Genomic DNA, 144,179 nt, shown 5'->3' on the forward strand with positions numbered 1-144,179 from the left:
TGAGAAGAGCACAGTGTCCAAGAGTAGTTGGACATTAGAAGGTTCAGACATTCAATGGGGGAACTAGGGGTTTGGTATGTGAGATTTGGAAGCAAACACAGAACTGAGGCATTCGGCCCTTTAACGAGCAGTGTCGGCTGTGGTGCCGTGTGAAGAGAAGGAAGGGATGGAAGCGGAGCATACTCCAGAGACAGACTTAACAAGGCACCACAAGGTCTTTGAGGAAGGAGACATTTGAAAGTTCAACCTTGAAGTTGGCCAGATGCTGTTTTGAGGCTCTCCTGAGAGTGGACACACGCTTGTTGTGGGATTTATGGTGTGATCTGAGGTTGTCTCTGGTCACATTTGCCTTACAGGAAGAGAAGAGACATTGATTGAAGGCAAGTGCATCTCTAAAGGATTCGGTGTACCAGGGGCGAGAGGAAGGATATGATAACTACAAACGAGAAGTTATAAATCTGTACATAAGGGAGAGCAGGCTTTCGCGGAAGACTTCCCAGGTGACATTCAGGGGAGGTGGAGATGGAAGACCATTTCTGAAGTGGGAAACCTGCAGTCTCCACCAGTCAGCCTGATTGAACTGCCAGACTCTCTGGTGTGGAGGCAGCTGTCTGAGACCATTTTAAAATATATTGTAACGGTTTTGAGAAGTGGGTAACGAATTTGAGAAGTGTAACGGTTTTTGAGAAGTGTAACAATTTTGGAGGAAGTGTAACGAATGTAAAAAGTATGGTTTTGTTATGTGTAACACCCTCGTAATGTAAATAATGGTCGCAGCCGTCCTCCTAGTTAATTCCATGAAACTTACACGTAGGCCATGATATATCTTTTTAAATAGTGTATTTCCTTATTCTATGTAGGCTAAATATGTGTTTCCCACTAGATTGACTTTGCATTGTATCAAACAAAATAAGCGTAGGCCCTTTCAATGTCCCCAATCATCTCCGCTCTCCAAAGTTCCTTTCAAAAGGGGTGCGAGTGGTGTTCAATCCCGCAAGCCGCCATTGCCCATGTGCTCATCTCGGAGAAGAAAGGCGTGTCTCCATCTCGTCATAGAGGGGAGGAGTGAGCCAACCCCACTTGGCCAACCAGCACCGCGGTTAGCGACCCGGTAGGCGTGCCCTCGCAGCCGGCGGCTTGATTCCGCCCGGAGTAATAAAAGCGACTGTAAGGGACTGCTTCAGCAGATGACCTGGGGGATGAGCGAAGAGGCGACACCAAGAGGAGCGGTGAGATGCGAAACGCTCCAAGCCAAAGAGGAGAGGTACTCGGAAAGGAAACCAGCTTTGGAGAGACGCGCTGAAAGGAGGGAGACGGCTCCACCAGAAGGAGAGGAGCAGGTGTGCCCGAGCCAGCGCGTGACGTCTAAAGCATCGGCAGCGGATACGCGACGAAGGGTTTTCCCGCCAAAAACTGCGAGGAATTGAGAGCTGCTGCCTCCGACCCTCCTCCCTCTCCAGCAATCCACCTCAAGCCCTACCTGCCTGCAATATCCCTCGTGTAAGTGTGAACGTCGTCTGTCCTACTCGTTGTCTTGGGGTTAAGTAAAATGAATAGTGTAAGTTAACGATTCGCTGTGTGACTGCTTCTTCCATCCATTGCTTGTGTGTGTATAATAAATCTGTTCTTCCTCCGTACTCTGTCTTCTCTTTTCATTCTCTTTCGGTCGCTTTAGAGGTTTCCCGATTGAATATCTGTGGTGCGATCTGGTCAACGTCGGGTGGAATCGGGTTCTAATCGGGGAGTAACTGTTCGGACGCGGTAATACCAACCGCTCGGTAAAATAACATCTAAAACCGCGTCTGTAACAATTGGTTGTCAGGAGTTGGATTCGGACCTGGGACTAAATTCATTTAGCCCAAATTTTGGAACACCAATTGTACTATTAGAGTAACAATTGGTGTCTAGGAGTGGGATTCGAAGCCCGAACCAAATTTCTAAAAGGTGTAGAAAAAAAAAATTTGGTCAAAATTACGAGCTGCCGAAATTTTGTTGTTTTATAAAACCCGAATTTTGAGATCGCGCCATGGACAATCAAGGCGATCGGATGTCGGTGGGGGAGATAGACGGGTTAGGGGTAACCCAGGACTTAGGGGAAGAAAGGGAGGAGGAGAGCAATGAGGTGGTTGAGGGTGTATCAGACGCACAAAATGGCGCTCTCGCGCACGAGGTTTCAGGCGCGCAAGAAGGCGCCTCGCACGAGTGCGCGGTAGCCGAGCCCGCTGTATCAGCGGGCTTTAACATGCAGCCGTTTGACATGCAGCAGTTCATGGCACGGTTTAGCGAATACATGGCACAGTCGAAGTGCGACAACGAAAAAAGAGCCAGGGAAATGGAGAAAATGGAAAACAGAATGGGGGAGCGACTAGGAAATCAAATCGCGGAATTAGACAAGAAATTTGGGAAGTTAGACAATAATTTTGAGGGGTTAGACAACGGGATAAAAGAGGTAAAGAATGGGTTAACGGGGGTGGAAAATAGAATGGCTGCCCAGGAGAATCAGTTAGAGGGGGTAAAAAATGGGTTAATGGGGTTAGAAAATAGGATGGAAGGCAAATTGCGGGAGATAGGGGAGCAATCCGCCCGAGGAATTAAACAAATGGGAGAGCAGATAGAGGAGGTAAAAATCGGGGTAGAAACCAAATTGGATGCTCAGAGGGATGAATTGGGACAGATGAGGGTGGCATCTACAAAAGAGATGGAGGAGATACGACGAGGTGTAAGTGAGGAGGTTTCGGGGCTACGCGAGGAGGTAAAGCGAGGTGAGAAGCGTATGGAGAAAGAGGTGAGGAATAATACGGCTAGGTTACAGGGGGGAATACAGGGTCTGACGAAGGGAGTAGAACAGCTGACGGAGGGACAAAAAGAACTAGTGGAGCAGGTTCAAAAGAACACTGCGGTACTAGGAGGGTTAAAGGCGACACAAAAAGAAATTAAAAACGAATTAATAGCGACACAGAGGCAATGTCAGATGGTGCGTGAGGAACTGACAATGAGGGTGGACGAGGTGACAGAGATAATGGAGACGAAGGACCGAGAGGTGAGGATGCACATAGAGACGGTCACGGTAGCCTTAGAGGACGAACTTGAGGAGACGCACCGGGGAATAAAAGAGGTGAAGCGAAAATTAGAGGAAGTGGAAGAAGAGGTGAGTGAAATTAAGAAGGGACGGACAGAAACTAAAAGAGAAATCCAGGAGGAGGTGATGGAATATGTACAAGGTCGGTGCTCAACTCATGATGTGCTGCTCACTAACCAAATAAAGAGTTTGCAGGTGGCAAAAGAGGTGCGACGACGAGGTACGGAGGTGAGTGGCGAAATATTCGGAAATGTACATGATGTGAGGAAAGCTTCAGTCGGCTTGGGGATTGGTTTGGATCCGGGTGTTCGTGAAAGGCCGTTGGTGAAGTGTGCGACAGGTCTGGTGTGCGAAAAAAGAGGTGTGCGAGAATGTCCGACCATGGGGTGTGTGAGGAAAAAGTGCACGCCGAGGAGTGAGTGTGCCATCAAGAGTGAGTTGGTCGAAGCGCGTGTGCGAGGGGGTACATGGAAGCGCGGTGTGGTGAGTGTTACAGAGGAAGTAACGAAAGAGTGTGCGCCAGAGGATGCGCGAGAAAGGTGTGTAACGGACAGGTGCATGGGGAAAGAGTGCGCTGTCAAGAGTGAGGGAGAATGCACGCCTGTGGTGAGTGTTACAGAGGGTGTAACGGGAGAGTGTGCGCGAGAAAGGTGTGTAACGGACAGGTGCATGAGGAAAGAGTGTGCTGTCGAGAGTAAGGGTGAGTGCGCTGTCAAGAATGGAGGTGAAAGTAGTGAGAGTGACACGGAGCGTGAGTTGGTTGTGACAGGTGAGCGAGGATGTACACCTGGAATGGAAGGATGCACACCTGGAATGGTAGAGCATGTGTGGGAATGCACACTTGCGTTGGTCGTGAGGCACGTGATTGGGTGTGCGAGTAAGAGCACACCTGTGGTGGTCACAGAGGAGGTGACAGAGGAGGGGGCGCGAAGCGGTGTGTTGGTGAGGTGTGCGAGCGACGAATGTGTGCCAAGGTGTTCGGTGGTCAGGTGTGTGACCAAGTCGGTGAGCGGGATGAGTGTACCGAGGTGTGTAAGGAAAGGTACGAGGAGCATGGGAACCGCTGGAGGGATGAGCAAGAAAGGGGTAGCGTATGCATGTAAGCATGCAGGTGAAGCATCGACGGTAACCGGGTTAGAGGTTAGAACGACTTATAGCCGAATCGGGCCCTCGGTGCGCGTCGGGCAGCTTCGCGTGCCGCGAGAACCAGCGGGGATCCGAACCACGGCGGTTTCGAAAGAACCGCCGTACGCGATCCACGCTGTGCCTCGCTTGGAACGGCCGCGTTCGGGCTCCACTAGGCGGAGCGGGCAGCCCGATAGGAAGGGTCGTCATGGCGACCACTTTTTGTTGAGACGTGCCGGCAGGTCGAGATCGGGACATTGGATGGCTCCACGCCGAGGTGGTGCGTGGGATCTCGGCCCGGGTAAGCCCCCGTCCCTGCCACGAATGCGGGACGTATCCAGCCGCTGGCACAAAACAACCCGTATTCATTGCTCGGCTGTACGAAGCCGAGCTTTAGAAGGGAATTGGCGCACCGAGAGGATGTAATAAGTAGACGGGTGATAGTGATAGTGATCGTGATTTGATACGAAATTTATAATAGTGGGTAGAATTGGCAGTAAATGGAAAATTTTTGAATTGGTTGGAATTTGGACGAGCAAAATTTATAGTGAGAGACCCCCGATGTGGTGGGATGGCAAATCCACCATCCCTCACAGGTGGGGCAAATGCGCTATAGTTTATGGGGTTGATGGCAGTGAAAACTAGCCCGGGTGGGTTAGGTTATATTGATAGGGACTAGAGATGACATTAGGTAACGTTAAGATTAGTTAGTGACTGATACCTGTAGTGGGGACGCAGGTAGTTTAGTGTGGATGATAATGACGTGGGAGCGCAATAGTTTAAAGGGACGACTGGGAAGCGCAAGTTTCAGAGGGGAGTAGTTAGATGAGATGATGCCGTGTGTTTGAGGATTGAACAGGTGTGATTGCACAGGTGTGCAACTGAACAGGTGTATGGAGCAGTGTATGAGTGAGTGATGATGATGTGTATTGTGATGACCAAATGGTCCAGGAAGAAAGGAGGGTGCAGGTGGCACCAGGTATGATTGCACAGGTGTGCAACGACAGGTGAATGGAGAACAGGTGTATGGAATAAATGGTATGGAGTATTGGAATGGATGGTCGTGGAGTGAGTATGGTGGAAATTGTGGAGTGGAGTGGATGGTGCGAAGGTGTGAATGGGGGAAGAGTGGACCCCCATCACGGATACCCGGGGCGGGTAGTGTAAGTGTTAGGTAGAGGGTATAGGTAAATTGTGGTTGGATATTGGCATCTGTGGTGCGGGTGAAAGAATGGTCTTTGGATGGGTGCATTAGTGTTGTGGAAATGGCTGGGCGTGTAGCCTGTTAGTGTGTGTAGTTGGTTGGGCGCTCCACCACTGTGAGGATGTCGGCCAGGTGAGGCCGCAGGTGGGCTCTGGGAGCCGGTAGTAGTTGTTGTGGATGGGGCCCGAGGATCCGGAGGACGGACCCGGGTAGCCCAGTGCCAGAGGGCACCGAGTGGGGTGACAGAGCCAGGAGAGGGCCTTCCCCAGTTAGTTAGGTTAGGGTGAGGAGCTAGGTAAGCTCGGGTGGCAACTACAGTGGTGGAAGTGTGCAGGTGGGTAGACCTGCTGGGAGAGCTACACGTCGCAGCCCAGAAATTGTGCAAGGGCACCGGGAGATGAATCGGGGGAGTGAGACCCCAAATTGAGAAGCACCACAGTTTGGTCAATGGGAATTGGTTTTTAGAACCCATAGTGTAAGTTGGCCAATGGATTGGCAGGGAGAGACCCCGGGTAGTGTAAAGTGTGGTAATGTCATTTAGGAAGTAGTTAGGATGAAGTCTCCTCGCACCATCTGCATCCACTCACCTGAGGTGACAGGTACTCCACACCATGCCATGTTTGGATTATTTTTTATGATGCAAATGTTTGGATTGTGAGACGCATCATGACGTGGGTGTGACATTGTGCGTAATTCCATCTCTCCCTCCTTATGAGGATTGATGATGAATTGGTGATGGCAAATTTTGAAGTCGAGGGATTGTGGAGACGAATTTGGTATAGAGGAAATATGGGGAAGACGTGACAGTAGTGACGAATTTGTAAATGGGTAGATTTTGTAAATATGGGGTAAGGGCAAGGGTAGTGTAGGTGACAGGGGGGTGACGTACGGTAGGGACGAGCTTTCTCACTTCGCCCTCCGTACGCATTTCGCCTTGCATTGCCTTATTGACGTGTACCCTTGTGACCTTACCCCTCGCTCAATTGTCTTTCTTTTGTCTCCCACATGACCTGTGCGCCATTGGGTGCCGAGGGGAGCGTGCGTGAGGTGGCCATTGTGCGCCCGAGATTCCCAGAACCAGCATGCATTGCGTTGATGTACCACTTTATGGACCGCTGTTCTGCGGCCAAGTACCACTTGATGGACCCCAGGTTCTGGGGCAGGGCACCTCTGTTGGAGACCGGCCATAGTGGCCAGGGAATCTTGCTTGCGGACCTCGGTAAGGTGGCACCTATGCCAAACAGGTGGACCACCCTTAGTTGGCCCCTGAGGCCCTAAATAAAAAAACGAACACAAGTTGTGCTTTTTATTATGTCCAAATAGGCCGCATGAAGCCAGAAGACGTCGGGAAGAACATCGGCCCAGCAGAGAAAGAGAAGACCACCACCAGTTGTTTTGTTGTGTTTATTAAGAACCATGGTGACTGCGCACTGAGTGGTGCTTTTGGTGCTTTGTGGTGCTTGTGGTGCTTTTGGTGCTTTTGGGTGCTTTGGTGGTATTGGTACTGGTGCATCGATGCAATGCGTGCTGTCTCCTCCCTCCCAACAGGAATTTCTTTTTCTTGTTCCCTGAGAAAAAGAAAAAAAAAACACAGGTCCTGGGTTGCGTTGTAAATAAGAAATCACGTCATTGTAAATAATGCTCCCCACCGTAAATGTATAGTTTGAGAATAATTCCGTAATTCGGTTAGCTGTGGGCTTGAGTCTGTTAGACAGGGTGCAATGCAATAGGGGGACATACTTATTTGTGTTTTAAGATTGTCACACTCAGGGTCAGGTTAATTGTAGAGGGAATTACACCTACGTGTCACACTAAGTTAAAGTTTTGTAGGCCCGAGGGCGGGCCTGAAGAAAGGAGGGTGCAGTGTAACGGTTTTGAGAAGTGGGTAACGAATTTGAGAAGTGTAACGGTTTTTGAGAAGTGTAACAATTTTGGAGGAAGTGTAACGAATGTAAAAAGTATGGTTTTGTTATGTGTAACACCCTCGTAATGTAAATAATGGTCGCAGCCGTCCTCCTAGTTAATTCCATGAAACTTACACGTAGGCCATGATATATCTTTTTAAATAGTGTATTTCCTTATTCTATGTAGGCTAAATATGTGTTTCCCACTAGATTGACTTTGCATTGTATCAAACAAAATAAGCGTAGGCCCTTTCAATGTCCCCAATCATCTCCGCTCTCCAAAGTTCCTTTCAAAAGGGGTGCGAGTGGTGTTCAATCCCGCAAGCCGCCATTGCCCATGTGCTCATCTCGGAGAAGAAAGGCGTGTCTCCACCTCGTCATAGAGGGGAGGAGTGAGCCAACCCCACTTGGCCAACCAGCACCGCGGTTAGCGACCCGGTAGGCGTGCCCTCGCAGCCGGCGGCTTGATTCCGCCCGGAGTAATAAAAGCGACTGTAAGGGACTGCTTCAGCAGATGACCTGGGGGAAGAGCGAAGAGGCGACACCAAGAGGAGCGGTGAGATGCGAAACGCTCCAAGCCAAAGAGGAGAGGTACTCGGAAAGGAAACCAGCTTTGGAGAGACGCGCTGAAAGGAGGGAGACGGCTCCACCAGAAGGAGAGGAGCAGGTGTGCCCGAGCCAGCGCGTGACGTCTAAAGCATCGGCAGCGGATACGCGACGAAGGGTTTTCCCGCCAAAAACCACGAGGAATTGAGAGCTGCTGCCTCCGACCCTCCTCCCTCTCCAGCAATCCACCTCAAGCCCTACCTGCCTGCAATATCCCCCGTGTAAGTGTGAACGTCGTCTGTCCTACTCGTTGTCTTGGGGTTAAGTAAAATGAATAGTGTAAGTTAACGATTCGCTGTGTGATTGCTTCTTCCATCCATTGCTTGTGTGTGTATAATAAATCTGTTCTTCCTCCGTACTCTGTCTTCTTCTCTTTTCATTCTCTTTCGGTCGCTTTAGAGGTTTCCCGATTGAATATCTGTGGTGCGATATGGTCAACGTCGGGTGGAATCGGGTTCTAATCGGGGAGTAACTGTTCGGACGCGGTAATACCAACCGCTCGGTAAAATAACATCTAAAACCGCGTCTGTAACAATATAAAGGTTTTTTTACCAATAGATAAGAAACATGCCCAAGACACTGACTTGAGCACTGTCCCCGTCGGGTGGTTCCTCTGTTAACCCTGAGGATCTCTCTGCAACATCAGCTGTAATATATATATTTTTAATGTAATGCACTTCGATGAGTCTTGAACCTGTAAATGTGAAAGGCAGAATTATCCGGCGAGGTCACGGCGAGGTCACGTCTTTTCGAAGCTGCTCCATGCGCTCACGCTTTCGAAGCTAAGTGATATTTCTCAATTGTGTTTTTGTCGAGACTGTATCTATCTTTCGGTGTATGTACCTATAGCGTATCTTTTGGAAAATTTTCGGTGCTAATTTTTCGTACATGTATACACAATCGTCGGTTAATGGTCTCGAGTATTCTGCGGCCTAGTACTCGTAGGCTTAGACTACCGTACCGTCTCCGACCTTGTGGTTTGTTTTTCTCTCAGTGATTCGTCGAATGCGCTGAAATTATTTTCGTTCTCTGTTTCGTACCAGTCGTTCACCCCGTACCTCCTTGTTTAATATCTGTACTCACAAAAAAAAAAAAAAAAAAACCCCAAAAAAAACATTTCCTTCCCAGGTCTTATTCGTTTATTTGTTGTTCTTATTTGTTCGTTCGTTCTTCGTTCGCGATCACGCGGTTAGAAATGTATAATCTCTCCCCTGAACAACTATTTTCTCTCATATATTATAACACCCTTTTCTTCTTTTCCTTCAAAAGGATGCTTTCGTCTTGCTCACCAAATCTATTCATTCCAAAAAATATATATAATACCATCTCTTACAGTTCCTCCTTTCTACATTCCCTAAACTATCCAGAACTCCATCCCTCCTCCAGTGTCCTCAAACGTATTTTTGACTCGAAGGTCTCAAACTCATTTTGCAAAAAATGTTCGTTTCCCATGAATCGTACACTTTTCAAAATCCAATCTCACCCCTCCCCTCCAAATCCTCCCCATCACCCATCCCTTTCAAATCTCCCCCCTTGCCCCTTCCCTCCCCTCCCTCCTAAACTCCTCCCACACCCCTCCCCTCCGAGACTCTCCCTCGCTCCTCCCCTCCTAGACTCCCCTCTCACCCCTCCTCCTCAAAGCATCCTCCCTGCTTCTTCCTCCTTCCAACTTTCACCTTCATCTCCCCAAACCTTCTGCCTTGCTCTTCCCCCTCCTCAAATAACACCTCACTGTGCCTCACCCAATCTCCATCAAACCTTTTGTCCGCCCCATTCTTCCCTTTCTCCAAGCTATTCTGAAATCTCTGACGCACCTTCAACAGCTCTCCCTACCTCTTCCTCCTCTTCCACATCTTACCCTACCCCTCCCCCCCCTGTTCTGGACCCGATGCTCCCCCTTCCTCTTCATTAACGGTATGGACCTCAAACATCCGGGGCCTTCGCTCAAACTTGACTGACCTCTCCATACAGGTTGCTTCTGACAAACCAGATGTGATCTGCTTAACAGAAACTTTCCTCCTTCATGATGTCTCTGATGCCTTGGTATCTCTCCCAGGTTACTCCCTCCTCCGGTATGATAGACCTGAGCCTCGTCCTGGAGGTGGGGTTGCTATCTTTATAAAAAACTCTCTTCCTCACTCGCCCTCCACTGCCCTCTCTCCACCTCACCCCCAGGAATACCTTTGGCTACGGCTTCCCCTTCGCTCCCACCTTTTGTTCATATGTGTGTTGTACCGTCCACCAATCAGCGATGACTCCATCTACATCTCACTGTCTGATAATATGGACCAACTTCTATCTACCCATCCCAACTCTCTCTTCCTCATATGTGGTGATTTCAATTGTCACCATGCCAGTTGGCTGGGTGTGGGTACCTCTCTCACCAGCCATGGCTCTTCAGCAAAGGACTTCTGCGACTCACTGGGACTGACACAATCTGTCAATTTCCCGACCCGGATCTCAGTCAACGGAGCATCTTCTCTTCTGGATTTGGTTATGACAAACTTCCCTGAAAATGTCTGCTGCTCTTCTTCTGCTCCAATCGGCTCATCTGATCATGTGCTTGTCAAAGTGGACATCTCTCTGACCATTCTCAGAGAGCCTCCTCAGCGTCGACGAGTCTGGCATTTCACTCAGGCCAACTGGCACGGTCTTCAAGCAGCTATCAATCATCTGGACTGGTCTCCCATCTCTACCGCCTCTGACATCAACTCATCCTGGGAATTCTTTCAAAGTAAATTGCTCTCTCTCATGCACAGATTTATACCATCTCGTCTTCAGTTGTCATACCCTTCCTCCCGTCCATGGTACACGGAATCTTGTGGTGAGGCTGTTGCCCTGAAACAACTTGCTTTCGTCTCCTGGAAAGCAAATCCAACGGAAGGAAATCTCATTTCCTTTCACAAAGCCCGAAACAAGTGTGTGTCCACCCTCAGGAGAGCCAGGAAACAATATCTCACCATTCTCAAGACCGAACTCTCTTATCTGTCTCCCTCTTCCAAATCCTGGTGGCGTCTGGTCAAATCTGTTTCTGGTGTTTGTTCCCCCTCCATCCCCTCCCTCACCTCAAATGGCTTAACGGCTGACTCCGCACGTGAAAAAGCTGAATGCCTCAACTCTGTGTTTGCCTCTAAATCTTGTGTCCCAAACCCATCCCTCTCTGTACCCACCATACCCAGTCGTACCCAGCTGCTCCTGGACTCTGTGTCCTTTCCTACTGACAAGGTGGAAAAGTTTCTGTCAACCCTCGACTCTGATTCTGCAACTGGTCCTGACGGCATCAGCCCACGGGTCCTAAAATCATGTTCTTCTGCTCTTTCACTCCCTCTTTCTGTTCTCTTCACCCTCTCTTTTGCTCAAGGTCATCTGCCATCTGCTTGGAAATCAGCCAACATCACCACTTTGCACAAAAAAGGTGCAAAAACAGATCCCAGCAACTACAGACCAATCAGCCTTCTCCCAATTATCAGCAAAGTCATGGAATCCATCATTGCTTCAGATATTAAATCTTTCCACTTCTCCAATGGCTTGATCTCTGATCATCAATTTGGTTTCAGACCTGGTCACTCTACTCTGGACATGCTGCTTCTGCTTTCTCAACAATGGATGGAGGTCCTCAACGCCAAACAGGAAATTAGAGCTGTCTCCCTTGACATTTCACGTGCCTTCGATACGGTCTGGCACCCTGCTCTGCTCTCCAAACTCTCCTCCTTTGGTATCCATGGAAATCTCCACGCATGGCTGGCGGACTTCCTCTCTGGTCGGAGTCAACGTGTGGCCCTGAATGGGTTTCTCTCATCTCCTCTTCCTGTTCAGGCTGGAGTTCCCCAAGGTAGTGTTCTGGGCCCTGTGCTTTTTCTGGTCTTCATCAATGATCTCTCTGACTCTCTTGAAAATCCTCTCTATCTCTTTGCTGACGACTCTACTCTCTGTCGCTCCATTCCTCATCCCTCAGATCGGCAGTCTGCAGCCTCCTCACTCTCTGCAGACCTGGACAAAATCACAGACTGGTCAAACAAGTGGAACATGTCTTTCAATCCTGACAAATCTCACACTCTTACAATGTCTCTCCGAAAGGACCGACTGGACAACCCTCCCATCTACTTTCTCAACAATCCTCTCCAAGAAGTTCTGTCGCTCAAGCTTTTGGGTCTCACTATCTGCCATGATCTTTCTTGGGAAAACCACATTTCCAAGCTGGCCTCCAAAGCCAGTCGCCGACTGGGCATCCTCCGTCGTGCGAAGTCCTTCCTTGGCACACCTGAGCTCCTCACCACATACAAGGCTTTCATCCGCAGCTCAATGGAATACTGTTCCCCCCTCTGGGCTGGTGCTCCTGCCTCACACCTTGCTCGGCTTCACGCTGTTGAGGCCAAAGCTTTCAGAATCATTGGAATCTCCTGCGATGTAGTCAACGCCGAGGGCCTTTCACTCACTCACCGCAGGCAGGTTGGTGGTCTTTCTGTCTTCTACCGACTCCTCTCCGGGCTTGCTCCCCCAGCTCTCTCTGTGCTCTGTCCCCCCAATATTCCTTCAGGTCGCACAAGATCTGCCTGCAACCCTCTTATGGTTAAACTGCCAAAGTGTAGGCTCTCTGCTTACCTTCACTCTTTCATTCCCCTTTTCTCCCGCCTCTGGAACAAACTCCCCCACTCCCTTCAATCCCACTCCTCCCTCCAGGTCTTTAAAACAGCTGTTCACCACCATCTCTTATCGTCCCCCATCAAAAACCTTGATCTTTTCTACCCCCGGTAATTCACCCCAGAGTCCTTGCAGTGTTCATATGTTTTAATCCTCTCCCACCTCCCCCCAAGTCCTCCCGATGTCCCTGCTCTCAAATGTTGTGTTTGTGTCCTTCCCTCTCTTCACCCTCTCTTTTGTGTCCTTCCCCCTCTCTCCCCATCTTGTCTGCCGCTCCCCTTGTTTTTTGTGTTTTGTGTGTCGGTTTGTCTTTTTGTGTGATTAATGTTAGCTCTTTCACGAGCCTCGATCTTGTATACAAAAAATAAAAAAAATAAAAAAAATCCACCCTGAGAATATGTTAATCCCTGTGCGTAATTATCAATCCATTCCCTCTCAAGTTAAGGATGACATTGATTTCTGTCCACGAATTAAATTTGATGTGCAATTATATCCACCAAGCACGTGAGGGGCTTCATAATCAGGATGAAATTGCAGCCAGCACCGATATACTGACCATGTAATCAACATGCTTAATGAAGTATGTTCTGAACAGATGGCTCTGTCGGTATTTACAGGTATGGGACATTAGTATGCTCAGGTTTATATGAGTAGAATTCAACATCTTGGTTGGGAGTCCATTTATGAAAGCAATGAGTGGGGTCTGCTGCTCATGAGGATGGAGCACAGCTTTGGTTATGTGCATCTCACGAACGAAGAAGAGGCAGAAACTTCGGCCTTGCCTATTGATCTGCGGAGGCGAATGCTGGTCGATGAATAGCCATTTTTGGTGGCGAATGTCCCAGAATTAATAAAGAGATTCTAATCACCTGTGATCTCTCCTACATCGCCATCTCACCTGGGATCTGCGACCTGTTGACATATCTGTGTTTGCGTATAATTCCAACTGCAAGGATGGCGGTGACAACAAACAGAAAAATGACAATTACAAGAAAAGCCAGACAGCATTTGAAAAGGCAAAGCCGGTCCGCGTCCACTTTATATTCAGACATATTTTTCTGTAAGTTAAAAATGACAAAAATAGCTGAAAAACAAAATGAAAATTGACGATTTTATGTAGCGTTGAGCTTTGACTTTTTGTCTAAAAAAAACACCGAACAGCTTCTATATTTTCGTTGGTGAAGCAATTCTGTGACCAATTTGTTAATTCTTAAAATTTAAATTTCATTTGAAAATTGATGATTTTATGTGATGCTGACCTTTGACCTTTCGATCATATTATTAGTTTGACTTCTCAATATTCTCATGCTAAATCTATGTTGAAAATTTGATGACGATAGCTCAAATGGTAAAAAAAGTAGGCCTGGACAGATACACACACACACACACAAACTGAGACAAACACACATATACACACACACACACACACACATATACACACACAGACATACACACACGCACACAGATACACACATACACACACACACAGACACACGCACACAGAGACACACATGCACACAGAGACACACACACACACAGAGACACACACACAGAGACATATACACACACAAACAAACACACACACACACACAGAGACACATACACACACACACATACACACAGAGACACATGCACACAGAGGCACACACGCACACAGAGACACACACACACACAGAGACATATACACAAACAAACACACACACACACAGAGACACACATACACACACACATACACACAGAGACACACACACACAGAGACACACACACAGAGACATATACACAAACAAACACACACACACACAGAGACACACATACACACACACACATACACACAGATACACATGCACACAGAGGCACACACACACACAGAGACATATACACAAACACACACACACACACAGAGACACACACACACACACTTACACACACGCACACACAGACATATACACACACACACACACACACAGACATATACACACAGACACACACACACACACTTAGACAGACACACACAGCCATACATGCACACACACACACACACACACACACACACACAGAAGTGATTGCAAAACCCCATTTCCCAACGGGCTAACTAGAACTGCACTCCCTCCGCCAGGCTGAACAGTTTACGTTTTGTATCCCACTGATAGCCCGGGTCTGGATCCGGACCTGAACCAAAGTCGATGCGGTTTGTTATTGTCACCTAACCAACTCGTCCATCAAGTTTCGTTCGAATCCGTCCACAACTTTTTGAGATATCATGCGCAATGCAGTATATCGTTTTTAGCCGTCACTCAATGGGGAAGAATCAATTTAAAAATTATCGTAACCGGATCTTCACCAAAATCAAATCATTTCGTCCTTGTCACACACCCAACCTCTCCATGAAATATCGGCCGAATCCATCCACAATTTTTTGGAGATTCCCTGCTCATAGACAGACAGACAAACAAACAGGGGTGGAAATATAACCTCCATCCACATTCGGTGGCACAGGTAAAATTCTTTAAATAATTGTTGCATAGATCATGCTCAATAAATTTCAAACTGATCAGATGAAGCGTTGTCCCTGTCGAATTATGACATCATAATTATGGCTACAATGACGTCATCGTTAACACCTATTCCCCATATGGATTTATTTACAATGAGCCACGTTTCAATTTTTTCCATAGAGCGGTTTTGGAGATATTGAGGTGCAACGTTTTTCGTTTTTTTCCAAGATGACGCCTGTAACACGACCAATGACGTCATGATTATCATTAAAATATTATAAAAGAGGAGGTGCTCCTAAGGCGAAAATTTCGTGTCCATCAGACCAAAAAAAATATAGAATGATCGGATGGATAAGTGTTGTATTTGTCGAATTATGACGTCATAATGAAGGCACCGATGACATCATCATTAATATATCTTATTCCCAATGGGGAGTCGGTGACAATGAGCCAGGTCTCAATTTTTTTCCTTGGAGTGGTTTCAGAGATATTGAGGTGCGAAGTTTTTCCAAGATGACGCCTGTACCACGTGACATATGACGTCATAATTATCATTTTAAAAATTCCACAGGAAGAGCTGCTCATATTCTGAAAATTTCGTGCCAATCGGACTAACAGTTGCAGAGGAATATATATTTTTTCATACTGATCAGATCAAGCGTTGTACTTGTCGAATTATGACATCATAATTAAGGCACCAATGACATCATCATCAACATATCTTATTGCACATGGTGAGTACTTGACAACGAGACATTTTTTCCATTGAGCGGTTTAGGAGATATAGAGGTGTAACGTTTTTCCAAGATGGCGCCTGTACCACGTGACCTATGACGTCATAATCACTAAAATATTCTACAGGAGGAGGCAGGACAAGCCACCTATGGTAAAAATTTCATGTCAATCGGACGAACGGTTGCCGAGAAAATGAATTTTTAAAATGCAGACACAGCACACACTTTACTTTACTGAAATGCAGACACGTACACACATGAATGCTTAACCGCGCTTTTCGCTTCGCGAGCGCAGGGTAACTAGAACGGCACTCACTATAGAGCATACCTTCGCCTGGTTGGCCACGTCATTCAATGGTGGAGAATCACTTTAAAAAATTCTACTCGCTGGATCCGGATCCGGATCATCATCAAAATCGAATCGAATCGTCCTTGTCACACACACAACGTGTCCACCAAGTTTCGTCCAAATCCATCCATAACCTTTTGAGATATCCTGCGATATGTTGATTTTAGCCATATCTCTCATTGGTGAAGAATCACTTTAAAATTAAATAATTCTCATATCCGAATCCATGTTCAGATCTTCACCAAAATCGAATCGAATTGTCCTTGTCAGACATCAAACCGGTCCACTGAGTTTCGTCCAAATCCGTCCATAACTTTTTGAGATATCCTGCTGTGTATCGTTTTTGGACCGATCTCCCAATGGTGAAGAATCACTTTAAAAATTCTAGTAGCCGGATCCGAATCCGGATCTTCACCAAAATCGAATCATTTCGTCACCTGTAATATGTGTATCATCCACCAATATGTGTAACTCTCTTCACATACGCTACATCTCTGCCAAATTTCGTCCGAATCCGTCCATAACTTTTTGAGATATTTTGTCCACAAACGGACGGACAGGGGTGAAACCACAACCTCCATCCACCTTTGGGGGCGGAGACAATTCGATTTTGGTTCAGGTCCGAATCTAAATCCGGCCTATCAGAGGATACAAAACGTAAACTGTTCACCTGGTGCTTTCTACCTCGTGCCGTTCTAGTTTACAAAAATGCAATCACTGCCAGGTGAGATTAATAACTTGTCTTCTTCTTCCATTAAAGTGCAGCGATCTCCAAGGAGTCTTATCGCACTGAGAATTTACACTAATTCAAGCTGGACTGCAAAGTCTGTGCTCTTGCTCGGCTGGATTGATGTTATTATCGATGTCGTCATCTATTTCATTCTTGCTGGAAATTATAGTATTAATTTACATCGATGCATGAGTGCACAAATATTGAATGGAAGATGAAGCGAAGGATGGATAAGAGCGTGGGGAAAAGATTGCGGGGTTCAGACGTTCTCATAATCAGTTTTAGGTGAAACTTGTTTTTCACAAATACCTGGAGGGGATTCCAATATACAATAAACAACACCGAATAGTTAAAATGGCGTGGTGATTTTGCCGAGAAAAGAATCCTAAAGTTCATTGACACCATTTTCTTTCATCTTCTTTTCTCTCTCTCTCTCTCTCTCTCTCTCTCTCTCTCTCTCTCTCTCTCTCTCTCTCTCTCTCTCTCTCTCTCTCTCTCTACCTCTACCTCTACCTCTACCTCTACCTCTACCTCTCTCTACCTCTCTCTACCTCTCTCTCTCTCTCTCTTCTTTATATCTCTCTCTTTTTTCTTTATATCTCTCTCTTTTTTCTTTATATCTCTCTCTTTTTTCTTTATATCTCTCTAAAGAAAATATCTCTTTCTTTCTTTCTTTCTTTCTTTCTTTCTTTTTTTCTTTCTTTCTTTCTTTCTTTCTCTCTCTGTCTCTCTCTGTCTCTCTGTCACAGGATATCTCAAATACCAAGTCACAGGATACCAAGTTTTTGGTCCAAGTCTTTCACTTCGGAATTCCTGGCTGGGTGCAGGTATTTGTTCAGGATGCCGGTGATAACTCACCTGCTCAACGAAAAACACCGTGGGATCTTTAACGTCCACCAACTAATGCCAGCAGACGGGATCCCACATTTACCATCCAACCAAGTGACTGCACACATCCCCATTTAACGTCCAACCAAGCAACTGCACACATCCCCATTTAACGTCCAACCAAGGGACTGCATACCTCCCCGTTTAACGTCCAACCAAGCAACTGCACACATCCCCATTTAACGTCCAACCAAGTGACTGCACACATCCCCATTTAACGTCCAACCAAGCAACTGCACACATCCCCGTTTAACGTCCAAACAAGGGACTGCACACATCCCCATTTAACGTCCAACCAAGTGACTGCACACATCCCCGTTTAACGTCCAACCAAGCAACTGCACACCTCCCCGTTTAACGTCCAACCAAGTGACTGCACACATCCCCATTTAACGTCCAACCAAGCAACTGCACACATCCCCGTTTAACGTCCAACCAAGGGACTGCACACCTCACCGTTTAACGTCCAACCAAGTGACTGCACACATCCCCATTTAACGTCCAACCAAGGGACTGCACACATCCCCGTTTAACGTCCAACCAAGCAACTGCACACATCCCCATTTAACGTCCAACCAAGGGACTGCACACCTCCCCGTTTAACGTCCAACCAAGCAACTGCATACATCCCCGTTTAACGTCCAACCAAGGGACTGCACACCTCCCCGTTTAACGTCCAACCAAGTGACTGCACACATCCCCATTTAACGTCCAACCAAGCAACTGCACACATCCCCGTTTAACGTCCAACCAAGCAACTGCACACATCCCCGTTTAACGTCCAACCAAGCAACTGCACACATCCCCGTTTAACGTCCAACCAAGCAACTGCACACATCCCCGTTTAACGTCCAACCAAGCAACTGCACACATCCCCGTTTAACGTCCAACCAAGCAACTGCACACATCCCCGTTTAACGTCCAACCAAGGGACTGCACACCCCCCCCCGTTTAACGTCCAACCAAGCAACTGCACACATCCCCGTTTAACGTCCAACCAAGGGACTGCATACCTCCCCGTTTAACGTCCAACCAAGCAACTGCACACATCCCCGTTTAACGTCCAACCAAGTGACTGCACACATCCCCATGTAACGTCCAACCAAGGGACTGCACGCCTCCCCGTTTAACGTCCAACAAAGCAACTGCACACATCCCCGTTTAACGTCCAACCAAGGGACTGCACACCTCCCCGTTTAACGTCCAACCAAGGGACTGCACACATCCCCGTTTAACGTCCAACCAAGGGACTGCGCGTCTCCAAAATTAAACGTCCAACCAAGGGACTGCACACATCCCCATTTAACGTCCAACCAAGGGACTGCGCATCTCCCCTTTTAATGTCCAACCAAGGGACTGCACACATCCCCATTTAACGTCCAACCAAGGGACTGCGCATCTCCCCTTTTAATGTCCAACCAAGGGACTGCACACATCCCCGTTTAACGTCCAACCAAGGGACTGCGCATCTCCCCCTTTTAACGTCCAACCAAGGAACTGCACATCTCCTCATTTAATGTCTAACCAAGGAACTGCACATCTCGCCGTTTAAACCAAGGGACTGCACACCTCCCCGTTTAACGTCTAACCAAGGGACTGCACACATCCCCGTTTAACTAACATCTAACCAAGGGACTGCACATCTTCTCATTTAACGTCCAACCAAGGGACTGCACACCTGTAAAGCATCAATAAAATTGCTTATAGTAAAGTTGGGAATGGAACCCAGAACTGAGTCTGGTTGGGAATGGAACCCCGACCAGAGTCGAGTTGGGAATGGAACCCAGTCCGGAGTTGGGTTGGGAATGGAACCCAGACCAGAGTCGGGTTGGGAATGGAACGCAGATCAGAGTCGGGTTGGGAATGGAACCCCGACCAGAGTCGAGTTGGGAATGGAACCCAGTCCGGAGTTGGGTTGGGAATGGAACCCAGACCAGAGTCGGGTTGGGAATGGAACCCCGACCAGAGTCGAGTTGGGAATGGAACCCAGTCCGGAGTTGGGTTGGGAATGGAACCCAGACCAGAGTCGGGTTGGGAATGGAACCCCAACCAGAGTCGGGTTGGGAATGGAACCCAGACCAGAGTCGGGTTGGGAATGTAACCCCAACCAGAGTCGGGTTGGGAATGCAACCCAGACCAGAGTCAGGTTGGGAATGTAACCCCAACCAGAGTCGGGTTGGGAATGGAACCCAGACCAGAGTCGGGTTGGGAATGGAACCCAGTCCGGAGTTAGGTTGGGAATGGAACCCCAACCAGAGTCGGGTTGGGAATGGATCCCAGACCAGAGTCGGGTTGGGAATTGGATCCCAGACCAGAGTCGGGTTGGGAATTGGATCCCAGACCAGAGTCAGGTTGGGAATGGAACCCCGAAGAAACAGCTCTAAATAGTGTGCTGTTGTCTCACAATGCCCTACACATGGCGTATAATGCGCAAGCTCAGTGAATCTCATTTAAGCAGCAGGTAAAGTAGTTTTGCGCATTCTTTGCACGCCTACAAAAACCATGTCCAACTATTATTGCTGACAAATGTGTCTGCTTTGCTTATGATCTTATAATTACCGTTGGTTTATCAATTTCCACTGTTCAAAATCGACTCGCCAGCAGAATTACAAGAGAGGACATCAATTTCAAAAGCGAATTCCTTAGAAATCCGCGTAATGAGATAAAACAAAACCCGAAATACCAAATTGATGGAAACATTTTTCATACTCAGCCCTTCATCACTTTTTTCGATTAGCAATAACGGAATCGTGTGCATTTTTATGTCCTTACAGATAGATTTCAATTGCAGTTACAACCATTTTGGAGTACATAAACCTCTGATGGACTCCACTGTGGGACATTAGGATTGCGGAAGGCATCGCACGCCAGCTGTCAAAAGGTGCATGCAAGGGTCGGCATGGACCAGTGGAGGATGCGGGGTTTTCCATTCAAGAATCTGTACGTAGTATGGAAAAAGATTAGGCCATTGTGTGCCGATTCCCACTATGGTAAGGTGTACCTCGTTTAAAGTGATATGCTATAATTGATTAAGTTCATGGGGTGTGAATATGGGCTTATGGCAGAGATGTAATGAGCTAAGAGGGATGACTGGATAGCTTGGAGGTGTCCTCACCTCTGAACTGTCTCGTCTGGTTTGAATCTTGACGTAGTTATAAATGGTCACCCTGGTGTTTCACATACAGGGTGACATTAAGCACCGTACATTCAGCTTCGGCAGTACCACGCTCTCCCAAGAGTATATGGTACATTGATGACGATGATTATTGTGATAATAAGCTAAATGTATCTCTGTGTGTTGTACCGTCGTCCTAACAGTGACGACTCCATCTACATCTCTCTCAGACAACAACGACCAACTTTTCACCACTCATTCCAACTCTCTCATACTCATATTTGGTGACTTTAATTAGCACCATGCTAGTTGGCTGGATGTTGCTACCTCTGTCATCAACCATGGCACATCTGCAAATTCGGATTTATACCTGTTCACTCTACCTTGGACATGCTGTTTCTACTCACCCAACAATGGATGGAGGCCCTCAATATCAGGCATGAGATCAGGGGCATCCCTTTGGACATGTATCGACCTTTCGATAAAGTCTGTCATCCTGCCTTACTCTCCAAACCCTCTGCCTACGGAATCCAAAGCCAACTCCACTCTTGGATAGCTGACTTCCTCCACTCTTGTAGCCAACATTTGATTCTCAACACAACCCTTTCATGTCCTCTCCCTGTCAAGGCTGGAGTACCCCAAGGCAGTGTTCTTGGAGCCATCTTTTTCCCAGTCTTCATCAATTATCTTTCTGACTCTCTGGAAAATCCTCTTTATCTCTTTTATGATGACTCTACACTCTTTTGTGACATCCCTCATCTTTCTGACAGACAGGCAGCAGCCTCATCCATTTCCTCAGACTTTCACAAAATCACGATTGAGTCAAACACTTGGAATACGTCTTTCAATCCTAAGAAATTCCACACACTCGCTCTCTCTCTCTCTCTCTGAAAGAACCGTGCCGCAAATCCTCCCATCTACTTGCTCAACAACCCTCTCACAGAGGTTCAGTCATTCAAATTATTGGGCCTCACTCTCAGCCATAATCTTTTTGGGGCAAGCCACATTTCAAAGTTGGCCTACAAAGCCAGACACCGACTAGGCATCCTCCATCATGCAAAGTCTTTCCTTAGCACACCTGTACGTTTATCCACTGACAAAGCTTTCATCCACAGCTTGATGGAGTACTGCTCACCCCTCTGGACTGGCTCTCCTGCCTAACATCTTGCTGAGCTTGACGCCATGGACACCAAGGCCTTCAATATCATCGGAATCTCCTACGATGAAGGTGAGTCTTTTGGCCAAACACTTTGCCATCTCCGACATCTCAATGGTCTCTAAGTCTTCTTCTGTCTCATTTCTGGTCTCGTACCCTCTGCTCTTTCTGTGCTTTGAACCCCCCAGGTATCTGTTGGACACATGCAGTCCACCATCAACCTGTTTTTTCTGAAACAGCCTAAATCCAGAACCACTGCTCACTTCCACAATTTTATTCCTCTTTTTTCTGCCCATGGAACCAACTTCCACACTCTCCTCAATCTCAATCTTCCCTCCAGGTCTTCAAGACAGCTGCTCACCACCATCTCAAGTCATATCCAATCCAAAACCATGACATTTTCTACACCCATTAAACCACAACCCTCCCAAATTTTTCCTGTCGTATCCATCTTGTTCATCTTTTCCATTCTCCCCTTCCCCTCATCGTTACCTGTATCCATTGTTTGTTCGTCTCTGTCTACTTTCTCCCTCCACCCTGCTGTTGGTGTTTCCCCTCTCTCCTGCTGTTTGTTCCCTTTACTATGTTGTGTCTTTAAAAAAAAAAAATTCATACAAGATCGAGGCTCGTGAAAGAGTTAACATTAATCGCAAAAAAAAAACGGACACATAAAACATATAATAAGGCGAGCGGTAGAAAGATGGGGAGAGAGGGGGAAGCACACAAGCACAACATTTGAGAGCAGGGACATCTGGAGATCCGTGAGAGGGAGAGGGCTTGGGGGGAGGTGGGAGAGGTATAAAACATATGGACACTGCAAGAACTTCCAGGAAAGAACTTGGAATTTCCAAAAAGTGGATCTGGGGTGAATTGACGGGGGTAGAAAAGATCAAGGTTTTGGATGGGGGAAGATAAGAGATGGTGGTGAACAGCTGTTTTAAAGACCTGGAGGGAGGAGTGGGATTGAAGAGAGTGAGGGTGTTTGTTTCAGAGGTGGGAGTAAAGAGGAATGAAGGAGTGAAGGTGAGCAGAGAGTCTTGATTTTGGCAAGTCTTGATCTGTTGTGTGTCCCAGCTCTTCTACTAGCCGAAACCTTGTATTAAAAAAGGCCTTTTCCAATTGCAAAAAATTCCTTGTTATTGGGAATATCCAAATTCAAAAGGAAAAGCAGCACCGACTAATACAGCTTCCCAGCAGAGAAGGCTCAGGTCCTAAGTTTCGACCACCTAGTGGTCAGCATTCAGGACTGTGTAGCTATGTAGACCTCGCATGTTAAGTATCTTCCCTCCAAGAGAGCCACCACTGACTGTAGTGTCTTCCATTCACTGCTTGCAACGTCAAACCTGAGCCATTCCTGTTGAGCAGCTTTCCGAGCTGGTGGTGCCTTCGTTCTTGACAATGGGCCTTCACCAATGTCTGTCCAACAACAACCATAAATCCTCGGGAGACAATACTTCTATTGTACATCTCTTGTAACTGAGGACCTCAGCAAACCCCAGGTGGGTCATAAACGTGCTTGCTCTGTGGAGATTGCTCTTGGGGTTATTGTGAACCAGCGCGGTTTATTGAGCACACGATTGATGTGCACAGGGCTAATAATGCAGTGTGATTGTCGTTGGGCCTTCAATCATGGAGTTGAATCTTCTTTGGGATGAAATTTTTTACTATCTATCCAAATAGGAAATAAAATACCTCAAATGGTGATTGATCCGCCGTAGAGAGAAGAGGAGCTGACATTTCGGGCCTTACCCTCAGTCAGAGCAAAAGGGTCCGGAATGTCTTTCAGGCACTGCTTTGGTCATTTCATGCTGAAAACGCCTTGGTCTTGTACCACAATCATGTACAAATCTCACAATTTTTGCTTTCTCTTGAGGACTTGTTATTATATCAGAAAATGCGGTTTTTCCTGAAACCGAAAGAAAACTAGAACGGCACTCGGTAGAGCGCATACCTCCGCCAGGTTGAACAGTTTGTTTTGTATCTCAATGACAGGCCGGATCTGGATTCGGACCTGAACCAAAATCTAATCGGCTTGTTCTTGTCACCTAACAAACTCATTCACCTAATTTAGTCATAACTCGTCCATAACTTTTTAAAACATCATGTTATGTATCACTTTTCGCCTGATCTCTCAATGGTGAAGAATCGCTTAAAAATTAAACAATTCTCGTATCCGAATCCAAATTCAGATCTTCACCAAAATCGAATCAATTCATCCTTGTCACACACCCAACCGGTCCATCAAGTTTTGTCCAAATCTGTCCATAAGTTTTTGAGATATCCTGCTATATATCGTTTTTAACCATATCTCCATATCTGCATATACAGTGCCTTCAGAAAGTATTCACACCCTTGACTTTTTCAGATTTTGTTGTGTTACAGCCTGAATTTAAAATGGATTAAATAGAGATTTTTTTGTCACTGATCTACACATAATACCCCATAATGTGAAAGTGGATTTTTATTTTTTATAGAAATTATTTTATTTTATTTTATAAAAGACAGCAGGAAGTTGGGGCATGAAGAGAATGACAGAGATCTGTAATCTGATGGTGAAAGAAGGCCGCATTCCAGTGGATTGGGAACTGAGTACCCTCGACCCTCTATACAAGGGGAAAGGTGACCCTCTGGAGTGTGGCTCGTACCGAGCGATAAAGTTATTGGAGCATGGAATGAAGGTATTGGAAAGGGTGTTGGAGAGGAGGATAAGGAAGAAAGTGAAGATCGACGAAATGCAGTTTGGATTCATGCCAGGAAGAAGAAACGACAGACGCGCTTTTTATTGTGAGGCAGTTGCAGGAGAAGTACATGGAGAAGAGGAAGAAGTTGTTTCTTGGGTTTGTTGATCTGGAGAAAGCATTCGATCGGGTTCCACGCAAAGTATTGACTTGGGCAATGAGGAAGTTAGGAGTGGAGGAATGGTTGATCAGAGTAGTGATGGCAATGTACAAAAGAGCGAGCACAGCTGTATGGACGAAGGACGGGAACAGTGGTGAGTTTGAGGTGAAGGTGGGAGTGCATCAGGGGTCGGTACAAAGTCCACTACTATTTGGAGCTGTGATGGAGGTGCTGGCTCAGAACGTAAAGGAGGGTTTACCGTGGGAGTTGTTGTATGCCGATGATCTGGTGTTTATTTGCGGAAAGTATGGATGGACTGAAGGAAAAGATGAACACGTGGAAGGAATGTATGGAGACAAAAGGTCTGAAGGTGAATATCGGAAAGACGAAGGTGATGGCAAGTGGTAAAGCATGTGGTGAGGTGTAAAGAACTGGGAAGTGGCCATGTGCTGTGTGCAGGAAGGGTGTCGGAGTGAACTCCATTCAATGTACAATGTGCGCTGAGTGGGTTCATCAAAAATGTAGTGGTTTGAGAGGGTCATTAACCAGTGTGGCAGCTACATTCAAGTGTAAGGTGTGCACAGAGGGAGCTGCAGATGGAGGAAATGTTGAGTTGGATCTTGGAGACGGCGTGAAGCTGGAAGGTGTGAAAACATTTTGCTTCCTCGGAGAGATGCCGAATGGAGAAGGTGGATTGAGAAGAGATGCTGAATCAGACACGGCAACGGTTGCTCGAGTGAGATGTGCATGGAAGAAGTTTCGGGAACTGAGTGGCGTGCTGATGAGGAGGGGAGTGTCGTTGAAGCTGAAGGGAAAGGTGTATGCTGCATGTGTGAGAAGTGTTATGATTTATGGGAGCGAGACATGGGTAATGAACGTAGAGCAGGAACGAAGGCTGGAAAGGGTGGAAATGCGAATGGTTCGGTGGATGTGCGGAGTATTGTTGAGAGAGAGGAAGACAAATGATGAATTGCGAAAGATGATGGGAATAGAGCCTGCGATTGATGCTGTGAAGAGGAACAGGTTGAGATGGTTTGGTCATGTGTTGACGAAGGATGACAGTGACTTGTTGAGAAGAGTGATGGAAATGAATGTAGAAGGAAGTAGAGGACGAGGAAGACCGAGAAAGACTTGGCTAAAGATGGTGGAAGAAGAAATGCGGGCAAGGGGGTTAACAAGGGGAGATGTAGAAAATAGGGCAAAATGGAGAAGATTGTCATGGGGACCGCAAGGCTAACCCCCACTCTTGCAGGGAAAATGGCCTTAAAATGCATGTTGTTGTTGTTGTTGTTGTATATAAATTATTACAAAATAATTGCAAATGTGCAAATCATCTTCAAATTTCAAGTCAATCGGATGAAAATTGATGATTTTAGAAATTTGGCCGATGTTGACCTTTTGACCTTTAGACTTCAAAAATAATTGGTGGTTGAATTTATTGACCTGATATGCAAATCGTATTCAAATTTCAAGTCAATCGTATGAAAATTGAGGATTTTAGAAACTCCAATAGGATGAAATGGGATGCCAAAGCAAACAGACAATTCAGAAGCAGTGAATGCCAAGCCATGAACCAATAAATTCCACATTCCTGCGCCATCTTCAGTCGAACGTCAGGCATGAACAGCCAGTTCGTGAATGACTTGGGCAAAAAACAGACTGCAGCTGACCCCACCAGAGGGTGGGGAATGTTTCTATGGCGAATGGTCAATGGCGAAACTGCAAATGACGTATCCGCGAATGTGAGCACAAATTGTGGCATCTCACTAGAGGAAACTGAGAACCTCAATTGCATTGAGAAATTGCCGAAGGCCCAAATGTGTTTGGTGAGATCGCCATTGCTCAGAGGGGGTCATGCACTTCATGAGTTCAGCCTTAAAAATCGTGTCTTGATTGTTTGTTGGAAGTTGTATTAAAATATCTCCCAGCCGTCGCATATTCTGGTGCCAAGAAGCCAACAATGTATTGTTGTAATGCCGCGTTTGCAACCAACCAACAACAACGCGAAGCCGCGTTGACTCGGTCGTAATGTTCCTGGTGTTTGGAATCAGGGTAAATTCCTTTAGTAAGGGAAACATATGAAAATCTGTTAACTAAATTGTTACCAAAAAATTTCTTCACCAATATGTTTGTAAAGGTGTGTAATAACATGTGTTAAAATGTTGAAGGTCAACTCCCGTGGGAAACCCAGAAAAAAAGCTGTTGAATTCGGGTACCGAAAAATTATTTTCGAGAATTTTTATTTTTTTAAATCGGCCCTTAAGTAACTTATGAGGGGTCAAATAAGGGTTTTTCATGATTCGGAGTTGATTGTTAACATTTATATTTCACCACAGACACTCCTTTGTGGAAAAATAATTTCTAAATATATCTCATTTTCTACTTTGCAGGACATGGAGTCTAGCAATATGGATGAAGACGTTACTCCACCTGTGCTCAATTGCTTCATCTGTGCACGCTCGGATACACCAGCTGAAAGGCTCATACAGGCAACTCCAAAGGGATACTCAACTTTATTGAAACAAGCAGAAACTGTCGAAAATGTTACTGTTGTGGAACGTATGAAGGAGGCTCAAAAGGAAGGAAAACTGAGGTACCACCAGAAGTGTAAAAATGATCTGTACAACAACTTTGTTGCAACCACCAAGAAGTCAGCTCAAGCATCAAAGGCAGAGAAAGAGTCATCAAAGTTGAAGAGAAGACGCACTACTTGTGAGTTCAGTTCATCAACTGGCTGCAGTTCTAGAAGATCACAGTCAGTTGACCTCCTGTATAAGGATGTATGCATTCTTTGCAACCAACCAGCCCAGCTCTACAAAAATAATCCAGCACAAGCTTGAAAGAAATACAGAGTGCCAGATAATTTGACTGCAGATACACTGAAGGCAAGCTTGCTGAAGACAGCACGGAGTCGCGGGGATGACTGGGGCACTGAAGTCACTGGACGCCTGGAAGGGATCAACGACTTGGTAGCAGAAGAAACACTGTACCATTTGCGATGCAAACTTATGTTTGCGAGAGGTGTTAGTTTGTCCAAGACTGATGAGGAAGGAAAAAGGAAGAGAGGACAGAGGAGTATTGATGAGGAGCGAGAGGCAGTTTTGATTGAATTCTGCGAATGGTTAGACTCAGAATTAGAGCATGGGGTAATGAACATGGACCAAGTCCATGAAAAGCTGCAGGAGTTTGATCAGTCACCAGAGAAGAGCCTTTCTTATTCAAAGCATTGGCTAAAGATAAAACTTCTAGAGAAATACGAAGACACCTTGTATTTCACAACACAGGAAAGAAGGGCAGATGTACTCTGTCTCAAAGATGGCACCGACAATATTCTGCGAGTGCATCATGCTAATCTTGACCATGGAGATGAGAAGACTCAGATCATAAAGACGGCACTCAAGTTCATATCCAATGATATTGCCTTGATTGATTTAGGTCCAAAGTCATACCCCACCACACACAGTATGACTGACATCGATAGTCAGCTGACACTTGTTCCTGCAAGCCTTCAGATGTTCTTGAGACCGATTGTCAAGACAGCCGAAAGAGTTGCCGTTTGGGGGCAGAATTTTATTAAGGCCTGTCGATCTCGGTCTGGAGTATTGCCACACCAAATGGGGCTTGCCATACAACTTGATCATAGATTTGGGTCAAAATGGATGCTCAACAAGTTCCACCGGCTGGGATACACTGAGATCACTGAGGAGTGATCAAACCAGAGACTCTACCTCCAACAGAGGGTGCAGCTGCACAACATTCACTCCGTGCCTACCTGCAGACCCGGGACTGGATCCTTCTACAGAGCATGTCTCTGAACCCCAGTGACTATGGATGGACAATAGGTGTGCATGGGTATGAGCCAGTTCCAACACTGGACCCCACGGCTCCTGAGGAGCTATTGCAGTTCACGAGCTGTAATTGTCATGGAGATTGCAGCAACCGGCGATGCAGCTGCAAGAAGAATGGGGTCACGTGCATCTCGGCCTGTGGAGTCTGTAATGGCATTACATGCAGAAACTGCAGTCATGATGTTGTTGAGTCTGAAGAAGACATAGACAATGACTGTTGAAACTTCTGACATTGTGAATGAGAAATAACTCTTGAGTATTATATATGTATGTGAAATAAAAGCTACTTTGTGTGTAAATGTAAAAGTGAAAATATAAATGTTAACAACCAACTCAGAATCATGAAAAACCCTTATTTGACCCCTCATAAGTTACTTAAGGGCCGATTAAAAAAAATAAAAATTCTCGAAAATAATTTTTCGGTACCCGAATTCAACAGCTTTTTTTCTGGGTTTCCCACGGGAGTTGAACTTCAACATTTCAACACATGTTATTACACACCTTTACAAACATATTGGTGAAGAAATTTTTTGGTAACAATTTAGTTAACAGATTTGTGAAATATCTCATAAAATGCCCTTACTACTGATAGGAATCACCTCTGAGCCTCATCTGCCCAGTGAAAGGCCTTTGGCACAGCTTGTTATAAAATTTTAAATTGTGGATGTGTGGCGGATACAAAACCGTACAAAACCATAACATCCGTCAGTATACATGAGTTTGTGCCTCTAGAAATCTTTTGACGATGGCTCGTTTAGACAGAATATATGTCAACCGTGATATGGTAAATCTTGTCAAGAATTCTTACATAATAGTCAGGTTCACTATGGTAACAAATATAATTTCGTTCAAAATTTTGGGAGATTAACAAACCTGTACATTTTTGGAATCATCAGAGCATGGAGAATCCGAAAATCAATGTTGGCATTTGCACAGACACAGATTTTGGATTTTCAAAATGGCCGCCATAAAATACATATTTTGCGCTATCTCGGCTTCTAGTCAACCTAGAAACTTAATTAAATATGCTAATCCTATGTTTTCTGGGTCAAGGAATCCAATAAAGGCCTCAAAATAGTGCTCAGGATTATAGAAAAGCAACAAACAGAGGTAATTGAAAACCATTGTCTTTATATTTGTGATATGACTGTATTTAACATGATACATGATATTGCAAGTCCTTTGAAGTTATAGGTAAAAAAAAAAAAAAACAAACATTTAGAGGCCATTTTCCCCCGCAAAGCAGGGGTTGGCCTTTTTCGGGGACCGTGGTTGTTGTTGTTTTTTTGGTCCCCTTTTTGAAGCAATGTTTTACGGCCGGATGCCCTTCCTGCCGCCAACCCTTTTTTGTCGCCTTTTACGACAAGCAGGGAATTACCAGTGAACTGGTACTCAATTAGCCGACCTCGGAAGGTATGACAGGCTGAGTCAACCCCCTGGCGTTAATTCAGCGATCGACCGGGATTCGAACCCAGGATCCTAGGTATCCTAAGCCGGCACCCTAGCCGCTAGCCCAACACCAGGCTACGGGTATGGTATGGCTATGGGTTTGAAGTTATAGGTATGGGTTTATAAAGCAAGAAAGCAGCCTTGTTAGTATCAAATTGAACTATAAGTCATATACACAGGATCAGGTCTATACCGTTCAGGAATATGCTTTTGCAGATCTTCATCACTGTCCTAAGTGTCATTTTCGCAAAGGTGTCTACGCAAATGGCAACATTAATTTTTGGATTCCTCATGCTCTGAAAATTCCAAAAATGAATAGTTTTGCTAATCTCCAAAAATTTTGAACGAAAAAACATAGTAGTGAACCTGACTATAAGGCCGTCTGGTTTTTCCGACCATCACATGGTCGTTGTGGTTTGTGGTTTACCTAATCGTGTTTGTAAAAGTGCATATTGGACATTCAATGTTAAACTTTTACAAAGTGCACATTTCAAAGAAGCTTTTAGAATGGTATGGAAAGAATGTGAATTGAAAAAGTATTCCTACTTAAATCTAAGACAATGGTGGGATTGCACAAAATCCCCAATTAAGTGTTTTTTGCCAACAATACTGCTCATATAACACTTGTGACAAATTTGATGTGATATCTGCTTTTAAAATGATATTCTTGATTTTGAGCAAAAAGCTGAAATGTCTGACGAGAATGTCCAGCTGTTGTCAGAGAAAGGGACCTTACTGGCCGAAATGGTGAAAGCGCAGGCAGACGGCGCTTTCGACCGACTGCGGATGGATAAAATCCAACTTGAAACACCAAGCAAAGAGTTTTTCAATTTTGAGAAAACGGCCAAGTCCTCTCGGCAGATCCATGCTTCGCGCTGTTCTGATCGTGCGCTTCCGACCTCTCAGAGTGACATCAAGCGTAAATTACAAGACTTTCATTCAAAGCTGTTTGCATTGAGAACGGTGAATGAGGAGAACATAAATGACATGTTTGAACTGCTCCCTTCTCTGTATGAAGACCAACAACAGCAACAGGAGCCTGGCTTTTCTCTTGAAGAACTTACTAATGCTCTTAAAGAAATCAAAGATGGAAAAGCCCCTGAACTTGATGGACTTCCAGTTGAATTCTATAAAGCTTTCTGGGACATTCTAGGCCCTACTCTACTTGAGATCTTTCATGATAGCCTTGAACAAGGTGAACTGCCACTGAGCTGCAGGAGGGCAGTTTTGTCTTCTTCCTAAGAAGGGGAACTTGCAAGAGGTCATAAACTGGAGGCCTGTGTCAAGCCAATAGTTGGCCTTTGATGCCATCAAAAAATGTTCGACCTTACAGTCAAGTCACAAACTGGAGGTCACTCCTGAACACGGATTATAAAATTCTGTCAAAGGCGCTTGCGATGCGTCTGAAGGAAGTCATGCCCTTTTTGATTGGTATTGATCAGTCATATTGTATTCCAGAACGTACTATTTTTTATAACATATTTTTGGTAAGAGACTTGATCAGTCTTGCTCGCACTACACCCCACAGTTTTGGTTTGATACTTTAAGATGAAGAAAAAGCTTTTGATAGCGTTGACCATTCTTTTGTTTTAGCTGTACTGGGGAGAGCAGGTTTTGGGGATTTTTTTTTTTTATGTTCAGTTATTATATAAAAATGTATCCTGCCCTGTTGAAGATAAATAATAGTCGAGGTCACCCTTTCCCCTTTCAGCGAGGCATCCGAAAGGGCTGCCCGTTATCAGGTATGCTGTACAATCCTTCGTTTGAACCTTTACTAGCTCTGCTCCGAACTTCAGTGGCAGGAGTCTCCTTGTCGGAAAACTCCAAAATGGTGATTTCAACTTATGCGGATGACATTTGTGTTGCGGTTTCCAATCATAACGATGTTTGTGAAGTCTCTCGTTGTCTGTCCCAGTTTGAGCTCACTTCCACTGCAAAAGTGAATTGGAACAAAAGTGTAGCTTTGTGGGTGGGCCTCCTTCCTCAGCGCTGGCTGTTCTACCAGGAGGGGTGCTGTGGAATAAAGAGGGATTTAAATATTTAGGATTATTCTTAGGAGTTGAAGCATATTGTTACAGACGCGGTTTAGATGGTATGATGGGCCGAGCGGATGGTCCAACCGCGACCGTTACAGGATCCCCGACTCACCCGATTCACCCAGAACTTTGGCCGTATCGCACCGCAGCTGCCCAATCTGGGAAAAGACTAAAACGACGAAATGCAAAGAGGAAAAGGAATAAGACGAGAAGACGGACAGAAGAGTAATTGGATTTATTGTACACACACAAGCAAAAAGGAGCAATCAAGTTTATTTACAACACATAAGACGCAGGTGAAACAGTGCAAATACTAGCTTATACAGACTTAATTAACCCAGGGACAGAACAAACAAAACAAACTCACGTACACAAGAAGGGTGGAAAGGCAGGAGGTGGATGGCTGGAGGGAGAGGAAGGTCCAAGGGGGTCCTGCAGCATGATCGGCACGTTTAGCAGCCGCCGTTCCTTTGCGGCCCTGCTCAAAACCGCCGTTTAGGCCCCAAGCTGCTGTTGTGGCTGCTGTGGACGTCGCGTGCTTTCCCAGGACTTGTTTGACTCGTCTGGTCCAAACCCTCAACTCTTTCCTGGTCCACTCACTCTTTACCACCGACTCCTCACCGCAACCAACGCAACCACTGACCACCACCACCGACTCCTCACCGCAACCAACTGACCACCGACTCCACTGACTGACTCTGACTCTCCGACTCCCTCAACGCTTCTTGCGCGCGCGCCTTTATAGCGCCTCCAGCGATCAAGCCGCCGGCCCTCAGGACACGCCCACCGGTGTGCTCACCTCGGCCCTGATTGGTCGGCACGGCCCTCTAGCTCCGCCCTTGATGACGATGGGCGGGCACGCCTTTCTTCCCCGACCCGAGCCTCGTGGCCAATGGTGGTTGAAGAAAACCGCCCAAAATGCAGTTGGCCATTGAAATGAAATGAAAGGGGATCTATTCTCTTTCACTGGTGCAATGGAGTACTTCAATTAATGGGAGACACAGCCTTACCCTAAAACACAGAATAAGAGATAACTATCAAACAGGGGTATTCTATTATTTGGCTGACGTGTATGCTTGTGGACTAATTATGGGATGCCCTTTCACCTTTACACAGCTCCGGAGGCAGGGGGGCGCAGAATAAACAATAATAATAATTTACACAATCAAAAAAATATACAGTCCTCATATCCGCAACACTGCACCCTCCTCCTCTTAGGCACGTTCCGGGCCTACAACTTTTATTTTTAGTGTGACACGTAGGTGTAGTTCCCTCTACTTTTAACCTGACCCTGAGTGCGACAGTTTTAAAACATAAATAAATGTGTCCCGCTGCTCCATTGCACCCTGCCTAACAGACTTACGCCCACAGTTAACCGAATTGCGGAATGGTCTTCAAACTACACACTGACGGTGGGAAGCATTATTTACAACGACGCTATTTTTATTTACAAAACTAACCCAGGACCTGTGATTGTTCTTTCTGGGGGGGAGACAGTCTGCTCTGCATCAATGCACCATGAAAGCACCCAAGCACCAATCGGTGCAGTCACCATTGTTCAACAATGTTCAATCAAAATAAAATCAACAACCCCTAACCCTGCAGGTGATCTCTTGCTCTTCGGCTCCCTCTGCTGGTTATTATTATTTGGTCTTCCAGATGTTGTCATTCTTTCATTTTCTTACTGGCGGCCTATTTGCAATAAAGTGTGCCGAATGTGTCCTTTTTATTTTCTTTATTTATGGCCCACAGGGCCGACTAGTGTGGTTCACCTGTGGGGCATCGGTGCCCTGTGGCCAAGGTCCGCCAGCAAGATTTCGGGCCCTCATGGCCGGTTCCAGCAGAGGGGCCATGCCCCAACCCATGGGGTCCATAAGTGGTGCTCGGCCACAGGCATGTGGTCCATAATGTGGTGCATCGATGCAGACAGCTGGTTCTGGGAATTTCGGGCGCACAATGGCCGACCCACGCACGCTCCCCTCGGCGCCCAATGCCGCACAGGTCATGTGGGAGACAAAAAGAGACAATTGAGCGAGGGGTAAGGTCACAAGGGTACACATCAATAAGGCAATGCAAGGCGAAATGCGTACGGAGGGCGAAGTGAGAAAGCTCGTCCCTACCGTACGTCACCCCCCTGTCACCTACACTACCCTTGCCCTTACCCCATATTTACAAAATCTACCCATTTACAAATTCGTCACTACTGTCACGTCTTCCCCATATTTCTCCTATACCAAATTCGTCTTCATTCCCCACCATCCAAAATTTGCCATCACCCAATTCGTCATCAATCCTCATAAGGAGGGAGAGATGGAATTACGCACAATGTCACACCCACGTCATGATGCGTCTCACAATCCAAACATTTGCATCATAAAAATAATTAAACATGGCATGGTGCGGAGTACCTGTCACCTCAGGTGAGTGGATGCAGATGGTGCGAGGAGATCCTTCATCCTAACTATCCTCTAAATGATTTTAACACACTTTACACTACCCGGGGTCTTTCCCTGCCAATCCATTGGCCAACTTACACTATGGGTTCTAAAAACCAATTCCCATTGACCAAACTGTGGTGCTTCTCAATTTGGGGTCTCACTCCCCCGATTCATCTCCCGGTGCCCTTGCACAATTTCTGGGCTGTGACGTGTAGCTCTCCCAGCAGGTCTACCCACCTGCACACCTCCACCACTGCAGTTGCCACCCGAGCTTACCTAGCTCCTCACCCTAACCTAACTAACTGGGGAAAGCCCCTCCTGGCTCTGTCACCCCACTCGGTGCCCTCTGGCACTGGGCTACCCGGGTCCGTCCTCCGGATCCTCGGGCCCCATCCACAACAACTACTACCGGCTCCCAGAGCCCACCTGCGGCCTCACCTGGCCGACATCCTCACAGTGGTGGAGTGCCCAACCAACTACACACACGAACAGGCTACACGCCCAGCCATTTCCACAACACTAATGCACCCATCCAAAGCCCATTCTTCCACTCACACCACAGATGCCAATATCCAACCACAATTTACCTATACCCTCTACCTAACACTTACACTACCCGCCCCGGGTATCCGTGATGGGGTCCACTCTTCCCCCATTCACACCTTCGCACCATCCACTCCACTCCACAATTTCCACCATACTCACTCCACGACCATCCATTCCAATACTCCATACCATTTATTCCATACACCTGTTCTCCATTCACCTGTCATTGCACACCTGTGCAATCATACCCGGTGCCACCTGCACCCTCCTTTCTTCCTGGACCATTTGGTCATCACAATACACAATCACCTTTACTCACTCATACACTGCTCCACACACCTGTTCAGTTGCACACCTGTGCAATCACACCTGTTCAATCACACCTGTTCAATCCTCACACACACGGCATCATCTCAGCTAACTACTCCCCTCTGAAACTTGCGCTTCCCAGTCGCCCCTTTAAACTATTGCGCTCCCACGTCATTATCATCCACACTAAACTACCTGCGTCCCCACTACAGGTATCCTTGTCACAAACTAACCTTAACGTTACCTAATGTCATCTTCTAGGGCCCTACACACAATATCCTAACCCACCCGGGCTAGTTTTCACTGCCATACACCCCATAAGCTATAGCGCATTTGCCCCACCTCTGTGAGGGATGACAGAGTTGCCATCCCACCACATGGGGGAGGTCCTACTATCAATTTCGCTCGTCCCAATCCAACAAATACAAAATTTTCCATTTACTGCCAATTCTACCCACTATTATAAATTTCGTATCAAATCACGATCACTATCACTATCACCCGTCTACTTATTAGATCCTCTCGGTGCGCCAATTCCCTTCCAAAGCTCGGCTTCGTACAGCCGAGCAATGAACGCGGGTTCTTTGGTGCCAGCGGCTGGATGCGTCCGGCACTCGGTGCAGGGACGGGGGCTTACCCGTGCCGAGATCCCACGCACCACCTCGGCGCGGAGCCATCCAATTGCCCGATCTCGACCTGCCGGAACGTCTCAATAAAAAGTGGTCGCCATGACGACCCTTCCTATCGGGCTGCCCGCTCCGCCTAGTGGAGCCCGGACGCGGCCGTTCCAAGCGAGGCACAGCGTGGATCGCATACGGCGGTCCTTTCGAACCCGCCGCGGCTCGGATCCCCGCTGGTTCTCGCGGCACGCGAAGCCCGGCACGCACCGAGGGCCCGATTCGGCTAAAAGTCGCTCTAACCGCTAACCCGGTTACCGTCGATGCCTCACCTGGATGCTTACATGCATACGCTACCCCTTTCTTGCTCATACCTCCAGCTGTTCCCATGCTCCTCGTACCTTTCCTTACACACCTCGGTACACTCATTCCGCTCACCGACTTGGTCACACACCTGACCACCGAACACCTTGGCACACATTCGTCGCTCGCACACCTCACCAACACACCTCTTCGCGCCCCTTCCTCGGTCACCTCCTCTGTGACCATCACAGGTGTGCTTTCACTCGCACACCCACCCACGTGCCTCACGACCAACTCAAGTGTGCATTCCCACACACGCTCTACCATTCCAGGTGTGCATCCTTCCATTCCAGGTGTACATCCTCACTCACCTGTCACAACCAACTCACGCTCCGTGTCACTCTCACTACTTTCACCTCCATTCTTGACAGCGCACTCACCCTTACTCTCGACAGCGCACTCTTTCCTCATGCACCCGTCCATTACACACCTTTCTCGCGCACACTCTTGTGCACACTTTTTCGTTACTCCCTCTGTAACACTCACCACAAGCGTACACTTTCTCGTTACATCCTCTGTAACACTCAGCACAGGTGTACACTCTCGTTACTTCCTCTGTAACACTCACCACAGGTGTACACTCTCTTGTTACTTCCTCTGTAACACTCACCACAGGTGTACACTCTCTTGTTACTTCCTCTGTAACACTCACCACACCGCGCTTCCATGTACCCCCTCGCACACGCGCTTCGACCAACTCACTCTTGACGGCACACTCACTCCTTGGCGTGCACTTTTTCCTCACACACCCCATGGTCGGACATTCTCGCACACCTCTTTTTTCGCACACCAGACCTGTCGCACACTTCACCAACGGCCTTTCACGAACACCCGGATCCAAACCAATCCCCAAGCCGACTGAAGCTTTCCTCACATCATATACATTGCCGAATATTTCGCCACTCACCTTGGCACCTCGTCTCCGCACCTCCTTTGCCACCTGCAAACTCTTTATTTGGTTAGTGAGCAGCACATCACGATTCGAGCACAGACCTTGTACCAATTCCATTACTTCCTCCTTTATCTCCCTCTTAGTTTCTGTCCGTCCCTTCTTAATTTCACTCACCTCTTCTTCCACTTCCTCTAATTTTTGCTTCACCTCTTTTATTTCCCGGTGCGTCTCCTCAAGTTCGTCCTCTAAGGCTACCGTGACCGTCTCTATGTGCATCCTCACCTCTCGGTCCTTCGTCTCCATTATCTCTGTCACCTCGTCCACCCTCATTGTCAGTCCCTCACGTACCATCTGACATTGCTTCTGTGTCGCTATTAATTCGTTTTTAATTTCTTTTTGTGTCGCCTTTAACCCTCCTAGTACCGCAGTGTTCCTTTGAACCTGCTCCACTAACTCCGTTTGTCCCTCTGTCAGCTGTTCCACCTCCTCCGTCAGATCTTCTATTCCCCCTTGTAACTTTGCCGTATTATTTCTCACCTCTTTCTCCATACGCTTCTCACCTCGCTTTACCTCCTCGTGTAGCCCCGAGACCTCCTCACTCACACCTCGTCGTATCCCCTCTTTCATCTCCTCCATCTCTTTTGTAGATGCCGCCCTCATCTGTCCCAATTCATCCCTCTGAGCATCCAATTTGGTTTCTACCCCGATTTTCACCTCCTCTATCTGCTCTCCCATTTGTTTAATTTCTCAGGCGGATTGCTCCCCTATTTCCCGCAATTTGCCTTCCATCCTATTTTCTAACCCCATTAACCCATTTTTCACCCCCTCTATCTGATTCTCCTGGGCAGCCATTCTATTTTCCACCCCCGTTAACCCATGTTTCACCCCTTCTATCCCATTGTCTAACCCCTCAAATTTCTTGTCTAACTTCCCAATTTGGGCATTGGTACCCCTCGCTTCGTCCCTCATTGCCCCCTCCATCCTATCCATTTTTGCATTCAGTTGGGTCAAGAATAATCTGAGGTCAAACCCGGTTTTCCCAGCGTCCCCAGCCGCCACCGCGGGCTCGCCCTCCACTGCGCCGCTATTTTGGGACTCTTCAACCACGTGCGCGAGCACGCCATTTTGTGCACCTGATACCCCCTCAACCACATTGCCAATGTTCTCCTCCTCTCTTTCATCCACATACATTTCCCCGAGGTCCTGGGTCGATTCTACCCCGTCTATCTCTCCCACCGGCATCCCGTCGCCTTGACCAGCCATGGCGCGATTTCAAAATTCGGGTTTTTGTAAAACAAAACAAATTTCACCGTTAATAATTTCGAGCGCGTGAAGCGCGCTTCAGGTCCAATCCCACTTCCCGACACCAATTGTTACAGACGCGGTTTAGATGGTATGATGGGCCGAGCGGATGGTCCAACCGCGACCGTTACAGGATCCCCGACTCACCCGATTCACCCAGAACTTTGGCCGTATCGCACCGCAGCTGCCCAATCTGGGAAAAGACTAAAACGACGAAATGCAAAGAGGAAAAGGAATAAGACGAGAAGACGGACAGAAGAGTAATTGGATTTATTGTACACACACAAGCAAAAAGGAGCAATCAAGTTTATTTACAACACATAAGACGCAGGTGACACAGTGCAAATACTAGCTTATACAGACTTAATTAACCCAGGGACAGAACAAACAAAACAAACTCACATACACAAGAAGGGTGGAAAGGCAGGAGGTGGATGGCTGGAGGGAGAGGAAGGTCCAAGGGGGTCCTGCAGCACGATCGGCGCGTTTAGCAGCCGCCGTTCCTTTGCGGCCCTGCTCAAAACCGCCATTCAGGCCCCAAGCTGCTGTTGTGGCTGCTGTGGACGTCGCGTGCTTTCCCAGGACTTGTTTGACTCGTCTGGTCCAAACCCTCAACTCTTTCCTGGTCCACTCACTCTTTACCACCGTCTCCTCACCGCAACCAACGCAACCACTGACCACCACCACCGACTCCTCACCGCAACCAACTGACCACCGACTCCACTGACTGACTCTGACTCTCCGACTCCCTCAACGCTTCTTGCGCGCACGCCTTTATAGCGCCTCCAGCGATCAAGCCGCCGGCCCTCAGGACACGCCCATCGGTGTGCTCACCTCGGCCCTGATTGGTCGGCACGGCCCTCTAGCTCCGCCCTTGATGACGATGGGCGGGCACGCCTTTCTTCCCCGACCCGAGCCTCTTGGCCAATGGTGGTTGAAGAAAACCGCCCAAAATGCAGTTGGCCATTGAAATGAAATGAAAGGGAATCTATTCTCTTTCACTGGTGCAATGGAGTACTTCAATTAATGGGAGACACAGCCTTACCCTAAAACACAGAATAAGAGATAACTATCAAACAGGGGTATTCTATTATTTGGCTGACGTGTATGCTTGTGGACTAATTATGGGATGCCCTTTCACCTTTACACAGCTCCGGAGGCAGGGGGGCGCAGAATAAACAATAATAATAATTTACACAATCAAAAAAATATACAGTCCTCATATCCGCAACAATATGAACAAAAAAATTGGGAGGGTTTTGTGAAAAAAAAAAAAAAAAACTGGCAAGGTGGAAGAGGTTGCAGCACGTATCACTTACGACAAGGGTGACAATAATAAATAACCTAGTGGTTCCATTTATTTGGCATAAGGTTATTCCACTCCAGCCTCCTAGATACCTAGTCACAGGCATTCATAGGGTGCTGACTCCGTTTTTCTTGGGAGGCCATCATTGGTTTGGGCCTGATGTGGTGTGTCCCGAAATGCAGGTGGCCAAAGCTTGATGCATGTCCCGAGGCGGATAATGGCATTTCGTTTAATGACGATAAAGCATTTATTGTGCAGTGAGTGTGTTCCTTGGCGGCCTTTCAGAAATGCCTGGCTGCGGGAAGCAGATGGTCTGAAATATGACCGAGAACTCTTCCTAATGGACCTGCAATCAACACGCTGATTTGACTCTGCTCCCAAGATTTCATCAGAGCTTTTTGAAGGCTTGACAAGCCCTCGGAGTGCAACGGTTAGAGGTATCATATGATGCAAAAAAGTTTGTACATGAGCCACTGTTTGAGAATCCTCTATTCCTTGAATTTTCAACCCCCAGGTCTTTTATGCATTGCTTCACCAGAAATGGAGTAAGCAGAGTGCGAGACCTGATGAAGCCTTCCTTAAGCTGATGGTTATCCACTAGATCTCTGACCTCAAAAGTTGGGGTGAGAGAAAAGTGGATAAAGTGTTGAGATTAGTAATACAATTTTTTCGGAAGCTAAATATCCGGTGGACTGGTGTGGATGAAGTGGTGGATGATCGCCTTTATTTCCCAGAGCTTCAATTGCCTCAGATAAACCACAGCGTGTGTTCTCAAGTTCAAATGAAATTGGCGTATTTCCTGTGATGGGGAAACAATCAATTTATAAGATATGCCAAGAGGTGGTGAAACCTGGTTTCACAAAACTTCTGAAAAACCGGTGGAAGGAGCTCTTACCAGCTAGATCTTTCTTATTTCCTGTGTGGAGGGAAATGTATAGGTCTCCAACTCTTGGACGGACGGGAGACTTAAACTGGAGACGAGTGCATCAGGCCATGGTCACACAGAAACTACTGCCCAAGTTTGATCCCTCTGTGCTAAATGTTTGTCTTTTTTGTGGAACAGTTGAAAAGGTGGCCCATGCGTTTGTCGAATGTAGGAGATTGTCGCCCCTTTTTCGTTTCCTGCAGTTGTTCTATAAATTTAACTTTGTTTTTTCTTTCCCAGTTTTTGTGTATGGGATTGAAAGGAGCACTAAGAGTAAGTCAGTGGTCCCCTTCTTGAATTGCCTGTTAGGGATTGCTAAACTTGCTATTTATAAAATTAGGAAGGTAAAATTGGGGGATAAAAATGTTCTCTTTTGTTTTAAAGGAATGGTGTCGGCCCGTGGAAGAGTAGAACAAGCTTACCATTTGAGTAATGGAAGTGAAAACGACCATTGTTGTACAGATGAGGTTTTGAGGTTTTTTTTGTGATTATTCATAATTGCTTCATGCATATGTACATATATACATGTATATATACATGTATATATACATGTCTATATCTATATATATATATATATATATATATATATATATATATATATATATATATACATATGTGTGTGTGTGTGTGTGTGTGTGTGTGTGTGTGTATATATATATATGTGTGTATGTATGTATATATGTATGTATGTATGTATGTATGTATGTATGTATATATATATATATACAGACTTGGCATTTAATATGGAATATTTTTTTTGAGGAGGTGAACTTACTTTTCAAGATGTCTTAGAACCAAAAGTTCATTGGAATTATGTTGAAATTATTCTAGATTTTGTTAATGTGACCTTTAAAAGAAACAAAAACCACATTTGACATTTCGAAACAAATAAATTGATCCTTGAAAGTGATGAAAACTGATATCGAACTCAATTCATGGACAGTACTGTGTTAAACTTCTGTGCGTTTTCCAGGAGTATCTCTTTATTTTGCACATGAGCCAAAAAATTTTTAACAAAACAAAAGTTAAATTACGACTGGGATTACGGACAGTAAAATTACAGTTCAGTACTTCGTGTAACCCCCACGAGCATTCAGGAGAGCACGTACACGTTGAGGCATGCTGTTCACGAGATTTGCCAAGGTTTTGACAGGAATCGCTTGCCATGCAGTGACAATAGCCTGCTGCAATTCACGCACAGAGGTCGGCTGCTGGTCCAAGTGGTCGATTTGATGCGTTAAATCTGCCCACAAGTTCTCTATCGGATTCATATCCGGGGACATGGCAGGCCACTCCATATGCTCTACACCACGGTCAGCAAGAAAGTGTTGGATCATGCCAGCACAATGAGGCCGTGCATTGTCATCTTGGAAGACAAAGTTTCCTCGAAAGGCTGCACGTGCAAATGGAAGCAATGTTTCTTCCAGAATGGCCCTGTACTTGAACTGGTTCAGGTTTCCATTCAGAACAACCAGGTCAGTTTTGCCCCCTGCATGAAAAGCAGCCCAAACGGTCACCCCACCACCTCCAGCTTGGACTCTTGGCACTATACAATCTTTGTTGTAGGCTTCATGCACTTGTCTGTGCACTCGGACGCGGCCATCTTGACGATAGACCAGAAATCTAGACTCGTCACTGAAGATCACGTGATACCAGTGTCCTGGCTGCCATTGACGGTGCTCTCTGGCCCACTGCAATCGGCGCTGGCGGTGTTGTCTGGTCAGGCGTGGCTTTCTCAGGGGACGCCTGGCACGATAGCCTGCTTGAACCAGTCGTTGGTTGACTAGCCTTCTGGATACAGGCACATTTGTCAGTTGCTGCCACTCAGCCCTAAGCCGATTAGCTGAATTGGTCCGGCCATTGCGGACTGACCGGTGCAGCTGGCGATCATCCCTCCTTGTGGTTCTGCGGGGACGTCCTGGCCTCGGTATTGGAGTAGGGACACCCCTCTGAGCATTTCGTTTCAGGATCTTTGACACCTGACCTTGAGTGATGCCATACTGCCGAGCAATAGCACGCTGTTTCATGCCGTAATTTCGTAAAGCCACCACTCCATGACAAACAGCATTGTCGAGTTGACGGACCATCGCCAGAGGAAGCGGCAATAACGTTTGGAGACGTGCAGCAGTTGTTTTCCACTAATACAGAACGCAACAACCCTTGTATACCCGACTGTGAAGCCAATCATCAAATGCACCTGTCCGTACATTTTGCCATTCCACCTGTGATATAATCTTGTTGTTGACTTCTTGCTGCGACAGACAATCAGTGACATGGTTCTTTTAACAAATAAATCACCAAAGTGTAAAAGAAACTCACCAGATTGATATACTGAGTTAAGAAAGTAAACCCAAGTCAAGAAAAAAAAAATATGCCATATTAAATGCCAAGTCTGTGTATATATATATATATATATATATATATATATATATATATATATATATATATATATATATATATATATATATATATATATATATATATATATATATATATATATGTATATATATATATATATGTATATATATATATATATGTATATATATATATATATATATATATATATATATATATATATATATATATATATATATATATATATATATATATAGAATTATATATATATATATATATAGAATTATATTATTATATTATATCCTTTTCCCTTTTCGGCAATGATTTGTAAAAATTTTCTTTCTTGTAAAATTATTACTTGGTGCAAAATTCTTTGTGTGTGTGGGTATGTGTGATGGTTTGTGAGGGAAAATATTTTTTGTGTTTTTTGATACTTTTATAATAAAACACACAAAAGTCTCCCTCTCGCTCTCGCTCTCGCTCTCACTCTCGCGCTCTTTCTCTTTCTCTAACTCTTTCTCTAACTCTTTCTCTAACTCTTTCTCTAACTCTTTCTCTAACTCTTTCTCTAACTCTTTCTCTAACTCTTTCTCTAACTCTTTCTCGAACTCTTTCTCTAACTCTTTCTCTAACTCTCTCTCTCTCTCTCTCTCTCTCTCTCTCTCTCTCTCTCTCTCTCTCTCTCTCTCTCTGTCTCTCTGTCTGTGTCTGTCTGTCTCTGTCTGTCTCTGTCTGTCTCTGTCTGTCTCTGTCTGTCTCTAACTCTAACTCTAACTCTAACTCTAACTCTAACTCTAACTCTCTCTCTAACTCTGTCATCACCTTGACTTTGTGAAGGCGGGTGTACACCATCCTGGATGTAGGAGATCTTTGGGTCGCTCCTGGGAGATCAATTGGCTGTCTCCATGCCGTGGGCGTGTTCAAGAGAACTGTCCGGGGCTATATAACAACAACAATGGCAAAAACGTTGGGTTGCTTCATCCCAACGTCTGCCTAACGTCAGTCCAATGTTGGGCCAGCACTCCCTTCCAACGTCAACCCACCGTTGGCCCACCAGGCCAAATTTATGTTGACCCAACGTCGTTTTTTCTCGTTGGCCCAGCGACAGGGCTGACGTTGGCCCAACATTGTTGTGTTCGCTGGGTAATGCGTCTTCCTGTACAAGATAACGTTGCACTTCATGACGTAATATGGGATGTGACAAGTGGTCGGAATCACTTGATCTGATATAGAAAGTTTCCTTTTCGCATTCCAATGGGCTCAAATAAGTTGGGCAGCAGAAATTGTAGATGTGCTCAATGTGCCATTCTGTATCCTGTTGGCAACCATCCTCTACTCCCCTGAGGCTGTTAATTGAGTTATTTATTGTCAGCCTTTAACTGGATGAAGAACAAGCCGTGATTCACGTCATGTATAAAGTCAGAGTTCCACGAGCTGATGTGAAAGTGCCGTCATGCGCGTTAAAATGCAAACTGTAATATAGCTCCGTCATTCATCATGAAGCCAGCAGTGTATGTCAAACATGGTCACGTTGATGGAAGGTAGCCAATCTTCTTGACTCGTTTCTCATCAGCATTCCAGTAGAGAATGATGGACCTTCATACACAACATTTTCTCTTGTTTGTTTTCAGATCGGATCACGTGGATTGGAATGGCCAGCTCAGTGAGCAGAGCACAATGCCCCAAGGGGAAGAGAGAGAAACCTTCAAAGAGAGAGATGGAGACCGATATAGATATGCACTTTTTATATAGATCAATTTTTTTACCCTGAAAATTCAAGTTGCTCTGCACAAATGGTCCACCTGCCAGTTTGTATGAATTCCCAGGAAGAACTGTGACGTATATGTTCAGAACCATTCTACTGAACTTTTCATGCCTTTTTTTTAGTTGTAATCAGAGGCAAAGCAAACTATGCATTTTAAACTTTTGGACTATGGTATGGATGAAATAATCTTGTATTCGTTTTTGCTTTGGTTACCGAAAACAATTATTGAATTGTCCAGATTCAATGAGTGAATGTTCCAGAAGTTAACTTTGGGGGGTTGAGGCTTATACTGGTGGAGGTCATCTTGTCAAAATGCAGTGGATGCATCGACGTCACGTATGCTGGTCCAGAAATTCACATTCCAAGCACGGACATGTTGCGATGCAGCAAATGCATCTCTGCCTTGATGTGCCTGGAAAGGGATATGTAGAAGATCCGAATGTTAGTTTCATGTGGAGCCCCTTACACAGCCAACTGGGATTGTTTCACTGCACAGTCACGTGTTTTATTCCTTACAGTCAATTTGTGTTTGTGTTTGTAATGTGTGCTGGTGTCAATGTTAATGTGGTGCACTTTTATGAAGTTTATTTTTATTTTTTGCTTCTGATACATGCCACCTTTTCTGTATGACGCTTAGATTGCCGACAAACACCCTTACCATGAAGGGTTGTTGAGTTTGGTAAGTTGAGGGTGTGTGTGTGTGCATGTGTGTTTGCATACTTATGTATACCTTTCATCTCAACCTCTCCATCTCCCATGTGTCTCTGTTTCATTCCCCCTTTGTCTCACTCTTTTATCTCACTCTATTTCTTTTTTTAACTCTTTCTGTCTCTCTTTCTCAATAGAATATGCAGCATCACTGATTCCTGTACCCTTCATGTTATGTGGTGGCTGTGGCGATATACAAGGGTGCAAGAGCAGACCCACCGGTCATCTCTCAAAACGTCGGAGAGACCACTGATGAAGATTAGGAATAGGACTGGGTCTTGAACACTTCCTTGGGCCACTCAGGCTTTGACAGAGAGAGAGAGAGAGGAGATGAGGGGATTCCCTTGAAAGCTGCGCCTTTGCTACGAGACTAGAGGAAGTCAATAAGTCACGTGTGGAGTTGGCCGTGGATGCCATCAGGAGAGAGTTTGGATAGCAAGTGCAACATTGTATCGAATGCTTGAGATATATCTAGCGAGACCACTCTGATGTAATTTCTAACATCGATGGTCTCCATACATTGTGGCAGACCTGAAACAGCAAGTCTAAGGTGGAGTGACCTGATCTGAATCCGAATTGATGATCAGAGATCAGGCCGTTGGAGAAAGGGAAGGATTTGATGTCAACTTCGATGAAGGACTCCATGACCTTACTGATGATCGGAAGTAAGCCAATGGGTCTGTAGTTCAGGTGATCGGCTTTTGCACCTTGTTTATGTAATGCAGTGATGTTGGCTGATTTCCAAGCAGATGGAAAATGACCTAGGGTAAATGACAGGGTGAAAACGGCAGAGAGAGGATGTGCAGGTTTTTAGGACACGTGAGCTGATGCCTTACGGTTCAGTTGCAGAATCAGAGTCAAGGGTTGCCAGAAACTTCCCCACCTTCTCAGGTGCAGAAACAAAGTCCAGGAGGAGTTGGGTGTGACTGGGTAGAGTGGATACCAAGAGAGAAAGAGAGAGAGAGGGGTTGGTGACACAAGATCTGGAAGTGTTCAGCCTTCTCATGAGCAGAGTCAGCTATTGTGCCACTTCAAGTGAAGGAAGGGATGAAAGGGAAGCATACTCCAGAGACAGACATAAAATGGCACCACCAGTTTTTAGAGGAGGAAGACAAGTTTGAAAGTTCATTCTTGATGTTGGACAGATGATGTTTTATTGGCTCTCCTTAGAGGGGGCACACACTTTTTGGAATGTACTGAGATTGCCTTCGGTTGGATTAGCCTTCCAAGAAGAGAAGACAAGTTGTTTCAGAGCAACTGCCTTCTCACAAGATTTAGTGCACCATGGGCAGGAAGAAGTGTAGGATCACTGAAGATGAGATGGGATGAATCTATGCTAAAGAGAGAGCATATTTGTTTGGAAGAATTCCCAGGCTAAGTTATCATCAGGGGCAGTAGACATGGGAGATCAGTACTGAAGATAGATGGCTGCTTGCAGTCCCGCAACAAGTGTGTGTAAACTAAATAAATGTTAGGAATCTCTTCTGCGCCAATAAAGGGTTAATTACCAAAACGTCAGCTTCTCCTTGCTTCCCATGGTGGTTAGTGTACTCCGATCAACGTTCCGTTGATTCCATTTATTGTTCTACCGGTCTGCCAACAATGAATGACACTATCCTTCATGATAAACACCAGTTATTTTACAGTATGCAAGCACAATAACCATGAGCGAGTGATCCAATTTCCCCACCATGTTTCCTCCATTTTTCAATATTCTCGTGGAAAATACACATTTGAATGTTATCCATGAAAGGCACCAACTAACTTGATCAACCAAACACCCAAAATCATCAAATATATAGCAACAAATGGAAGAACACATAAACTGAGTGCACGTCGCAACAAGTGAAGATTCCATGTTGGTTCATTTCACTTAAGGCCTCAGGCCCTGAATCATTCATTTCTTGGAAATATCTACATTGTGTATCACTGGCGTTTGGTGAAGCGGCTTTCATATCATCCGTGTCAAGTAGCCGAGGGTGTTGTGAAAGTATATTTGATTACATGTCTTGTCTTTGTTCGCTTCTTTTTTTTCTTAATGTACCCAAGGCAATATTACTGTCACTTTGTCAGGTGAAATCGATTTATTATGTAAGCAAATCCTCCACCCCCCAACTCCTATCGCCATACGCAGTGCATGTCCCTTCCCTTCCTATTACTCCAATTTCATCCAAAAATTATTTCCTATGTCTCCCACTAATCCCACATTGTCTTCTCTCCTATAACCCACCACTCTTCTTGTCCTTTGCTCAATTTATCTCCCTCATCCAGTGGTGGAGTTAGGGTTTGTAGCGCCTTGGGCGAAAAGTCAATACTAGCGCCCCACAGGCACTATGCCAGGAATATCTATGGGACCATATGAAAGAGCTCGAAGCTTCCCCAGCAGCCTCAGCAACAGAGCTAAGCTCCCCTACTCTTCCCCTGGAACATCGTGGGATCTTTAACGTCCACCAAGTAACGTCAGCACAAGGGATACCCAGTTTAACGTCCATCCGAGGGATGACGCACATATTGATGAATCACCCCGACTGTGAAACAACAGAGTGCCCGTTTGGACGTAGCTGGGTCGGGATTCGAATGATGGAAGGAATAAGGTCTTCAGGATAGGATATCAAACGATAAAAGATAGGAAGGATGTAGGTGTATTGTTGACTCTAGAGTATTTGAAAGGAGAGGATCAAAAACTTCTAGTTAAGAAAAGGAAAATTGAAAATGAGATAAACTATTTTCAGAAGTTGCTACAACAACAACAGGCATTTTAAGGCCATTTTCCCTGCTAGAGCGGGGGTTAGCCTTGCGGTCCCCATGACAATCTGGGGACGGCAAGGCGAACCCCCGCTCGAGCAGGGAAAATGGCCTTAAAATGCCTGTTGTTTTCAGAAATTGCTGAATGAATAAAATGAGTGGGATGAAATCGTTGCATCCATCACAGTAGAAAGTGCAAAAAGGAGATAACTACAATGGCACTCGGTCGAGCGCATACCTCTGCCAGGGTGAACACTTTACATTTTGTATCATACTGATAGGCCAGATCTGGATCTGGAAGAAATCATGGATACAAGTGACTGATTAGTAATAAAAAATAAATTTTTTCAAATTTTGTACTAAATTACCAATTTAGTGCAAAATTAAAAAAAATTTCTAATTACTAAATTACCATTAAATCCCAACAACTAAATTACCAATTACTAAATCCCAATTGTAATTAAATTACCCTTCAGTGTGTAGAATCAGAATTCAACACAAAAAAAAAATGTTGAAGTACTAAAAAATTTAATATTCAGTATATACATATGTAAATTTGTATTTATTTGGTTACCAGGGCAACGGTGTGAAATGCTTAAAAACTTTATTTCTACACCATTTTCCCCTCCCAATCTGAACCTGATACCCCTACCTGTAATTTGAGGAATCCAACACGACCTTTGGGCTATTTATAGCATGTGCACAGCTCAACAACAATGCATACAGTACATGTGCTATGTCTATGGGGGAAATTGTGAACAGTGCATCATCAAATTGTGTGCAGTGCATCATCAAATTGTGTACTTTGCATCATCAAATTGTGTACAGTGGATTGCCAAATTGTGTACAGTGCATCGCCAAATTGTTTACAGTGCATCATCAAATTGTGTATAGTGCATCATCAACTTGTGTACAGTGCATCACAAATTATGTACAATACATCATCAAATTGTGCACAATGCGTCGCCAAATTGTGTACACTGCATTACAAAATTGTGTACAAACAAAATCATGATTAATATGTTTGTTTTGGAAGCGCATATGATTCCGTTCCGCACTCATAAATCATGAGCGAAAGTTCAAACGCGTTTTCTCAGAATCATGGAATTAAATCATCATAAATTTTGAAGCAGAAGAGCAGTGTTTGCCTACTTCTAATTTGGCACAGTTCATCTTTTCACTGCATGAAATGTCCTGAACTATTAAGAACGAGATCCAGTACCTAACGTTTTTATTTCTATTTTTTATGTTGAGAAAAGTTATGAAAATTTGTGTGATTGACAAATTGGCATTTTAATTTTGACAAATTGCCAACCCAGGCATTTTACAAAACGTTCAATGTAGTGTTACGTTTGTGGGGGATAGACAATGATTACCTTAGTCCAGGTAGAATTGTTTAGATTACCATGCTGCTTATGCCACGATGAAGAACCCCCATGTACATAAGTAGGGATCCGTTTGGACCGGATGTCATGTAAGTGTATAAGTGTCCCCATGTGAGGGGTGGGGTTATGTTAATTAGTTAGGGATGAATGGTAAATCCCCTGTATGTAAATGGCCTCTGTTATTTTTCCTCTGTTTCTTATGCCAATGCAGCACACACACAAAGCCAGGCAATAGTGCATTAAAAGCCACTAAATAAAAGCTAACCGGAAATAGGACTTTGAGCACCACCGATGACACAGACATGTGATAACATTAAGCAGGCAGGTCCAGGAGGCCATGCCCCGGAAAGCAGTGATTGGTGAGATTTGTCAAGCAACGAAGAGAGGGACTGGCTGATAGGAGCAGGCACGGGCGGGGCGGCGTTGGATGACATGAGAGCCTCGAGTACAAAAGAACGCTCTCCCCGACATTTTCTCTCTTGGCTTTCTCTCGGTTTTGGTGCCTGGAGGTGAACGGTCACCGATAAGCTCTCTTGCGGTCGGACAGTCTCATCAAACGGTTGTGTTCCAACATTTTCCCTCCTCTTGCGTTTGAACATTGGTGCTGTGCAGTCACAGTTCATAGCGCTCTCGCACTAGGGAAATTGGAGGTTTTGACGATCGTAAGGAGGGGCGAACTGTGGACCGAGGCCTGCGTTTCCCGCGAGCGAACTGTGCACGGCGGCCTGTGCTGTTCCTGCCAAGGATGCGGGGGTTTTGACGATTCCCAAAGGGGTTCAGGAGACGCTCAGAGCTAAGTACATACAAACACACATGCTTTATTTTCACCTTTATTTTTCCCTTTGTCTGTATACGGGTCTGTATGGGGACATCCCATTTAGGAATCTTATTTTATCGTTCATTCTTTGTTACCGGAATTTCTTCAATAAAGCCGGTATTTTTGTACATTTTATATCCGTGTCGGTTTGAATTAATTATCGCAGGTTTGAGGACGTCCGGTGGGACCCGTGAAGGTAAGTTCATCATTCTCCTTTCCCTCGCGTGTAAAGAACACCGTCATTTTTGACTGAACTCCTCGGAGTGCTAAGCTCGTTCGGCTATCCGTTTCCTTGGAGGATTTTAATCCCTAGGAACAGGACAGTATTTTTATATATGGTACTTCTACACATGTCGGTTAGTTCATGGTAAATACATACATACTCCAAATCTTAACCAACTTGAATAATGCATTTAAAAGTTGTGACATAAACTCTGAAATTTAACATATTGCTTTGAGTTCATAATTAATATGCAAATTAGATGTGCAACATTACAGAATTGAGTCATGTGATATGACAAAGTGTAATAAGATAGAAAAATAAAGTTTTGAAAACAAATAAGTAATTTTTCTTCCTGGAATAGAATTTTATTTTACTCTTATATTTTTTATGAAACAAGTAACCGGAAGATCACTGATTACAACTAGATGGTATTCATAGAATACTTACCCTTTGCAGTCAACTTGTTGCGAGCCAACTCTTCTGTTTTTGAACATTTTTTTTTGAAGAGTTTTTGAGCTCTTCTGTTGGTTTTCTTTGATCCAATATGGCTGCCAGACCACGTGAGTGATGACATTATAAATTTATATTCTCGAATATAATTGTTGCATAGAGCACGCTCAATACATTTCAAACTGATCAAACTAAGCGTTGTTCCTGTCGAATTATGACGTCATAATTATAGCACCAATGACGTCATTGTTAACATCACCTATTCCCCATATGGAGTTCTTTACAATGAGCCATGTTTCAATTTTTTCCATACAGCGGTTTTGGAGATATCAAAGTGTAACATTTTCAATTTTTCCAAGATGGCGCCTGTACCACATGACCTATGACGTCATGATTATCATTAAAATATTCTAAAGGAGGAGGCGCTCCTATGGTGAAAATTTCGTGTCCATCAGATCAGTTGCTGAAATTTTTCAAATAATGTTTGGATGGATAAGTGTTGTATTTGTCGAATTATGACGTCATAACGAAGGCACCTATGACATCATCATTAACATATCTTATTCCCTGTGGGGAATAGTTGACAATGAGCCAGGTCTCAATATTTTTCATGTAGTGGTTTCAGAGATATAGAGTTGCGAAGTTTTTCCAAGAAATCGCCTGTACCACATGACCTATGACATCATAATAATCATTAAAATATTCTACAGGAGGATTCCCTCCTATGGTAACATTTTGTGTCAATCACACCAACGGTTGCCGAGAAAATGAATTTTTAAAATGCAGACACAACACACGTACGCAAAAGAATGCTTAGCCCTGCTTTTCACTTCACGAGCGCGGGGTAATTATCCTCGGATGGCCACACACATTATAAACTATAAAGAGGGTGAAATTATCGGAAAGTGGGGATTCCAGTCGAAGACGTCAAAAGGAAAAGGGAGAGGGCCAAGGAAGTTTAAAAAAACTAACTTGACATGTGATCCTTACCATCACTAATTGGGCTCTTGCATCACGCGATATCTGGATCTGATCAACACGCCATTACGAAATATCTGTCCAACAATTATAACCTCTCCATCCCTTCGGCCTATGGTCAATCTCCAGAGTACAACATCCATAACCTCGTCTGTTCTAAGATTCACAAAACAATTGGATAAGATAAGGGATTAATGCAGCCGGCAGCCCCTTAATTGGCACGTACTATGGAGTTTAAAATGTATAATGTGGTTCTGAAAGCTATGACTCGTGCTCTCACAAGTTCCTTGTATTATAATTTACTAGGGCATGCCCGTACTATATATATATCTAAAATTATATCCCCCCCCTCTATTTACATGAAATGGTTTGGTCCAAAGCGAACGGCTTGCGAGTACGGTGACAATCCCCCCCCTCTATTTACATGAAATGGTGTGGTCCAAAGCGAACGGCTTGCGGAGTTTGGTAAAGAAATCGCCATAGCGTGCACAAACGCGCAGGAAAGCGAAAGAATCGCAAATTAGTTTTAATTAGTTTTAAAACATAGTTTAACGCCAACATAGTTTGCCAACGTGAAATAAATGAATACGCTCTCAAATGTGCCGTCCGAGGCAGAGTCTGTTCGGCACGTTCGGCACACGTGATAGCTCGCTGCTCTCTGATTGGTTGAATCGTTTTTTGGACATAGCTCGGTAACTACTTGTCCGATTAATATGAAACCTTGAAAAGGCACATCCTCGGGTCCCCAGCAATATACCTGGCAAGTTTAAAGTATATCGGACCCGTGGTTGTCGAGAAACAGCGGTCACAGACATACAAACATACAAACATACACACAGAGATTACTGGAATTATAGATAGATATACTGTACAACCAAATGCAGCATGAAAACGTGTCATTTGGCGCCCATGAGGGTGTCATTTGGCGCCCATCCATGTTCGCGCTTGGGCCCCCCTCTCCCCTTTCCCTTCCCCCGTTTCCACCAACCCATCACTACACCTATGCCCTCATCCACCCCTGTGGCCCTTTCCATATGTAGCAAGAGGGAGAATTGCTTCGCAGTAGATGTCCCCTCCCAAGTTTCAATTCAATATGTTAAAGGGTATGGGGGAAAAGTCTGGAAAACGGACCCATCTTACAATAATACAATGCAGGGGTGTGTGTAGGTGTGTTAGTCTCCTCCATAACTGCAAAACCATGAAACTGAGCAGCCCCAACCTTTGCATGCATACGAAGAGAATTCCATGGGATTGCATGAATGAAAACTGGGTCTTTTGAGTGTTGGAACCCCCTCAAAAAACCGTAAACCCCCCAAAAAACCGAAAACCCCCCAAAAAACCGAAAACCCCAAAAAGCCTTATAAAAATGGTGGTCCACCATCTTGGTCAGCCCACTGGCACATTGCTGGGTCTTAGCCGCCATTTTGTTTAGGCCTATTCAAACGTGCCTTGGCTTGGAAATACGTCTACTGTCATGAAATTATTAAAGCATATAATGGAAATCTGGATTCGGATTTGATAATCGGATCCCATTCACTTTTCGGTTTTTTCGGTTTCCGGTTCCTCGGGCGAGTGAAGCGTACTTCGAGCTCTCCACGGCATCGAAGTTTAAGTGTTTTCCCATTCTTGTCTTTGTCAAATTTCCACTGGTTATTTTGCTGTGTACGTGTTATTGTGTGTTTCTGGTTGGTATTGGTTTGTAATTCGTACAAACTTGTGTGTAGTTAATCTTTTTCTGAGTCGTACCTCGTGCGCGGCCTGGTGACTTGGGGCTTCCCTCCCCCCGTCGGTGTTTTGTTGGTTTGGGTTATTTCCTTCGCTGTATTGCTTGTTTCTTTTATTTTATTTTCTCCCCCTCACCTCACCTCCCTAGACAAAGAATTCTATATTGATTCTTTCTCTCCTCCCGGACACGTGCTTGTTCGCTCTCCTCCTCGTCTCGGCTTGTGCCCCGCCCCCTGTATCTCGTTGTCCTTCCGCCTCTGCTCCTTCCTTTTCAAATCCACGTTCTCGCTTGGAGACTTTTCCCAGATTGTTTTTCATGGTTCTGTTTGGATATTGTTGGAATATGTTTAAACCGCAGCTGTGATGCTGACGCCCCCCCCCCCCCCCGCGCCAGAATTTCCATGTTTTAAACGTTTCCCAGTGTGTACCCTGGTCAGAATAGGTACACCGTATCCCTGCGTGTCATAAGAGACGACTAAGAGGGTTGGCGTCAGGAAGGGCATCCGGCCATAAAAACATTGCCTCAAAAAGAGAACCATGACAATTACAACTACATATTGGCAGCGTGCAGCCCGAAGTGGAGATCGGTTTCTGAGGTTTGGGACATGGAATGTAGGGACAATGACAGGGAGATCAGGAGAAGTGGTGGAAGTATTGGTCAGAAGAAGAGTGGACATATGTTGTGTGCAAGAGACGAGATGGAAGGGAAGTGGGGTGAGAATGGTGAAGGGTAGGCAGGGACAGAAATACAAGTTTGTGTGGCAAGGGTGCCCGGAGGGCGTGAATGGTGTTGGTGTCCTGTTTTCTGAGGAGTTTGTAGACAGTGTGGTGAGTGTGACTAGAGTGAGTGATAGGTTGATGATGGTGAAAATGATGATTGGAAAGCTCTTGGTGAACGTCATCTCGGGATATGCTCCGCAGGTTGGTCGAAGCAATGAAGAGAAGGACAAGTTCTGGTGTGCGATAGAGAAGCTGATGGAAAACGTGAAAGATGAGGAAGTTGTTGTGGTGGGAGGAGACCTGAATGGACATGTGGGAAGGAGTATGGATGGTTTTGAGGGAGTTCATGGGGGTTACGGATATGGTGTGAGAAATGGAGAAGGTGAAAGGATTTTGGAGTTTGCTGATGGAGCTGATTTGTTGATTTGTAATACTCAGTTCCAGAAAGAGGATAATAAGGTTGTTACATACACGTCAGGTGGGTCGACGACAACCGTTGACTACCTGATGGTGCGTAGGCGAGATAGGGGGCACCTCCGGGACACAAAGGTGATCCCGGGGGAGGAGGCTGTTTCACAGCACCACTTGGTTGTCTGCGACATAGGGTGAAAGGTGCGAGGAGAGCTCGGCGGGTGAAGTACCAACCAAGAATGAAGGTTTGGAGGTTGAAAGAGGTGACAGTAAGGGAGGCATTAAAAGAGAGGCTGAGTAGTGAGTAGGGTAGAGGATGATGTGGTTGAGCTTGAAAGTGGTTGGATGTCAATGAAAGCTAATCTGTTGGGAGCCGTTGGTGAGGTATGTGGATGGACAAAAGGACCACCGAGGCACTCGGAAACATGGTGGTGGGATGATGAAGTTGGAAAGAGGATTGACGAGAAGAGGAAGAAGTTCAAGGAGTGGCTGATGGCGAAGGGTACGGGAGCAGAAACAGCAGAGCATGAAAGTTATAAGGCAGCCAGGAAGGCTGCAAAGAAAGAGGTAGCAAAGGCGCAGGAGGCATGTAGGAAAATGTTCGGAGAACGCTTGGATTCGGAAGAGGGTCAGAAAGCTGTATTCAGGATAACAAAGCACATAGCGAAAGAGGTGTGATGTGATGGGGGTGAGTTGCTTGAAGGATGAAGTGGGACAAATCGTTGTCGACCCAGATGGAATTAAAGGAAGATGGAAAAGATATATGGAAATGCTGTTGAATACAGAGAATGAATGGGATGGCAACATAGAGAGTAACACAGTTTTAGGACCGGCAGAGAAGATAACTGAGAAGGAAGTTGAGGAAGCGATAAAAGCAATAAAAACCACCTTTAGAGGCCATTTTTCCCCGCAAGGCGGGGGTTGGCCTTTTTCGGGAACCGTGGTTGTTGTTTTTCGGTCCACTATTTGAAGCAATGTTTTACGGCCGGATGCCCTTCCTGACGCCAACCCTTTTTGCCGCCTTTAACGACAAACAGGGAATTACCAGTGAACTGGTACTCAATTAGCCGACCTCGGAAGGATGACAGGCTGAGTCAACCCCCCTGGCGTTAATTCAGCGATCGACCGGGATTCGAACCCAGGATCCTTGGTATCCTAAGCCGGCACCCTAGCCGCTAGCCCAACACCAGGGTAAGCGATAAAAGCAATGAAGAGTGGAAAAGCGGGAGGGCCGACGGGAGTTGTGGGAGATATGTTGAAGGCAGCAGGAAGTTGGGGTGTGAAGAGAATGACAGAGATCTGTAATCTGGTGGTGAAAGAAGGCCGCATTCCAGTGGATTGGGAACTGAGTACCCTCGTCCCTCTATACAAGGGGAAAGGTGACCCTCTGGAGTGTGGCTCGTACCGAGCGATAAAGTTATTGGAGCATGGAATGAAGGTATTGGAAAGGGTGTTGGAGAGGAGGATAAGGAAGAAAGTGAAGATCGACGAAATGCAGTTTGGATTTATGCCAGGAAGAGGAATGACAGATGCGCTTTTCATTGTGAGGCAGGTGCAGGAGAAGTACATGGAGAAGAGGAAGAAGTTGTTTTTTTGGGTTTGTTGATCTGGAGAAGGCATTCGATAGGGTTCCACGCAAAGTATTGACATGGGCATTGAGGAAGTTAGGAGTGAAGGAATGGTTGATCAGAGTAGTGATGGCAATGTACAAAAGAGCGCGCACAGCTGTAAGGACGAAGGACGGGAACAGTGGTGAGTTTGAGGTGAAGGTGGGAGTGCATCAGGGGTCGGTACTAAGTCCACTACTATTTGTAGCTGTGATGGAGGTGCTGGCTCAGAACGTAAAGGAGGGTTTACCGTGGGAGTTGTTGTATGCAGATGATCTGGTGTTGATTGCGGAGAGTATGGATGGACTGAAGGAAAAGATGAACAAGTGGAAGGAATGTATGGAGACAAAAGGTCTGAAGGTGAATATCGGAAAGACGAAGGTGATGGCAAGTGGTAAAGCATGTGGTGATGTGGAAAGAACTGGGAAGTGGCCGTGTGCTGTGTGCAGGAAGGGTGTCGGAGTGAACTCCATTCAATGTTCAATGTGCGCTGAGTGGGTTCATCAAAAATGTAGTGGTCTGAGAGGGTCATTCAAATGTGGCAGCTACATTCAAATGTAAGGTGTGCACAGAGGGAGCTGCAGATGGAGGAAATGTTGAGTTGGATCTTGGAGACGGCGTGAAGCTGGAAGGTGTGAAAACATTTTGCTACCTCGGAGACATGCTGAATGGAGAAGGTGGATCAGACTCGGCAACGGTTGCTCGAGTGAGATGTGCATGGAAGAAGTTTCGGGAACTGAGTGGCGTGCTGATGAGGAGGAGAGTGTCGCTGAAGCTGAAGGGAAAGGTGTATGCTGCATGTGTGAGAAGTGTTATGATCTATGGGAGCGAGACATGGGTAATGAACGTAGAGCAGCAACGAAGGCTGGAAAGGGTGGAAATGCGAATGGTTCGATGGATGTGCGGAGTATCGTTGAGAGAGAGGAAGACAAATGATGAATTGCGAAAGATGATGGGAATAGAGCCTGTGATTGATGCTGTGAAGAGGAACAGGCTGAGATGGTTTGGTCATGTGTTGAGGAAGGATGAAAGTGACTGGTTGAGAAGAGTGATGGAAATTGATGTGGAAGGAAGTAGAGGACGGGGAAGACCGAGAAAGACTTGGCTAAAGATGGTGGAAGAAGAAATGCAGGCAAGGGGGTTAACAAGGAGAGATGCAGAAAATAGGGCAAAATGGAGAAGATTGTCATGGGGACCGCAAGGCTAACCCCCGCTCTAGCAGGGAAAATGGCCTTAAAATGCATGTTGTTGTTGTTGTATCCCATTCACTGAATAATTATCGAAATCTGTCGTGAAATCTGACAAAGTTTAACACACTCGCGATTCATATAACAAAGTGTTGTAGGAGCTATGCTCCAACGTAAATCGAAAGAATGGACGCGACAAAAAGCTGGAATTCGTCCGAGTTTCTTTAGTGTGTCAAATCAACTCAGGTACTCTGAAAAGCCCGTTTATCGGGCAGCAATATATATACACATTATCCCAGAGCGTTTGCCCGGGAAAGGCGAGAGGGGGCGTGCCCGGGCGTCCTGGACGAGGCCTGGCAAGTCGAGAGCGGGCGTGCCCGGGCGTGCCGGACGAGGCCTGGCAAGTCGAGAGCGGGCATGCCCGGGCGCGCCCGGGCGTCCCGGACGAGGCCTGGCAAGTCGAGAGCGGGCATGCCCGGGCGTCCTGGGCGAGCCCGGCATGGTGATCGCTCCGCGTCCTCGGTAGGTGCAAGGCGATTGTGTATACCCAGCGGTAGCCGCTACAGTGTATATATTTTACTCGGCTTTCAGCAATGCTATCCTTCCCCCTCCATATTGCCAAAGCATTCAACTTAATTAACTACTGTTCCAACAATTATATTGAGTGAAGAAAATGTAACTTTATTGAGTAAAACGAAAATAATTAATCGGCGCGATCGCCGGCAACACATCCGCAGTCGCACCTGTACAGTATACTTGTACAGAGTACAGTATACTCCGTGGAGATATCTCTGAGTAAGCAAGGCAATTTAAATCGAATTCCTCCTCCTCCAGCTATGTCTATGTTCTTTTTAATTTATTTCCTTCCTTTAAAAAGCAGAAAGTACACCGATGGACGAGCAAAGACCTCTTTAACGGTAAACCTTTAGTCATTTGCCTTGGGGTTGTCAGTTTGATGTACTGAATAAACATACTTTACGCCTTTCTGCAAATGTAGGCTACTTCGAACCGGCCAGGATGTCTCGATCCAGTCAAGCGCTCATACGGGAGGTGTGGGTTTGTGTGTTTGTATCGTGATTTGTTCCCAGCCGGCCTCAGATCCTGACAGGTCCAAAATATATTTTTTAATTGAGTGAATAAAAAATGTTTTCTCTTTTTACAAACGAAAATAGCTGCCTGAACATGGTCCAAACTTTGTAATCTGTTCTATCATTACTAAAACTAGGGCATGCCCGTACTATATATATATCTAAAATTATATCCCCCCCCTCTATTTACATGAAATGGTTTGGTCCAAAGCGAACGGCTTGCGAGTGGTGACAATCCCCCCCTCTATTTACATGAAATGGTTTGGTCCAAAGCGAACGGCTTCCGGAGTTTGGTAAAGCAATCGCCATCGCGTGCACAAACGCGCAGGAAAGCGAATGAATCGCAAATTCGTTTTTATTAGTTTTAAAACTTTATTAAAACATAGTTTAACGCCAACATAGTTTGCAAACGTGAAATAAATGAATACGCTCTCAAATGTGCCATCCGAGGCAGAGTGTGCCCGCCACGTTCGGCACACGCGATCGTTCGCTGCTCTCTGATTGGTTGAATCGTTTTTTGGACATAGCTCGGTAAGTAATTGTCCGATTAATATGAAACCTTGAAAAGGCACATCCTCGGGTCCCCAGCAATATACCTGGCAAGTTAAAAGTATATCGGACCCGTGGTTGTCGAGAAACAGCGGTCACAGACAAACGTACAGACGTACAGACAGACAGACAGAGATTACTGGAATTATAGATAGATAGCGGGATATGAGGGAGCGATCATGGAAAATTGTGGAGTGAATCGTGCGAGTGAGTGGTGTGATCCCTTGCCATCCCCTCCCTTCTCCCCTCCCTTCTCCCCCCTCTCCTCCCCTTCCCCTCCCTGTCTTTTTTTTTTTTTTTTTTTTTTGTATACAAGATCGAGGCTCGTGAAAGAGCGAACATTAATCACACAAAAAGACAAACTGACACATAAAACATATAACATCGGGAGCGGTAGACAAGATGGGGAGAGAGGGGGAAGGACACAAACACAACATTTGAGAGCAGGGACCGAGAGACATGGAGACATCGAGAGATCTGAGAGAGGGCGAGGGCTTTTTTTTGGGGGGGGGGGGCATGGGAAGGGGGCGGTGGGAGAGGTATAAAACATATGGACACTGCCAGGACTTCCAGGAAAGAAGTTGGAATTTCAAACAAGGTGGATCTGGGGTGAATTAGCGGGGGTAGAAAAGATCAAAGTTTTGGATGGGGGAAGATAAGAGATGGTGGTGAACAGCTGTTTTAAAGACCTGGAGGGAGGAGTGGGATTGAAGGGAGTGAGGGAGTTTGTTCCAGAGGCGGGAGAAAAGAGGAATGAAAGAGTGAAGGTGAGCAGAGAGCCGAGATTTCGGCAGTTTAACCATCAGAGGGTTGCTGGCAGATCTTGTGCGACCTGTAGGAATATTTGGGGGACAGAGCACAGAGAGAGCTGGGGGTGCAAGGCCGGAGAGGAGTCGGTAGAAGACATAAAGACCACCTACTTGCCTGCGGTGAGTGAGTGAAAGGCCCTCAGAGATAGCTTCATCGCGGGAGATTCCAATGATTCTGAAAGCTTTGGTTTCAACGGCGTGAAGCCAAGCTAGGTGTGAGGCAGGAGCACCGGCCCATAGGGGAGAACAGTATTCCATTGAGCTGCGGATGAACATGGCAATGTCTCTTGCCATTCCTCTCCCCACACCTCCCAACTTCCCCTCTCCTGTCCCCTTCTCCACTGATCCTCTCCCTCTCACATTCCCCTCCCTCTCCCATATTTCCCTCCCTCTCCCATATTTCCCTCCATCTCCCACATTCCCCTCCCTCTCCCATATTTCCCTCCCCTCTCCCTACCCTCCCGCTGCCCTCCACATCCGCCCTTCCCTCCCTACCTCTCTACCTCACCACCCCTCCCTCACCCATTCCATCCTCCTCTCCCCTTCCCTCCTCCTTCAGTCTCACCATCCTCTCGCCTTCCCTTCCCTCCCATCCCCCTCCTTATTTTTCAAAAAAAACAAACCGTTCCCTCTACCCTTCCCTCCCCCTCCCATCCCTCCACCATCCCCTTGTCCTCCCCCATTCCCTCCCCCTGCCCATCTCCCCACCCTCTTCATATTCCTGTCACGAAGCGTCTCTGCGTTGCCCGGAAACACCAGGTAGTGCTAGTGTATAATATGTGTCATTTCCCAAATCCAAAAAGGCCATAACTCCGTGAAAAATTGACGAAACGCCCCAACGCTAAAACTTGTTCTGTAATTTATCATAATAAAGCCATGTACCAAGTTTCAGTTGAATATGTTAAAGGGTATGGAAAAAAAGTCTGGAAAACCACGTGTGATGGGCACACAGACAGATGGACAGTTGGACAGACAGATGGAGAGCGAACCTATAGTCCCCTCCAGGTGGGGGACTAAAAATTAATATCTGCCCTCTTATTGAACATAATTCACATTTCAAATGTGATCAATTAAGATGAGAAGTTTCATACTTTGTTCACAAAAATATTTTCATTGGTGGGGTTTCAATGAAATGTTGAAATGATATTGCTGTTTCCATAGCAATTAAAAATAATTAATTTCCTTTCCCTCTCCAACCAGTTTGCCCTTGTTCGTCCATGTGCAGCGCGCGTCCTTGCTTCGTGGAACGTGCCCTTGCTCCCCTGTGAATCCCTCTCAATTTAGAGCAAATGGGAAGGGATAAACAAATGGAGACATTTTGTTTACCCATCAGTTATGTGATTGGTTTTGAGGCCCTGAATATTCATACGGGTCACGTGATTTATAAGGGCTGGGAGAGTTGCTCCATTCTGGTTGCTTGCCGAGCAGGTGGCCAGGTGCATAGATTGGATCATAAAGGATCAAAAAGGGAGTCGTATTGTCCAGTTATTGTGATGCAAAAACAGAAGAGTCTGCAGGGAAATTTGGAAGTTTTGTCAAAGGTCACAGATGTATACAAAGTGACGACATCTTTCTATTAAAGTATGTGAGTGAACCCGCCATGGATATTTAGCTCCTCCACCGAAGGTGAACGGACTCGGTTGTTTCACCCCTATCTGTTTGTCTGTGTACAGGATATCTCAAAATGTTGTGCATGGATTCGGATGAAATTTGGTGGAGAGGTTGGTTGTGTGACGAGGACGAATTGATTCATTTTTGGTGAAGATTCCAATTTGGATCCGGATACTAGAATTTTCTTTTGTGATTTTTTCACCATTCAGTGATATGGTCAAAACCAATATACCGTATTTTACGGTGTATTCACAGAACTTTTCTATCAGCAAACAAAGTTAAAAGTTGGGGGTGCGGTTAATACATTGGCACGGTTAGTACACTGAAAAATGCAGTTCAGTCGTGGCCAAAAATATTGGCACCCTTGCACATTTTTCAAATAACTCACCATTTTATCTAAAATTGATATTAATATTACAGAACCTTTGTTTTTAATTCAGAACTTAATATATCCTTTTAAAACAGAAAATAAAAAGAAATGGCATTGATAAAACTAGGGCATTGCCCGTACTATATCTATATCTAAAATTATATCCCCCCCCTCTATTTACATGAAATGGTTTGGTCCAAAGCGAACGGCTTGCGAGTACGGTGACAATCCCCCCCCTCTATTTACATGCAATGGTTTGGTCCAAAGCGAACGGCTTCCGGAGTTTGGTAAAGAAATCGCCATCGCGTGCACAAACGCGCAGGAAAGCGAATGAATCGCAAATTCGGTTTTATTAGTTTTAAAACATAGTTTAACGCCAACATAGTTTGCAAACGTGAAATAAATGAATACGCTCTCAAATGTGCCATCCGAGGCAGAGTGTGTCCTCCACGTTCGGCACACGCGATCGTTCGCTGCTCTCTGATTGGTTGAATCGTTTTTTGGACATAGCTCGGTAAGTAATTGTCCGATTAATATGAAACCTTGAAAAGGCACATCCTCGGGTCCCCAGCAATATACCTGGCAAGTTAAAAGTATATCGGACCCGTGGTTGTCGAGAAACAGCGGTCACAGACAAACGTACAGACGTACAAACGTACAGACGTACAAACAGAGATTACTGGAATTATAGATAGATTATTGACACCCTCGACGTAATATTTGGTAGCACAGACTTTGGACAAAATAACTGCAGTCAAGCGCTTCCTGAAGCCATGAATGAGCTTCCTTCACCTCTCTACTGGCAGTTTGGCCCACTCTTCTTGGGCAAACTGCTCCAGTTCTCCCAGATTTGAAGCGTGCCTTCTCCCAACTGCTGTTTTCGGATCTCCCCACAGGTGTTCAATGGGATTTAGATCTGGACTCATTGCTGGCCACTTCAGAACAGACCAGAGTTTTGTCTTGAAGCCTGTTTGGGGTCATTGTCCTGCTGCAAGACCCATGACCTTTGACGGAGACCCAGCTTTCTGCCACCGGGTTGAACATTGCACTCCAAAATTCTTGGTAATCTCCTGATTTCATGATGCCATGTACACATTCAAGGCACCCAGTGCCAGAGGCAGCACAGCAACCCTAAAACATCACTGAACTTCCTCCATGTTTGACTGTAGGAAAGGTGTTGTTTTATTTGAAGGCTTCATTTTTTTTCCTGTTAACATCGAGATGATGTATATATATTCGAAAAGCTCTAATTTACGTATATATATATATATATATATATATATATATATATATATATATATATATATATATATATATATATATATATATTGTAACGGTTTTGAGAAGTGTGTAACGAATTTGAGAAGTGTAACGGTTTTTGAGAAGTGTAACAATTTTGGAGGAAGTGTAACGAATGTGAAAACGTTACAATGTGAACGTTACAAAAGTATGGTAACACCCTGGTAATGTAAATAATGGTCGCAGCCGTCCTCCTAGTTAATTCCATGAAACTTACACGCAGGTCACGATATATCTTTTTAAATAGTGTATTTCCTTATTCCATGTAGGCTAAATCTGTGTTTCCCACTAGATTGACTTTGCATTGTATCAAACAAAATAAGAGTAGGCCCTTGCAAATTCCCCAAACATCTCCGCTCTCCAAAGTTCCTTTCAAAAGGGTGGGAGTTGTGTTCAATCCCGCAAGCCGCCATTGCCCATGTGCTAATCTCGGAGAAGAAAGGCGTGTCTCCACCTCGTCATCGAGGGGAGGAGTGAGCCAGAGGGTCGCATGGCCAATCAGCACCGCGGTGAGCGAACCGGTAGGCGTGCCCTCGCAGCCGGCTGCTTGATTCCGCCGCGAGTTATAAAAGCGACTGTAAGGGACTGCTTTATGAGATGACCTGGGAGAGGAGCGAAGAGGCGGCACCAAGAAGAGCGGTGAGATGCGAAACGCTCCAAGCCAAAGAGGAGAGGTACTCGGAGAGGAAACCAGCTTTGGAGAGACGCGCTGAAAGGAGGGAGACGGCTCCACCAGGAGGAGAGGAGCAGGTGTGCCCGAGCCAGCGCGTGACGTCTACAGCAGCGGATACGCGACGGAGGGTTTTCCCGCCAAAACCGCGAGGAATTGAGAGCTGCTGCCTCCGACCTTGCCTCCCTCTCCAGCAATCCACCTCAAGCCCTACCTGCCTGCAATATCCCCCGAGTAAGTGTGAACGTCGTCTGTCCTACTCGTTGTCTTGGGGTTAAGTACAAATGAATAGTGTAAGTTAACGATTCGCTGTGTGACTGCTTCTTCCATCCATTGCTTGTGTGTGTATAATAAATCTGTTCTTCCTCCGTACTCTGTCTTCTTCTTCTCTTTTCCTTCTCTTTCGGTCGCTTTAGAGGTTTCCCGATTGAATATCTGTGGGGCGATCTGGTCAACGTCGGGTGGAATCGGGTTCTAATCGGGGAGTAACTGTTCGGACGCGGTAATACACCACCGCTCGGTCAATATAACATCTAAAACCGCGTCTGTAACAATATATATATTGTTGCGGATTTGGGGGTCGGCTCTCCCCTTATCAAGGGGGGGGGGGGTTAATCCCCTTGTCTTTTAAGCTGGCCGTCCCCCAATCCTGGAAATTATGACGCTCCTCCCGGTCGGAATCAGCGAGGGTGATTGGTCAATGAAGTCCCAAATACCTACTTACTAACCCCGACCGTGAGCAGGGAAATAACTCCCGCTCGAACCACAGATAAGATGGAATATTGCCGAGCGGTTAGCAATCCGCGATCCGAGCCGTTAACAAATACTACACCCGATTATAGCGGTTCTGAAATCGTGCCACAGGTACTCAATGGGGAAAAGACTGAGGCGATCGAATAAGAGGAAACCAGAGTAAGGGAAGAACAAAGAGTGGCTTTATTAATTATTTACAAGCAAAAGAAGAGGAAACGAAAGCATGGACAAGAAGAAGAAGAAACAAAAGGACACAGGGCAATCTTATCTATACAGTCTTACTTACAACCCCGGACAAACATACACACTCACACGGGATGGTAGCTGGTAGGGGAGGAAGGTCCAGGCAGATGGGTCCAGGCAGGTCGACCCCGTCCAGGCTCCGGGTCCGCGGGCGAAAAACGGCAGGCAGCTTCGCGTGTCGCTGGCGCGCGACCGGACCTTACATATGCGAGGGGCTGGAATGCTGCGTACGTATAGCATGCCAAATGCTCTCTATCTCCCGATCAATCAATGTCCGTATCAAACAGGCAGTTCGTATAAAATGGAGCACTCCTGGATCAGTCCGTTAACAATGGAGTTCCCTCGCGCAGTCCGTTCCGAAACAATGTGCTCACTCACCCGACCTCCGCGCAGTCCTTTATGATCAGCATCCCCCGGCGCAGTCCGTGATAGGGCTTGGCGCGTGCGTTTTTATAGTGCGCTTATAGATCAATCCGCGCTTCATAGAGTCACACCCACCAGTGAGCTCACCTCAGCCCTGGTTGGTTGGCGAGGGCTCACCGGCTCCGCCCCCTTCTTCCTCAAGCTTGACCGCGTGGTTAATGGCGTTTCATGAGCGAACGCTGAGACGGCTGCGACTGGCAGAGGCGCGTAACAGAATTGGGAGAGAGAGGTTGGCAAAATGGCCAGAATGGATTGGGACCTATCTTATTTGATTAATGCAATGCAGATTCAACTATTGGCAACACAGCCTTATCTGAAACACATACTAAAGAAATAACTGAAAGTCCTATGGTGTCCTACGTGTTGCTGTAGCCTAACTATGGGTGCAACCTTTAACCTTATTAAATGATGGAATATTACGTACAAGGATTTACAAAGTGAGGGGTTCTAAAAACCGCAACAATATATATATATATATATATATATATATATATATATATATATATATATATATATATATATATACACACACACACACACACACACACACACACACACACACACACACACAAACAATCATGTGAAAAAGTAAGTACACCCCATGTAAAGTTTTGACTTTTTCAACATATTTCAACATACAGCTATTTGATCTTCATTTCAACAATATTGATAGATAAAGGTGATATAATATAACAAATATCATGAAACATTTACATTTTGTAGTCCATTGTATAATTTAAATAAACATAAATGCAAATTTCGCATGTGGAAAAAGTAAGTACACCTCTACATTTATCACGACTTCAAATACCTAAAATTAGAATCAGGTGCACCAGCTCAGGTGCAAATGATTAGAACATCATTAGAGAAGATCTTGGAGGAACCTGTCTTATTTAAACCTCAGACATTTAGTTTGGTTTGCTCTTTGTTGTTGAAGTGTGCGGCATCGCCATGCCTAGATTAAAAGAGCTCTCTGAGGCCTTCAGAAAGAAGGTTATAGATGCCTACGAGTCTGGGAAAGGATTTTAAAAGATCCCCAAACAATTTGAAATCAATCATTCGACTGTCCGGAAGATCATCTACAAGTGGAGAAGATTCCAAACAACTGCCAACTTGTTCAGGCCAGGCCGCCCCAGCAAGTTCAGCCCGAGAGCAGACCGCAAGATGCTGAAAGAAGTCTCTAAGAACCCCAGAATGTCATCACGGGACCTACAGGTAGCTCTTGCCACTGTTGATGTCAAAGTGCACGAGTCTACCATTAGAAAGAGGCGCACAAATTTGATCGACATGGGAGGTGTGCCAGGAGGAAACCTTTGCTGTCCAGAAAGAACATCAGGGCAAAACTAAAGTTTGCCAATGAACACCTAGGCAAAGGCCAGCACTTCTGGAACAATGTGCTCTGGACAGATGAGTCAAAGGTAGAGCTATTTGGCCACAGTACCAGAAGACATGTTTGGCGAAAACCAAAGACAGCATTTGACCACAAGAACCTGATACCAACTGTAAAGCATGGTGGTGGAAATATTATGGTTTGGGGCAGCTTTGCTGCATCAGGGCCTGGGCATCTCACCATCATAGAATCCACTATGAATTCTTCATTGTACCAGAGGGTGCTTGAGGATAATGTGAGGCCATCTGTCGGAAAGTTGAAGCTCAACCGAAGGTGGACCGTGCAGCAAGACAATGACCCTAAACATACCAGTAAATCCACCAAGGATTGCCTGAAAAGAAAGAAATGGAGGGTTCTGGAATGGCCAAGTCAAAGCCCGGATCTAAATCCCATCGAGATGTTGTGGGGGGATTTGAAATGAGCTGAGCATGCAAGAAACTCCTCAAACATCGCACAGCTGAAAGAATTCTGCATGGAGGAGTGGGCAAAATTTTTTCCCAGTCGATGTCAGAGACTGGTTGACAGTTATAAGAAACGCCTACTTGAGGTTGTTTCTGCCAAAAGGGGCAATACCACCTATTAGAGCCAAGGGTGTACTTACTTTTTCCACATGCAAAATTTGCATTTATGTTTATTTAAATTATACAATGGACTACAAAATGTAAATGTTTCATGATATTTGTTATATTATATCACCTTTATCTATCAATATTGTTGAAATGAAGATTAAATAGCTGGATGTTGAAATATGTTGAAAAAGTCAAAACTTTACATGGGGTGTACTTACTTTTTCACGTGACTGTATATATTGTTACGGTGCTCGGACCAGAATCCTGCTCCTGAACACCAATGTGTTACGGCCCAGGGTTCGGGTTTGCTGCGAGGGGGTTAACCTCCATTCCCTCCAAAACTTACCAGACCTGAGGCTGCTGTGCACGAATAACTTCGTACCTTGGCAGGTTGCGAACCTGCATCTACGAACGCCGATTGGACCGTCACGCGATAGCTTACCTGTACCACATGACGGTTTCAAACGGGGAACGTACCTCCGGCGGTACACCACTTTAGATGGCCGAGCGAAAACTGTTAGTAACCACCAGGTTAATGCTGATTCCGTTACGGCCAGCGATTGTTAACCTGGGTGCAGGCAATGCGGATCAATGGAGGAAAAGACTTTCATGGACAGAGAGAAAGGAAAACGTTCAACATTTGTTTTATTACAGATATTTACAATGAAACTTATGGATAGGAAAAAAGACAATTGTCAAAAGGCAGAAACTTTGCTTATTCTACGCCTTACTATGATTACTACAAATAAACATGACATGGGCCCAGCACACTTTCATGGGGGAGGGGAGGGGAATGAACAAACTTTGGAAACCTGCTAGCTCAAAGGCTACGATCTGCAGATACCTCTCCTCGCAACGCCCTTGTCCAATGTCCATGTGTCACCACCGATCAGCACGAACAGGTAATGGTGATCCCAGCATGGACAGGCAGGTGAAGGTCGATCGTCAGCTTGCACTTGAGCAGGTAAAGTCGATCGTCAGCTCTGACTTGAGCAGGTAAAGTTGATCGTCAGCTCGGACTTGAGCAGCTAAAGTCGATTCCAGCATGAACAAGGGCAGATGAGGACGTGTATCTAGAGGGAGTCCTGCAGCCAGCAGAGGTCAATCACGTGCAGAGACTTTTGAGAGGGTCCGGCCTAGAGCTGATATACACGTGCTGAGGGGGGCAGAAAGAGACCGGCCAAAAGTGGATGTCCATAATGTCCAGAAAACCAAGAGAGTCAATAAGGCTCCGCTTCCGGTCTGGTCTGAAGAGGACGCAGGCGTCACATGCTCGCCGCTTCTTCGACTGGGCCACTGTCTGTGGCTTGCTTTTTTGGTGGTCGTGCGGATTTTTTGGCCATTGAGTCTGCCCTCCGCATAGTCCCGGCTCTGCTCCCTGCTTCACCTACCCGGCTCCTTCGCCTGCTCGCTGTTTCCTCGGGCACGCTCTCGTGGATTGTGTCCTTCGCAGCGGTGTGGCGGCGGTTTTGCCGCCGTGATCTTGATTTGTAGCGGCGGCGGTTGATTGCCGCTGCATTTCCCGCTTTGCCGTGATCAACCTTGGCCTCGTGATCGTCTCTTTGCTCCTGTCTGCCCTCTGCTTGGTCCCGACTCTGCTCCTGGCTTCACCTACCTGGCTCCTTCGTCTCCTTCGTTTCCTTGGGCCTGCTCCCGTGGGTTGGGACCATTGTTTCACCTCCTCAACCTTGGCCTCGTGCTCGCCTCTCCGCTCCTGCCTGCCCTCTGCTTGGTCCCGGCTCTGCTCCTGGCTTCACCTACCTGGCTCCTTCGTTTCCTCGGGCCTGCTCCCATAGGTTGGGACCATTGTTTCACCTCCTCAACCTTGGCCTCGTCTCGTCTCTCCGCTCCTGCCTGGCATGGCTGTGTGGTACTCCGCCGCAAGGCTCCTTCTGCTCAATATCCGCTCCACCCCATCATGCATCTCTGCCATCAAATCAAATGGACTCCTCCGACGACCCAGGTACATTCACCGTGGCTCCGGTCGTAAGTTTGTATATGTACAATCAGGTCACTCCATCCCCGTCCTCTGGTCGGCTCAGCGCACTCCCACTCATCGTCCCAGCGCACCTAGTCACGGCAACGCACAAAATCGCACCTCCTGCCTGCGAACCCTGGCTAAATCACCTGAATTCATCCCCGCTGTTCAAAACAACATCAAGCTCACCCTGTTCAACACCCGGTCCCTCAACAACAAATGCCTCATCCTCAATGACTACATCCTGGATAACAAACTGGACTTTCTCTGTCTCACCGAAACCTGGCAACAACCACTGGACTACTACAGTACTACACGCTCAACCTCACCACACCCAATGGATATTACTACATCAATAAACCACGCTCGGAGGGCCGAGGTGGTGGAATTGCCGTTATCCACCGTCAAGACATCAGGACCAGCCTCATCCCCATCGCCTCATCCTCATCCTTTGAACACCTGGCTTTTAAACTCTCTGGTCGCACGCAGTCAGTCATGGCTGTCGTCTACCGCCCTCCCAAACCACACCGATCATTCCTGTCTGACTTCTCCTACTTTCTGACCCAGCTATGTTCCCTCTCCCCCTCAATCCTCCTCCTTGGTGATTTCAATATCCACATGGACTCCACTGACTCCACAATAACCACTGACTTCACTGATTTACTCACCTGCTTTAACCTCACTCAACATGTCAACTTTCCTACGCATATCCGTGGTCACATTTTGGACCTTGTCTGCTCCACTGGATTAATTTTGCACCATCTCTCTGGCTCCGACCTCACCCTCTCTGACCACTTAGCCATCACTATGACCATCAACATCCCCACCCCAACACCAAGACATTATCGCACGATCAACTTCCGTAAGCTAAACGCTCTTTCACCTCCCTCATTCTCATCCACCCTCTCTGAAAAAATGTCCACTTCTCCCTTCATTGACCTCCACACCCCTTCCGACCTCACTGACTACTACAACCACACTCTCTCCTCTCCTCTCCTCACTGACTACTACAACCTCTCCTCGTGCCTGTAAAAACCAAAACAGTTTCTTTCACCCATTCTGCTCCCTGGTTTACCCCTGAACTCCGCCTGATGAAAACTCGTGCTCGCCAACTTGAAAGACTCCGCAATAAAACAGGTCTCACAGTTCACTCCCAAGCCTACAAGGACCACCTACAACACTACAAAGATGCCCTCTCCCACGCCCGCTCCGCCTACTACTCTCAAATTATCCACTCTGGCTCCGGAAACCCAAAAGCACTCTTCTCGACAATAAACAAACTCCTCCGCCCCCTGGACATCACCACCCAGTCATTCACAGGAGACAACTGCATCTCCTTCCTTTCTTTATTCCAACGCAAAATTGACAACATCTACAACAGCTTGACCACCGCCGCACCCGCTCCCCCTCCAACCACCTGCCCCCCCCCTTATCCTGCCTTCCCCTGTCTCAATTCTCCCCGGTCGCCCCTACTGACCTCTCTGAACTCCTCATAGGAATGAAAACTGCCACCTGCACTCTTGACCCCATCCCCTCCAGCTTTGTCAAGGCCTCCCTCCCTGCTCTCTCTCCACTTATCATTGCAACAATAAACTCCTCCCTGTCTACAGGCATCGTCCCACCATCCCTCAAAATTGCTGCTGTTACCCCCATTCTAAAAAAACCTGGTCTAAACCCTGACACCCTAAATAACTTCAGACCCATCTCCAACCTACCCTTTCTGTCAAAAGTTTTGGAACACGCTGTAGCCGCTCAACTCAAACATCACCTCTCTGCCAATAACCTGTATGAAACATTCCAATCCGGATTCCGCTCCAACCACAGTACTGAAACTGCTCTCCTCAAAATCACCAACGACCTTCTCCTCTCCTCTGACGCTGGCAACCTCAACATTCTCGTCCTCCTCGACCTCAGCGCTGCCTTTGACACCATCGATCACACCATCCTCCTCACCCGACTTGAATCCACCTTTAACGTTACCGGCACTGCCCTCTCTTGGATTAAATCATACCTCTCTGACAGAGGCCAGTTCATCTCCATCAATAACTGCAAATCCCCCACTTCTCCCCTCCCCCAAGGTGTCCCCCAAGGTTCAGTTCTTGGCCCCCTCCTCTTCATCCTTTACCTGTCCCCCCTGGGTCACTTAATCCGCCGTCATGGTCTCCAATTCCACTGCTTCGCCGATGACATCCAGCTTTTCATCTCCACCAAGTCCGTCTCCACCGACACCCACTCTATCCTGACAAACTGCATCTCTGAAATAAAATCCTGGCTTCAAATCAACTTCCTCAAACTTAACTGTGATAAATCTGAAATAATCATCATTGGCCCAAAAACGCTCACAAAATCCACCCATAACTTTGCCCTCAACATCGACGGTATCCCAGTATCCACCTCCCCTCTCATCCGGAATCTTGGCGTCATCTTTGACCAAACCCTCTCCTTCGACAAATACACTAAACAGATCACAAAGACAGCCTTCTTTCACCTGAAAAACATCGCCCGTCTCCGCTCATCCCTCTCCTCCACGGCTGCAGAAACCCTCATCCACGCCTTCATCACCTCCCGTCTGGACTACTGCAATAGCCTTCTCTATGGTTCACCCTCAACAATCACCAATAAACTCCAATACATTCAGAACTCCGCTGCCCGTCTACTCACCCATTCCCGGACCCGTGACCACATCACCCCCGTCCTTTACAAGCTTCACTGGCTCCCCATCTCCCAGAGAATCCAGTACAAAATCCTCCTCTTGACCTATAAAGCCCTCCATAACCTGGCCCCATCCTACCTGGCTGACCTCCTCTCCAGACACACTCCCACCCGCAACCTCCGCTCTGCTGGTACCAACCTGCTGACCCCCCCCCCCCCCCCCCATCCGGACCAAATTCAGATCCTGTGGGGACAGGGCCTTCTCCATCGCTGCTCCCACCCTCTGGAACTCACTACCTCACACCATCAGAGACTCCTCCCCACCAACTGTTCAGCCTGGCCGAGGTATGCTCTCTACCAAGCTCCGTTCTTGTATTTTTTTATTTTAACATGAAACTACAAACATTTTGATGCAAAAGTGAGGTTAAGCAATTGGTTCACTCAATAAATCACCTGTTCAATTGGTTCAGTCTGTCTTCCAGTCTATTTCTATGATTGAAGAACTACTTAATTAAGTGATTGAGAATACGAATCGGAGCATGAATCAGAACTCGAACCTGCAGTTTGGCAGTACTTTGGCCCTGAATTTGAGAAAATGTACACAATATCATCTTGAACGCGCTTGCGCAGTGGAATCGGGAGTAAGGTAACTGTTTTAGTCTGTCTACCTGTCTGCCAGTCAAACAAAATCGAAAATCATTCCAAAGAGGAAATTTACTGTAAAGGATGCAAGCACGAATAATTACCCTCGTCAGAGGAGAGGGTATTGCATTTGAGTCCGTTTGTTACTTGCAAAATCGAAGATTTTTCAAGTATATTGGTCGGTTGTGTTTGTGGTTCTGTCTGTCTGTCTGTCTGTTTGTCTGTTTGTCACCGGCCTACAGGTCACAATTTTCAACCGATCTTCACGACACTTCACCAAATGGTAGAGTTGGTCAAAAGCAAGAATCCTATTGTTTTGGGGTCAATAGGTCAAAAGGTCAACATAGGCGAAAGGTCACCAACTTTGGCCAAATTTCTAAAATCCTCAATTTTCATCCAATTGACTTGAAATTTGAAGAGGACTTGCATATCTGGTCACTGAATTCAACCACCAAGTATTCTTGAGGTCAACATAGGCCAAAAGGTCAACATAGGCCAAAAGGTCAACAAAGGCCAAATTTCTAAAATCCTCAATTTTCATCCAATTGACTTGAAATTTGAAGAGGACTTGCATATCTGGTCACTAAATTCAACCACCAAGTATATTTGAGGTCAACATGGGCCAAAAGGTCAACATGGGCCACATTTCTAAAATCCTCAATTTTCATCTAATTGACTTGAAATTTGAAGAGGACTTGCATATCTGGTCACTGAATTCAAACTTCAAGTATTTTTGAGGTCAACATAGGCCAAAAAGGTCAACATAGGCCAAATTTCTAAAAACCTCAATTTTCATCCGATTGACTTGAAATTTGAAGAGGACTTGCATATCTGGTCACTGAATTCAACCACGTATTATATTTTAGGTAAACACAGGACAAAAGGTCAACATAGGCCAAACTTCTAAAATCACCAATTTTCATTTGATTGACTTGAACTTCTAAGAGGATTTATATATATTATCACTGAATTCAACCACCAAGTATTTTTGAGGGGAACAGGTACTCAAATAAATAATGAGTGATATTGAAATCTGCTTATAACCCTCTCCTGAACGGTACTTCTTTCTCCTCCACTTTATGTCTGACTTCTTTGGAAAGTTCCTTGGACTTCATGTGCACATTGTTGGGTGACCAAGTGAGTTGTACCTTAAAACTCCTTAGATAAGTGGAGCAGTTTAATTTTTAAGTTAAACCACTGATTACATGCAGGTGAAATATATTACACTTATATTGTAACCTTTAAGACAAATAATTTGCTTCTGAAGTGATTTTGGGTTAATTAGACAAAGGGTTTGAATATTTATGCAACTGAATATCATCTGATTTTCTCTGTTAATCTTTCAACCGGTTCAAATTTATCTGCATTTTTATTATTTATTTATTTCAACCTTTATCACTTTGGAGTAGTTTGTGAAGACTCTTTTTATTTAGTTTGATTTGAAAGAGTCATCAAATAAGCTCAGGTGGCATCAAAATGCGAATACCTTTCCTGGCCACAATAGGTTGATTTTTATATTGTCCATTTTTGTTGGTATTTTGTATGAATGGGCACCTTGCACACTTATATAGGCCAAATTCCATTTGGATGTCATCAGAGTACCGCTTCACACATTTAAGTTGTTAAACCAATTTTTCATCATTCGGTGCAAAGAGTTTTAAATCATTCCTGTACACTAGATGTGTCACCTCTGTTGTTTCCTTGGACGTTCTTTTACTGAATGTTATGGTGTGTCTGTGTCATTGCTCATTGATGAAGTTACTTTGTGGATCCAGAACAAGGCAAAACAGGAAAAGGGAAAGGCTTTCTCCTTGGAAGATCCCGCGTCGTATCTTTACCCCTGGTATTTCAATCTTTCCTTATGAGTGCTGCAGGATTGGTGTGGTATTCCATAGATCCATGGCTTTCTCAATCATCTTGATTATTTGGGCATTTATCGTGTATATTTTTATGCACTTTATCATCCATGAATGTGGGATACTGCCAAAAGCTTTTTTATTGTCTATCCATGCTGCGGACAATTTGATTCTTCTCATATTGTAGTTTTTGAGTATGACCTTGTTTAGTAATAGGTGGTCTCTTGTTCTGTAACATCCTCTTTTACATCCCTACTGTTCTGCCTTCCAGCCTCCTTGTAGTGGTGGTGGTACAGCATTTTTGTGATGGATGTTTCCTGTTAAAAGTTTGCATGTTGTTGGTAGACAGGTTATTGCCTGGTTTCTGTGGGGTAGTTGGGTCTCTTCAGATTTTGGGATCAGGAAGGTGTTGTCTTCTGTGAGCCATTCTTCCATTTTCTGATCCCCTTAGATGAGTTAATTGATTGCTCGAGCATCGTGAACGTGGAGAGCATCAAATTGCTTTAACCAGAAGTTTGGGGGGTCCCATCTGGGTCAGGGCTTTTGAAGTTTGCCATATTGTCAAGTTGTTGTCTTATCTTTTCTGCATGAATTATTACTGGGGGCATTTCCTCAAGATGTTGCTTTTTCTATTTCACGTTTCGTATCCATTCCACCTCCTTATTGTGTTCTTTTCGATCTTCATAAATTCCTTTCCAGAATCGTTCCAGTTCATCTTTCTCGGGAGGGGTGACACATTCTGCTTCCGTTTCCCTAGTTGACGGTAAAATATTTCCAGGGTGTTTTCAAACAAACAAAACAAAAGTTGGTGCGTGTTGTTGGTTGTTTTCTTTATATGCGGGTTTCAGAAGGTGGAACGGAGCCCTCCCGTGTCTCCAAAAACTATCTACGTGTGTGTGTTTGTGTGTTTGTGTTTGTTTGTGTTTTGACCTAAACACTAATTTTCTGCTGGATGCCGCAGATATTTCTTCTGTGTAACTAGCACTTGATCAATGCTAAGCTTAATTGGCTGAAACACTGAGGATAAAATGTTGTTTGATGGATGATGAAGTCAATTTGAAGACATCTGTATACCATAAGCAGTGGAAGATGAAGCCTTAGGAGCATTATGGGCAAAGAGACTACTCACTTCTCAGTTTAGACTACTTAATGATCTCTCTGATGTTTACAGCTTGCTTTTAGCAGGCTGATACCTGTCATTTTGGGCTTTAATTACTAAGAACCCAGGCTTACTAAGAAGTTCATCCAAAAAACCACTCCTGATTAACCCTCCATACCCTTCTGCCAACTTTGTATTATTTTTTAGTGAACTCCAAAGAGTCATGGATGAGCCGCTACATATGTATTAGACAACATCAGACAAACAGCCAGTGACCTTATGGGTGCTGCTGCAAGTTTCCAGTGCACTGTTGGAGGAGTCGATGATGCCATCTTGTGACATCGCCTCTCCCTCTGCAGTCAGAGGCTCAATTAAGGATAAATCTGCCGTCCCCCCGTCCCCCCCCCCCTTTCTATAGGATGCCCACTCAAGGGGATTGGTATCCTTCCTTTTCTCCCATATTCACATTCGCACTTCTGTACTATCTGATAAATCCAACTCTTCCCTGTATTACGATACTTCAACGATATGAGTTCACCACCACTTCAAGTTGTCATTCACTCCTGCCCACAATCATCCACTTTTCACAACGAGTGAAACACATCCAACTAAGGAGTGCGGCTGAGAGACTGCTGGGGACAGTCTCCAGAGGCTGCATTGTAATTGCTCATGAGCGAGACAATTGGCATTGCTGCGAGTTTTTTGTGAGCTGATTCTGGATCTTCCATTGAGGATGGTTCCAATCGGGAATGCTCTACGTAATTGCCGACAGCCTTTAAGCCGCACAACTTGCGGTAATACACCCCACTCTTGTGATCACCTCAGATAAGTTTTTGTCAACAATGAACTGGGTGAGAACATGGAGTTTTGGTCATAGGACACAATCCCTCAGGGTCGATACATTGCGGGATTCATTTGCACTTTTAACTTTTCCCTCTTTCACTACCACCGAGTAAAAAGGTCATCTCCCGCAGGAAATTGTGCACTTTCATATCGCTCGTGGCGACAACGCAGCTCATTCGGTGAAGTCGCCGTCACACTCACGATGCAATTCCGACCCAGCCAGAGTAAGAGGGATAACCTCCGATTGCCTGGGTTCCGTTTGTTCTCTCTTGTGAAGCTGAGCCATCATCTTGAGCGACATAGAGCTTCGAGCGGTTTCATTGAAAGCTCTTTCTCTGGCGACAGGTGTTAGATGGCAGCTCTCCATAACGTTCCCACTACTATTTCAACACACCTGCCTTAAAGACTTTATTTAGACAAAACAATAAAAATCCACCTTGCTTTCACATTGCTGCCTGCAGTGACAGAAGAAAGGAATTGTAACTCAAGGAGTCATGTGTCCACCACAACTGTTAATGTTATGTTTGAAATACATACACCAAGCCTTTGTTGTGGAACGTCACATAGCCGTGGATCCTTGCCTCGTTTTCCTTTGTCCATAGGAGTCGGGCCACGTTCAGGATGCTCCAACGTCCTGCTGTCGTCTCAAGTTGTATAAATATGGGATATCAGGTATCGCTGTGCGACCATCAGGTTCACTCATTGTTCTTGCTGTGGGATTCTTCACCCGGCACGGATGATGTCGCTACTCCATCCTCATGTTCAATTTGGCGATGTTCAACATTGTTTCCTTGAATGGAGTTTTAAAAGCTGTTGAGAGAGGATATGACCTTGAAGGTTTTCATTGGTGCATCATCTTTTTGACCACTTAGTGTCCATCACGCTGATTCGCAGCCTGATGGAACACGCTTCCCATTGACGCATGCTTGAGTGGATTGAGAGAGACACTTTGCTGTCGATGTTGGCTAATGCATATTGGACAATGACGAATTTGGCCCACTGCACGCATTCCTATTGAGGAACAACATTGCCACCGATACTGTGCCCCTGCATATCAATGCAGACCTTTGGTCATGGTACTTCTGAGGAGAGAATGGTGTTAAGCTAGCCCAACGCACATTTAAACCATTAAACTGTCAAGTTGCAGGTCCAGTGTACTTACTCTTGAGCTGTTGTTTTTTCGATTCCCGATCCGATGATAAAATGACCGATTGGTGTTTTGCAGGCAGTGCGCGGTCCTTCGGACGGACCTTAAGCTGGGTGTCCCATCTCTAAGCATTAGTTGGTGGGCATTCTAGATCCCACAATCAACTTCGAGAGGAGTAGCTGAATTATCGCAAGCACCCTGAACAATTGCTGTCTAGCCCGGGATGGAATCTCGGACCCAGCTATAAAACTGTTAATCCCGGTGTTTCACAGGCAGGGTGATTCATCAATATGTGTGCCCTCCCATCGGATGGACGTTCAATTGTTGGGTCCTATCTGTCAGGTGGACGTTCAAGATCTCATGGTGTCCTTTGCAAAGAGTAGGCGAGCTATCGCCGGCATCATGGCTAAATTACAAATTCCTGCCCTAACCTACAGAGGGTATTACATCAACGGCACAGTTACGATGCTACCCTGCAGCCTTGTGCAGTGTGCTGCATACGAAAGAAGAAGAAGCAATCAACTGATTATCCGAGGGACAATGCACTTATTAGACTAAGTCCAACCGGGGCTTTTAGATCTGGTATCGTCCATCTGTGCGTGCGACCGTCCGCAGCCATTTCTCGGGCATGCATGAACTGATTGATCATACTTGGCACAAAGGTAACACATGACGATATACACATGCACATCATTTTGTTTCGCGATTCGATCAAACATGGCCGACTGGCAGCCATTTTAGTAGTAAAGAACGTCGATATTGGACGCTTCCTCAATCATTTCTCGGACTTGCATTTACCGATCTTGTTCAAACTTGTCACACAGATAAGGAATGATGGGTTACATATGCACGTCATTTATTTTCGAGATCAGATCCAAGATGTTCGACTGCTGTCCATTTTGTTACGTAAACATGTCCCCAACCATTTTTGTCCCCCGTCGCACCGCGGAGCGAAAGGGGGACTATGGTTTTCCCCTCCGTCCGTGTGTGCGTCCGTCCGTCCGTGTGTGCGCCCGTCCGTGTGTGCGTCCGTCCGTGCGGGCGTGCGTGCGTAAGCGACGGCCCGAATTCTAATCTGGTGTGTGGGTGCAACCCACGTCAAAATCCAAGATGGCCTCCTCCATGTATGTCTGAACCTTGTGAGCGGAATATCTTGAAAAATAAGCGAAGTACCAACTTCTAATCTGGTGTGAGGGTGTATCTCGGCATAAGGAAGAACGCTATTGAAAATTGGGTCGCCACGTCAAAATCCAAGATGGTCGCCACCATATATATGCCTGAACCTTGTGAGCGAAATATCTTGAAAAATAAACGACCTACTAACTTCTAATCTGTGTGTGGGTGTATCTACGCATAAGGGAGAACGCTATTGAAAATTGGGTCGCCACGTCAAAATCCAAGATGGCCACCTTGCGTCTTCCACTTTGTCAACTCGCATCACTTCACGGACGGGGAACCTAGGCGTAACGCTTGTTTGAACATGCATGGACCGATTTTCTTCAAACTTTGCACAAGCACAGCACATGACGGCATATACAAGAACTTCCCTTTATTTTGCGATCTGATCAAAGATGGCCGACTGGTAGACTGGTGGCCATTTTCGTTGTAAAAAAAACCCAATATTGACCACGTCCCCAACCATTTATTGGACATGCATGGACCGATTTTGTTCAAATTTGACCCAAATACAATACATGAGCGTTTACATATGCAGAAGATTTTGTTTTGTAATCCGATCAAAGAGATGGCCGAGTAGCGGCCTTTAACTCTGTACAGCAAAGTTACTAAAACCACAGGGGCTATGGCATTTTATGTGTTTTTCTCATTGTTGATTCAACGTCCTTCCTTCAGAGCACCAACCTAATCGTTTGTCATATCATGTGGAAATCGAACCCAGGCTATAGATAGCTCAAAGGTAAGTGCATTACCTATATGCACCATCCTGTCAGACATGCTATATTGTGCAGTGACAATGAAGAAGAGCAGGAAGAGGGATATTGTGGAGAAGTTAAGATCCACAAGAATACTTCCAGAGGTCTTTGCCATTCCGACGTAATTCCCGGATACTTTTCGGGAGAGATCTTTTTTTAAATATACAACGTCCTTTGCTTGATGACAACTTTGCATGAGATTGTTCCATCCATGGCTGCCCTCATTAATGGGATATTTAATGTCCATCAGTTTCTGTAGAGTTGTTCTCATTCCTTAATGCTTAATGTAACTCTCTGGAAATTGATCTGCACCGCTTCTTTAAAATCAGACTATTTTCAGCAGCTACAGCATTTATTGAAGTGGCGAGTGTGAATCTTGCATGTGACAAGTAACAAGCGAATAATAATGCTGCGCATTGAAATCAACTCTTTACTATACTGTGTATACTAGCGTGGCTCGCTACACTCGCCTCACCACACGTCGCTGCAGAGGCACGGGCTTGTTTAAACAGAGGATAATGACCTGACTGAATTTTAGTTGCTGAATTGTCATAATTTACACCAATCATAATACAAACATTTATTGTGTACAAATTTATTTGTAATATTGTTGATATTATTTATTTGTAATTTATTTGTAATCAAAAAAGGTCCAAGTGCTGTGAAGCTCCAAATGGTCAAGGGTACAAGCTGTCTAATCGGTCTGAAGGGTCTAATGGCCCTAAATGGTGTCAAGTTCTAAGGGGTCAAAAAGGACTTAAGGGGGTGTAAAGGTTTGAAGGATAAAAGGTTTGAAGGGTGAAGGGATCTCAAGGTGTCTAAGGTATTGAAAGGGTCTTAAAGGTAAAAGTGGTCTTAAGAGTCTTGGGGTCTTCAGGATCTTGGGGTGTAATGGGTCTAAAGTGTCTTATGGGTCTTTAAGGGTCTTCAGTGTATTTTGGGTCTTCGGGATATTTGGGGTATTTTGTATATTTTGCATCTTTGGGGTATTTTGGGTCTTCGTGGTCTTTTTGGGTCTGTAAGGGTCTTCAGGATATTTTGGGTATTCAGTGTATTTTGGGTCTTCTGGGTCTTTAAGGGTATTTAGCGTATTTTGAGTCTTTTGTGTCTTCGGGATCTTTTGGCTCTTTGAAGTCTTCGTGGTCTTTTGGGTCGCCATTGCTTTAAGGGTATTTTAGATATTTTGGGTCTGTGGGGTCTTTTGAGGCTTTGGGGCTTTTGAATCTTTCAGGGTCTTAGAGGTTTTCAGGGTATTTTGGGTCTTTCTGGTCCTTCGGGATATCCGTGGTCTTAAGTGTCTTGGGGGACTTAAAGGGTCTTCAAAAACCGAAGGGATCCCAGCAGTCTAAAGGGTCAAAAGGTATATTTCAACAAGGTATAATTAATTAAGAGACAGGAAGCAACCGGTCTTCAAACAGTGTGGTATTAATAGACATAATCACAGCTTGACAGCTTCATGGACGGACAAACGTACGGCTTCCCGGACCTTGTTTTTCGTATATATATATATATATATATATATATATATATATATATATATATATATATTAGCTTGGCTAGGCTCGCTACGCTCGCCTCACCAAGCGTCGATACAGAGGAACGGGCTTATTTTAGCTGAGGCTAATGACTGTACCTGAGTTGCTGTGTTGTCATGATTTTCACCAATCACAATACAAACAATTGCTTGGCACAAATGTATTTGTTGTGTTTGTGATATTACATTTTTATAGGCAATTTAGGTTGAAGATTTCGGTTGAATGTTTTTTTTTCAAGAAAGAACCCCTCAGCACATACCTCGGGGAGGGGTAGGTGCAGACTGGAAGTTTGGGACGATTACACCTCACCACCACGTAATTCAAAACACCTCACCACCACGTAATTCAAAACACCGCACCACCACATAATTCAAAATACCTCACCACCAAGTAATTCAAAACACCTCACCACCATAAAACACGTAATAAAAACACCTCACCACCACGAAATTAAAAACACCTCACCACCACGAAATTGAAAACACCTCACAGCCATCAAGCACGTAATAAAAACACCTCACAGCCATAAAACACGTAATAAAAACACCTCACCACAACGAAATTAAAAACACCTCACAGCCATAAAACACGGAATAAAAACACCTCACCACCACAAAATTAAAAACACCTCACAGCCATAAAACACGTAATAAAAACACCTCACCACCACAAAATTAAAAACACCTCACAGCCATAAAACACGGAATAAAAACACCTCACAGCCATAAAACACGTAATAAAAACACCTCACCACCACAAAATTAAAAACACCTCACAGCCATAAAACACGGAATAAAAACACCTCACAGCCATAAAACACGTAATAAAAACACCTCACCACCACAAAATTAAAAACACCTCACAGCCATAAAACACGTAATAAAAACACCTCAGCCATAAAACACGTAATAAAAACACCTCACCACAACGAAATTAAAAACACCTCACAGCCATAAAACACGTAATAAAAACACCTCACCACCACAAAATTAAAAACACCTCACAGCCATAAAACACGTAATAAAAACACCTCACAGCCATAAAACACGTAATATAAACACCTCACAGCCATAAAACACGTAATAAAAACACCTCACAGCCACGAAATTAAAAACACCTCACCACCACGTCATTTAAAAACACCTCACCACCAAGTAATTCAAAACACCTCACCACCACATAATTCAAAACACCTCACCAACTAATTCAAAACACCTCACCACCACCTAATTCAAAACACCTCACCACCACCTAATTCAAAACACCTCACCACCGCCTAATTCAAAACACCTCACCACTATGCGATTTAAAAACACCTCACCACCATGTGATATTAAAACACCTCAACGCCACGTCATTTAAAAACACCTCACCACCACATAATTCAAAATACCTCACCACCACGTGATTCAAAACCACCACAACGTTATTAAAACACTTCACAACCACGGAAACAAAAGTTTGAGGGAGTCGTTAAGTGACAACACAGACACTGCCCAGATGTGTAGATATATAGATAAATGACTGTACCCGAGTTGCCGTTTTGTCATTGTTGAAACCAATCATAATTCAAACAATTATTTTGCACAAATGTATTTGTAATATACGTGATATCACATTTTATAAACAATTGAAGTTGAAAAAAATTTTTTTCCCCAAAAATAAATAAATAAATAATTGCAATAAATTAAAAAAAATACCCTTATGACATACCGACGAGAGAGATATGCGCATACCAGAAGTTTGGTATGATTTCACAAAAGTTTGAGAAAGTAGTTCAGTGACAACACAACACAAGACAACACAACACAGGACAACAACAACAACATGCATTTTAAAGGCCATTTTCCCTGCTCGAGCGGGGGTTAGCCTTGCGGTCCCCATGACAATCTTCTCCATTTTGCCCTATTTTCTGCATCTCTCCTTGTTAACCCCCTTGCCCGCATTTCTTCTTCCACCATCTTTAGCCAAGTCTTTCTCAGTCTTCCCCGTCTTCTACTTCCTTCTACATTCATTTCCATCACTCTTCTCAACCAGTCACTTTCATCCTTCCTCAACACATGACCAAACCATCTCAACCTGTTCCTTTTCACAGCATCAATCACAGGCTCTATTCACATCATCTTTCGCAATTCATCATTTGTCTTCCTCTCTCTCAACGATACTCCGCACATCCGTCGAACCATTCGCATTTCCACCCTTTCCAACCTTCGTTGCTGCTCTACGTTCATTACCCATGTCTCGCTCCCATAAATCATAACACTTCTCACACATGCAGCATACACGTTTCCCTTCAGCTTCAACGACACTCCCCTCATCATCAGCATGCCACTCAATTCCCGAAAGTTCTTCCATGCACATCTCACTCGAGCAACCGTTGCCGAGTCTGATCCACCTTCTCCATTCAGCATGTCTCCGAGGTAGCAAAATGTTTTCACACCTTCCAGCTTCACGCCGTCTCCAAGATCCAACTCAACATTTCCTCCATCTGCAGCTCCCTCTGTGCACACCTTACATTTGAATGTAGCTGCCACACTGGTTAATGACCTTCTCAGACCACGACATTTTTGATTAACCCACTCAGCGCACATTGTACACTGAATGGAGTTCACTCCGACACCCTTCCTACACACAGCACAGGGCCACTTCCCAGTTCTTTCCACCTCACCACATGCTTTACCACTTGCCATCACCTTCGTCTTTCCGATATTCACCTTCAGACCTTTTGTCTCCATACATTCCTTCCACGTGTTCATCTTTTCCTTCAGTCAATCCATACTTTCCGCAATCCACACCAGATCATCTGCATACAACAACTCCCATGGTAAACCCTCCTTTACGTTCTGAGCCAGCATCTCCATCACAGCTACAAATAGTAGTGGACTTAGTACCGACCCCTGATGCACTCCCACCTTCACCTCAAACTCACCACTGTTCCCGTCCTTCGTCCTTACAGCTGTGCGCGCTCTTTTGTACATTGCCATCACTACTCTGATCAACCATTCCTCCACTCCTAACTTCCTCAATGCCCATGTCAATACTTTGCGTGGAACTCGATCGAATGCTTTCTCCAGATCAACAAACCCAAGAAACAACTTCTTCCTCTTCTCCATGTACTTCTCCTGCAACTGCCTCACAATGAAAAGCACGTCTGTCGTTCTTCTTCCTGGCATGAATCCAAACTGCATTTCGTCGATCTTCACTTTCTTCCTTATCCTCCTCTCCAACACCCTTTCCAATACCTTCATTCCACGCTCCAATAACTTTATCGCTTGGTACGAGCCACACTCCAGAGGGTCACCTTTCCCCTTGTATAGAGGGACGAGGGTACTCAGTTCCCAATCCACTGGAATGCGGCCTTCTTTCACCACCAGATTACAGATCTCTGTCATTCTCTTCACACCCCAACTTCCTGCTGCCTTCAACATATCTCCCACAACTCCCGTCGGCCCTCCCGCTTTTCTACCCTTCATTGCTTTTATCGCTTCCTCAACTTCCTTCTCAGTTATCTTCTCTGCCGGTCCTAAAACTGGGTTACTCTCTATGTTGCCATCCCATTCATTCTCTGTATTCAACAGCATTTCCATATATCTTTTCCATCTTCCATTAATTCCATCTGGGTCGACAACGATTTGTCCCACTTCATCCTTCAAGCAACTCACCCCCATCACATCACACCTCTCTTTCGCGATGTGCTTTGCAATCCTGAATACTGCTTTCTGACCCTCTTCCGAATCCAAGCGTTCTCCGAACATTTTCCTACATGCCTCCTGCACCTTTGCTACCTCTTTCTTTGCAGCCTTCCTGGCTGCCTTATAACTTTCATGCTCTGCCGTTTCTGCTCCCTTACCCTTCGCCTTCTGCCACTCCTTGAACTTCTCCTCTTCTCGTCAATCCTCTTTCCAACTTCATCATCCCACCACCATGTTTCCGAGTGCCTTTTGTGCCTTTCCGAGTGCCTTTCCGAGGTCCTTTTGTCCATCCCCATACCTCACCAACGGCTCCCAACAGACGAGCTTTCATTGACATCCAACCACTTTCAAGCTCAACCACATCATCCTCGACCCTACTCAGCCTCTCTTTTAATGCCTCCCTTACTGTCACCTCTTTCAACCTCCACACCTTCATTCTCGGTTGGTACTTCACCCGCCGAGCTCTCCTCGCACCTTTCACCCTTACGTCGCAGACAACCAAGTGGTGCTGTGAAACAGCCTCCTCCCCCGGGATCACCTTTGTGTCCCGGAGGTGCCTCCTATCTAGCCTACGCACCATCAGGTAGTCAACGGTTGTCGTCGACCCACCTGACGTGTATGTAACAAGCTTATTATCCTCTTTCTGGAACTGAGTATTACAAATCAACAAATCAGCTCCATCAGCAAACTCCAAAATCCTTTCACCTTCTCCATTTCTCACACCATATCCGTAACCCCCATGAACTCCATCAAAACCATCCATACTCCTTCCCACATGTCCATTTAGGTCTCCTCCTACCACAACAACTTCCTCATCTTTCACGTTTTCCATCAGCTTCTCTATCGCACACCAGAACTTGTCCTTCTCTTCATCGCTTCGACCAACTGCGGAGCATATCCCGAGATGACGTTCACCAAGAGCTTTCCAATCATCATTTTCACCATCATCAACCTATCACTCACTCTAGTCACACTCACCACACTGTCTACAAACTCTTCAGAAAACAGGACACCAATATCATTCATGCCCTCCAGGCACCTTTGCCACACAAACTTGTATTTCTGTCCCTGCCTACCCTTCACCATTCTCACACCACTTCCCTTCCATCTCGTCTCTTGCACACAACATATGTCCACTCTTCTTCTGACCAATACTTCCACCACTTCTCCTGATCTCCCTGTCATTGTCCCTACATTCCATGTCCCAAACCTCAGAAACCGATCTCCACTTCGGGCTGTACCCTGCCCACATGTAGTTGTAATTGTCAAGGTTCTCTTTTTGACGCAATGTTTTTATGGCCGGATGCCCTTCCTGACGCCAACCCTCTTAGTCGCCTCTTACGACACGCAGGGATACGGCGTACCTATTCTTATCCAGGGTACACACTGGGAAACGTTTAAAACATGGAAATTCTGGGAGGGGGGGGGGGGGCGGCGTCAGCATCACGGCTGCGGTTTAAACATATGTAAATAAATATTTAAACAAAACCATGAAAAACAATCTGGGAAAAGTCTCTAAGTGAGAACGTGGATTTGAGAAAGCAGGAGCAGAGGTGAAAGAAAAACGAGATATAGGGGGCGGGGCACAAGTCGAGACGAGGAGGCCGCATGAGACACCAGGCCACACGAGGCGCACGAGGCGTGAACAAAGAAATGACGAATTACACACAAATTTGCAACAACTACAAAACTAAAACCAAATAGAAACACACAATAACACATACACAACAAAATACGCAGTGGAAATTTGACAAAGAAACGAACGGGAAAACACTCAAACTTTGATGCTGTGGAGAGATCGAAGCAAGCCCCGTCGCTCGAGGGACCGGAAGTCCCGGAAGTCAGGACAGGACAGGACAGACGCTGCACAAATATATATATACAGTATAGATATATTGTTGCGGATCTCAGAACGTCGGCCTTCCCCTTACCAAGGGGGGATGAATCCCCTTGTCTTTTTACTCGCCGACGCGATCCAGGGCTATCACGTTCCTTCCGGTCGGTGTTAAATAGGGTTGTAAGCCGAATTAGTCTTACTAGGGCATGCCCGTACTATATATATATCTAAAATTATATCCCCCCCCTCTATTTACATGAAATGGTTTGGTCCATTCGCAAAGCCAAAGCGAACGGCTTGCGAGTACGGTGACAATCCCCCCCCCCCCCCTCTATTTACATGAAATGGTTTGGTCCAAAGCGAACGGCTTGCGAGTACGGTGACAATCCCCCCCCTCTATTTACATGAAATGGTTTGGTCCAAAGCGAACCGCTTGCGAGTACGGTGACAATCCCCCCCCTCTATTTACATGAAATGGTTTGGTCCAAAGCGAACGGCTTGCGGAGTTTGGTAAAGAAATCGCCATCGCGTGCACAAACGCGCAGGAAAGCGAATGAATCGCAAATTAGTTTTAATTAGTTTTAAAACATAGTTTAACGGCAACATAGTTTTCCAACGTGAAATAAATGAATACGCTCTCAAATGTGCCGTCCGAGGCAGAGTCTGTTCGCCACGTTCGGCACACGTGATAGCTCGCTGCTCTCTGATTGGTTGAATCGTTTTTTGGACATAGCTCGGTAACTACTTCTCCGATTAATATGAAACCTTGAAAAGGCACATCTCGGGTCCCCAGCAATATACCTGGCAAGTTTAAAGTATATCGGACCCGTGGTTGTCGAGAAACAGCGGTCACAGACATACAGACATACAAACATACAAACATACAAACATACAAACATACAAACATACAAACATACAAACATACACACAGAGATTACTGGAATTATAGATAGATTACCTAAGTACTAACACCGGCCGTGAAGCAAGGAAATAACCCCACCCGAACCACGGTTTCAGTGGACATGCCGAGCGATAGCGAGCCGCGATTCGGGCCGTTAACAGGTACTAAACCCGATTGGAGCGGTTCCTAGTCGTGCCACGCTTACCCAATGGAGAAATCACTAAGACGGTCGAATTAAGAGGAAACAGGAAGAACAAGAAATTTATTACACACTTTGTACAAAGAAGAGGAAGAAGAAGAAGCAATGTACAGGGAAGAAGAAGAAGCAGATACACAGGGCAGCCTTATACAGTCTTATACTTATCCCCTGGACACGGGCCCGTTCACACTCAGTCACACTCTCAGACTCACTCACACGGGGTTTGTAGATTGTCAGGCGATGGTCCCAAGGTTCTCGTTCACAGCTTGCTCCGGTCCCTGACTCGTACCGTGGAGGCGATGGTAGACGGCAGGCAAGATCTTCGCGTGTCGGTGGTGTGGATCGGACAATTACATCGGGGAAAGGTAGGCTGGCTAACGGTTACGTTGTGGCTCATGGCCGCGTATGTAATAGAAGGACTGGCGCTTGATTTGCGCTCCCCACAAGCCCACAGCCAAATTCCCACCGAGCCCTTGCAATTGATCAGGATAGCGCGTCTCTCCAATAGTTCACAATGGCACTTTCCCCAGCGAGTCCTTGTAACCAACAATGCAATGCGCTCCAAACCAAGTCCTCAAGTCCTTTGTAATCGCCTCAGTCCTTGGACAGTCCTTCAGAGGGCTTTGCGCTCGCGGTTATATAGCGCCGCTTAGCGAACCCTCTCAAATCTTTACCCACACCCTGTCAGGTGATGTCGCCTCAGCCCTGATTTGCTGTTGGGGTCTTACCAGCTCCGCCCTTGATGGCTGCTTGACGTGGCCACACCCCCGGCCTCACGCTCTGCCCCCTTTTCGGGCTTTACCTCGTGGCCTTTGGGCTGGTTCGAGCGAAAGCCCAAAGGCAGCGAACGCTACTGGCAAGCAAGGTGCAACAAACTGCGAGCATCCTAATGCGAGGTGCAATGGGGTGCAGACTGGATGGTGTGCAATGGAGTCGATTGGAGGGAGGGCTGCAGAATGAATGGAGCCTACTCTTATTTGTTTTACACAACGCAGATGATAACTATTGGAAATGGCCTTATCTCACATATACTAAGAAATAACTAACGTTCTAAGGTGACCTACGTGTTGCATGTGGCCTAACTATGGGGTGCAACCTTTAACCTTTAATGATGTTACCTGTGTGGGTTCTCAAAACCGCAACAATATATATATATTTATATATATATATATATATATATATATATATATATATATATATATATATATATATATATATATATATATATATATATCTGACTGGCTCTGGCAAAGGCAGACACTTGGGGGCAAAAATCAAAATTGAGATTTTGATATCATCTGATTCCCCATGCTTTTCACTTTCATTTGATATATACATTATGTTAATTGGATGAAAATTAACGAAGTTATGGTATTTTAATGACAATTATATTTTCGTTTAAACAACAACAACAACATGCATTTTAAGGCCATTTTCCCTGCTGGAGCGGGGGTTAACCTTGCGGTCCTCATGACAATCTTCTCCATTTTGCCCTATTTTCTGCATCTCTCCTTGTTAACCCCCTTGCCCGCATTTCTTCTTCCACCATCTTCAGCCAAGTCTTTCTTGGTCTTCCCCAGCCTTTTCTTCCTTCTACATTCATTTCCATCATTCTTCTCAACCAGTCACTTTCATCCTTCCTCAACACATGACCAAACCATCTCAACCTGTTGCTCTTCACAGCATCAATCACAGGCTCTATTCCCATCATCTTTCGCAATTCATCATTTGTCTTCCTCCCTCTGAACGATACTCCGCACATCCACCGAACCATTCGCAGTTCCACCCTTTCCAGCCTCCGTTGCTGCTCTACATTCATGACCCATGTCTCGCTCCCATAAATCATAACACTTCTCACACATGCAGCATGCACCTTTCCCTTCAGCTTCAACGACACTCCCCTCCTCATCAGCACGCCACTCAGTTCCCGAAACTTCTTCCATGCACATCTCACTCTAGCAACCGTTGCCGAGTCTGATCCACCTTCTCCATTCAGCATGTCTCCGAGGTAGCAAAATGTTTTCACACCTTCCAGCTTCACGCGGTCTCCAAGATCCAACTCAACATTTCCTCCATCTTCAACTCCCTCTGTGCACACCTTGCATTTGAATGTAGCTGCCACACTGGTTAATGACCCTCTCAGACCACTGCATTTTTGATGAACCCACTCAGCGCACATTGTACATTGAATGGAGTTCACTCCGACACCCTTCCTGCACACAGCACACGGCCACTTCCCAGTTCTTTCCATCTCACCACATGCTTTACCACTTGCCATCACCTTCGTCTTTCCGATATTCACCTTCAGACCTTTTGGCTCCATACATTCCTTCCACTTGTTCATCTTTTCCTTCAGTCCATCCATATTTTCCGATTTGCGTTTAAACAATGGAGATAATTAGGTTCAAAGTTCACAAGACAGTTCACATGCACAAATAATGTGCACACGTAGTGTTACATCGGGGAAATATAAAATTTCATTCATACCAAAGATGTGTCAGGGATCTCCTTCGAATTACGATGTATGACTCGTCGTAAAACATCAAAATTTCGTGATCTTCGTGTCTTTTTGACCAAGTAATCGTGACTTTCTTAGCACATTTTGAGAATGACATTTTAGACTCTTCGTCGAATTTCACAACTTTTCTGTTGTTTCTTGGAAAAATGTTTTGGTGCAAATAATCTAGAGAAGTTACTCCTTCTTTCCATATAAAAATCTCAATTTGGTCCCTGTGGTCATATTTTGACTCTCTTCGGCTTTTTGCTTTTTCTGCTAAGAGAAATGCCCCCAAATGTCTGCTTTTGCCAGAGCCAGTCATATATATATATATATATATATATATATATATATATATATATATATATATATATATATATATATATATATATATATATATATATATATATATATATATATACATATATATATATATATATATATATATATATATATATATATATATATATATATATATATATATATATACATATATATATATAAACACACACACACACACACACACACTATTGACATCACAAAGACTGAGGTGATGTATCAGCCGCCACCTAGTTTGGAGCGTGTGTTGAGCCATGTATCTTTGTGGACAGTCAACAGCTAAAAACACTGATGCCTACACCTATCACGTGAGTGTTTTCTGTGATGATTGTCAATTGGATCGGGAAATCTCCGGTCGGATAGCAAATGACTAGCACATCCTTTGGCTGCCCCTACCACCGAGTCTGGAACAGCCACAATATTAAAATGATTACTGAAATATCAGTCTATAGAGCTGTGGTTCTGAGTACATTGCTGTATGGTGCTGAGTGCTGCACAACCTATAGTCGCCACATTTGTCAGCTAGAATGCTGCCCTACATCAACGATGTCTGCAGAAAATCCTGCACATAACTTGGAAGGAAAGAGTTTCCAATCTGGAGGTGCTAAATATATCTGGCTGTGTATCGGTGGAGAGTATCATCAAAAAACGACAACTGCAATGGTCTGGTCACCTCTCAAGAATTAGCGATTCAAGGATCCCAGAACAGTTATCTTACGGGGAACTGGCTGTGGGCAAACATGGCATTGGAAAACCGAGAAAGCACTACAAGGATTGTCTAAACGCTAAACTAAAAAGCTGTGATATTGACTCGGCCAAGTGGGAACACCAGACCATAAGATCGCTCATTTTGGAGAAGGATTGTCAAAAAGGCATCACAAAATTTGAGGGGGTGAGATGTAAGCGTATCTGACCAGGGCCACTTGAGGAGAAAGAATCTGGACCAAGCAGCATCAACCAGATTCCAGTGTGACAAGTGCGGGAGACCATGTGCAACTGCATTTGGCCTCGTTGCGCATTCTCGTGCTCGCCACAGGACATGATAACCCAACAGTCTTCATCAGATTTGACGTGACTTCCATTATATATATATAGTGTTAGTGTGAGCTCACAGTGTTAGTGTGAGAAATCTCTGAGGATATCCCAGAGACTCAATAGCTCAGTGGGCTGTCACCGCATAAGTGATGAGGTTCCTGGGGTTGAGTTCCGGGTTGAGTCAGGATTTTTTCACACTGGCCCCACGCAGGAATTTACTTCCTGTTTCTTAAATATATACAATCTCGTTTTCAATTATTCAATTGTCCTACCCTTCTTCCCGCCCATGGTACACTGAATCCTGTAGTGAGGCAGTTGCTCTGAAAAAACTTGCCTTCTCTTCCTGGAAGGCTAATCCGAACGAAGGCAATCTCTGCATTCCAAAAAGTCTGCAACAAGTGTGTGTCCACTCTCAAGAGAGCTGCAAAACAACATCTGTCCAACCTCAAGAATGAACTTTCAAACTTGTCTCTCTCCTCTAAAACTTGGTGGCTCCTTGTGAAGTCCGCCTCTGATGTATGCTCCCCTTCCATCCCTTCCCTCTCTTCAAATGGCATCACAGCCGACTCAGCTCGTGAGAAGGCCGAATGCCTCAATTCTGTGTTTGCTTCCAACCCTTATGTCCTCAACCCCTCAACCCCTCACTCTCGGTACAGATCCTTCCTTGTCATACCCAATTCCTGGACTCTGTATTTTGCTCATTTCCCAAAATCCAGGATCACTGCTCATCTCCACTCATTTGTTTCTCTATTTTCCCACCTGTGGAACAAACTTCCACATCCTCTTCAATCTCATTCTTCCCTGCAGGTCTTCAAAACACGTGTTCATCAAAATCTGAGATCGTCCCCAATCCAAAACCATTATTTTTTTTCAACCCTTGTTACCTTTGAGCACTTGTTGCTCCCAGATCGTGCAGCAATAGCTGTAATGGGACTCAATATGACATCCTCACCAATCACTGTTAGTGGTGCATCATAGCAAAAAGTGCATGTCTGACCCTGAATGTGATGTGACCGCTAACGTCAGGCAGAAAGATAGACGAACACATCACCTCCAAACTAGGATGGCTTTCATGTGGTACTCAAGGCTTTAAAGACCACATTCAGAATCAGGTATGCACTTTTTGTTTGATTTATCTTTCCTGACTGCAATTCCACCTCTTGATGGGTGGTTAGCAGGGCAGAGACAATGCGCTCGTGTGGCAGATGATGCTCGTCGCCAAGAGGTCGTGCAGCATTTGATGTTATGGAATTTGATCGATGCCTTGCTCGTTCACCAGGTTGGGGGTTTCGATTTTAATACGCACACACATAGAGGGTTTCCCTTGAATTTGTAATTTGTTCATAGTTCCAGTGATAGCTCGCTTACTCTTCGTGAATGACACTTAAAATTATAATTACAGCTGGGTTATAAAAAAAAACAATAGCTGGGTCAGGATTCAAACCAAGCCAACACGGCTTAAAGTGGAGTTTGCCTTAAAAACGTACCGTTTTTTATTTATTGAACATTACAAGCATACATAATTTTCCTGTTGAATGTGGAACAGTTGGAGTAATGTTTGAAGTTTTGTTTAGTATTCAACATGTCCACCCTCTCTTTTAAATACACTTCCGGCAATGTTGAATGGAATTGTCCACAACCTTTGCACAGATGGAAAGGGATATGCCCCGAACAGCATTCGTGATACGATGTCGTTGCCGTTGCGTAAACTCTGTCCGTGATGAAACCCACAAAAACAAAATTTACAGGGAGTCAGGTCCTTGGACCCTGGGGCCAAGCAATGGGTCCACCATGGCCGAGAAAGGGTCCAGCCTAGGAAACGAACGTAAATTGAAAGAGAAGGTGGACATATTGAGTGTTTTTCCCTTGGAGCGAGTGAGGAAATTATTGGTGCTGGTGAGTCATCGCTCTCAACTCTGCTCCAGCCAATCTGAACCAGAGATAGTGGTGATGGTGACTGAGTCAACCAATGGGAGTTCAGATTACTAATGACACCATGACTGATGAACCAATCAGTGTCGCTCTTACATCGACAAGCTTATAAATGCACGATCTTTCACTTCCTCTATTTTTGCTGAAAATTACCTTGAGGAGACTTAAGCTTCGGTTATTCTTATTCTTCGGCGTGTTTGTTTTCTTGTATTTTAAAAGAATGATAATAATAATGCCAATATTGAAAATTATAATGATGATATTGTTGCGAATATGGAATTTGGCCTCCATATCCGCTTGTAAATATTCCCCTATTTCTCCAATACTCCCCAACTTTCCCCAATCCCCCATTCCCTAGTCCCATTGCATGTAAATAACACTCAGTAGAGCCGACCTTCCCCTTATTCCCCCATTAAATGTCGTGCCCAGGTCCACCGCACCACACGTAGACAACTTTCGGACATCTTGCTAGTTATTCTTAATCTATGTCAGTTAAGGCCTCGTTTCCATTAATTATGACTCTTCGTTGCACCAGAATGTGATTATATGGCATCAGTAGTGAGTTTAGGACCTTTCCCATACCTCCTTCCATCTTCTTCCCCAAACAACAACAACAACTACAACTACAATAACAACAACAACAACTACAACTACAATTACAATTACAACAACAACGACGCTCCGGACCATGCGCTCCACGGGGTTACCACGAAGGGGCTCCTTGTCAGCTCCTCGTCAAGGGCGGAGCCGGTAACCCCCCCGCACGCACCCAATGAGAAGCAACGTGCCGATTCCACGAGGCGGAGCTAACGAGCCGAGGGCGTGTGACTCCCCGCCGGATATACGCGGCCACGTAGCGGACGTGACGAGAGATGCGCCCCCAGCTGGAGAAAGAACGTTGCCTTGCCTACGACCGCTGAGAGGAAGAGAACCCGCCTGAGAAAGAACGTCACCTCTGAGCGCTGCGACGAGACCTCCCCGCATCTCTGGACCGGACCGGGTCGATTCTAACCTTTGAGCACAGGTGCACCTGGAGCCATCGCTACCCGCCTGTCCTTTCCATCAACCCCCGTGTGAGTCAGCCGTTGTCCCGTTGGCCTGTCGTCTGTTGGGGAATAATATAAGATTGTGTCTAAGTGCTTGTCTTTCTATGTTGTACCTCTAGCCCCTGTAATCTAACCTTTTCCGTAACGAATATAATCTCCTCCGGAGGTCTTGAGAACCGTATCCCTGGTGTCGTCATTTTATAACCCAGCCGGGTGTCTTCTTTTTCTTATTGAGCCAGCGTGGCGCGGCTTCGTCAACGTCGAGTATAATCGGTAACTTGTGCAGACGTGGTCATACCAAAACCGCTCGGTAAACTAACATCTAAGCCACGTCTGTAACAATTGGTGTCGAGGAGTGAGATTCGGACCCGGGACTAAATTAGTTAGGCCCAAATTTTGGGAGGGAAAATCGAGCCGGAGCGCGTACGGCGCTCGACCAAATCGATCCGGAGCGCGGTCCCGCGGTTACTGCGCTCGACGAAATTATAACAGCAAAATTTGGATTGGTGTTACGAAACTCGAATTTTGAAAGTCGCGCTATGGCGGATCAAGACGGCTGGGGTCCGGTAGGGGAGAGTGAAGCAGGGTCGGTCCAGGACCAAATTGAGGGACATGAGGAGAGCGAAACAGCGAGGGGAGCAGGCACGCAAAATGGCGCCTCGCAAGAGCGCGCGGTAGCCGAGCCCGCTGTATCAACGGGCTTTAACATGCAGCCGATTGACATACAGGCCCTCATTGCGCAGCTACAGGCAGCTGTACAGATGAGTATGGGGAGCCAAATTGAGCGATTGAGTGAGCAAATGGGGGTAATGAGGGACGAAGCGAGGGGTACCAGTGGGGAGTTAGACAATAATTTTGAGGGGTTAGACAACGGGATAAAAGAGGTGAAACATGGGTTAACGGGGGTAGAAAACAGAATGGCCGCTCAAGAGAATCAAATGGAAGGGATGCAAAAGGGGTTAGAGGGGGTAGAAAATAGAATGGCTGCCCAGGAGAATCAGATAGAGGGAGTGAAAAATGGGTTAGAGGGGTTAGAAAACAGTATGGAAGGCAAATTGAGGGACATGAGGGACCAAGCGGAAAGGGAAGTTAAACAAATGGAGCAGCAGATAGAGGGGGTCAGAATGGGGGTAGAAACCAAACTGGATGCTCACAGGGAGGAAATGGAGCAGATGAGGGTGGCATCTGGGCAGGAGATGCAAGTGATGGGAGAGGAGATCAGAAGAGGAGTGAGTGAGGAGGTCGGAGGAGTGCGCGAGGAGGTGAGGCACTGTGAGGAGCACATGGAAAAGGAGGTGAGAAAGGGGACTGTAAAGTTACAAGGGGGCATAGAGGACCTGACGCAGGAGGTGGAACAGCTGACGGAGGGACAAAAAGGACTAACGGAGCAGGTTCAAAGGAACACTGCAGTATTAGGAGGGTTAAAAGCGACACAAAACGACATAAAAAACGACTTGATAGCGACAAAGAGGGAATGTCAGATGGTACGTGAGGGACTGACAACGAGGCTGGACGAGGTGATAGAGGTTATGGAGACGAAGGACCGGCAGGTGAGGACGCACATGGAAACGGTCAAGGTAGCCTTAGAGGATGAGCTTGAGGAGACGTACCGGGGAATAAAAGAGGTGAAGCACAAATTAGAAGAAGTGGAAGAAGGGATGAGCGAAATTAAGAAGCGACGGAGAGGGGATAAGAAAGAGATAAAAGAGGAGATAAAAGAATTGGTCCAAAGTCTGTGTTTGGATCGTGATGATGTGCTCATTAACCGGATGAGGGATTCGCAGGTGATGGAGGAGAAGCGAAGAGGAAGAGGACCCGGTGTAAGTGGTGACCAATATGGTCGTGCGTATGATGCGCCAGGGGATTTAAGAAGCTTGGGGATTGGTTTGGATCCGGGTGTTCGTGAAAGGCCGTTGGTGAGGTGTGTGACAGGTCTGGTGTGCGAAAGAGGAGGTGTGCGAGAAAGTCCGACTCTGGGGTGTGTGAGGAAAAAGTGCGTGCCAAGGAGTGAGGGTGCTGGCGAGAGTGAGTCGGTCGTAGCGCGTGTGCGAGGGAGCACATGGAAGCGTGGTGTGGTGAGTGTTACAGAGGGTGTGACGGGAGAGTGTGCGCGAGAAAGGTGTGTGACGGACAGGTGCATGAGGAAAGAGTGCGCTGTCAGAAGTAAGGAAGAGTGTCCACCTGTGGTGAGTGTTACAGAGGGTGTAACGGGAGAGTGTGCGTGAGAAAGGTGTGTGACGGACAGGTGCATGAGGAAAGAGTGCGCTGTCAGAAGTAAGGAAGAGTGTCCACCTGTGGTGAGTGTTACAGAGGGTGTAACGGGAGAGTGTGCGCGAGAAAGGTGTGTGACGGACAGGTGCACGAGGAAAGAGTGCGCTGTCAAGAGTAAGGGTGAGTGCGTTGTCAAGAGTGGTGGTGAGAGTAGTGAGAGTGACCAGGAGAGTGAGCTAGTTGTGACAGGTGAGCGAGGATGTACACCTGGGATGGAAGGATGCACACCTGGAATGGTAGAGCGTGAGTGGGAATGCACGCTGGAGTTGGTGGTGAGGCACGTGGTTGGGTGTGCGAATGAGGGCACACCTGTGATTGTCACAGAGGAGGTGACAGAGGAGGGGGCGCGAAGCGGTGTATTGGTGAGGTGTGCGACCAACGAATGTGTGCCAAAGTGTTCGGTGGTCAGGTGTGTGACCAAGGCTGTGAGTGGAATGGGTGTACCGAGGTGTGTAAGGAAAGGTACGAGGGGCATGGAAACGGCTGGATGTGTGAGCAAGGAACGGGCTGCGGGGTGTAAGCGTCCAGGTGAAGCATCGACGTTAGATGGGGTAGAGTTGAGAACGACTTATAGCCGAATCGGGCCCTCGGTGCGTGCTGGGCCTCGCTTTGAACGGCCGCGTCCGTGCTCCACTAGGGGGAGCGGGCAGCCCGATAGGAAGGGTCGTTATGGCGACCACGTTTTGTTGAGACGTGCCGGCAGGTCGAGATCGGGACATTGGATGGCTCCGCGCCGAGGTGATGCGTGGGATCTCGGCCCGGGTAAGCCCCCTTCCCTGCACCGAGTGCCGGACGCATCCAGCCGCTGGCACAAAACAACCAGCATCCATGGCTTGGCTTTACGAAGCCGGGCTTTGGACAGGAATTGGCGCACCGAGAGGCAGTAGTGAGTAGACTGGGTGATGAGGATAGTGTTTTGGACCCAAAATTAGAGAAAAACAAAATTTGATGATTGGCAAGGGATTGGCAGTAGTGATTGGCAGATGATGGGCAGTGATTGGCAAATTTTTAATTTGTTGAAATTTGATGTGCAAAAATTGGTAGTGAGAGACCCCCGATGTGGTGGGATGGCATCCCTGCCACCCTTCCCATGTGGGGGGCAAAGGAGCAATAGCTTATGGGGTGTATGGCAGTGAAAACTAGCCCGGGTGGGTTAGGATATTGTGTGTAGGGATCTAGAGAAGATGACCTTAGGTAACGTTAAGGTTAGTTAGTGACTGATACCTGTAGTGGGGACGCAGGTAGATTAGTATGGATGATAATGACGTGGGAGCGCAATAGTTTAAAGGGACGACTGGGAAGCGCAAGTTTCAGAAGGGAGTAGTTAGCTGAGATGATGCTGTGTGTGTGAGAATTGAACAGGTGTGATTGCACAGGTGTGCAACTGGACAGGTGTGTGGAGCAGTGTATGAGTAGTGAGTGTTGTGGATCAGCGCGAATGCGCTTGGGGAGAGAAGGGTGCAGGTGGCACCAGGTGTGAGAGCACAGGTGTGCAGGTACAGGTGTGTGGAGAGAGTTGGAGTGAGTGGTACGGAGTGGTGTGCATGGTGCGAAGGTGTGGATGGGGGAAGAGTGGACCCCTTTCACGAGTACCCGGGGCGGGTAGTGTACGTGCTAGGTAGAGGGTACAGGTAAATTGTGGTTGGATATTGGCATCTGTGGTGCGGTTGCAGAATGGTGTTGTGAATGGGTGCATTAGTGTTGTGGAAATGGCTGGGCGTGTAGCCTGTTAGTGTGTGTAGTTGGTTGGGCACTCCACCACTGTGAGGATGTCGGCCAGGTGAGGCCGCAGGTGGGCTCTGGGAGCCGGTAGAGTTGTGAGTGGGTGCCTGAGGATCCCGGGTGTGGATCGGGCAGCCCAGTGCCAGAGAGGGCACGGAGTGGGGAGAGAGCCAGAGGGCCTTCCCCAGGTAGTTAGGTTAGGGTGAGGAGCAGGTAAGCTCGGAGGCAACTGCAGTGGTGGAGGTGTGCAGGTGGGTAGACCCACTGGGAGAGGTACACGCCACAGCCCAGAAATTGTGCGAGGGCACCGGGAGATGAATCGGGGGAGTGAGACCCCAAATTGAAAAGCACCACAGGTTGGCCAATGGGAATTGGTTTTTAGAACCCATAGTGTAAGAGGGCCAATGGTTTGGCCGGAGACGGGTAGTGTAAAGTTGTTAAAGTCATTTAGGAAATAGTTAGGATTAATGAACCTGTCGCACCATACGCAGCCACTTACCTGTGGTGATGATGATGACTCCACACCTGTGTTTTCTTTGTTTTGTTGCAGGAGATGAATCGCTGTGTGGAGTTGTGAGACGCATCACGACGTGGATGAGACATTGGGGTGATTCCATCTCTCCCTCCCTAGGAGGGACTGATGATGAATTGGTAATGGCAAATTTTGATGTTGAGTTGGAGATGGCAAATTATGATGAGAGTTGAAAATGGCAAATTTGATTGGTTAGGAGGGAGAGAAGACGAATTTGGTTTATGGGAGGAACGGGGAAGACAGTAGGGATGTTTGTTGATTTGTAAAGTAGATGTTTATGGGTAGTGTTGTGTTTTGTGGATACAGTAAGGGGTAAGGGAGGGGCCATGTAGGTTACCTGGTTGGGGGGGGGGGGGCGTACGATAGGAACGTACCTGTCTCACCTGGTTCCCATGTGCCCCCAGTGTGCATCACCTTACATTGCGTGCACTTTTGCGCCCTTACCACCTTACTCACTTGTCTGCTTCTTTTGTCTCCCACCTCCGAGGATCTGGCTTTGGGGTAGAGAGAGAGGAGAGAGAGGTGCTGGCTGCGCAGTTGTGGGCCTGCACTTTCGCTGTTTGCTGCCGGGATCGATACACCATATGGACCGCAATGTTTGTGGCCACCCACAATGGACCGCAGTTCGTTTGCGGCCAAGCACCACCCGGGGATGGACCCATGGGTCAACGTGGCACCTATGCCATACAGGTGAACCACTTTTAGTTAACACCAAGTGCACCACAAGAAGAGCAAGAGACACCTGCAGGGTTAGGGGTTGTCGAATTTATTTTTATTCCAATGAACAATGGTGACTGCACCGATTGGTGGTGGGGTGGTGCTTTTGATGCTCGGGAAGGGTGCTCTGCACGTTATTAAAGGCCGTCGGCCACAGAGCACTCGTGGGTTGGTGTATCGATGCTGGCAAGCGCGCTCTCTCTATGCATAACATCTGCATGTGTCCCTCCAAAAACAGGTCCTGGATCGTAGTGTAAATAGCAGCGTAGTCGTGTAAATAATGCTCCCTACCGGCTGTATGTGTAGTTTGAGAATTCTTTCCGGATTCGGTTATCCTGTGGGTGTGTTTCTGTGAGGAGAAGGGTGCAACGTCGCAGGGGGACATATTTACTCATTTGTGAATATCTGTAAAACTGTCGCACTCAGGGTAGAGTTAATAGTAGAGGGAACTACATTGCGTGCCACACTAAAGTAGGTAAAAATTTATCGGGTCGGGACGCCCCGAGGGTAGAGAAGGGTGCAATGTTGCGAATATGGAATTTGGCCTCCATATCCGCTTGTAAATATTCCCCTATTTCTCCAATACTCCCCAACTTTCCCCAATCCCCCATTCCCTAGTCCCATTGCATGTAAATAACACTCAGTAGAGCCGACCTTCCCCTTATTCCCCCATTAAATGTCGTGCCCAGGTCCACCGCACCACACGTAGACAACTTTCGGACATCTTGCTAGTTATTCTTAATCTATGTCAGTTAAGGCCTCGTTTCCATTAATTATGACTCTTCGTTGCACCAGAATGTGATTATATGGCATCAGTAGTGAGTTTAGGACCTTTCCCATACCTCCTTCCATCTTCTTCCCCAAACAACAACAACAACTACAACTACAATAACAACAACAACAACTACAACTACAATTACAATTACAACAACAACGACGCTCCGGACCATGCGCTCCACGGGGTTACCACGAAGGGGCTCCTTGTCAGCTCCTCGTCAAGGGCGGAGCCGGTAACCCCCCCGCACGCACCCAATGAGAAGCAACGTGCCGATTCCACGAGGCGGAGCTAACGAGCCGAGGGCGTGTGACTCCCCGCCGGATATACGCGGCCACGTAGCGGACGTGACGAGAGATGCGCCCCCAGCTGGAGAAAGAACGTTGCCTTGCCTACGACCGCTGAGAGGAAGAGAACCCGCCTGAGAAAGAACGTCACCTCTGAGCGCTGCGACGAGACCTCCCCGCATCTCTGGACCGGACCGGGTCGATTCTAACCTTTGAGCACAGGTGCACCTGGAGCCATCGCTACCCGCCTGTCCTTTCCATCAACCCCCGTGTGAGTCAGCCGTTGTCCCGTTGGCCTGTCGTCTGTTGGGGAATAATATAAGATTGTGTCTAAGTGCTTGTCTTTCTATGTTGTACCTCTAGCCCCTGTAATCTAACCTTTTCCGTAACGAATATAATCTCCTCCGGAGGTCTTGAGAACCGTATCCCTGGTGTCGTCATTTTATAACCCAGCCGGGTGTCTTCTTTTTCTTATTGAGCCAGCGTGGCGCGGCTTCGTCAACGTCGAGTATAATCGGTAACTTGTGCAGACGTGGTCATACCAAAACCGCTCGGTAAACTAACATCTAAGCCACGTCTGTAACAATATGATATTAATAATGATAATCATTTTGATGATATTTATATTGGTACATGGTAATAATGACACATGAATATGTCTATTAATTACACAGATAGGGTAGGGTGGGGCAAGAGGCCCAGTAGGGGTCAAACGCCTACCCACAATATATACTAAACCACGTGATGCAACGAGCCCCATGATGCCTTGCGAGCTTCCTTCCGCAAACATCCTTTCCCGCCCGCCACGACGGCGACACAGGCAGAGAAAGCGGTACGTTTCTCAGATGTTTTTCTTTGTTTTCGTCCTGTTTGTTGTAAATTTCATACTGTGGCGGACACAAAAGCCCACTGGCGTGGTGACATCATTCCACGCACGAAGTGGGCGGTGGCCACGCCCGAGGGGTAGGCGTGGCCTCATGAGATACACCGGGCGACCAGCCCGGAGGAGTTCAGTGTTACAGTGTAGTCTTACAATAAAGACATTTATATGTTACCGCTTGTCCGCTTCCTCCTTGCTCACAAGCAGCGCGCGTAACGCCGCGCTTTACTGGTGACCCTCGACGTTGGATCTGCCGGAGCGATCCTTCCACACGCGACGCCATCGCCATGGCCGCCTTCGTCAAACTTCCGGAATTTTGGGAGGCTCAGGCCGAAGTCTGGTTCGTCCAGGCCGAAGCCCAATTTCAGCTTCGGCGCCTCACCAACGACGACCTGCGCTACTGCCATGTCGTCGCCTCCCTCGGGCCCGGCACGGCCGCTCGAGTTGTGTCCGTCCTTCGCCACCCACCGGACGGCCACAAGTACGAGGCACTCAAGCGGCTACTCCTAGCCACGTTCGGCCTCACGGACGACGCACGGGCCGATCGCCTCCTGGATCTCCCCGAGCTCGGTGAGACGCGCCCGTCGGTCCGAATGGACCATATGCTGTCACTGTTGGGCGACGAAGCCCCCGGTTCGCTATTCCGGGCGCTTTTCCGTCGCCAACTTCCAGCGCAGGTTCGCCTCGCGTTGGCCGGGACCGGGCTAACGGAACCCCGAGCATTGGCGGCCGAGGCGGACAAGTACTTCGCCGCTTCGGACACGCGGGCGAGCGTTGGCGTGGCCGTCACAGCCTTCGACGCTGATGTTCCACAGCATCATCTTCTACAGCACGCTGATGTTCCACAGCATCATCTTCTACAGCACGCTGATGTTCCACAGCATCATCTTCTACAGCACGCTGATGTTCCACAGCATCATCTTCTACAGCACGCTGTGGTTCAGCAGCATGCTGATACGCACCTCGTGAACGCCGCCACGCCCCGCCCACCGCCGCGGCGAAAACCGCCACCGCGGGGAAACCCGTCGACTCCACCGGCCTGGCGGAGCCAGCCGCGCTCCTCCAGCTCCACCACCTGGTGCTGGTTCCACGCCAAGTTCGGCCACGAAGCTCGGCGGTGTCATCCGCCGTGCTCCTTCAACGGGTCGGGAAACGCCCGGGCCGGCGCTCAATTGTGGCGATGAGCGCCGGCCGTTCGAGCAGCCTGCTGTTCATAACGGACACCTTCTCCGGGCGCCGTTACCTGTGCGACACGGGAGCACAGGTGAGTGTCATTCCCGCCGGCACGTCAGACAAGCACGCCGCGGGTGGGGGCCCCGCGCTGCTTGCCGCGAACGGGACGCCCATCCGTACGTATGGAAAACGCTGCCTCTCTCTGCGGTTTGGAGGGCAGGTTTTCCGATGGACGTTCGTCACCGCCGACGTGCCCATGGCACTGCTTGGCGCGGACTTCCTGTGCGCTAATGGGCTCCTGGTCGACGTCAAGCGCAGACGGCTTGTCCAGGCCGAGACGTTCAGCTCGCTCGCATGTGCGTTGCCCAGCTCAACGAGCGGCTTGCCAAGCGGCTTGCCGAACGATTCGGTTCCGGCCACGTTGGTCTGTACGCTTCCGGCAGCGGACGCATTCACCCGCCTCCTCGCCGGCTTCCCGGCCCTCACGCGGCCCACCTTCTCGGCGGGGGCCGTCAAGCACGGGGTGGCCCATCACATCCCCACCGTCGGGCCACCGGTCTACGCCCGGGCACGCCGCCTCGAGCCGACGAAGCTGGCGGTGGCAAAAGCGGCGTTCGCTACCCTGGAGCGACTCGGCATCGTTCGGCGCTCAGAGAGCGCTTGGGCGTCGCCGCTGCACATCGTGCCGAAGCCCGGCGGGGGATGGCGACCGTGCGGGGACTATCGCCGTCTCAATGACGCCACGACTCCCGACCGCTACCCCGTCCCCCACATTCAGGACTTTTCCGCCCGTTTGGCGGGCAGGTCCTTCTTCTCGAAGGTGGACCTCATACGCGGCTACCATCAGGTCCCCGTCAGGCCGGAGGACGTCCCGAAGACGGCGGTCATCACGCCATTCGGACTCTTCGAGTTCCTGCGCATGCCCTTCGGTCTGAAGAATGCGGCTCAGGCGTTCCAGCGACTGATGGACAGCGTCCTGCGCGACTTGGATTTTGTCTACGTCTACCTGGACGATATCCTCGTCGCCAGCGCGTCCCGCGAAGAGCACCTACGCCACCTCCGCACGCTCTTCGAACGCCTGGGCCAGCATGGCCTGATTGTGAACCCCGCAAAGTGCCGGTTCGGCGCCGCCACAATCGATTTTCTGGGGCACCGTGTCACCAGGCACGGAGCCGTCCCCCTGCCGGCCAAGGTGGAGGCGGTGAAGGGGTTTCCGCGCCCCCGCACGATCAGAGGGCTGCAGGAGTTCCTGGGCATGGTGAACTTTTACCATCGGTTCCTGCCCCGTATCGCCCAGCTCCTGCGCCCCCTGCACGAAGCTCTCCGAGGTAAGCCGGGCAAAGGCGACGTTACCTGGACCGAGCAGATGGACACGGCGTTCACGGGCGCGAAGCTCGCTTTGGCTAACGCCACCATGCTCGCGCACCCGGCGCCCGATGCACCATATGCACCACCATATGGCCCGATGCACCACCATATGGCCCGGTAAGGGAGGGGCCATGTAGGTTACCTGGTGGGGGGGGGGGCGTACGATAGGAACGTACCTGTCTCACCTGGTTCCCATGTGCCCCCAGTGTGCATCACCTTACATTGCGTGCACTTTTGCGCCCTTACCACCTTACTCACTTGTCTGCTTCTTTTGTCTCCCACCTCCGAGGATCTGGCTTTGGGGTAGAGAGAGAGGAGAGAGAGGTGCTGGCTGCGCAGTTGTGGGCCTGCACTTTCGCTGTTTGCTGCCGGGATCGATACACCATATGGACCGCAAGGTTTGTGGCCACCCACAATGGACCGCAGTTCGTTTGCGGCCAAGCACCACCCGGGGATGGACCCATGGGTCAACGTGGCACCTATGCCATACAGGTGAACCACTTTTAGTTAACACCAAGTGCACCACAAGAAGAGCAAGAGACACCTGCAGGGTTAGGGGTTGTCGAATTTATTTTTATTCCAATGAACAATGGTGACTGCACCGATTGGTGGTGGGGTGGTGCTTTTGATGCTCGGGAAGGGTGCTCTGCACGTTATTAAAGGCCGTCGGCCACAGAGCACTCGTGGGTTGGTGTATCGATGCTGGCAAGCGCGCTCTCTCTATGCATAACATCTGCATGTGTCCCTCCAAAAACAGGTCCTGGATCGTAGTGTAAATAGCAGCGTAGTCGTGTAAATAATGCTCCCTACCGGCTGTATGTGTAGTTTGAGAATTCTTTCCGGATTCGGTTATCCTGTGGGTGTGTTTCTGTGAGGAGAAGGGTGCAACGTCGCAGGGGGACATATTTACTCATTTGTGAATATCTGTAAAACTGTCGCACTCAGGGTAGAGTTAATAGTAGAGGGAACTACATTGCGTGCCACACTAAAGTAGGTAAAAATTTATCGGGTCGGGACGCCCCGAGGGTAGAGAAGGGTGCAATGTTGCGAATATGGAATTTGGCCTCCATATCCGCTTGTAAATATTCCCCTATTTCTCCAATACTCCCCAACTTTCCCCAATCCCCCATTCCCTAGTCCCATTGCATGTAAATAACACTCAGTAGAGCCGACCTTCCCCTTATTCCCCCATTAAATGTCGTGCCCAGGTCCACCGCACCACACGTAGACAACTTTCGGACATCTTGCTAGTTATTCTTAATCTATGTCAGTTAAGGCCTCGTTTCCATTAATTATGACTCTTCGTTGCACCAGAATGTGATTATATGGCATCAGTAGTGAGTTTAGGACCTTTCCCATACCTCCTTCCATCTTCTTCCCCAAACAACAACAACAACTACAACTACAATAACAACAACAACAACTACAACTACAATTACAATTACAACAACAACGACGCTCCGGACCATGCGCTCCACGGGGTTACCACGAAGGGGCTCCTTGTCAGCTCCTCGTCAAGGGCGGAGCCGGTAACCCCCCCGCACGCACCCAATGAGAAGCAACGTGCCGATTCCACGAGGCGGAGCTAACGAGCCGAGGGCGTGTGACTCCCCGCCGGATATACGCGGCCACGTAGCGGACGTGACGAGAGATGCGCCCCCAGCTGGAGAAAGAACGTTGCCTTGCCTACGACCGCTGAGAGGAAGAGAACCCGCCTGAGAAAGAACGTCACCTCTGAGCGCTGCGACGAGACCTCCCCGCATCTCTGGACCGGACCGGGTCGATTCTAACCTTTGAGCACAGGTGCACCTGGAGCCATCGCTACCCGCCTGTCCTTTCCATCAACCCCCGTGTGAGTCAGCCGTTGTCCCGTTGGCCTGTCGTCTGTTGGGGAATAATATAAGATTGTGTCTAAGTGCTTGTCTTTCTATGTTGTACCTCTAGCCCCTGTAATCTAACCTTTTCCGTAACGAATATAATCTCCTCCGGAGGTCTTGAGAACCGTATCCCTGGTGTCGTCATTTTATAACCCAGCCGGGTGTCTTCTTTTTCTTATTGAGCCAGCGTGGCGCGGCTTCGTCAACGTCGAGTATAATCGGTAACTTGTGCAGACGTGGTCATACCAAAACCGCTCGGTAAACTAACATCTAAGCCACGTCTGTAACAATATGATATTAATAATGATAATCATTTTGATGATATTTATATTGGTACATGGTAATAATGACACATGAATATGTCTATTAATTACACAGATAGGGTAGGGTGGGGCAAGAGGCCCAGTAGGGGTCAAACGCCTACCCACAATATATACTAAACCACGTGATGCAACGAGCCCCATGATGCCTTGCGAGCTTCCTTCCGCAAACATCCTTTCCCGCCCGCCACGACGGCGACACAGGCAGAGAAAGCGGTACGTTTCTCAGATGTTTTTCTTTGTTTTCGTCCTGTTTGTTGTAAATTTCATACTGTGGCGGACACAAAAGCCCACTGGCGTGGTGACATCATTCCACGCACGAAGTGGGCGGTGGCCACGCCCGAGGGGTAGGCGTGGCCTCATGAGATACACCGGGCGACCAGCCCGGAGGAGTTCAGTGTTACAGTGTAGTCTTACAATAAAGACATTTATATGTTACCGCTTGTCCGCTTCCTCCTTGCTCACAAGCAGCGCGCGTAACGCCGCGCTTTACTGGTGACCCTCGACGTTGGATCTGCCGGAGCGATCCTTCCACACGCGACGCCATCGCCATGGCCGCCTTCGTCAAACTTCCGGAATTTTGGGAGGCTCAGGCCGAAGTCTGGTTCGTCCAGGCCGAAGCCCAATTTCAGCTTCGGCGCCTCACCAACGACGACCTGCGCTACTGCCATGTCGTCGCCTCCCTCGGGCCCGGCACGGCCGCTCGAGTTGTGTCCGTCCTTCGCCACCCACCGGACGGCCACAAGTACGAGGCACTCAAGCGGCTACTCCTAGCCACGTTCGGCCTCACGGACGACGCACGGGCCGATCGCCTCCTGGATCTCCCCGAGCTCGGTGAGACGCGCCCGTCGGTCCGAATGGACCATATGCTGTCACTGTTGGGCGACGAAGCCCCCGGTTCGCTATTCCGGGCGCTTTTCCGTCGCCAACTTCCAGCGCAGGTTCGCCTCGCGTTGGCCGGGACCGGGCTAACGGAACCCCGAGCATTGGCGGCCGAGGCGGACAAGTACTTCGCCGCTTCGGACACGCGGGCGAGCGTTGGCGTGGCCGTCACAGCCTTCGACGCTGATGTTCCACAGCATCATCTTCTACAGCACGCTGATGTTCCACAGCATCATCTTCTACAGCACGCTGATGTTCCACAGCATCATCTTCTACAGCACGCTGATGTTCCACAGCATCATCTTCTACAGCACGCTGTGGTTCAGCAGCATGCTGATACGCACCTCGTGAACGCCGCCACGCCCCGCCCACCGCCGCGGCGAAAACCGCCACCGCGGGGAAACCCGTCGACTCCACCGGCCTGGCGGAGCCAGCCGCGCTCCTCCAGCTCCACCACCTGGTGCTGGTTCCACGCCAAGTTCGGCCACGAAGCTCGGCGGTGTCATCCGCCGTGCTCCTTCAACGGGTCGGGAAACGCCCGGGCCGGCGCTCAATTGTGGCGATGAGCGCCGGCCGTTCGAGCAGCCTGCTGTTCATAACGGACACCTTCTCCGGGCGCCGTTACCTGTGCGACACGGGAGCACAGGTGAGTGTCATTCCCGCCGGCACGTCAGACAAGCACGCCGCGGGTGGGGGCCCCGCGCTGCTTGCCGCGAACGGGACGCCCATCCGTACGTATGGAAAACGCTGCCTCTCTCTGCGGTTTGGAGGGCAGGTTTTCCGATGGACGTTCGTCACCGCCGACGTGCCCATGGCACTGCTTGGCGCGGACTTCCTGTGCGCTAATGGGCTCCTGGTCGACGTCAAGCGCAGACGGCTTGTCCAGGCCGAGACGTTCAGCTCGCTCGCATGTGCGTTGCCCAGCTCAACGAGCGGCTTGCCAAGCGGCTTGCCGAACGATTCGGTTCCGGCCACGTTGGTCTGTACGCTTCCGGCAGCGGACGCATTCACCCGCCTCCTCGCCGGCTTCCCGGCCCTCACGCGGCCCACCTTCTCGGCGGGGGCCGTCAAGCACGGGGTGGCCCATCACATCCCCACCGTCGGGCCACCGGTCTACGCCCGGGCACGCCGCCTCGAGCCGACGAAGCTGGCGGTGGCAAAAGCGGCGTTCGCTACCCTGGAGCGACTCGGCATCGTTCGGCGCTCAGAGAGCGCTTGGGCGTCGCCGCTGCACATCGTGCCGAAGCCCGGCGGGGGATGGCGACCGTGCGGGGACTATCGCCGTCTCAATGACGCCACGACTCCCGACCGCTACCCCGTCCCCCACATTCAGGACTTTTCCGCCCGTTTGGCGGGCAGGTCCTTCTTCTCGAAGGTGGACCTCATACGCGGCTACCATCAGGTCCCCGTCAGGCCGGAGGACGTCCCGAAGACGGCGGTCATCACGCCATTCGGACTCTTCGAGTTCCTGCGCATGCCCTTCGGTCTGAAGAATGCGGCTCAGGCGTTCCAGCGACTGATGGACAGCGTCCTGCGCGACTTGGATTTTGTCTACGTCTACCTGGACGATATCCTCGTCGCCAGCGCGTCCCGCGAAGAGCACCTACGCCACCTCCGCACGCTCTTCGAACGCCTGGGCCAGCATGGCCTGATTGTGAACCCCGCAAAGTGCCGGTTCGGCGCCGCCACAATCGATTTTCTGGGGCACCGTGTCACCAGGCACGGAGCCGTCCCCCTGCCGGCCAAGGTGGAGGCGGTGAAGGGGTTTCCGCGCCCCCGCACGATCAGAGGGCTGCAGGAGTTCCTGGGCATGGTGAACTTTTACCATCGGTTCCTGCCCCGTATCGCCCAGCTCCTGCGCCCCCTGCACGAAGCTCTCCGAGGTAAGCCGGGCAAAGGCGACGTTACCTGGACCGAGCAGATGGACACGGCGTTCACGGGCGTGAAGCTCGCTTTGGCTAACGCCACCATGCTCGCGCACCCGGCGCCCGATGCACCGATCGCCCTCACCACCGATGCCTCGGACTACGCGGTGGGCGCGGTGCACGAGCAATGGGTGCGTGGAGCTTGGCAACCGCTGGCGTTCTTTAGCCGGCAGCTTCGCCCGCCCGAACGCCGTTACAGTACCTTCGACCGCGAGTTGCTCGGACTTCACTTGGCGGTCAGGCACTTCCGCCATCTGCTCGAGGGCCGGGCGTTCACTGCCTTCGTCGACCACAAGCCGCTGATCTTCGCGATGGGCAAGGTCACCGAGCCGTGGTCGGCCCGGCAGCAGCGTCACTTCTCGGCCGTGTCCGAGTACACGACGGACATCCAGCACGTCGCGGGGAAGGACAACCCGGTTGCGGATTGCCTTTCCCGGGCCGTCGCCCACGCAGTCCACCTCGGCATCGACTATGCCCGGATGGCAGCGGACCAGGCCGCTGACCCCGACGTCCAGGCCTTGCGGACCGCCGTCACGGGCCTCCGCGTCACCGAGGTGCCGTTCGACGGCGCGGGCGTGGCCCTCTTGTGCGACGTCTCCCTCGGGCGTCCTCGCCCCATTGTGCCCGCGGGCTGGCAGCGCCAGGTGTTTGACGCCATCCACGGCCTGTCCCACCCGGGCGCGAGGGCCTCCCAAAGGCTGATCGCCGACAAGTTCGTCTGGCATGGCCTCCGGAAGGCCGTCCGCGGCTGGGCCAGGACGTGCCTCGCGTGCCAGCGCGCCAAGGTGCACCGGCACACCCAGGCCCCGTTGGCCCCGTTCACGGTGCCGGAACGCCGGTTTGACCACGTCCACGTGGACCTGGTGGGACCTCTGCCCCCCTCGCGGGGTTTCACCTACGTCCTCACCATGGTGGACCGCACCACCCGGTGGCCGGAGGCCGTGCCCTTGGCGTCGACAACGGCGGCCGATGTCGCGCAGGCTTTCATCGCCACCTGGGTCGCCCGGTTCGGCGCCCCCTCAGACATCTCATCCGACCGCGGCCCCCAGTTCACCTCGGAGCTCTGGGGGGCGGTTGCGCAGGGGCTCGGGGTCCGGCTGCACCGAACCACGGCCTACCACCCCCAGGCTAACGGCCTGTGTGAGCGATTTCACCGCTCATTGAAGGCCGCGCTCCGGGCCACCCTCCGCGACGGCGGCTGGGTCGACAGGCTCCCCTGGGTCCTGCTGGGCCTCCGGACGGCGCCCAAGGAGGACCTGCGCGCATCCGCGGCGGAGTTGGTCTTCGGGCAACCGCTGCGGGTGCCGGGCGAGTTCCTCCCCGACTCCACGGCACCATGGTCCGCGGCACAGCAGCGCTCCGCTCTGCAAGAGACCGCCCAGAGGTTCGCCCCGGTGCCAACGGCATGCCACGGGCACCCACCGACGCACGTCGCCCCGGAGCTTCGCACGGCGGAGTACGTCTTCGTCCGCCACGATGCCCATCGGACACCACTGCGGCCCCCGTACGACGGGCCTTTCCGCGTGCTGGAGACCGGGGCGAAGCACTTCACCCTGGACATCGGCGGTACTCCTGACCGCGTTTCGGTAGACCGCCTCAAGCCGGCCCACCTCGATGTGGACCATCCACCGCCAGTGGCCCGACCCCCACGTCGGGGCCGCCCTCCTGCGGGCGGACCCCCGGCACCGCCCAGCCCCGCCGCCACGGCGCCCCCCGGTCCTGCACCCATCCCAGGGGCAGCCAGGGGCATCCCACCTGGTATCCCTGCACCCCGGACGCCGCCGATCGCCAGGGGGCGCTTCGGCCGGGTCATTCGTCTGCCCCGCAAACTGGCCCTCCAGGTGCGCGGGAATTCTGGGGGGGCGCGTGTGGCGGACACAAAAGCCCACTGGCGTGGTGACATCATTCCACGCACGAAGTGGGCGGTGGCCACGCCCGAGGGGTAGGCGTGGCCTCATGAGATACACCGGGCGACCAGCCCGGAGGAGTTCAGTGTTACAGTGTAGTCTTACAATAAAGACATTTATATGTTACCGCTTGTCCGCTTCCTCCTTGCTCACAAGCAGCGCGCGTAACGCCGCGCTTTAATACTTCATTTGTTCAGTACCATCATCTAAATAGCAGAAGAAACAGAACGTCTCTACTTTTTCTTGTTATAGGGATCTGTTAGCTATCTGTTGATGCCAGACTAAACTAGTTGCCTCCCTTGCTTTAAGTCAGATTTCCAAAGATAAGATTTGTAACAGATTGGGGGTCAAACGCCCACTGGGATGTTGGGGCAAGATGCCTAATGTGCCCCTCATTCCACTGAATGTAATACCGACTTGACTTGAAATGCTAGAGTATTGCATGTCTCTCTCTCTCTCTCTCTTTCTGTGTCTCTCTGTGTCTCTCTCTCTCTCTCTCTCTCTCTCTCTCTCTCTCTCTCTGCTATGCTAGTAAAAGTGACTATCATTTGAATATATTCCGCTAAGTTATGAATAAAAGAAATTATGATTTAGAGACTGAATCATTTTAAAACACTTGTCTGTGTCTCTTTCTGTCTCTCTGTGTCACACATGTCTCTTTGCGTGTCTTGTCACACATGTCTTGCGGAACAGATACATGATGGTGAGAACATACAAAAGGAAGACAGAGAGGGGCAATTATGGCCAAAGCAACTTGTCTGCAGCCTTGACAGCAGTGAGCGAAGGACTTCCACTCATTCGTGCCAGCAAGGACTTTGGTGTTCCGGCACGTACCCTACGAAGGCACAGAGACCAGCAAGTAGCAGCACCTGGTGTGCTGAATTTTGGGAGATATAAGAACGCCCTTCCTCCTGAGATCGACGCGCAGCTGAAAGCACATGTAACGGAGATGCAGAGGCGACTGTACGGTCTGAGGATGCGGGACATGCAGCATCTAGCGTTTGATGTTGCTGAGAAGGCTCAAATTAGCCACCCTTTCAACAGAGAGTCCTAGATGGCAGGAAAGGACTGGGTCCAGAACTTTCTCTCCCGTCACGACCTCACCCTCAGGCAGCCTCAAGCAACCAGCATAGCGCATGTTGTGGGCTTCAATAAACCCAGGGTCCAGGGTTTCTTTGACCTCTTCAAGGAGTGTTTGACAGCTGAAGACTACACCCCTTCAAGAGTGTGGAACATGGATGAGACAGGGCTGACAACTGTTCAAAAGCCCGGGAAAGTCATGGCCACAAAAGGTGCTCGACAGGCTTCGAGTGAGGAGGAAGACTGGCCTTGTCTTATATGCTGTGAGGAGTACAGCCGTGCCAGACCCAGGGAGGTGTGGGTGCAGTGCCAGTTGTGCCTTCATTGGGCACATGAACAATGTACGCCAGGACTGGCCCAGTTCCTGTGCCCAAACTGCGAGTCGGATGTCTCGGACTGACATGTGCCCATGACTGTTTGAATTTGACCAAGTCACAATTCATGACATTTTGTATTTACAGTGAAATTTCCTCTATGTAGGAGACTATGTTTTTCTAGTCAGACGTTAGTATTATCTTCTTTTTATGTAATTCGGAAGTAAGGGGCAAAACGCTCACTTCTCAGGGGCAACACGCCCACAGTAAGCGTTTTGCCCCAACCTGGTGGGCGTTTTACCTCCGGCATGGGGCAAAGAGGCCAAAATTTTTTTTTTTAAATTTCACTTCTTGTTCTTTTTCGTTTTTTTCTATCTTGGTGTGCTTGTGCTATTATGTAGCGCTAATGTGTCCTTATTGTTTGCATTTACTTTTAGTTCTCTATAGCTGCAACAGGAGCAGATATCAGCAATCTTGCTTAATGGGGGCGTCTTGCCCCACGCTACCCTACAATTGGAATGTGAGTGAGTGCAGTACGTCTATGGATTATGCACTATTGGAACGTGAGTATGTCTATTAATTACATACTAATGAAATGTGAGTACTCTATGTACGTATTAATATATTTTATGTACTATTGATTGTGATGAGGTCTATTTATTCTGTCCATTAATTACATACTATTGGAACATACCTTTTCACTTTAGACTCCTTTATTCCCTTCAGACCCCTCAGACCCTTTTTAGACTTTAAAGACCCTTTAGACACCTCGGAACACAACCCTTTAGACCCATTAGACCCTTTAGACTGCTCGGACCCTTTAGACCCTTTTCAACCCTTTTAGCCCCTTTAGACCTTCACACCTACCACACCTTTTAATACCCTTTGGACACTTTAGACACCCTTTAACCTTCAGATGTTTTAAGACCTTTTGACCCCAATAGAGAATTTAGACGTTTTAGAGTATTAGACCTTAGATTACACCCTTTATACCCTTTTGATCCCTTACACCTTTCGACCCTTAAACCTTTCCACCATTCCACCTTTTGATCCTTAAACCTATCGATTCTGAAACACTAGAATATAAGACCCGTCGCTTCGCTGACGGAAATACCAATCTTTGCTGCGATGGCTAATCTATGGGGGAGGAAAAACAAAAGGATTCCTGGGAGATCATGCTTGCTCTCCGTGCAGGTATAACCGACATCACGTGTTGGCTTTTGCAGTTTTGACACGCGTGTTCATGTATACATTTTACATATATATATATATATATATATATATATATATATATATATATATATATATATATCTCTATATATATATATATCTATATATATCTATATATATATATATATATATATATATATATATATATATATATATATATATATATATATATATATATATATATATATATATATATATATATATATATATATAATCAACGACATAACAGCGTGACGAGCGCTGTCCCGATCTCCTGTGGACCGAAGTCCAAGACCAAAGCGTCACCTCCGTCCCGGAGGCCTCAGCCCGGCCACTCTGTCAATCTCTGTCTGTTGGAGGTGACATCACGGAGGTGACGCTTTGGTCTAGGACTTCGGTCCACAGGAGATCGGGACAGCGCTCGTCACGCTGTTATGTCATTGATTATTATCCCCGCCGATCGCACCGCACCCCCTGGTTTTGGTTTGCACTGGTGGGAACGATGGTCTGTGTGGCAGACAGGCTGTTGGTGCCTTGCGGGTTATGCGGTTTTTACCGTGTGAGACATATCCGTGGCTGGTGCTCACCATTAAAGCTAGGAGGTGCCTTGATCATATATATATATACAGACTTGGCATTTAATATGGAATATTTTTTTTCGGTGACTTGGGTTTACTTTCTGAACTCGGTATATCAATCTGGTGAGTTTCTTTTACGCTTCGGTGATTTCTTTGTTAAAAGAACCATGTCACTGATTGTCTGTCGCAGCAAGAAGTCAATAACAGGATTATATCACAGGTGGCGTGACAAAATGTACGGACAGGTACATTTGACGATTGGCTTCACAATCGGGTATATAAGGGTTGTTGCGTTCTGTATTAGTGGAAAACAACTGCTGCACGTCTACAAAAGTTATTGCCGCTTCCCCTGGAGATGGTCCGTCAAATCGACAATGTTGTTTGTCATTTAGTGGTGGCTTTACGAAATTCCGGCATGAAACCGTGCTATTGCTCGGCAGTATGGCATCACTCAAGGTCAGGTGTCAAAGATCCTGAAACGAAATGCTCAGATGGGTGTCCCTACTCCAATACCGAGGTCAGGACGTCCCCGCAGAACCACAAGGAGGGATGATCGCCAGCTGCACCGGTTAGTCTGCAATGGCCGTACCAAGTCAGCTAATCAGCTTAGGGCTGAGTGGCAGCAACTGACAAATGTGCCTGTATCCAGAAGGCTAGTCAACCAACGACTGGTTCAAGCAGGCTATCGTGCCAGGCGTCCCCTGAGAAAGCCGCGTCTGACCAGACAACACCGCCAGCGCCGATTGCAGTGGGCCAGAGAGCACCGTCAATGGCAGCCAGGACACAGGAATCATGTGATCTTCAGTGACAAGTATAGATTTCTGGTCTATCGTCAATATGGCCACGTCCGAGTGCGCAGACAAGTGCATGAAGCCTACAACGAAGATTGTATAGTGCCAAGAGTTCAAGCTGGAGGTGGTGGGGTGACCGTTTGGGCTGCTTTTCATGCAGGGGGCAAAATTGACCTGGTTGTTCTGAATGGAAACCTGAACCAGTTCAAGCACAGGGCAATTTTGGAAGAAACATTGCTTCCATTTGTTCGTGCAGCCTTTCGAGGAAACTTAGTCTTCCAAGATGACAATGCACGGCCTCATCGTGCTCGCAAGATCCAACACTTTCTTGCTGACCGTGGTGTAGAGCATATGGAGTGGCCTGCCATGTCCCTGGATAGGAATCCGATAGAGAACTTGTGGGCAGAATTAACGCGTCAAATCGACAACTTGCACTAGCAGCCTGCCTCTGTGCGTGAATTGCAGCGGGCTATTGCAACTGCATGGCAAGCGATTCCTGTCCAAACCTTGGCAAATCTCGTGAACAGCATGCCTCAATGTGTACGTGCTCTCCTGAATGCTCGTGGGGGTTACACGAAGTACTGAACTGTAATTTTACTGTCCGTAATCCCAGTCGTAATTTAAGTTTTGTTTTTGTGAAAAAAATTTTTTGGCTAATGTGCAAAATAAAGAGATACTTCTGGAAAACGCACAGAAGTTTAACACAGTACTGTCCGTGAATTGAGTTCGATATCAGTTTACATCACTTTCAAGGATCAATTTATTTGCTTCGAAATGTCAAATGTGGTTTTTGTTTCTTTTAAAGGTCACATTAACAAAATCTAGAATAATTTCAACATAATTCCAATGAATTTTGGTTCTAAGTCATCTTGAAAAGTAAGTTCACCCCCACAAAAAAAATATTCCATATTAAATGCCAAGTCTGTGTGTGTGTGTGTATATATATATACACAAAGAATTAAGTTAAGCACCCCCGCCGTTTTTTTACAACCTCGCACATTACAAGTTTGTTGTCGTCAAAACAGTGTAATATACCCATGATATTGCTATATTTTCTGGAGAAGTGATATTATGGTCACATAAAAACATAACAATCATGCCGTTTTCAATATTTTATTCTGAATAATTTAAGGTGAAATTTTTTGGGAATTTTAGGCATATTTTCACCTCAATTTAAGTATGGAGCTATAGGTCCATCACGGACAGTGTGGATGACGTTTATGTTTTCTAACGTACAGTCATTGTTCTGAGAAGACCTCTAGCGATCTTTGCGTCAATAACGTGTGTAGGACCCACGTGATCGGATCACTGACTCAACCAATCACTTTTTTTCACTTTGATCACTCATTTTCATCAATGGATAATTGCTAATGTCATACCAATCATTATTTGATCTCACATACCTTAGAATATATGCCAATGTATACATATACACAAAGAATATATATTATGGGGTGCTTACCTTAATTCGTTGTGTAGGGGTGCTTAACTTAATTCTTTGTGTATATATATATATATATATATATATATATATATATATATATATATATATATACACATATATATATATATATATGTCAGCCATTAGGGTTTAAACCCCATGACTCAATTGAGTATAACATCTGAAATTATATATCGTGCTTCTGAAAACTGATTTGAACTCAGCTGCAGGCAGAGGCGAGTGGACAAAATGTGGTTTCGAGGCTCGACGTGCAGGGTGGATCCTTAGCCCAGTAAGCAAGTCCTTGAATGTATGTGCCAAACAGTAGATAATATGCTCGCGACCCACGTACAGGAAAAACATGTCGCTAAACGCCTTCTTCGCAAAGGGAATAATTAATTATATATCTTTGTAGTTTCTAGTATGTCTCCTAAAAACAAAGACGTAACCAACCTCGGGAGAAATATAGACATTACATATCCTTGATTGTTAATGTATTCAGCACGTGTATCCAATCTTTCATCTACCATTTAGCCTAGTGTATGAGAATATTTACTTCGGCCTGCGCTCGGGTCTGATATGTTTAGATAAAGAGCCAAAAAAGCTCAGCCTATCCCATGCTTACATCTGTTTGTCCAAGTTTGGCCTTCTGTAGGAAGGGACAATGGGAGGTGTTGTCGTTATGGCCCAGGGTTTGCTATGTCTTTAGCGCAGATTCTTGTCTGATATTTTGCTATAAATGAAATGACTTTTTGCTTATTTTTCAGCGAGTGTCTTGAGAAATTGCCCGCTGCGTGTTAGGCGGTGCATTCTTGAGCCTCGCTCCACACTGTGTGTTTGTAATCGATCCCATTAAACATTGTTGCTCTGATTCTTCTTCTTCTTCCTTCCCTTGAGGTCTTCGACCGACAATTTTGGTGTCAGGAGTGGGATCATCCAAGTGTGCAGACGAGGTGGATCCTCACGTTCTAGGTCGGAAAGGCGGCCTGCCGGCACCTAATTTGGGTAAGCAATTTTTGCACATCGAAATTGAAGCCTCCTGCCTTGCTTTGGACGTGTGGACCTCTGTCGGCTGTACCACCTGGCTTGCATTCCGAACCATATTTAGTGTAAACCAGAGCAGCAGTGGGTAATGAATCGATTATACAGGGCGCCCGAGATAAGGAGGGATATCCCTCAGGTAAGCTTCCTGCGTGGGAAGCAGGTAGACCCATATGTGGGTGATAGATAAATAGGTGTTAAGTTACTCCGGCGTGAGAACTGCGTTTAAGGTTAGGAATCGGGGGGCGACCCGATCTTAGGACTACAGGAGGGACTAGCCCAAGAAAGGTAGGACGATGAGTATTTTAAGTTAAGCTACGCACTGGATGTGTTGGAGTGAGCACAGGTATTTGTGTATAAGGGAATGAATGATCTGTCATTGCAGCGTGTATTTGTGTTTATGGTGTGAGTCATTGAAGTGTGTCATGGATTGACAAGGGGTTCCCCAAATTGCCTACGGGCGTTGGGCAATCCGGATGAGTAAAATTGGGAGTGAAAGTCAAAAATGATAGGCTGACAGTCCGACTGGGTGTTTATTCAACGGCATGGCCGGGGCTTGTATTTGGCCGACTTGGGATGGCAGAATGCGTTGAATGAAGGCAAGAATGACATGTGATGCTGACATGAGTCCAATCGGAAGGATGGATGGTTATGGTTTCACCCGGTCTGTTTATCTGTCTGTCTATCTGTGAATGGAAATTGAACTGGACTTCGACAGAAGGCAGGTGGGTGGTCACCTGCTGTGAATTGTGGTGGAACATTTGTGACGTCCCCTAATACGAGGGGACGAATTGGTTTGTAAATGTGTTGTGCAGGTACTTTCTCTGTAGGTAGCTAAATTCTACCTGGGATAAGTTCAGGTGGAGAGGGGAGTTGTCTCTGATGCCTTGCTCCACGGGGCAGGAATATTGTTGTCAAGTCTCATGTAACCTTGGTTAACGTATATCTACGGACAAGAGCTGCACTTTATTTTAGTAAGTGACTGGGAAAGTTTGTTTTAAAAGGTGCCAGCGGAGTTGTTTAGAGTTATGGAGGTCACAACTCGCTGGAACCTCTTTATTTATGTTTGGCTGACTTACATTGGCTAGTGTATGAGAAAAGGGGGACTGAAAATGCTTTGATTTTTTCGTGGATTGCCCATTGGGCATGTTTAGGATTTAATAGAGTGGTGGAGTTCTGTGGAATATAATGACGTTGTCTTATGGACACTTTGTGAGTGACTAGACACGTGCCTGAAAGGGAAATTGTATTCATAACTCATGTGGGTTGTGTCTGAAGAAAAGGTTTAAAAGGAAGTGAGAAGAAGGTCATGGAAAGTGCAAAGATGATTAAATTGGAAAGTCGAATCAGATGGATTACTTGTCAATGACAGGTGACTGCAGGAATTGATGAGAAAGTGGAGGAAAAGGTTATAAAAGTTGATGGAAAAGACAAGAAATAAAAAAAGTGGTTAGTTATGGACTGTTGTTTTGTGATAAGAAGGTGATTGGGGGCTGGTGAAGATTGGATCACGGCTCTGCAGACCAAGTGAACAGAACTCCACCAGGTATATGGGAATCACATCAATTAAATTATTGCTCAAAGGGAGGTGATAGAGCAAAATGAAGAAGATTGTCATGTGGACCGCAAGGCTAACCTCCGCTCTTGCAGGGAAATGGCTTTGGGAGGCTAGTTGTTGTTTTTGGTAGACTCTAGGTTCTAAAACCTGAGGCAAAATGCATAGGAGGGTAAAATTGGTGATTGCGAATGGAGATTAGTTAGAGAACTTGGAGACGATTTCGTTATTTTTCAGATAATTTTTCCAGTGGGTTTATACTGGTGTGAAATTCGCGTATCTAGGAAGGAAGGGAAAAAATGTCCAGGTATTGATAGGATAACAGTGAAATTTTGAAGTGAAGTGAAGGATAACAGTGAAGTGTTAGTGTGTTCGTTGCGATTTTTGGGAATGGCAGGGTACTGTCGTACATGGATAATTGACTATGCGTTACTAGCAAAACCTCTATATGAGGCGACGAAAAACGACCAGCCACGGATGGTGAACTGGACGGACAGTCGAATACGCTGCTACGAAGGACTCAAACGAGCCCTGATAACGGCCCCAACTTTGGGCCTTCCCGATTATAAAAAGGCCTTCACACTTTTCACCCATGCAGTAGGGGGATTCGCACAATTCGTGTTAACTCAGACTCATGGAGATAGGGAACGTCCAGTAGCCTATTTCAGCAAAAAGCTTGATGCGGTAGAACAAGGCTTTCCGTTGTGTTTACAAGCCGTGGTGGCTGCCCGATACGCAGTTGAGCGGACGGCCGATAGAGTAATGGGACATGCGGTCCTTTTACAGGTACCGCATTGCGTCCATACACTACTACAACAGCGAAACACACAGCATCTCACAGCCACTCGACTGATGCAATACGAAACGGCATTAATTATGGCACCCAACGTGACGGTGATGCGGTGTACCATTCTTAACCCAGCGACACTTTTGCCAACAAAGGAGGAGGGAATCCCGCACGTTTGCATGGACGTGGTCCAATTAATATCAACGGTAAGGCCTGACTTACAGGACACTCCGCTACAGGAAGCCGATCACACCTATTACGTCGATGGTTCAGCCAAACGGGCTTGGGACGGATTTCTGTTATCTGGGTACGCAGTATGCTCGGATACGGAGACGGTCGAAAGCGGCCGCCTCCCGCCCACCTGGTCAGCACAACAAGCTGAACTGTACGCACTCACGAGAGCGTGCGAAGTAAGCGAGGAAAAAGCAGTGACAATTTATACAGACTCGGCATACGCACACGGAGTGGTCCACGACAAAGGGGCCATATGAAAAATGAGAGGGTTCCTCACTTCAGCGGGAGCACTCATTAAAAATGGGGACTTAGTGCGAAATCTGCTTCATAGTATTATGCTTCCACGTGAAATAGCTGTAGTTAAATGCCGAGGTCACCAGCGTACAGACGACGCTGTGGCCCGTGGAAACGCCCGAGCCGACGGAGCAGCAGCACTAGCGGCAAACCAACAGGTTGGGTATAATATGCCAGTAGTTACGCGCAAACAGGGCGCTAAAGCGACTGCCCAGACAGACGTTCCGACATCCGCACCTACAGAGTTCGATGTAATACAATTACAAGCCGCGGCCTCAAACGTAGAACATCAAGATTGGATTAAATTGGGAGCTCAGCACCCCGCAGAAGGACAAATGTGGACGATTAATGACAAACCCGTGGCACCGCGAGCTTTATTGCCATGGTTGGCACGCATGGCGCATCAAAATGGCCATGTGTGCCATAGGGGGGTGATGAGGCAGGTCACTTCCACCTGGGCAGCACCAGGCCTTTCGACTGTGGTTACCATGGTCTGTCACTCGTGCGCTATATGTCAACGGTATCGGCGCCAGTGGATATGGCAGCCCTTGAATTACCTATCATGGATGACATGTTTTTAAAGTTTTGCATAGGTCTATCCCATGTGGCACGCAGCATACATGAACGCGTTCGGGAGGCCCTGCCGGAGCCAGCAAGCAAGCCTATCCACACCTTCGAGGCAGGAGATTACGTGCTGGTGAAGCATTTCACCCGTAAGACTGCGCTCGAACCAAGGTGGACGGGGCCATACCAAGTTCTTCTGATCACACCAACAGCGGTGTTTTGTGAGGGCAAGTCGTCCTGGGTACATGCCACACATTGTAAGTTGGCCATACCCACAAACACAGACACCTCAAACGCACCACCACAGATCGAGGATGCTGCACCACCGCCTGTTAGGGGTGGCAATCACACTTAGTTTAATATACTGCTTTGCCAGCACTGGGGACATGAGGGCATGGGCGAACACGGAGACATATGCATATGGCGACCAAACCATTAAGGTCTACCGGCAGAGAGTTATCTGGGGTCAGAGGATAAATATACCCTGCTGCCATGTAAAGGAAGACGTATGGACACGGATAATGTGGAGGGCGTTGTACACAGACTCACATGGAAGGAAGACAGGTTTTGCTGCCCTCAGTCGTTTGAAGCAAGCGCCACGACAAGGCAGCGCACCAATAGTAAACATGGCCAGGCCAGGTTACAAATGGGGAAAGGACTCGAACAATTTAACCACGCATGTATTACTGAACAGCGGCACTACTCTGATACTACAATGTGAATTCATGACGTCACAGACCCCCTACGACTATAGGCCACCATGCATCTCATACATATTAATTCCGCACCGACGGATCGAAAGCAGGAAAAAGCCAAAGGAAAATACGTATTGGACAGTGACCCGTGCAATGGCGAAGGTACAGAACCGATCACGTTGTTGGATGTGCATGCATTTTCCCCACACCAGTACGACAGGGATAGAAATGGTAGTGCTGCCCCTGTCCCTACGAGATATGTGCTCAGGACCCTTGCGTACCCCATGTCTGACCACAACCTTGGAACTGATAGGCCCAAAATCCCCAGCAGTGTGTTCCCGGGAGTTTCGATATACCCCACCCATTAAGCAGGCTTTGTTAGACAAACCACCTGATCCAGTCTGGGTGACAAAGCAAAAGGGACGGGTGTGTCTTATAGGAAAGGGACACGTTCAGATGGGAACCTCGGAATGTACCCATACCCTGCCATCCGATACCAGAGGGAGAGAAAAGGGAGGCCCCCTTGTAATAACCATAGATGACCAGGCCCAGCATAACGTAACCAAGCGAACAATATCTTGGGGAGCACCAAGCGCCACCCGCGTTGAGATCGGTAAATGCATGGCCTCGGCCCTTATCCCACCCCATGGAGTAATGTTTATTTGCGGAAATAAAGCATATCCATACTTACCCGACCAGTGGGGAGGGACTTGTTATCTGGGATCCATTTTTCCCAAGGTAAATTTGGTAAATCATGTATTATTAGATGTAGGGAAGATGATTAAAAGGAAGGTATTTTCGGAAATTGGTGAAAGTAAATATGGCATTTGAATTTCCAGACACGACACAGGAAATGCGGCTATGAATAAGCCAACCATCTGAGAGATAAGGTAACTAAATGCCAATTAGTGGGACGGGGGGCTAGGAATTTGATCATGGTGTGTGTAAGAAAGTATTTTACAGGATGGAAAGTGAAGAAGCCGCCGACAACGACTATGGTTCTGACCACAAAGGCCGTCGACCTGAATGGGCCCTTCAACAAGGCAGTTGTGACCAGCGCTCCAGAAAATTGTATTGAATTTTGTGATGACTGTGATACTTGTGTTGATCCCATGTGGGAACTGGCTGCTGCCTGTATTTATGTTTGTGATGACTGTGATACTTGTGTGGCAAGAGGAGGTGGCTTTAGGGATCTATGATTCCTGGCTTGAAATCGATGAACCTATTGATGCTTGGGATTCTGATAATGATTATGATTTTAGTTGGGATGATTATACCTGTGATTTAGAAAGTGTAGGTTCTTTTAAAGGTTATTGCTATTATGCCAGCAGTAAGGAGCGGATGGCAAACATGTATCCGGGAGAACCACCCTCACCACCACTTACACCACCCGTAACAACCACTTTGGGATCGTCTCAGCTTAAAACACCCAACACTTTGAATACTGACGTTGACACAGACTATGTGGAGATGGAGATTTGCGATTATGAGGAGATGGATATTGGTGATGACGAATGTGCATCCTTTTCTTCCACCCAGCAATCACATGTACAAAGCTTGATGGCATTGGACGTCGATTGTTTGCCCTAATTCGCGAGGACCACGCCTGCATATGGAGGGCCCCTAAATCTGGCTGGCAACCGGGTCGCACTTACGCCGCTGCGAGGGTGGATTCGGAATCCGGCCGGGCGGCAGCAATCTCTTACCCAGGCGCCGTCGTCGCGAATTATGGCTAACAATTCATACGTTGAATGTTAGACGGCCAGTTAGGGCCGATATCTTTCTTGAGCATGCGTGACGCTGTATCGTGCCTGGCATGTGACTAATTGGGATGCTGACCACTGGAGTATACGGTGTCTTTCCAAGGAGTTGTCTTGTAAAGACAAAGGGAGGAACTGTCAGCCATTAGGGTTTAAACCCCATGACTCAATTGAGTATAACATCTGAAATTATATATCGTGCTTCTGAAAACTGATTTGAACTCAGCTGCAGGCAGAGGCGAGTGGACAAAATGTGGTTTCGAGGCTCGACGTGCAGGGTGGATCCTTAGCCCAGTAAGCAAGTCCTTGAATGTATGTGCCAAACAGTAGATAATATGCTCGCGACCCACGTACAGGAAAAACATGTCGCTAAACGCCTTCTTCGCAAAGGGAATAATTAATTATATATCTTTGTAGTTTCTAGTATGTCTCCTAAAAACAAAGACGTAACCAACCTCGGGAGAAATATAGACATTACATATCCTTGATTGTTAATGTATTCAGCACGTGTATCCAATCTTTCATCTACCATTTAGCCTAGTGTATGAGAATATTTACTTCGGCCTGCGCTCGGGTCTGATATGTTTAGATAAAGAGCCAAAAAAGCTCAGCCTATCCCATGCTTACATCTGTTTGTCCAAGTTTGGCCTTCTGTAGGAAGGGACAATGGGAGGTGTTGTCGTTATGGCCCAGGGTTTGCTATGTCTTTAGCGCAGATTCTTGTCTGATATTTTGCTATAAATGAAATGACTTTTTGCTTATTTTTCAGCGAGTGTCTTGAGAAATTGCCCGCTGCGTGTTAGGCGGTGCATTCTTGAGCCTCGCTCCACACTGTGTGTTTGTAATCGATCCCATTAAACATTGTTGCTCTGATTCTTCTTCTTCTTCCTTCCCTTGAGGTCTTCGACCGACATATATATATATATATATATATATATATATATATATATATATATATATATATACACACACACATACTAGCCGAATGCACCCGGCGTTGCCCGGGTTGTTGTTTTTGAATGAATTTACTGCTATAATTCAGCTTTTACCCACGGCCGGAGAAGATTGTCGACTATAATTCAGCTCAGCTTTTAATTGCGAAATGGGCCCAGCCTGGCCGAGGCCGCCTCGACCCCTCGCCACCTAGCCTATAACCATCCCGGGGCCAGTCCCGACATTTTTCGTTCTTTTTGAATGAATTTACTACTATAATTCAGCTTTTACTCACGGCCGTAGAAGATTGACTACTATAATTCAGCTCAGCTTTTAATTGCGATATGGGCCAAGGCCGCCTCGACCGGCCTCGCCACCTAGCCTGTAACCTTCCCGGGGCCCGTTCCGACATTTCTTGTTTCAGAGGTTTCCTCCTATCTTTCACCATTCAGGAGATTAGCGTGTGCAGACAAACAAACAAACAAACAAACAAAAACTTTCTTTTATATACAGTATATATAGAAGATATATGTATATATAACACAAACATTCCAGAGAATTACCCGAATCCACCGTAGTTGGATTTATTGAAATCTGTTAATCCGTTCTCAAGTTATAACACGACAAACAAACAGACATGCAGGATCTCTGGAGCTCAGCCAGAGTGACCATCGGGTTTTTGGTCAACTCTCTTACCAAGGCCCTTCTCCCCCGATTGCTCAATTTGGCCGGGCGGCCAGCTCTAGGAAGAGTCCTGGTTGTTCCAAACGTCTTCCATTTAAGAATTATGGAGGCCACTGAGCTCTTGGGAACCTTCAATGCAGCAGAATTTTTTTGTACGCTTCTCCAGATCTGTGCCTCGACACAATCCTGTCTCTGAGCTCTGCAGGCAGTTCCTTTGACCTCATGGCTTGGATTTTGCTCTGATATGCATTGTCAGCTGTGAGACCTTATATAGACAGGTGTGTGCCTTTCCAAATCATGTCCAACAATTGAATTTACCACAGGTGGACTCCAATCAAGGTGTAGAAACATCTCAAAGATGATCAAGAGAAACTGGAGGCACCTGAGCTAAATTTCAAGTGTTATAGCAAAGGGTCTGAATATTTATGTCAATGTGATATTTCAGTTTTTTCTTGTTGTTAAATTTGTAAAACTTACTAAAATCATGTTTCTCATTGTCATTATGGGGTATTGAGTGCAGATTGATGAGGGAAAAAATGAATTTAAACGATTTCAGCATAAGGCTGCAACATAACAAAATGTGAAAAAAGTGAAGGGGTCTGAATACTTTCTGAATGCACGGCAAGAAATATGAATTTGTGCCTTCTGGGCGTATAGAGCTGAGACCATCATTTTGGTCAATGGGCGGCACGTTCGCTAACCAATCTCTCACCATGCAAAGCTTCCCTTATTGTCAAACTCCATTTTTGTGTTTGTTTGTCTGTCTGGTCCCTTATACATTGTATATCTTCAGAACGGAACATTGTATGGCCTCCAAGCTTGGCAGATGCTCCTCCCCCACAATGATGCGTCTTGTAGTGTGGGTTAGGTAGGTGTGTCGGTGGAATGTGGGAGAGGCTTACATGATCGCAAACAAACTTAGCACACACACATTGGGGAGTAAAATAAGGGGGTAGTAAATTATACCAAAAAAATTTAAATTATTATTTCTTATATTCTTACAATAATTCACCAAATGTCCGTCTGTCTGTCTGTCCGTTCCCAGGTATCGCAAAAACGGCTGAACCGATCGCAACGAAATTTTGGGTGGGTAATCCTGGGACCCCCTGGAGTAAAATAGGCTATATTGTTTTCACAATTTTCTAATTTTTCCAATTTTCCAATTTTACAGCTTTTCCAAACACGATGGAATAATATTTACCGATATGAACAGTGATGTGGCTTTTATTGAAATTCTACAAATACTGTTTAGATTTTGATGATTTGCGTGTGATATGATTTAACGGATGTTTATCTAAATCGTTTAAGAAAAAAAAACAAAAAAAAAAACAACCCCGGTGTGTACCCTGGTTTAGAATAGGTACACCATAACCCTGCGTGTCGTAAGAGACGACGAAGAGGGTTGGCGTCAGGAAGGGCATCTGGCCATAAAAACATTGCCTCAAAAAGAGAACCATGACAATTACAACTACATATGGGCAGGGTACAGCCCGAAGTGGAGATCGGTTTCTGAGGTTTGGGACATGGAATGTAGGGACAATGACAGGGAGATCAGCGGATGTGGTGGAAGTATTGATCAGAAGAAGAGTGGACATATGTTGTGTGCAAGAGACGAGATGGAAGGGAAGTGGTGTGAGAATGGTGAAGGGGAGGCAGGGACAGAAATACAAGTTTGTGTGGCAAGGGTGCCCGGAGGGCGTGAATGGTGTTGGTGTCCTGTTTTCTGAGGAGTTTGTAGACAGTGTGGTGAGTGTGACTAGAGTGAGTGATAGGTTGATGATGGTGAAAATGATGATTGGAAAGCTCTTGGTGAACGTCATCTCGGGATATGCTCCGCAGGTTGGTCGGAGCAATGAAGAGAAGGACAAGTTCTGGTGTGCGATAGAGAAGCTGATGGAAAACGTGAAAGATGAGGAAGTTGTTGTGGTAGGATAAGACCTAAATGGACATGTGGGAGGAGTATGGGCGGTTTTGAGGGAGTTCATGGGGGTTACGGATATGGTGTGAGAAATTGAGAAGGTGAAAGGATTTTGGAGTTTGCTGATGGAGCTGATTTGTTGATTTGTAATACTCAGTTCCAGAAAGAGGATAATAAGCTTGTTACATACACGTCAGGTGGGTCGACGACAACCGTTGACGACCTGACGGTGCGTAGGCGAGATAGGGGGCACCTCCGGGACACAAAGGTGATCCCGGGGGAGGAGGCTGTTTCACAGCACCACTTGGTTGTCTGCGACATAAGGGTGAAAGGTGCGAGGAGAGCTCGGCGGGTGAAGTACCAACCGAGAATGAAGGTGTGGAGGTTGAAAGAGGTGACAGTAAGGGAGGCATTAAAAGAGAGGCTGAGTAGGGTAGAGGATGATGTGGTTGAGCTTGAAAGTGGTTGTATGTCAATGAAAGATAGTCTGTTGGGAGCCGTTGGTGAGGCATGTGGATGGACAAAAGGACCACCGAGGCACGCGGAAACATGGTGGTGGGATGATGAAGTTGGAAAGAGGATTGACGAGAAGAGGAAGAAGTTCAAGGAGTGGCAGAAGGCGAAGGGTACGGGAGCAGAAAAAGCAGAGCATGAAAGTTATAAGGCAGCCAAGAAGGCTGCAAAGAAAGAGGTAGCAAAGGCGCAGGAGGCATGTAGGAAAATGTTCAGAGAACGCTTGGATTCGGAAGAGGTTCAGAGAGCGGTATTCAGGATTGCAAAGCAGATAGCGAAAGAGAGGTGTGATGTGATGGGGGTGAGTTGCTTGAAGGATGAAGTGGGACAAATCGTTGTGGACCCAGATTGAATTAAAGGAAGATGGAAAAGATATATGGAAATGCTGTTGAATGCAGAGAATGAATGGGATGGCAACATAGAGAGTAACCCAATTTTAGGACCGGCAGAGAAGATAACTGATAAGGAAGTTGAGGAAGCGATAAAAGCAATGAAGAGTAGAAAAGCGGGAGGTGCTATGGGAGTTGTGGGAGATATGTTGAAGGCAGCAGGAAGTTGGGGTTTGAAGAGAATGACAGAGATCTGTAATCTGGTGGTGAAAGAAGGCCGCATTCCAGTGGATTGGGAACGGAGTACCATCGTCCCTCTATACAAGGGGAAAGGTGACCCTCTGGAGTGTGGCTTGTACTGAGTGATAAAGTTATTGGAGCATGGAATGAAGGTATTGGAAAGGGTGTTGGAGAGAGGAGGATAAGGAAGAAGGTGAAGATCAACAAAATGCAGTTTGGATTTATGCCAGGAAGAGGAACGACAGATGCGCTCTTTATTGTGAGACAGTTGCAGGAGAAGTACATTGAGAAGAGGAAGAAGTTGTTTCTTGGGTTTGTTGATGGAGAAAGCATTTGATAGGGTTCCACGCGAAGTATTGACATGGGCATTGAGGAAGTTAGGAGTGGAGGAATGGTTGATCAGATTGGTGATGGCAATGTACAAAAGAGCGCGCACAGCTGTAAGGACGAAGGACGGGAACAGTGGTGAGTTTGAGGTGAAGGTGGGAGTGCATCAGGGGTCGGTACTAAGTCCACTACTATTTGTAGCTGTGATGGAGGTGCTGGCTCAGAACGTAAAGGAGGGTTTACCGTGGGAGTTGTTGTATGCAGATGATCTGGTGTTGATTGCGGAAAGTATGGATGGACTGAAGGAAAAGGTGATCAAGTGGAAGGAATGTATGGAGACAAAAGGTCTGAAGGTGAATATCGGAAAGACTAAGGTGATGGCAAGTGGTAAAGCATGTGGTGAGGTGGAAAGAACTGGGAAGTGGCCATGTGCTGTGTGCAGGAAGGGTGTCGTAGTGTACTCCATTCAATGTACAATGTGCGCTGAGTGGGTTCATCAAAAATGTAGTGGTCTGAGAAGATCATTAACCAGTGTGGCAGCTACATTCAAATGTAAGGTGTGCACAGAGGGAGCTGCAGATGGAGGAAATGTTGAGTTGGATCTTGGAGACGGCGTGAAGTTGGAAGGTGTGAAAACATTTTGCTACCTCGGAGACATGCTGAATGGAGAAGGTGGATCAGATTCGGCAACGGTTGCTAGAGTGAGATGTGAATGGAAGAAGTTTTGGGAACTGAGTGGCGTGCTGATGAGGAGGGGAGTGTCGTTTGAAGCTGAAGGGAAGGGTGTATGCTGCATGTTTGAGAAGTGTTATGATTTATGGGAGCGAGACATGCGTAATGAATGTAGAGCAGCAACGAAGGCTGGAAAGGGTGGAAATGCGAATGGTTCGACGGATGTGCGGAGTATCGTTGAGAGAGAGAGGAAGACAAATGATGAATTGCTAAAGATGATGGGAATAGAGCCTGTGATTGATGCTGTGAAGAGGAACAGGTTGAGATGGTTTGGTCATGTGTTGAGGAAGGATGAAAGTGACTGGTTGAGAAGAGTGATGGAAATGAAGGTAGAAGGAAGTAGAGGACGGGGAAGACCGAGAAAGACTTGGCTAAAGATGGTGGAAGAAGAAATGCGGGCAATGGGGTTAATAAGGAGAGATGCAGAAAATAGGGCAAGATGGAGAAGATTGTCATGGGGACCGCAAGGCTGACCCCTGCTCAAGCAGGGAAAATGGCCTTAAAATGCATGTTGTTGTTGTTGTTGTTTAAAATATAAAAAACCCTTGAATTTCTGATATTTTGCCTTTTCATTTGGGCCTACCAATTGAAGCCCCGCCCGTAGGCCGGGTGCCGTTGCTAGTTAAAAATAATTTAATATTATAATTTCGTAAATATATTTTTATTATTAAAAATTAAATAAATGCTGCAAAAAATTATCTCTAACCTTGCGTCGTAAGTATCATGTGGATAGTATACAGTGAAACAATGTGTATTGGCTTTGTGAAGCTTTTTGAAATATTGAATACTTTTTTTACGATCAGTACTATGTCAGTATATTGATCTTAATAACGTGAACAGTATCTGATGAAAAAAAGTCATTATGAAAAAGATGACGTGCTCATTGAATAGGAGACTACCTCGATGAATTATTATTATTATTATTAATAAGGAAATTCCGTTTAAGCTAACCATGTACGATTTTTAATTCTGACGTTGCTATAATATGGACAATCCGACATTTTATCGTCTGCTCAGGAATCGAACCCATCCTCGGCAGCTTAATTGTAAGCACGTGACCTCTGCACTGTGACACGCTCGAAATGCGTGTTGCTATGGCTACATAATTAGAAAAGCTTTTTCAATGGAACCTTATACATCTTTCTAGAAGCTTCCCCAGAGGCTTTAAAAGTCGGTAGCATGATTTCTCTCGAGTGGAATAATGCTGGAGAGAATGCATTAGATTCACAGTTTGTACTGAGCCCTTGCTTGTGAGCTTAATCGTGGTGATTGCGTGAAATCTGACATCTCATCTCTTCATCTCATCTGAACTCATGTGAAATATTTGTGATGGAGATAATAACTCTTTTTTTTTTTTAAGACAATTTCAAATTAAGAACTTGATGGTATGCTCGGAGGGCATGTTGACACATTTGCGCATTGTGTTCTTTATAAGGATGTTAGTACCATTCATGCTGTGTTATTAGAAAACCCATACGGCTAAAATGACACTTAGAGTGACAAGAAACATTTCTTAAGGGCAGAATTCATCTCAATTATTCACACAGTACATCATCAGGCTCCCTTAGGTTATGTGCACGAGCTGCAGTGAACTGAACCTGCCACTCACAGTGATCCAACAGAAGCTCAGCACAGCATGGATGCAGCCCGTTGTTTGGCTATGGTAACAAGTGCTTGATGTACGACGAATCCCTGTTATTCTTTGCCTTATCTTGCCCGGAGATTACATTGCAATAGTTTGATGATGCTGAGGAAGGCGCGATCAAGAAGTGATCCCTGTAGAATTTCCATCTGAGAACTTTGCTCCTGATGATGTGGCTTTAAATTACACATACCGTGCTGATTTTGTGAGCTGGTAGGGTAGGTTTGAGGTGTCTGTAGTTGTCTGTAGCCTGGGTTTGAATATCGACACAGCCATATACACTGTCACCGTGGTTTCTTGCATTCAGTGCAATTTGTCAATATGTGTGCCGTCCCTCAGAAGGACATCAAGCCCGATGATCCATGTATGCACATTCCAAAAATCGACCCCAACAAGAACCACAACAACAACAACAACAACAACCATGCAGACCTCTTGTCGACATGCGACACTTCAACTAACAAGGAAAAACTAACAGCAGCGTGTTTACAAAGGTAATCATATGAACAAATGAACCACCTTTGAACCACCTTTAGAGGCTATTTTTCCCCGCAGAGCAGGTGTTGGCCTTTTTTTGGGCACCTTGGTCCCTTTTTTTGAAGCAATGTTTTACAACCGGATGCTCTTCCTGCCGCCAACCCTGTTAGTCGCCTCTTGCGAACTGGTACCGTGAAATGGGGTGAATAGGGACAGCAAGGTGAATAGGGACACAAACTGAAAAAAAGTTCGGAAACTTTTTACACTGAAAATTGATAACCATACTGATTTGTTGATATTTGGGTTGAAAGTGTTCTCTTGTTTTTTTAAAAAGCAACTTATAGTCCCTATAAACCCCATCTATGGGTTAAATAGGAATAAATAGGATTTTTATGGCTGTCCCTATTCACCCCGTTTTACGGGTGAATAGGGACAGTCACTAATACAAAACAATAATAATCAAGAAATAATCCCGAGTTTCCAACTTATTGCTAAATTGATAGCTCAGATGGATGCACATAATATGCACCCATAATATAAACCACGGTGCCAAAGAAAAAAAAATGGGATAAAAAGTTTCTCCAAACTGTCCCTATTTCTTGATTATTATTTTTTTGTATTAGTGACTGTCCCTATTTTTTTGGTTTTTTGACTGTCCCTATTCACCCATAAAACGGGGTGAATAGGGACAGCCATAAAAATCCTATTTTTTCCCATTTAACCCATATATGGGGTTAATAGGGACTATAAGTTGCTTTTTAAAAAACCAAGAGAACACTTTCAACCCAAATATCAACAAATCAGTGTGGTTATCAATTTTCAGCGAAAATAGTTTCCGAACTTTTTTCAGTTTGTGTCCCTATCCACCTTGCTGTCTCTATTCACCCCATTTGACGGTACTCAATTTGCTGTCTCTATTCACCCCATTTGACGGTACTCAATTTGCCGACCTCAGAAGGATGGTCAGGCTGAGTCAACCCCCCTGGTGTTAATTCAGCGATTGACCAGGATTCGAACCCAGGATCCTAGGATCCCAAACCGGCACCCGAACCGCTAAGCCAACACCAGGCTTTACAAAGGTTGAAAAGAATTGATGGAATAGTTTGTGGTTATAATAATTTTTACTTCCAGTTGGTACCGGGTGTCCCCCACGAAACGACATGCCGAGCTATTTATACACCTTAACACGGAGTTTGTCCAAGGTGGAAATCCCCCTGTTGGAATGAGGGCGGGAGCATGTTAAGTTGCTCCGACCTCCATCGTGTGACCCTTAGTCTCCCTGGCAGGTTTGGTTGAGATCGGATAAATAACGACCAAATGTATCACAGTCAGACAGACAGACATCAAGTTGCGTATTTTAATACGGTGAAACGGAAAGGCAACATGTCCGTAAGATGTCACAGCTTGCATCGCTAGATGGTCAACAACAAAAAACGACACTTCCTCATGGTTGGTCACATGGGTTGCTGGCAGTCTCTATATCTGCTAGAAGTGGTAGTTCATGGACTTTACAGATTCTACGGTGTCTTTAATGAAGAGTAGTTGAGTTGTTGCCAGTATCCTGTTTTCTGCTTAAAATTACAAGTTTTACAAAACAAGACATTACAAATTACAAGTTTCTGCTTAAAACTGTGGTTCGCAAGTGATCTGGATATCCCAATTGACACCAGGATAATATACCCTGCTTGGCATTTCAAAGTGTGGTTGTTGTCTTGGCAGCAGCTGCCGCACTATAAACAAATCAACGTTCCCAGGTTGTTCAAATGTCACATTTGTGAACCGTTGTTTTCGCCTCGGAAAAGGTAACCATCACTGCGCTGATTGTCCTAGTTTGGTTGCCCTTTCCGTGTGTGCCATCTTGATATGTATGCATGCACACGAGGCTTTGGCTTTGTAAGCCTTAGCAATGATAAGGAGGAAACGAACAATAAAAATTGCATCACAAGGTCAGCCTCCACCCAACCACCAACCTCGCCAAGTCAACCTTCTTCCATGGTGACATCAAGAGGTTTCGCTATTTAACATCATGAGTCTACATGGGCAACTGCAAACTACCAATGGTAGTTCAGCGACAGAATTATAGTTTAAAACAAAAACTTTTGATACAGTGCAAGGCGCCATTTTGCCAGATCCATTTACTTGTTTATCTTATATGAACTAACCTCCTTACCATTAATTTTAACGTATTTGAAATTAACTTACACATCCTATTTCAATCTACAAGCAAGGAATTTGGCCATGGAGCTGGTGTGCATTGGCCTGCTCTTGCCATGCCCTGCCCTGCGATGTTTAATTAATTTTTACACAGCATAAATTCTGGATGGGGTAGAAAAACGTAAGGCAAATGAATGACTTTGGAAGCCTTGCTCAACCAGGAAGTGAGTAAAATTGCCCCCTCTCGCCCCCCCCCTACTTTTTGGATTTTGGAGGAGACAAGTCAGCATATCAATTGCTCTTCCACCATCTCTCCCACTTCTTTGGTTGAAAAACAAGAAGTGTATGCTCAAAGGATTGCAAAGTAGTTTTTCCTTGCAATTTATTTAATGTGTTTTATTGAAAGTTTGAATCAGCGATTAATTACTTAGTGAGTAGAATATTAATAGATTCTATGCTATTTGGGAGCATATATAATGAATTACCTTCAATCCAACCACTCCGTGTTGTGTACCGGAGGTGCCCCGGAGCACTTGAGAGTGCTCGTTGATAACACTTGAGGGGTTGTCTCGTTGCATCATCAATTCAATTCATCAGTCTTTCCGTCTTCGACCGACTCCTCTCTGGCCTTGCCCCCCCCCCCCCAGCTCTCTCTGGGCTCTGTCCCCCAAATATTCCTACAGGTCGCACCAGATCTGCCTGCAACCCTCTTATGGTTAAACTGCCAAAATCAAGACTTTCTGCTCACCTTCACTCCTTCATTCCTCTTTTCTCCCACCTCTGGAACAAACTCCCTCACTCTCTTCAATCCCACTCCACCCTCTAGGTCTTTAAAACAGCTGTTCACCACCATCTCTTATCTTCCCCCATCCAAAACCTTGATCTTTTCTACCCCCGCTAATTTCGGTCCCCTTGTGTTTTATACCTCTCCCCCCCCCCCCTTCCCACGCCTCCTCCCCCCAACCCAAGCCCTCTCCCTCCCACACTTCTCCCTGCTCTCAAATGTTGTGTTTGTGTGCTGCCCCTTCTCTCCCCATCTTGTCTTCCGCTCCCTCTTTTTATATATTTTGTTTGTCTCGTTGATTTGTTTGTGAAATAAATTTTAGCTCTTTCACGAGCCTCGATTCAGTATACAAAAAAAATAAAATAAATAAATTCATCATCATCACGAAAATACACAATTTGGTGTCTGTCTTTGGTAAATGCATTTGATCGTTAGTTATCCAATCTCAGCCAAACTTGCCAGGGGGACTAAGGGTCTGTCATCTTGTATCTATTTGGAACAGTGATGTCTGCACATCGGATTTTTATGTGAAAAAATAAAAAATATTTTTTCACATAAAACGGCTTTTTTGCGCGCAAAAAAATTATTTTGCTATTTTCGGAGAAAAAAAGAATTTCGCCCTTTTTCGGGAAAAATAAAATAAAATGCCCTTTTTGGTCGAAAATGTCTGGCAACGCTACAAAAAATTAGGGAATTTTTCGAAATTTTAAACTGCGATCGAAATTTTAAACCGATCGAAATTTTTAACTGCGATCGATCTCAAAAACAAAACGTTGCGTCCACTTGCGTGCGTTGCGTCCCCAGCGTGTACAGCAGTGAGGCGGTGTACTACAGTGAAAGAGTGTACACAAAGTGTGAACAAGTCTCCTATCAAGATGAGTGCTGCTCTTCGTGACAAGTGGCTGAAGGAATTCAACGCTGGCGGCAATGGGGCCACCTTCAAGTACGTGTCGAGTGACACGGCTTTCTGTCGAGCTTGTGAAAAGACTTTCCGGGCGAAGCAGAAGTCTGAGCTGGCCCAACATGTCCGAGGAGACCGCCACAAGAGCAATTTGGCCTTGAAGAAGAAGAGGACGGTCACGCATGCCACCATGGAGGACTTTGGTGGCGGAAAGAGGCACAAGTGCGCCGTCGTGGCTCAGGAGCTGTGCCAGGCCATGCTGGCCGCTGGCATCCCATGGTCGAAATTGGAAAACCCTGCCCTCCGGTCGTTCCTGGAGAAGCACATCACTCTCCAGATCCCCGATGAAAGCTGGATTCGAAAGCACTACCTCGACAAGTGCTACGACGAGGCCTTGGCGGGGATCCGTGCCGACCTCGGACAGCAGCCCATCTGGCTGTCCGTCGACGAGACGACCGATTCGGCAGGTCGATATGTGGCCAACATCGCGGGACGCTTGTCCAAGGAGGGGTACTTTCGTCCCCACCTCGTCCAGTGCATGTTTCTGGAGAAGACCAACTCCGGGGAGATCGTGCGTGCAGTCAATGACACGCTGCGCTATCTTTGGCCTGATTTCAAGCCGGAGTGCCTCAAGGTCCTCGTCAGCGACGCCGCGGCCTATATGATCAAGGCCGGCCATGCCCTGAAGGAACTCTTCCCGGACTTGCTGCATGTGACTTGCGTTGCCCACGCGCTCCACCCTGTCTGCGAGACAGTCCGAGAAATGTTCAAGGACGTCAACGACCTGATTGCCACGACGAAGAAGGTGTTCGTCAAAGCCCCGTCGCGTGTCGTCTTTTGGAAGGAGCAGCAGCCCAATCTTTCTCTCCCCCCGGAGCCCATTCTGACTCGGTGGGGGACGTGGATCGACGCCGCGGTGTTTTACGCCGAGCACTTCGAGGCCGTCAAGGACATTGTGGACCAGCTGAACGATGACGACGCGATGGCAATCCGGAGTGCCAAGGACCTGTTCGGAAAGGTGGACATCAAGCTCAGTTTGGTCTTCTTAAATGCCCATGTGTCGTTCATCCCGAAGATCCTTAAGCAGCTGGAGGAGGCCGGCATGGAGCTGGCCAAGGCCTTCCAGCTCCTTGATCAGGCCAAGGAGGAGCTCGAAAAGATCCGAGGCTGCCGTAAGGAGATCCTGCTCACCAAGTTCAAGGCGGTGCTGCAGCGCAATCCCGACATTGGTGTGCTGAGGACAGTGGCTTTGATCCTGGATGGAGATCAGCACGGATCTGAGGTTGGTGTGCCGGCTGGAGTCAAGCTTGCTGACATCCCCCTCTTGAGGTACTGCCCCATCGTCAGCGTCGACGTGGAAAGGTCCTTCTCCATCTACAGAAACGTCCTCACCGACCGCCGACACCGCCTCACCAAGGAGAACATTACCAAGATAATGATTTCAAACACCTACTTTAACCGTTCCTAAAAGGGTCTTGTCAATTTCTTCTAGTCCTCTACTTATCAAACAATGCGGTTGCAATAAAGGTACCTGAACGTCATTTTTTACCTGTTTACTAGCCCAGAGTGCTTAATGTTGTGCAGGAAAAAGCTTACCATTTTTTGTTCTTTTTTTGACTGATTTCTGAAAAACTTGGTAATAATAAAAAATGAATAAAACGGGGGAAAAAAATATTTCGGGATTTTTTCACATAAAAAAAAAAAAATCCGCTTTTCAAAACATAAAAGGCCTATTTTCTTAACATAAAAATCCGTAGTCTACTGATGTCTCTCCGTGCGTTCGTCTGTCTCCCATTTACGGTGGCCACTTCCCGCGCTGCAGTTGAAAAGCTGCCGATTGGTTATTTTGCATTTCCATTTCACATTTCTTGATAGAAATAGTCAGTCACTTTAAATTACTGATTACTGAAATTTAATTACTGAAAGTCCCTTCCAGTAATCTTTAAAATCAACATGAACGTCTGCATTAAGTAGATTTAATACACATCTTAATGGAGTAACACACAATTTTAAAGAATTATATTTCACCCTCTTTTGAGATAAATCGAACCTCTGCCGCCCGATGTTGCACTCACCATTTTGCGGTGGGTGGTATAAGTAGCTAAGGCTTTGGCTCTAAGTGAAACCTGGACTGCAACACAACTTTAAATAGTTTTAAACTCCATTAAGTTATTTAAATTGATTGATTAACTGAAACTTTTCCCATCATTGGGGTATGTTCTGTTCTGTATTTTATATTTTTGGATTGGTACTATTTGCTTGCTTTTCCCATCATGGGATCTTTGTAGCTTTTTGGTCCCCCCCCCCCCCCCCCCACCCCCAGGAGTTCTGAAGGATAGGGGTCGATGCAAATTCTCCATGTAAATGTGTACCATGTAGCGCCGCTCCCAGTGGGAGAGCGTACTATGACAGGCCTTCCATATGGATCGTTTTTCGCCTTAATTTTACATTTCCAGACATTATTTTCAGTTTAGACTTGACTGCAAAAGATCCGGAGGAATTCCGATGTTTTATTTGCTTTTTCATCTTGGAAAATCTTTAGCAGGTTGGGGCATTGTTTGCGACATACAGCTGCTGTTCTCATCACTTTCTCACTTGGATTTTTTGCATCATTTGGCTGTTGTTCATATTCCTTTATTGCTTACTCCAATTTTTATTGTGTTGGTTCCTTTTTTTTTCTGGACGGCACACAAAATAAAGTTGACCCCTCCTCCACCATAAAATGCAATTAGCATAAAAGGTAGCACAAGTGGCCTTAAAATTCTCAGAAGCCTACATTTTGTGGGGCCTACCTAAAAGGCTCCATGCCATGCTGGCTTCGCGCTCTGTGCTCTCGTATGTCCCCCCATGCGTCCCACACTATTCAATGGCGATCGACGCCCTTGCGTACAGGACATTCCATCATTCATGCATTGCCTTTCATGGAAGAGGTTAAGGCAGCTGTTCCATTCACTAATAGCTCCTTGTGGACATTATAATTATCCGATGGTGTCCTTTGAAAACAGTTGCCCATTGTACATGGGTTGTGTGACCAAATTTTAAATTCCTGCCCAAGTCGAGGACTGCTTTGGCAACACCTTCAGTGAGTAGTGACTTTCCAAAGAACCAGAAATGAGTTGCTCAAAGCTTTTATTTATTTTGGAAACCGATAATAATTCATGATGGCTTCCCCTTTGGGCATACCTTTTGTATCTACAGTTTATTCTCAACAACATTTAAATGTAGTGCATGGGTACAGAGGAGAATAATAAGTAAAATGGGAACAGTCACACTTACAACAGCGAAAAGAGCCATCGAAATATAACATGTCTCTTTATATCATGGGTCATTTTGGACAATGTTAAAATTGGTTACTCCTCTTTTGTCTAAATCACCAATCAGAAATGTTGAGGGTGAAATGGCATTGGCCTATGATGGACCAAGAACAGCTGGAATTTGAATATGCACTTTATTTTGAAATTTGAACACTTTCCCCACCCTAACCAAGCATCCAATAGTGTTACATCATGGTTGACTGGCTCTCCTCAAAGAGTAAGGAAATTATATATACAGACTTGGCATTTAATATGGAATATATTTTTTTCTTGACTTGGGTTTACTTTCTGAACTCAGTATATCAATCTGGTGAGTTTCTTTTACCCTTCGGTGATGTCTTGGTTCTTTCAACAATGTCACTGATTGTCTTTCGCAGCAAGAATTCAATAACAGGATTATATCACAGGTGGCGTGACAAAATGTAAGGACAGGTACATTTGACGATTGGCTTCACAATCGGGTATACAAGGGTTGTTGCATTCTGTATTAGTGGAAATCAACTGCTGCACGTCTCCAAAAGTTATTGCCGCTTCCTCTGGAGATGGTCCGTCAACTTGACAATGCTGTTTGTCATGGAGTGGTGGCTTTACGAAATTACGGCATGAAAGAGCGTGCTATTGCTCGGCAGTATGGCATCACTCAAGGTCAGGTGTCAAAGATCCTGAAACGAAATGCTCAGAGGGGTGTCCCTACTCCAATACCGAGGCCAGGACGTCCATGCAGAACCACAAGGAGAGATGATCGCCAGCTGCACCGGTTAGACTGCAATGGCCGTACCAAGTCAGCTAATCGGCTTAGGGCTGAGTGGCAGCAACTGACAAATGTGCCTGTATCCAGAAGGCTAGTCAACCAACGACTGGTTCAAGCAGGCTATCGTGCCAGGCGTCCCCTGAGAAAGCCACGCCTGGCCAGACAACACAGCCAGTGCCGATTGCAGTGGGCCAGAGAGCACCGTCAATGGCAGCCAGGACACTGGAATCACGTGACCTTCAGTGACGAGTCTAGATTTCTGGTCTATCGTCAATATGGCCGCGTCCGAGTGCGCAGACAAGTGCATGAAGCCCACAACGAAGATTGTATAGTGCCAAGAGTCCAAGCTGGAGGTGGTGGGGTGACCGTTTGGGCTGCTTTTCATGCAGGGGGCAAAACTGACCTGGCTGTTCTGAATGGAAACCTGAACCAGCAAGTACAGGGTCATTCTGGAAGAAACATTGCTTCCATTTGCTCGTGCAGCCTTTCGAGGAATCTTGGTCTTCCAAGATGACAATGCACGGCCTCATCGTGCTCGCATGATCCAACACTTTCTTGCTGACCGTGGTGTAGAGCATATGGAGTGGCCTGCCATGTCCCCGGATATGAATCCGATAGAGAACTTGTGGGCAGAATTAACGCGTCAAATCGACAACTTGGACCAGCAGCCTACCTCTGTGCGTGAATTGCAGGAGACTATTGTCACTGCATGGCAAGCGATTCCTGTCCAAACCTTGGCAAATCTCGTGAACAGCATGCCTCGACGTGTACGTGCTCTCCTGAATGCTCGTGGGGGTTACACGAAGTACTGAACTGTAATTTTACTGTCCGTAATCCCAGTCATAATTTAGCTTTTGTTTTTGTTTAAATTTTTTTGGCTAATGTGCAAAATAAAGAGAGACTTCTGGAAAACGCACAGAAGTTTAACACAGTACTGTCCGTGAATTGAGTTCGATATCAGTTTTCATCACTTTCAAGGATCAATTTATTTGCTTGGAAATGTCAAATGTGGTTTTTGTTTCTTTTAAAGGTCACATTAACAAAATCTAGAATAATTTCAACATAATTCCAATGAACTTTTGGTTCTAAGTCATCTTGAAAAGTAAGTTCACCCCCACAAAAAAAATATTCCATACTAGCAGAAGTACCCGGCATTGCCGGGTGGGGGAGGGGAAGAGAGGTGGAAGGGGAGGGGAGGGGAACGAGGGGGAGGGGGGAGGGGAGAAGAGGGGGGGAGGGGAGAAGAGGGGGGAGGGGGTTGGGGGGAGGGGGAGGGTGGGGGGGTAAGGGGGAGGGGGGTAGGGGGAAAGGGGAGGGGGAAAAGGGAGTGGGAGGGGGAAAAGGCAGGGGAGAAGGGGAGGGGGAAGGGAGGGGGAGGGGAGGGGGAAGCGGGAGGGAAGGGGAGGGCCAGTCAACAATGACGTTGCAGTTCTCATGGTCGGAGAGCAGCACAACAATCGCGACATCGTCCTGCATCTTCGCAACAGCACAAAGTGGATTTTGGAGACTCACCGATCCTGTGACGCCCTCCAGTACCGGCATTGCCGGGCAGGGGAAGGGAGACCCGTACATAACACACATTACAACATGACACACACACAAACTGTGTTTTATGTTCAATGGTCTGGCGGCGGGGATGGAACATCACGTGATCGCTCTGAGCGAATCAGCGCGCTGCTCTGCCACCAGGTCAGATTCCGTGTATAATATTCTTCGCTGAAATGCGCTGAGGTAAATATGAATAAAAAATATGGATCTCGTCAAATATTTTTAGGTCGGCCATGTCCTTCCCAGGCTCAATGGCCATGTCTGTGCCAAATATCAAGTACGTGAGCCTCTCCGTTTCGGAGTCTATCGGTAACATTACACACACACAAACTGTATTTTATGTTCAATGGTCTGGCGGCGGGAATGGAACATCACGTGATCGCTCTGAGCGAATCAGCGCGCTGCTCTGCCACCGCTCAGATTCCGTGTATAATATTCCTCGCTGAAATGCGCTGAGGTAAATATGAATAAAAATTATGGATCTCGTCAAATATTTTTAGGTCGGCCATGTCATTCCCAGGCTCAATGGCCATGTCTGTGCCAAATATCAAGTATGTGAGCCGCTCCGTTTAGGAGTCTATCGGTAACATTACACACACACACACAAACTGTGTTTTATATATATAGATTAAATGCCAAGTCTGTATAATGGAGCAAGTGTTTGTATGTATGTCCACTCTTCACCCATTGGTTGGACAGCTGACCTGACTCCACCCACAAATGTAACCTGAAATACTTACCCTAAAGTACCCAGAGGACCCAAAAGACCGTCCACCCGCCCCTCCCTCCCCACCCCCCCCCCCACTTAACACCCAGAGGACCTACAAGACCGCGAAGACCCAGAGGACCCAAAAGACCCCGAGGACCCTAAATAACCCATGGACCCTAAATACCCGAGGATTCAGTGGAACTAAAAGACCCCAAAAACCAAATGGACCCCAAATATCCAAAAGACCTAAAATACCCCGAATACCTAAGAGACTGAAAAGACCCAATGGAGCCTGAAGACCTAAAATATCCTGAGGACCCAATAGATCCTTAAGACTGAAAAGACCCAATGGACCCAAAAGACCCAAACGACCCCGAAGACATAAAAGACTGAAAAGACTTAATGGACCCCAAATACCCAAAAGACCATGAATGAATGAATGAATGATCGTTTTAAGGCCATTTTCCCCACTGGAGCAGGGGTTAGCCTTGCGGGCCCCATGACAATCATGGTTCCCTGTTTGAGGCAATGTTTTTTTTATGGCCGGATGCCCTTCCTGGCGCCAACCCTTAGTCGCCTCTTACGATGTGCAGGGATACGGTGTACCTATTCTAAACCGGGGTACACACCGGGATCATTCATCCCAGCAAGCTGGTACTCAATTTGCCGACCTCGGAAGGATGACAGGCTGAGTAAACCCCCCTGGCGTTAATTCAGCGATCGACCGGGATTGGAACCCAGGATCCTAGGTATCCCAATCCGGCACCCTTACCGCTAAGCCAACACCAAGCTGTAGTAGTAAATTCATTCAAAAAGAACGCAAGCAACGTCGGGTGCATTCGCCTTCGCTCAAACCTGATTGATCTCTCCATTCAGGTTTCTGCTGACAAACCAGACGTAATCTGCTGAACAGAAACTTTCTTCCTTCAAGATGACTCTGATTCCTTAATATCTCTTCCTGGTTACTCACTCCTCAGGTATGATAGACATGAGCCTCGTCATGGTGGAGGGGTTGCTATCTTTATCAAAAACTCTCTTCCTCACTCTCCTTGCACTGCCTTCTCTCCACCTCACCCCCAGGAGTACCTCTGACTATGGCTTCCTCCATGGCACCTCAGCAAAGGACTGCCTTGACTCACTGGGAGTGACACAATCTGTCAATTTCCCAACCCGGATCTCAGTCAATGGAGTATGTTCTCTTCCAAACTTGGTTATGACTAACTTCCCTGCAAATGTCTTCTGCTCTTCTTCTGTTCCAATCGGTTCTTCTGATAATTTCCTTGTTAAAGTGGACATCTCTCTGGCTATTCTCAGAGAGCCTCCTCAGCACCGACGAGTCTGGCATTTCACTCAGGCTGACTGGTACGGTCTTCAAGCAGCCACCAATCATCTGGACTGGTCTCCCATCTCAACTGTCTCTGACATCAACTCTTCCTGGGAATTCTTCCAAAGCAAACTGCTCTCTCTCATGCACAGATTTATCCCATCTCGTCTTCAGTTGTCATACCCTTCCTCCCTTCCATGGTACACTGAAGCTGTGGTGAGGCAGTTGCCATGAAGCAACTTGCCTTCATCTCATGGAAGGCTAATCCAACTGAAGGTAATCTCAGTTCCTTTCACAAAGCTCGGAACAAGTGTGTGTCTACACCCAGGAGAGCCAGGAAACAATATATCTCTGCTCTCAAAACTGAACTCTTAAACCTGTCTACCTCCTCCAAATCCTGGTGGTTTCTGTTCAAATCTGTTTCTGGTGGGCATCCGGCCATAAAAACATTGCCTCAAACAGGGAATCCATGATTGTCATGGGACCCGCAAGGCTAACCCCCGCTCCAGCGGGAAAAATGGCCTTAAAACGCTCATTCATTCATTCATGCATTTTTCTCAAAACTGAACTCTTAATCCTGTCTCCCTCCTCCAAATCCTGGTGGCTTCTGTTCAAATCTGTTTCTGGTGTTTGTTCCCCCTCCATCCCATCCCATCCCTTCCCTCAAACGGCTACACAGTTGACACCACACATGAAAAAGCTGAATGCCTCAACTCTGTGTTTGCCTCAAAATCTTGTGTCCCAAACCCATCCCTCTCTTTACCCACCGTACCCAATCCTACCCAGCTGCTCCTAGACTCTGTGTCCTTCTCTCCTGACAAGGTGGAGAAGTTTCTGTCAATCCTCGACGATGATTCTGCAACTGGACCAGACGGCATCAGCCCACTGGTCCTAAAATCCTGCTCTGCCGCTCTTTCACTCCCTCTTTCTGTTCTCTTCACTCTCTCTTTTGCTCAAGGTCATCTGCCATCAGCTTGGAAATCAGCAAACATTACCGCTTTACACAAAAATGTG

This window comes from Myxine glutinosa, chromosome 5 (assembly GCF_964187855.1).
Source record: "Myxine glutinosa chromosome 5, kmMyxGlut1.1, whole genome shotgun sequence".
Taxonomy (NCBI): domain Eukaryota; kingdom Metazoa; phylum Chordata; class Myxini; order Myxiniformes; family Myxinidae; genus Myxine; species Myxine glutinosa.